The sequence below is a fragment of the Grus americana genome, chromosome 3, assembly GCF_028858705.1.
Source record: "Grus americana isolate bGruAme1 chromosome 3, bGruAme1.mat, whole genome shotgun sequence".
NCBI classification, from domain to species: domain Eukaryota; kingdom Metazoa; phylum Chordata; class Aves; order Gruiformes; family Gruidae; genus Grus; species Grus americana.
In genome coordinates this window covers 99041387-99148462 of record NC_072854.1, presented here as the reverse complement: position 1 = coordinate 99148462, position 107076 = coordinate 99041387, and the positions used below count along the sequence as shown (strand labels likewise).

General features: G+C 40.4%; 1 long non-coding RNA gene across 1 annotated transcript; it reads left to right on the top strand.

Annotated features, from left to right (window-relative positions):
• The first annotated feature begins 28728 nt into the window (after positions 1-28728).
• LOC129205207 (uncharacterized) lies at positions 28729-92703 on the top strand. Its single transcript, XR_008576651.1, has 3 exons — positions 28729-28866; positions 46701-46771; positions 92582-92703. It is a non-coding gene; the product is annotated as an uncharacterized LOC129205207 (long non-coding RNA).
• The last annotated feature ends 14373 nt before the right edge of the window (positions 92704-107076 follow it).

The window sequence follows — 107076 nt, the reverse complement described above, 5'->3', positions numbered from 1 at the left end:
CGAGACATCTTGATTAGCAGAACATTTTTGCATAAACAGGCTTATATTTTAAAACATTTGAAACCCATCTAATTACCACAGAACAGCAGAATGAGTTCAGGATGTTGAGAGGATCTGGAAGGCTGTTATTTTACAATAAATGGCTTTAATCATCCTGATAAGAGAACCGTGCTTTGTGTGTGAAAAATCTTGTTTCCCTTTTTCTTCCCCACTAAAATGTTCTGTATCAGCTGGCTTTCTGAGATCAAGCCGCAGAGGATGCGGACAGTCATATCCCTTTTGCTCTGTCTGCTGATTAAACAGGAAAGATTAGGCTCATGTTATGTTACCCTTTTAAAAATCATTGCTTTTACAAGTATGTGTTCTGTATTTTAAAGACATTTACCCTTTGAAAGAGAGAGGTTACAAGAGCATAAAGTCAATGTAAAGAGCGGTTAGAATTGTGCCTAGTCTACATTTTTGCCTTTAAATCAAAAATGCCTTCCTAATGTATTGTATCTTGCAGTTCTTCCACAGCCTTAACTGAATATTTTGGAACAGATCATCTCTCATCGTCTCAGATGTGGATCTGGCAAGGAGCTTCTGTGCTGAGGTTGCATTCTGGGAAGTCTGAGCTCTGCACAGTTTGCTTCTGTCAGAAGGTCACAGATAAACTTAATTGTGATGTTACCGCACAATTAGGGTTATGAGACAATGTCTGGAAATAATTTAATCTGCAATTAAAATCCAAAAGGCAGAAAGACATTAGTATATTTGTAAAAACAACAAAAGGCATACAACATCCTAACTATTGAAAGTCAGTTGGGCAGATGCTGAATGTTTTTGGCTTGCTTGACAGTAATGGTTCACGAAGGTGGCTCACAGAAATGAAGTAAACTTCATAAACCGGAGTTGAATATTGTCACTAGTCTGCATTTATGCAAAACCAGCAAATACTTTCTCTACAAAGTTATGCCTTGCTGTGGAAAAGTACATCTCCACTGGGCTTTCAAGCCTCTTCACATTGGCTGTCTGACACACCCCAGGGTCCTCTCCCTCCTGCCATCAGTGGGCAGCTGGGGATGCCGGGCTCTCCAGCAGGGAGCCGAGCTTCATCCAGAGGGCCTGGACAAGCTCGAGAAGTGGGCCCATGTGAACCTCATGAGGTTCAACAAGGCCAAGTGCAAGGTCCTGCACATGGGTCGGAGCAACCCCTGGTATCAATACAGGCTGGGGGATGAAGGTATTGAGAGCAGCCGCGAGGAGAAGGTCCTGGGGATACTGGATGATGAAAAGCTGGACATGAGCTGGCAATGTGCGCTTGCAGCCAGAAAGCCAACTGTGTCCTGGGCTGCATCAAAAGAGGTGTGACCAGCAGGTCGAGGGAGGTGATCCTGCCCCTCTACTCCGCTCTGGTGAGACCCCACCTGGAGTACTGTGTCCAGCTTTGGGGGCCCCAGTACAAGAAAGACATGGAGCTGTTGGAGGGAGTCCAGAGGAGGGCCACAAAAATGATCAGAGAGCTGGAGCACCTCTCCTGTGAGAGGACAGGCTGAGAGAGTTGGGCTTGTTCAGCCTGGAGAAGAGAAGACTCTGGGAAGACCTTATTGCAGCCTTTCGATACTTAAAGGAAGCTTATAAGAAAGATGAGGACAAACTTTTTAGTAGGGACTGTAGTGGTAGGACAAGAGGTAATGGTTTTAAACTGAGAGAGGGTAGATTTAGACTAGATATAAGGAAGAAATTTTTTATGATGAGGGTGGTGAAACACTGGAACAGGTTGCCCAGAGAGGTGGTAGATGTCCCATCCCTGATAACATTCAAGGTCAGGTTGGATGAAACTCTGAGCAACCTGATCTAGTTGAAGATGTCCCTGCTCATTGCGGGAGGGTTGGACTGGATGACCTGTAAAGGTCCTTTCCAACCCAAAGCATTCTATGAATCTACGATCACCTCTCCACTGATAATGCTGATATCTGCACGTAAGTAGGTAGTGATTATTAAAAAAGTGCACCCAAGAAGGGACTTTAAACTCCTATGGACGTCTGATTAAGGCAGAGGTTTCTAAGAGGACTGCCGCGTAGCAGCCTTGGTATGCATATTCCTCTAGAGATTTGTTCCTGTTCTCAGCTACTTGCCTGAAATCCGAACAAATTTGTCCTCGGTTTGGTATGATGGGTCCTGTATCTCTGCTGCTTGTGGTACCTGTATGTGCACGTGGATCTGGTTCATTATGCAGTTTATTTCTTGTAGTATTTCTAGTAGTAAAACCCATGAAAAAGACATACAACCCAAGGTAATGAAATGCATAAATTGGTAGGCTAGTGTATGGCCATGCTTAGCTACTCTACCTGACCTCAGAATCTGATGGTTCTGGTAGATTCGAGTGGAGGTTATGAATTAATTGTTTTATAAAGAGGTACAAAGCATTACACAGTTTTTTGTCATAGGGGTCTCCCAATGGGTGTATAGAACATCCTCCAATGTTTTGGTATTGATCACATGCAAAAATTAGGAAGTACAGAGATCTATTAGTAGACGAGTTTACTACTAGACCTTATACAGTCACATTCAGTTATTTTTATTTTTCCCAAATATTTTTGAGGATGCCCGGAGGCCAACAGCCAGGGGTCACAGGGACATGAGGAAAGTGCTGTTGCGGATTGCGCCACACAATACAGCCTGAGCGCAGGAGCTGGGGTGTGTTTCTGAGGCTGTCAGATGGGGACACGCTTGGTATTGATTTTGAGAACTGAAGGTGCTTTAACTAGAGCACCTTTCATATATCCTATATAGGTCTAGGGGAAAAATAAAGAAAGAACAAAGAGAAGGGGAGAATCTCCTCCTGTGATAAAAGTCCCTGTGGCTGAGCACAGAAGTGCTGGGATGAGGGAGGGTCAGGACTCGTGATGAAAGTCGCAGCGTTACTGCACAGCCTCCCACCCACATCGCAGCCACAGGCAGCTACATCCAACCCTGTCTATCCCAGTCCTAAAATGTGTGTCCAAACACAGCTGTGAATAATATTTTTAGACGTTCACAGGAAGACTGACTATTCTGCGTTGTGTGATTGGAAGACTATGAAAGGTTCTGGGATGCCTCAGTAAATCCAGAAGGGATGCTTTCAGCACAGTGGAACATTAAAGTTCCCAATATTTTTAAAGTTTTATAATGCAGTGACAAAAAATATCACTCAGACTAGGCAATCTTCATGGAAATATTTAGTCCTCTATTATGTGGGAAACAGACTGCAGCTCTTAAATTCTGTTCTGCAAGTTCAGAGTCAAAGGGTAATGATTCTCCATGTGGGATAAAATTGATATATTATATACACAGTTGCTGAGAGCAATGATTAGGAATTAGGAGAAGTCCTTTCAAGACTCCTGAACTCTAACTTTTCATTATGTCAATGATATTGCTTTAACAGAGATAATTTAATAAGTAAAACAATACTGTCCCTAAAATGGGCATTCTTCATTTTTTCCAATGCTTTGGACTTTCTCTTGCGTTAGACATATTAGCCTGAATTTGTCCTTGCCACAATTTCACTGGTGTGACTGGAGCAATGTGAAGGATGTACATATATGCCAGATTGCAGCCATAGCACGTTGTGAAACTCTTCGTAATAAGTGGGACAGTCTGGATTGCGCAATTTCTGGTGGTTTTCCAATGTAATTTCATCCTGTTTAAACTGACTGCAGACAGGGATGGGCAAGAAAGCTCCTCTTTGGATGATTGTGTGGTTTGGTGGTTCATTGCGACACCAGAATTTGTTAATTACTCTGTGATGCTCAGATTTTACCTGGTTATATGCTTTAATGGATTTACACAATGATATCATATTTCAAGAATGCTCATGATTTACTTTCATTACCACAGCTTAATTAAGCTATATTAACTTTCAAAAAACCCCACAACATACTCCTCAACAATATACTTATGGTATTTTTGCTTTGAATGAAACATATTAATATTTTGTACCAGTATCCTACACTTCAGCACTTTACTTTAAAACAATGATTACTAATATACATTAGCACATACGCCCACCTAGATGACACCGTGTATGTAACATCTGGCAATCATGATTAACCTTTCCAGACTGTCCAGCACAGAAGTCAAATGGCACCAATTATCCCTCTCCTGATCATAGGCCAGGTTATATATATATATATAGAGAGAGAGAGAGAGGGAGGGAGGGGTAATGATGTGATTTTCACCTTTGTTGAACTATGGTCTATGGTTTTTTGTCCCTCTCTCCATTTCCTGCCTTGAGTTCACAAAACCGAAAAAAACCCCACAACTATTAGGTTGAATTAGCTGCTCTTAAAATATGCCCCAAGTACGTTTCATTTCAGATTGCTAGTATTACAGCAGGTAATCTGATAATTTCCGCATTGAATATAAAGATGGAAACAGATCCTGTAAAACTTTCATAAGCTGGAAGAAGCGCTGCCGTGTACAAAGCTTACCTCTCTCCTCCTCCCCAGAACCTGACTTTGCGGCTCTGTAGCTCAGGGCTTGGAGAGGTGGGGGTCTTCCATGCTTGGGAGCAAAGCAGCCCAGTTTTAGTCATAAATCTGCTCTGTACGCAGCAGGAACTCTTCTTTTCAAGACGTATGAAACACAGACCTTGGGGAAGGAAGGAATGACTAGATGACACAGAAGATCAGCGCTTTACCTGAGGTGGCGGGGGAACGCGTGCTTGACGCCTGTTACAAGGAGCCGTGGGAGAGGGTTGTGTGCAAATGAGTTTGGGGGTGTCAAGTCTCCCGGTGGCGACTGTCAGAGGTGAGAGGTGTTAATGAGGCAGCCCTGCCTCGCAGCGAGCCCCAGCTCTTTCTCACTCTGCTGATTCGCACGGAATGATTCATTACCCAGCACTGCTTTTTGACTGTCACAAGCAAATCATGGGCTGGATTTTTTTGCATCCTTCTCTCCACCCAGGAGACTGTATTTTGAGTATAATGAAATTTTTGCATTACAAACATTATTTTTTGAGGGCAGCAGGTAAAGAAATATGGTTTTGTTTATTCATGTAACATCTAGTGCACCCAAATACCGTATCCACTTGGGGCAAAATCCGTATGTCATTAATGGAAGCATTTCTCTCCTGAGGTTTCATTTGGTCATGGAAATATTTTAAGCTAAGTTTTATTTTCTGTTGCTGCACTTACTTGTCTTTCCAGAATGTGTCAAGACAGTACAGGAGATGATGTTTTTCTCTCTTTAGAAATAAGATACTACAGAAATTTCATAAGAAACTCTCTACAATGATGCCTTTTATTAATGATTAGATATGTAGATGAGCATGTGGATATGATGATGATTATTTAAACAGAAAAAACCCGTCTACACCTCTGCTCACTTTCATTTCAGGACATACAGTGCATTTTGTTGCAATGATAGAAACAACTGGGTCATGTATTTTTAAATGACAGAATGTGGACCTAAGTCCCTTCTAATTAGAGGAGCAGTTTTTCACAGATAAAGCAGAGATACATAGGAAGATATAATTCTGTGATACACTGGGGCAGTGGGGAATAGTGTTGAGAATTGTCCTGTTGTGGTGCCACTGTGGTGCCAGTACAGGATATTTCTGAGTTGTAAACGACAAGCACCTGGGGAGATACTTTAACTGTGTGCTGATGTTTAGCACATCAGAGACTGTGATTTTTTTTTTTTTTTTTTGACCTTTTTTCCCCTGAAGTGCTGAGACATGAGTAGTGGAAAGTATGGAAAACTAAGACGAGGACATTTGGACTTAACTGTATGATGTATTTATTCCAGCATACCTCAATGATTACCATGAGATAGAGAGAACTCATCCTACCTGCAGTCAGTCCAGGCAAGACCTCAGAAGACGAGTGCTGCAGAAGCAGCTTAGACAGAACAGCCATTCGAGCGTCCTTTTCTCTTTACACACTTCCCAAGAAGTGGCTGACATTTCTAAGGTGGAGAAGAACAATATTCTTTGCGCTGTGGCAAGGGCAAGCTACGCTGCTTTCAAGGGGCTAAGGTACAGCCCTGACCGTTGTTTGCTAGAAAGGGGAAATTTTTCCCTACCCACTAATGGCAGAGTTCTCAGCCACAAACAGAAATTTCCTGAATCACACAGAAAATTAAAAGATATTTATTTCATCCTAAAACTTAATCTTAAAACATCCTGAAAGTTTTTGGGTTTTTTCAGGGTGAGAAGAGTTAAGCTGATATTCAAACGGAACTCAGTTTGACTATCAAAATTTTATTCTTCTATTTCACCTACACACAGTTACGGCTAGATATGCATACCCTTTTTTTCAGTGGTTGAAGGCTAAGCATGCATTTGTTGGCACAATCAGATAATTATCTATCCAAGTAATATAAAACAATTGTAAAGATATTTGCAGCCCACTCCACTTTATTCATAATTATCATAAAATGAAGGGAATGCGAGGAATGAAGTCTGGCTTCATCTCTGAACAAAGCAGAGACTTCTAGAAAATACACTTTAATTACATTCCTCCTCTTTTTGGAAAGGTTGTACATCAGGAAAAGTCTTCTGAGTCTTTTCTGTGGCAGAAATGCAGCCACCATATAAAACCTGTAATAAGAATTGTCAAATATAACAATTTTATGATGTCTGTTCATCATCTGGGCAGTAAAAGGAAGCTTTCCTTAATGAATGCATTGATCTAACAGAGGAGGGCCAAGGAAGAAGCAGCACAAACGCAATACCGCGGCTTCACGGGGGAACACAGAGGAGAATATTTGAAAGACAGAGGCACGAGGAGGTTTTTCTAAGGTGCAGTTGTTTTGCCACCGCTGGGGCGACAGGGTGAAGGTGGGAGAGAGGTGTGAATTCAGCCGGTGGGACGGGGCAGGGCTGAGAGCCCAGCACCCGCTGCCCAGAGCGGGGGGTCAGACACGTGGGTTATCAGATACCTCGGAGGGTATGTACATCGGGAGGTATGCTATCGGAGTCAGGTTCTTGGACTTATTTAAAACCAGAGTGAGATTATAACCGACTCCTGTAGATTATCTATTAATAGTAGGCTGAATGAAACAGCAAGGTTTTTGGAAAAGCACATTATTTTCTCGCTCTCCATGCTGAAATACAGCTTTCGCCTCTGTGGGGGTGCCTAAGAGAATATCACAGAGTCAATAAATGATAGGCACCTTTTTTTTTTTTTTCAAGCAACCTTTCCAGGGACTTAGAGACACTGTTACTAAGACAAGTCAGGACCTGAAAGCTGCATACTCCCACTGACATCAGTACAAACCTGCCAAAGTGGTTACGCTCCGGTAGGATCAGATCCTGCTGGCCATGTCTCTGGTTGTTGACACAAGTGTAAATTAAGTGTGTATCTGCTGTGGCCAGCGCACGTATTAATCATCATGTCAATGTAATAAACAGTTGCCTTCGACCCTCCATTGAAGTTGTTTAGGTTCCTACACCGTGATAAATGTTCCATAGACAAAGTGGCGTGGAAATGCTCATCATGCATCATGATGCTCCTTCCCGTGCCCGCGGGTGTTTGGGAGCTGGTACCTTCTTCACCAGAGGTGCTTTAGGAAACTGTTCTGTGGTTTGTGCTCGGTGACCGTGAGGTGCGGCATGCTGGTTGTCACTCGTTTGATTGGGCTCAAAAACAGTTTACCAAAGCCCTTTGCTACTACATGAGACCTTTTCTCCCTCTCCCACAGCCTGATCATGTCTGATTTGGAAATGCCAGCTCCTGATGAGCGGCGGTTCAGCTCAGACCATGGAGAAGCATCTGCAGAGAACAAATTAAGTCAGCAACACCTCTGAGGCAGTACCAGCCCTGGAAGACAACTATGCATCAGCTGCTTGGAAAGGAGCCTTCCTGCAGGGTGGAAGGCAAGGTTTACATGGCAAAATGGACTAATAGCTACTACGGTAGAGTAGCTGTAGGAAAATATTGTGGATCCACAGGAAGATAGTAGGGGTTGTAAGAAAAATTTATTATTGCGGTGGTCTAGGTTTTTTTTTTGCTCAGTGAATTGCAAAACTAAGTTTCATGTTCAGATAGATTCAGGTACCTGAGGTTGTTCTTAACAATTTGAAGTTAGTAATACAGATGATAAAATATGGCTGAAACTTTTTGTTCATCTTTAAAATACAACAGACAAAACTGTTGTTCTGAAGTCCATACTGAAAAGTTGGCTCTCGTTGTTTGTAATCACACACACACACAAAAAAAGGAATTTGGTTGCACTAAATGGGCCCTGAGAGTCAGCCGATCTAGGGAATAACTGCTTTCTGCATACATTTTCTTTTTTATGCTGAGTTCTGCAAGGCTGGTTGAAACAAAGTAAAAAAAGAGAATTTTTTTTTTTTTAAAAAGAAATTGCACTCTTCATAACTGATGACTTACTTATGGCTTTGGAATGTTCAAGATGACTGGGGTTTTTTATTATTATTATTATTGTTGTTGTTTTTAGGAAAGTAAGCAAGGCCAAGGACACCAGCCACAGGCTTCACTGAGAGTAGACCGCTACTTGTTCTGTGTGTGTTGGAGCAGGTTGCACTTGGGGAGGAGGAGTGTGCGTCTGTGCAACACAACCGGTATGCAGGAATCCTTTCGGGATGCTGTGAGTGAGCCAGAGACACGGACGCCGTGGTCATGCCCCGCTGCGGTCAGGTCTGAAACCTCCCAGCAGGTCACAGGAATGGGCCGCGTCTATCACCGTTTCTCTTTTTCCTATAAACTTTGAAGAAGTAACACCGAATAAACAAAGGTCTGTATTTTGTTCTGTGGTCTCTAGAAATATGGCATTGCCTAGTTTTAGTCATGGAATACACTGTTCTGGAGAGATTTTATTTTGTACTAACAGAACTTTTCTTAAATCAAAAGTTCTGGATAAAAGAAAGCATTTGGGAACTGAAGCTGAATCTTGCCAGTGGCCTTATGAATAGAATTTTCAGTACATTTGAATTTTAAGGGTCTTCATACATTTTCTTTGGAAAGCTCAAGTTTCTATTTTGGGGACTCAGGTTGTATTTTAATGAAACAGAAAGTGTGAAAGCAATATGAAAATAAGTTGTTAAGTCTTGGGAGACTTAACAACTTGGGAGTCATTCAGAACTGGCTATCAATAGAAAACTGCCTTCAATAGCCTACAGCTTTGCAAAAGTTTAAGGGAAAAAGACTGCCTATATAGGTAGCAATCTACATAAATATAGCTGTTTTAAGACCGTACAATGCCTGTTTTTGTCCTCAGAAAGAACACTATGAATGAAGGCTTAGTATTTTCTGTTAGATAAGTTTCTATCTATTTATTTCACAATCTACATGAAAATATAGATTGCCCATAAAGATATAGCTAATATAAAAATCTTAGTAAAATTTAGAAAACAATATTTGAGTCACCAAAATCCTGGTCAAATGAATTAGGATTAAAACCCGACCTTGATTTCTAACTGCCCAGGCAGTGGTCCTGTAGCTGCCCTGGAGATCCCTGGCGTGCATCCGTTCTGAAGACTGGGATGCTACAGATTGCATAGGCAATGCAAACAATTTTGATTTAGGAAATTGTTTGTTTGGTTTTCCCCCCCCCTTTTAACTTGAATTACTGAAGGAATTACTTCCTTGTTTTTCTTTTTCCATCATGGATATGCTGAAGGGAGGTTACCCAAACGGTTTTGCTGACCAATACTGTAACAAGGCTAAGAGAAGAAGGTGGGCATCAGTATCCTCAAGCATTCATTTGGCCCAGAAGTTAAAAAGGCTTAAATGCACGAAGAATAAAGTCAGTGTTTAAACAGGATAAGCAAGAATCTGTTGTATAGTTTGGCCAGGGAGCCACATAGAAGAAAGCACAAGTGCAACTCATAGATGCAACTTCCATGAGAGACAGCAGCATTGCAGCATTAATGTTTTCATTTTTAGGGCCAATCAAATTACAGATATTTTTTTCCACCTAATTTTTACAGTAATATTATTTCAGGCCCCAGAATACATTATTAAAGAAAAGACAAGACATAGGGTTACTCAATGCCATCCGAACAACACAGGGCTTACAAGCAATGTGTAGTTTTAAATTAGGTTTGCCAAATTTTACATAAAACAATCAGATATGCACAAATCAAAGCTGTTGAAAGCCATTTGCATGCTGAAATACAGGGAGATAAAGCTCAACGAACATTATTGCCAACAAATAATCTAACGTGTTTCTGCAGTGAATACGGAGTACTTGAGATAACTGGTGGCACATTTTAGGTAACGGTGTTGATTTGAAATGAAAAATAGCCCTCCCCTTCCTGTGACTCAAAATTGGGAACGACCACTAATATCACCTGTAATTTTTCAAAGGCAGACAAAGGCTGTTTCATGCCAACAATTTTATTTGTGTTCATAATTTTGAGATATAACAGCACCTCAGCTGTTACCAGACTCCAAAACAAACAGGAAAAATGTCTGTTTTAAAAATTCTTCCTTAACTCTTTAGTCAGCTCTACCAATTACTGTCCTCTTACGGTGGAAAAAAAAAATAATTAGGAATCTGTTTTGCTGGAAATCCTGGTGCACTTTTAAAAAGTTTGCTTTGATTTGCCAACATGCCTTTCTTTTGGATCCTTATGCTTGTCTAGGTGGCAAAATGCAAAATTGGTTCAATCAGCTCGTGTGCAAAGCAGTCCAACATTTTCCCTGGGCTTCCCAGCACAGCTAATATTTTGGATCAAGCAGCACTGTCGTGACTTTATAGCTGAAATAAATTTGCATAAATCAGAGGAGAATTGGGGCCTGTAATGATTTATGGTCAGACGTTATGCCTTGAGATGATAGCCCTTCTTTATTTTCCTGAGGACTGTGACAGTTTAGACCAACCTGTGCGTTGGTTTAGACCAACTCAAAACAGATGAATTGTACTTGACAACTCAGAGCGAGCTTGGCAATATGTTGCCGGTGAAATCCTGGCAATCACTGGATGGTAGCAGGAATTTTGCCATTAACTTCGTCTGGGGAAGATTTCTTCCTTTTGCTTCTCGTCCCTGGTGCAGTCTGCTTAATCCCCTCTCGGGCAAGTGAGACGGAGCAGCAATGAAGATGGCATGGTGATGTAAAGCATCCGGAATAAGGGATAAAAAGTTGAGTCCAGAGGACTACATAAACATTAATCTGTCCTACACCCAACCACAGAAGGGCAAGGGACTGATACATGTAGCTCTTCTTTCTAGAACAGACAGAAATCCTTCTTAGAGCCTTATAATCGCTGAGCAAAATTTCTTGAAAATCCCCTTTATGTTGTAGAAAGACTTTAGAGTAGAAAGTTTTGTTTCTTAGGGGAAAAAAAAGGAAAAAAAAAAGAAAGAAAAAGAAAAAAAAAAAGAAAAAAAAGGTACAACTGCTTAGTGTAAGAAATCACCTGTTCATCATATAAATCAATGAAGCATCCTCTATTTGTTAATTTAAATGAGTAAAATTTTATGTATGGCAGAATAAAGCCAGAACATATAAAATACTCTAGAATTGTATATATGTTACAAATTGCTATGTCTGATGAAATTATCCTTTCTGGAATTAAGTTGCAAAGGTGAGTTTCAGCAATACTACAAATTTGTCATAAATAATACTTAACAAAGGTGATATTTCAGTAAGGAGACTTGGCAAATGTATTTCATATGCCAATGTCATTTCCAGGTTCATGTGCAGTCAGCATTTCCTACAACTCCAATCTGTCACTCCCTATTTAGGACCTGATTTTCAATTTCCATGGCTTTCAACTGGATTTAGCTATATCTGCCAGACAAACAAACTTTCTTAAAACTAAAACCAGAATTATTGTTAATAGGATGTTTATAAAAGAGGCCAATTTCTGTCCCTTACAATTCTATAAACAATAGCTGTGATAGAGATCGGTCTTTTGCTACAATAAAAGAGCAAATCAGGAGGAGAAAATGCTATGTGTGATAGGACAATGCATTCTGTATTGAGTGCAAAGAACTGTCTTCATCCTTAGAAAAACCAACAGTTTTGCTAAATTGCCAAGGTGAATGTTATATTGCAACCAAATTCAAAAATTTTGTAAATAAGTTTTAAATGGGCATCTAAATACAGGTTGTATTTTCATTCCCTAGGTATGCTCAAATATTTGCAGACTACACTGGGTTTAGTCCAAATGTCCTTTCCTACAAACCAGTGTGTAAGTTTGTGGCCAGACATTATTTTTGATAACTGTATCTATTCATTCTTGTCCCTTGCAAGTGATATTGTCTTCCAGTCTGCTGGTTTAGGTGTGAATATTACTGCTAATTTTTTTCTAGTTACGGTAACATTCGGTATGGGGTCGGTGAGAATATATACCCCTAAATACACAATGACTGCAGGTACCCTGGCCCTGAATGCTTTATTTGTAGCTCTTGCTGTGCAATCTTTATACGGAGTCTTGGTCCTCAGGACCATGGGGAATGGCAGCCTACATCCCAAATGATGTGAGTAATTTTAGGAATAATTATGTAAAAAAACCCACAAATTATTACTCTGTGTGTGTGAGATACCGTTGTAGCAGCTCAGAACCTCAGCTGTGGACTGATGTTGTGTTGCATTTGGTATTGGGAAAAAACAAACTACATGATTACTTTCTAATGTTGAATCAACAAGTTCTTTTCTAGCACCTTTATTCTCTGAAATATGAATCGATGTATATAAAGCATTAATTATTGAAAGAAATTAAAAAAACCCAACAAACAAACCAGAGGGGAATCCATGTGATCAAAGATTCTTTTGTGATAAAACAGTTGGGTTTTGTGCATGATTTGGCAAAGTATAACATGAATCCCTTGGAACTGATATGAGATCCACTAGATCTCATTCTTGAACAATCCAGGCGTCGGGAGCATCAAATATTTGATATTTATGCAAATTAGTTGTTCTCTGTATGCTTTAGTACAATTAATTAATATTTACCAAGAAGAAAGAGTCAGAAGAACTTGAAACACCACAGACAGGAATTTCTCATTACTTTCAGATGCAGATATTTGAAACAAATTTGATCAGATTGCTTCAGAGTTTGGATCTTCCGCTACCTTTTTCAAGTGATCAGCTTCAAACCATGCATGCCCACAGTCCCCGTGGGGCAGAACTCAAAGCATGACAGCGATGTTTATATCCCATTAGAGACGAAGAATTACAAATCACCACAAAGCATCACTGGGACAAAAGAAAGTAGCCAAGTTTAACATCAGTCTTTTAGTGCTGCAGCAAGCAAGGGGGAAAGCATTGTAATCAGGTTTGCTCCTTTTAAAGTAAATCTAGTTTTTGCTACAAGTAATCTTGCAAGGGCAAAAGATGACATTTTACTGAAGAAATCTGAAATTCATGGTGGTTTAAAATTGCATTACTGAAATGTAAATTGACTCACCAGGACCAAAAATGTTGACTATGCTGTTTTTAGAGTAGCCAGCAAAATTAATGTATTTTTACTTGCAGTAACTACCCCAGTAAACATAATTTATATAAATAATAAAGCAAATATTTCTATAATATCCAGAGTCTTTATATGAGAGAAATTTTTCTGCATAAACCAGCGCCTTTGTCTCCCTCTCTCTGAGAACTCAGTCCAGTTTTATTGATTTCAAGGAGTCACAATGAAATTCAATGGAGACCGAATCTCCGTGCTACGGAAGTTGGTCGCCAGTGACTTCCTAACGCAACTTCTGCCTGAGTGAATTCCTATCCCCATGTCCTGTCACACTGACGTAACGACGAGGCTACTCGTATTTTTGCAATGGTGCTCATTAAGCTCCACTTACTGACGTGGTTCCCCTTGCATGGACTGACTTCCTAGCAGCTCGGGGGAATAAATACAGAGCCTGTCGAGGGGAGGGGATGGAGTTCAGTTTCTTTTTCTGTGTATGCCTAAATAGGTGACCGGGAGGCAGGTTCTCCACCGAAGGAAAATTTCCAGCAAGCTGGAAGTTTTGTTGCTCTGGCTTGTCATGTTGTAGGTAGCTTGTGCGTCCCCTCTCTCTCTCTCCAGGGTATTACTCTTCAAGTGCCACAGGACTCCCAAATCAGAGGAACATGGGGCTTGAGGAATGAAATTTTACTCTTTGATGCCTGGCTCAGCAGTTAGCCTAATTATTATTGTCAATTTGGCAGGCAAGTTGTCTCTCTAATGTGTCCCCACTCTTTTGAACATCCCATGTAGATTGTGAAGATTTTTTTCTATAATGCTTTAAGATGCCAAAGTTCAGTTTTAAAACAAAGGAGCCCAGAAGGCAGAAAGACATTGCTCTGCTGTCAAGCATAACCTCACCTCTCAAGCATTTGAAAGCCTGAAGGGCTTGGAGTTAAAATGAAGAAGGGTGTCTAACTTGCATGGAAACATGTTTTTCCTCCCTGATAATTTTATTTATTTTGATAAGAAGTATACATAAAGAAGACAAATATGTTGAAATTAGTCATGTGGAACTGATTTCTGCAGGAAAAAGCCCAGATCCTGCCGCTGTGCTGTGCTGATGGACGGGAACCTGCGTGAGAAGCGGTGAAACGCGCTGTGACACACACAGAATTGATCTGCTGTCAAGGCCATGGTCTGGTTACACAGGGCAAATCAAACACCACCTGGAAGACAAAATCAAGGCCTCGTGCAATGAATAACACAAGTAGAGAGAAGATGAGGTGGATCTATAAGGTGGTGTTCCAGTGCCAATGTCACCAAGGAAAGCATGGGTGACAAATTGTGACCTATGTTCTGTGGCTGGTAGACATCAACCTCACCCCCTTGCAGGAAAGAAGCAGGCAGCTTCTGGGTAAGGAGACTTCTCATAGTTAAACACTTCTACTGTATTTTTATGCTATGGCCATCACCAAAGAGAAAAATTCCAAGAGAATCAGTGTTTGGTCAATGCTCAAGGGGTATAGGGAAAGTATGGGTGCCAGACATTCAGCAAGCCAAGCACTGAAGCTTTGGGAAGATTTGCTCCCAGACACGGGATGCCCTTGTGGAAAGCATGTAGTAATGTAATCCATGATTTATAAGACTGAACTTTAAGAGTGAGACCTTCCAAAATAAATTGCTAGCATCAAGGTCTGTGCAATCCTGGAACATTTAGCTATTAAGTACTGTCTTTTTTTCTGACTAGTGGTATAATTTGCATTTTGATTAAACTAGCCAAATATTTTGTTGAACAAAAGAGCATCTTAGTAAACATAATTATGTTTTTGGTGTAGATGACCTTTTTCCTGAAAAAAATAAATATCTTGGTTCCCTCTTCTATTAATAAAAAGTTGATTAATGTAGTTGGATAAATTAATAAAGATGAGATAACTGAATTAATCATACTTAATGTAATAGCAGATTGCTAGGAGCTTATAGAGTAGTCTAAGAGATTCCCTTCATGTTACAGGCTAATACAAATAGACTTAATTCAAAAGGACTACATCCATTTTTTTCCTGGCCTTACCCACAAATTAACAGTGCACTGGTAAAAACTCCTGACATATAACAGACCCAGGGTACAACTTAGGATAAAAGGACTACAGAGGTCCATGTTTTTCGCTTGTTTTTAACAGGAATTGGAAATCTGTTCTGTTTGAAAATATGGATTCTAATTGTCACACAGAATAAAAGTCTGGTATTGATCCAAGATGGATTTGGAGATATTCAGACCCTGCGGCTGATGAATCAGTTTTGAGCTGCTCTTTAGGTCCCCAGTTGCTTTGATAATTACTGTCTTGTAGGTGTGTTTCCTGAGACCCGAGACAGTGCTGCAGTTGACTGATGCACTTTCTCATGCTCATATTTTAAGAGAAAGGAAAGTCAATTCTATTCTTCCTTTTCTTTTGTAGACCTCGCCATCACACAGCCTGTGATTATATCGACAGCTGGGACGCATGCAGAGGATGAACAAAGCGAGCGGGAGCCAGATGACAATGTTTGTCCACTCTCTGCGACTGTGTGATTCTTCTTGAGGAAGAGACTGTCTGAAACCATTGGATTCCAGCATAGCTCAGCCTATGATAGACCCAAATATATGATCACAACCCTTAAAATGTAATGAGTCCCTAATGTACAGTGAAACAATTCCAGACATACATATGTGACATGGGAAGAGGCAGGTGCCAAAAACTTCTCTTTTGTCTGGCCATAAAGTGCAAAAATATTCTCTCTAAGAGGTAAAAATCCACTGCGCTCTCTAACATAAGACTGTGTTTATATATGTTCTTCTCCACCATATTTTTCTTCAGATTTTTTTAAGCACCTTCAGAAAAAGTCCTTTTTTTAAAAAAATCTTCCTCTTCTGTTCAAGAGGCCATTGGCAAAAAAAAAAAATATAGTTTTTATGCATGTGAATGTATGAGCATGTATGTAAATGCAGAGTTGTACTGGACCATCCAGTTTGGCAGATGGTGACCAGCGGAAAAGACCTAGCCAGCTTGGCTGCACCATCATTGGCAGCTCCCATGTTCACCATGAGCTTGTGGAAGAGACGAGAGGGAGGATAAGGCACCACCTACCAAGTGGAGACCAAGAAGTGGTGGCTCTGGACAGGGACAGTAGCATGAAAAAGCAGGTGATGTCCAAAAGAAGTTGTGCAATCAGCAGTTCAGGAGGTGACCGCAATTTCAAGAGCTGGTGGTTCAGCTGAACGGGGCTATATGCTGTCCCACAGGCTATGTGCATAGGAGAGACAGACAGGGTCCTCTTTTGTATCTTCTTGTCTCCCGAGAGCACCGAAGGTAACGAAACATCTGCTGCCAAGGTAATAAAGTAGTCGGGCTCTTGGAGGCGAGGTGTGGGTTTGCAGGGCAGAAGCCTGCCAGAGGGCTGGCCGGAGTGGCTCAGGCCAGGGGTTTGCCTGGTTTAACATCTTGCATGTCATTGGAGACAGCTTTCAGCAGGTGAGGAAGGTGCAACACAGCACAAAATTGAAGCAGGGCAACCTAGCCAGCAATCCTTAGTGGGTGTAATGGACCCCATCACACCAGCCAGCCTCTGTGTGTACTGCCATGAACCCCCGGTATTTTTCGTATCAGTTTAATGTCCAGTTCTCTTTGAACTTGCTAATAAATTCTGAAGCAATGAAGTCTGTAATTTAGTCATGTGCAAAGGGTGCATGTGTGTGTGGGGAAGGAGAGGAGGTACCTCTTTTATTGGTGTTGATATTTGCAAATTCTCGTTTTCATGGAATGTCACTTCTCGGTTAGATCTGAAGTTGTGCCCTGTGCTCCCCCTGCTTTAATTTGCATCTAATGGTTATAAACACAAACAGCAAAACCAGAGCAAATACATGGAGCAACACACTGTATTTGCTCACAATATTCATGATATGACCAGTTAAAACATTCCTGAGGTAAATGTTTATTTATCAAAGACATTTTGCAAACTGTATTTGAAAGGTTAAAAAAATTCCCTGTTTTCTCCCAAAAGCTTCTTTATACTTAGCTCCAACATAGTCTGATACTTTCTGGTTGTAGAAAACAACAGAGTTCCTGTTAGCAAACCCAAATGGTTCTAAAAAGACTGTTACACTTTTTTTTTCTTTATTTTTTTTTTAAAGTAGTTAATCTCAAGCTTAAAATTGCCTACAATCTGCTAAACAGCTTTCAAGACTGATACATAAGTAGAAGAAAGGATGGTCTCTAGAGGGCTAATCTTGCAGCTAGTAATCCTTTGGGTTTTCAGCCAAATAGGATTGGAGACCAAGTTTGCTATGAAGAATGATTAAGATGTCTATATAAAGCTCAGATTAGGAATTAAAAAAAAAAAAAAAGAGGCCGAGAACAGATTTTAATGGAAAACTAAAATCTCACAAATCTCCTGTTTCATTTAAATCATCACTCCTCATTTAAATGGAAGAATTTTTGTTTTATTTTGTTTTCACTGCATGCAATTTCCATGGTCGTACTTCAAATTGCAGGAAACTGAGTTCATTCAGGAGAGATTATGCATCTGATGATGTATTCATTATACCCAAACCAGTATACCAGCACAGCCTCCTGGAGCGTGCGTTGGGCTGCATCTCCTTATTTCCATGTTCAATCCCAAACACTAATGTGAAGCCAAAATGTCCATATATTCTTTAGCAATACCATGGAAGTGTGAAAAATTACATGCGTGAGTCAAACTAATTTTAAAATCTCATGTGAGCCCAGATTAGGACACTAATGACCCAGTGGAAAATTATGAGAATATTCTGGTCCAAGGGGAAAAGAAATTTCCCAAGAGTAACTATACATTGATTTCTTGCATCGGATGGAGAAGTTAGAGTCGGAAGCAGGGCAAAGGCTTGAGAAAGGCAAAGCTGACACCAATATTAAACCACATGCTGAAATTGTTAATTTTTGTGCGAAACAGTAGCTCTTCTAGTAGATTATAAAATATAAGCATTTTTCACAAGAAACAAAGTGGACGTGAGCTTGCAAAGTGTTAACGAGGTCAGATCTTCCTAAAGACAGCCAGCCTTTGATAGTCTAAGAAGAGAGGAAAAAAATACAACTATTAGCTGCCAAGTCCTTAAACGACTATGATTTTGGCATAGTCTTTCTGATCATATGATGCACATTCTACTAGGGAAATCAGAGTTGTGTAAATTCTTGCAAAGTATTTTTAGAAAGCTATGAAGAATTGTCTGGAAGCAAATCAGAGGAGGAGAGAATTGCCCTAAATTATAGAAATGTTTTAGAAATCTTACAGGAAAAATAACAAACGCCTCTAAAAAGGCTATAATAAATCACTGTGTATAAATTTTCCATTCTGTGTATTGTTCTTTCCTAGGTTTGTCATTTAATTTCTACAAGTACTGTGAGAAATCACTTTGCCCAGAAGGTTTTCAGGGCTCCTATTACTTTTTGGAAACTTAAAAATCTCTACGTGACTCCACATCCCAAACTGCCATTCTGCTGTTAGAGCTGCGAGTTTGATGAACTTGCAATGTTACATTACCAACTCCAAAGGTGTAGTTGCCTCAATAGGTATTTATAGGTATTCTTCTAAAAGTGGCGGAATTTTTCTTACAGATCGTTTAAATGACCATACTGCAGCTTTTGCATCTTGCAGGCAAAGAACTTCTGATCTGACCAGTTTGATTCAAGGAAATGCACCTGAGACCATTTCTTTATATTTCCTCTATTTCTGATACAACGGGCTCCTTTGAAAATGAACATTTCCAAACAAAACCTTGGTTTTATCTGTAACAGTCATTTGCATCCCTCCCTCCCAAGCATTTAATTGTTAGAAACAGTACCAGGACATTCTTTTCGTGTGTTTTGGTAGTGTTTTGTTGCTGTCATAATGATTTAAAGACTAAAGGAGGGACCCTGTCAGGGCCAAATGCAAGACCTTGGCAGTAAAGGGGGTTACTGCTCTCTTGCTGGAGGCCATCCCATCTCTGTTCTCAAACGACTTTTGCATGTCTCACAAACTGCATATGACATCACTGCTGAATGAAGAAGGAAAAGGTGATCCAGGTGAAGATGACAGCTCTGATTAGCTTGCTTCTTGATTTTCAGTGATTTATTTTTTTTCTTTTTTTTTTTTTTTTCACAGGAGTCATTAGGGTGAATTTTGTGAGGTGATGCATTTTTCCTAAAAGTGATGATGTGATAGCTTCAGCTGAAGGCCTGTAGCCTCATCTGTGAGATATTCAGCACTTTTATATATTAAGCCCTAAACTGGTCCCGTAGATGGTGGTGAAATAACATTAAAACCCCCTTTTTTTCCAGACCTGAAAGGTGAATGTTTAACATTCACTTAAGTCATTAGGAGTCCAAGGTACTCAGCAGCTTGAAATCCGACCTCTATTCCGCTATAAAGAATGGAAAAACTATTAAGAGATCAGGACAGTAGGCAGAGTGAGTAACAATAACTACAAGGGCAGAAAGAATGGAGATTGAAAGTTGTTGAATGTCTGATTTGGGGAAAGGTCTGAATCAGAACTAAGAAAGTACGGAAAAGTCTAATTAAAAGAATGTTCATTCCCATAAACTCTATATAATCTGTGAACAACAAATAGTATGAAATTGCATTGCACAAAACATAGTCCTCCGACCAGGATTAAACCAGTACTTCCTTCCTCTCACTGCATCATTAAAATCTTTACTAAAAATGGGGATGTTCTAGTCTTTACAGTTTCACCCTATTGCTCATAGGAAGGATGGCCAGTATAAAGAAGTGGAGGATCTATCAGAAATGTGATCACGGTTCCAGGAACAGAGTAAAATCTCTTCAGTAAACTCAAAAGAAAAACAAAACCCAAAGGCAGTTTATTCTCCTTGTATCAAACAACAGCATTTGTCAATGTCTGTGGTGCAATGTATAATTACAACACCCTCAGTGAATGAGTTGCTATATATTTCTCTATTACTGTCAGTGCAAAAATCCATCAGCTACAAAAAGTTTCCTTTAAGAATCAACCAGAACAACTTTGTAGACTGCACTTATAAAATAATTGTAATCAAAAACAGTGAAAAAAAAATATGTGAAATAAATTAAGCAAAAATTACAGTGTGGCTCATCTAACTTCAAAGTAGTACCTATCTTCATTTTATACCCTTAATGAATGTATTTGTAAAGCCTAATAAAATATCAATCAGTATTTTTGCTCAGTGAGCTTATGTCTTTTGCCTTAAGCAAGGAAATTCATAACTGTGTAAATACAGTAGTGGAAGTGAGGATGCCAGTAATGACGTCAGGATGGTGAAGCTGACTTGGACGAATGGGAATCGGCGCGGGTCTCCCCGGTAAGCAAAAGTCGTAGGAGGAGAAGAGATGGGGACTCAGTTCAGGGCAGGGGATTTCTAATGGGGGCATGGGGAGAGGAAAGATGGGGAATAATCCAGGGTACTAGCTAGAAAGGTGAGCTCCGGGAAAGAAATACAGCTGAACTGGAACGTGTTATGTGTTCTAGGACGTTGGCTAACAATACTGGAGGACTCTACGTATATGAAGCCAAAACAGCTCTTCTTTTAAGTCAAATGTTTACACGCTACAGACTTGTCCTATTACTCCTAACCATTTCCAGTACACAGACTCCCTGGCTTTCCTCTAATCCCATCACACAGCAGTGCAAGATTGCTTCTCCAAGCTTCAAAAATGTGGCAAATAATGAAATGAGAAAGGCCTGGCTGAGCCGACTAGATAGCAAGCCCAAAATTTTCAGATGCAGCAGCCTTAGAAATGACATGTTAATATTTTCTCTAGTAACAGAGAGTTTTGACTGAAAGAGGCATCTTTACAAGAAACTGTTTTGGCTTATTTTATATTCAATATATTTTCTAATCAAAACCCTCCAGATGCTACTGTGTTCTCCTCATTCAAAACCATCAGCAGCCATATGCTACAGAACCAAAGGCTTAATTGCAAGGATGTATCTGGAATCCAGCAGAGTCAGGGGAGACAAGGTGGAATTTCGTTAGTAATCAGGCAAGCAGGCACGGGCAAGATGAATAAGTAGCGAAGAAATATGCTCAACATTCTCGTTATCGAGCAAGTTTTTAATTACTTCCAGGTCCTAGAAAAAATGGAAGGAAATTTGTGTTTCACATACATGCATATGTTCACCCCTTATTTCTTGAAGTACCAACCAGTAATTGTTACAGGAGAGGTGAAATTAGGGAACACACAGGGAAGAAAATAAAATGTGAAGAAAACACAGAAGGCTACGTTTTGGTGATGCCTCAACACTGATCTCTGAGGAACCCATGTCTGTCCAAGAACGGAGTCGCAACGGAGCCGGCGAGAAGGTGGCATCTGTGGAGGGGTGAAACTGATGCACAAAGATGAAAATGGATGAGGTTGCTGAGATTGCGGTTATTTATAACGACTAAGTGGTTTTGAGCAACGCAGAGTAAGTAGCTGGGTCTGAGCATCAGGATCCTGGGTCTGTGTTACCAGCCTATTTCACATGCTGCCATTTTAAATTTACCTAGTTTGGATAAAACTTACGAGCTGGCTTCTGAATGTGCAGCATAATAGTCACTGTGATTAATCACCGTTGTTCTGGGATCTGGTTTCATCCTGCCTTTCCAATAACGTATTTGGATAGACTTTGAGAAGAAAAGTCACGTGTACTCAGATTTGGTTTTTATTTTTACGCAGTCAAGCATATAATGCAAATTAAATAAATTTTTTAGCACCACAAAATCCCATAGTCCTCATAATATCCAACACCAATCAAAAAAATATTCTAAAATTTACTTTATTTCCACTAGAGGTCAGTCAATAGATGGTAAACTTTCATGTCGTAAAAATTTATGTTGTTAGCTTCTTTACCTGCATAACTTGTGCAAGCATGCTGAACATAAAATTATTGTATATGAAAAACTTATGCAAGAAAAATTCTTTTTACCATATGCTGATTTTTTAGACGCTTATCCATCATTATTGCAAGGTGAAGCGTCACTAAATGTCTAACTATCAAACAGAAAACGTGCGTGAAGAACTGCTGTTTCGTAGTTGCAGCACAATCCGGGTAGGAAGACTATTGTGGAGTGTTTTGTAAATTATAGAAACTGATTGGAAATCCACATAAGCCTTGTACTAAGCTGAAAACTCAGTAAAACTACTGGTTTTTTGCAAAGGCGATCTGTCTCAACATAAAACTTGAAAGTACCAGAGTGCTTTAGTACAGCTCTGTGGAGTTAAAGATATTTGTTAGGTGACTAGGAATTCAAAAAAGATTGTGCCGGCCGCATCTACCACTGCCCTTATTTGCAGCCTCCAAATCTGGGATATTTCCCAGGTGTCTTGATGTTGAAGAGATGTGGCTGTTAAGCTGCTTTATTTATCATGGCTTTTACTTACTACCTTTTCTGCAAGCAGCATATTCAGAATTTCACTCCTTATTGTTGTTTCTGGATATTGAGATTAATTTATTTTTAACATAATTGCATTTTTTTATTGATCTCTCTCATCTCAGATGAAGCCCTGCTCAATAACGAGGTTCTCAGCTGCTCTTTGCCTCCAGACATGCAATCCAGAAAGCATTTTTGTTGTCCAAGAGGGTCTCTTGGGAACCATTAAAACAGGTCAGTATCTGTGCCAGCTGCTATGTTTTGTTCTCAGTGAGTATTTATCTAATATTTCAGTTTAAATGCTTCCACTGTACTTGCAAAGATCTCCCATTTTCCACTAAGTGTCACCAATGACGATGACTTTAAGCACACTCCAATGCGCATTTTTGTTGCCAACCTTCTGCTGCAACGGCATCAAGGCTGAGACACAAGCCATTTCTCCTAAGGATTCACCACAACTTCGTTCATGTGTGGACCAAGAACGTCACAAATATGAGCACCAGTACCTAATCTATCAAGCTATTACATACGTACAAGGGCTATATGCTTTCATATCTCTGCTTGTTGCTCAGATATAGAAATGAGCATTACTTGGCATTACTCAGGTATAACACTCAGGTATTTAATCATCCAACTTCAGGAAAACTGAAGCGCAATGTTTCTAATTCAGGAATCATTAGCTGGCTCCTGCTGCAAATCACGTGATGCATGATTACAAAAAACTTTGAAATACTTTCAATATTTTAAAACTGTTTTATAAAAGATAATTTTTATGCAGATCCTGGTAGCCCCGAATTGCCAGTCATTAACATCTTAGCCAAGGTTCATGGAGTAGGAGTACCATTAGCACTGAAATTGTTTCACTGTAATTAAACTTGACAGTTAACTACAAGACAAAAAAGCTCATCTCTGTGAAGCCCCTGGAGGAGCAGAAGTAGCATTTTCAAAAATTCCTATTTTTCCTAAATCTGTCTGTTGGATTGGACCTCTCAGTATTAAGCTAAAGTGGCATACACAGTTTTGAGCATAGGTCAGAAGATTTTGGAATTCAGTGGCAGCATTTCCAAAAGGAGTTATGACTTTTGCCCTGTTAACTGTGCTTTTTCTGACACGTGTCATTTGAAAATCTATTTCTAGGTTTTTAGCAAGAGAAGGATGAGCTTGTAGAGCTGTTGAATCCAGTTTAAAATATATTCCTTTCAGTGTTTCACAGCCATGATGTTATAAAATAGAAATGTGCTTTGAGATAAGCTTGTTGAATTGGTATCTGACATCTCAAAATGTTTGGGGCTCTTTGCTCTTTGACTTTCAGTCCTTAAAATCCTCTGCTTCAATCCGAATCAGCTGAAGATTCAGCTTGTGATGTCTATGTGAAAATGATGAAGCAAATAGGTCCATAATCTCGTTCATTTACAGCAGCCAAGGGTTTGGCAGTTACATCCCTTTGTTCCTTTTGGTATGACCTGCAGCAGAAGACCACCTTCAAAAACCTGGGAAATTTTGGTTTTGTCACATCCCTTTTGTGCTTTTACTGTGATGGATTTTAGCTTTCCCCGAGAGAGAGCAGGAAGGGTGGTGGGAGGACAGCAGAACTGCACAAAGTGATGAACACACATGGAGAGTTGGTAGAAGAAACTCATTTTGCTTGCATGTCAGAAGAGATGTGGGATGTGCCCAAGGGAAGCAGGTTTCAGATGAAAGTTGCTGAACTTTCCATCTGATGCTCAGAAGCGAGCACTTTCCCTAATGGCTACTCTGGGAAATTCACCCTGGAGCTCTTCAAACAGATGCTGACTACAACAAAAAGACAGGGAGTATTTTTTTTCCTTACCATCTGAGGCAAGGCTAAATGAATTTGAGTTTTCACTAAATCAAGCTTTTCTGAAGATGCCCATCACCCTTTGTTCTCCTCTTGGGTGGATTTACTGAGGAGGCCCAGAGCTTTGTGAACCATGGTCTCCCTCACACCGCTGCTCGGTGCGGCTACAGTCTCCTTCAGCAGCGGGAAGCACCAGCCTGCCTTGGAGCTGCTGAATGGTGCCACAGCTGAGGTGTGTTGGCTCATTATCCCATCCACGTTAATACCTGGGACAGTCTCATCCCTCCTCCTCCTCCTCCTTCCTGCCCTAGGCCCTTCCTACCAGGCTGAACAGACAAAAGAAACTCCTGCAAAGACCTTGTATTAAGGGCTGGGTCACTGTAAAACATTCCTACTAGCTAGGTGGTCCGTGTTCATGCTGGTACGAGTAAACGTGTGTCAGTGAATCCAGACTTTGCCTGTTAAACCAAACTGCGAATGCATCATCTCTGACTGCGTGTCCTGAAAGCAGGTAAGCTGCAGAGGTGTTAAGTGTTTCTAGGGATAGTGCCTTGCTGTGAATATCCCAAATGAGCAAGCCCCCTTTGGCTGGGTTTATAATTCCTGGTAAGTTATGACCCCCTCCCTCAGCATGAAGAACTCTTGAGGGCTCTTTAGAAGCCCTTGAAAAAAATGCTATGCACCCTTCAGGTTTAAATTCACCTAGCTACTATGACTTAAGTGCAATTTTTTTTCCATTTTATACTGGTATTGCCTCAGTCTCTGCCATCTGAAGTTCTGGTCCAGTGAAAGTTATGAAAGAAAACACTATGAAAAGCCTTGTTCATTTATATCAACTGGTGTTCAGAACCAGACTGGCACTTTTATTTGAGGACATATTAAAAATCACCTTGGGTACATAGAGGACTAATATGTATATATCTATAGATGTATAGATATGTGTGTGTATATAACAAGACACTATAGCCTTATCTATTTGGTTACATAGGTTTAGGACTGGATTCAGTAGAAAGATGAGTATGGAAGGGTCAAAAAATAATTGAAATGAGAGTTGAGGATTCATAAGAAAAAAAATTGGAATGGATTTTAAGACTGGGCAGTGCATGCTTTTTGCATGTTAGTTTTACTCTAAGTTCAACGCTCTGTACTGTGCCATGATGAATGGCCATAGACAATGCTGAGTAAGTCCAGCTGTTAGAGTGCCAGGTAAAGCAAGATTCTGGGAAGCATTTCTCATTGTGTATCACAGAACAAATTGCTATCAAGAAAATACTTTGATGTTTTTGAACTCTCAGTGGCTGGTGCATCTTCTGAGGGGAAAAAAGTTCAGTTTGAATGCCATTCCTTTTGCCAGTATGTACAAGAGTGCAATGTGAAGAACAGAGTATTTTAAAAGCTGATACAATAAGGCAGCTGCAAAATCCCATAAGAAAAAATCCACAGAGAAGCAGAGAGATGAAAACAGACTGGACACATGATACCCTGTTCAGGACCGGGAATCCAAACCGCGGCTGCTCAGCCATAATCAACATCAGTCTGCTACCCGATCTTCTTGATTCCTCACATACCCGTGAGAGAGAAATTAAGAAGTGCTGAGAGTTTGGATAGCTGGAGCTGCTCAGATGTGATTGGGGGGAAAAAGAAGAGATAATATGGTTCTATGAAAGGTTAATTATTTTATGAAAAGTGTACCACATTTCCTCCTGTCAAATCCATGACATCAGGATGCTAAAAAAACCAAGACAAACAAAAAAACCCAAAACAAACCAACAAAAACCCAAAAGGTTTTGTGTCTCTTAGTCCTCCTGCATAATGAAGGAGCTGGAGGATATTGTATGATTAACAGCTCACTCTCACAATCAAGTTACCACAACTCAGCAAGTTAAGTTGTCAACGTGTGTCAGCTGAGCTGTGGCAATTGTTCACATGTGTGGTTGACACACAAAATGCCAAGCAATGTTATTTAACTCTCTTTCATTGCATCAGATGACTCCCAGTGTGCCATGAGTTAGGAGTGCACGTTGGGAGGGATTCACTGCTCTAAATTTAGATCTCTGTATTAGAGAGGTCTACGTCTGAGCTAGTTGTCTAAGTTCATGCTAAAGTCAATGGAAAGAAACAGGTGCTTCTGGAGTGTACTTCATCTTATCTTGGGATAGCTGATCAAAACAGAGCAGGTGAATCTTGCTCCACTGAGTCTAGAAGGCATCTGCATGATTAGCTCAGATATAATTGTCTAAGGCTAAGTGAGATTAATCTTTGGAGAGCCACCATATCTCAGCTGATGATCATGAATCTGAGCATGAAGATACAGTGGTTGCTCTGGTATAATCTTTCACTGATCAAAGAGAAATTAAGATTTTACTGAATATCAGTAAGAAAAAATCTTAATCTAGATATTTTTGGACTTTTGTTGGGATTCTTCTGGTTTCTTTAAATAAACAGGCAGGTCATATAGAGAAATCAGTCAAACTGCATCTGCCGGACTTCCTAGCATTCTTTGCTTTTAGATACATAGCAATTCCTCCTAGCCGTTTACTTTTTTCATCTTATTGCTTCTAATCCTGCAGATACTGGATGGCTTTCATTTTGCAGTACAAATGGACCTGCCACAGTAATCCAGTGAGACTGCGAACTCCAGCAGCACTGAAGGAAAAGTACAGCTCCTCATCCGGTATGATGACTCAATATTTTTCAAGAACATATTGTCAGAGAATCATTTACTGTGGTTTTACTTCATACAGTGTTTCTGAAAGCATACAAGCCTTGATCCTCCCAAGTGGTGTGGCAGTTTTGTTCTTGCAGTAAACTTGCAAAATATCTGGAGATCTGTCCTACCCTAATCACCTTTGCCCAAGAGAAATTCCTATGGGATATGAAGAACCCCTTCTCCAGCACCCCATCTTCTCTGTTTTGGGAGGGGAGTAGAGGGGGGGAAACTCTGGGGAAAAGAGCTTCTCAGAGCTCTTTTTCATGGGTATTTGAAAAGGTATCTGAGAGCATTAACAATAAAATATAGGGCAGCACTCAGGTTGCTGTAGATTATACGTGGTGAGCTGAATGCTATTAGATGGACCAGGTAAAGCTGCCTTTAATAATTGCGTTCCGCTTACCTAATCTAGCTCAGTCTCTACCTCATCCTCTTTTAACGAGTCATGTGAGTATTACAAATAACTTTTACTGCAATGTTGGTTAAGCAGTTGCCGCTTCATTCCTATCTCCCGTTAGGCTCTCCAGTCCAGTTGTATATCGTACCTTGTGCTGGCATGAGATTGATTATAAAAAAAATACACTTGGGGAATAATTTTTTCCACATGAATCTGTCTCGCAGTGTAGCTGCCCAAGCACTTGCCCAGCACTTGCTCCAGCACTTGCTCTCCACGGGAGAAGGGGGACAGCTGCTGAACACTTGAGTACAGCCTCACGACTAAGGAGAAAAAATTATCTTGTTTTCTCCTCTAGCAATCTACAAACACTGGGGGAGGGGTGGGGGGAAGAGGTGAAATTCATCCTTGTTCCTAATAAAAATGAAGTTTAAATTCAGGGTTATGATGCTGACAAGTTACAAAAGCTTTAACCAAAAGAAACTGCATGAGTGAGCAATATTTGGCTTTCTTCCTCAAACTCTGCTTTTTCTGTCAGTGCAGCGCTTTTCTGACTTTTACAACCTTTGCACCATTTCCTTAATTTATGATATCTAATAGCGAATTAGTCATAAGAAACCCAAGCATAAGCTCATTCTCAGCTGAGACTCCGATTCAATCAGGAAAGCCCTGACGACTGGCTTGCATTTCCCTCTGTGTTCACAGATATCCCTCGTGCCTCTGGAGAGGTTCGTTGCACTCTGGCTTTCAAGCAGAACTAAAAATAATCACACTTTAGTTGCCTCTTCTTGGGATGAGCTGCAGCTCTTCTAGCAGCTGCCTGTCGTATACAGCTGGATAAAATAATGCCTAGACTGAAGGGAACAGGATTTCAGTCTGACTTTCGGCAGCATCAGAACTTGGCTCCAGATTAGTGCCGGTTACTGGTAGTCTTGTGAGATAATATGACATATCCTGTCTATCTTAGCTATATTTTGTAAATGACACGGCAGTGTAGTTCAGGCCTTTGTGAAGAGTTCATGTTATGGAACATGAGTAACACTCAATGTACTTGTTAAGTTCACAGAGGATACATCGGAGCGCTCAAAAGCAGCAGCACTCCAGATTTCATCGACTGCTTCTATAGGCACAGGGGAAAACTACGCCGATTCTGTTAGATTTTAGAGTTGTTTAGGGCCTTGGTCTGTGTGCCTTCACTCTGTCCAGATGGCAGTGAGGTCAGGTAAGCATGCAGGGATTTGCCGTAACTTTTTTGCAACGTTTCCCGTCTCTGCGCTATGGCAGACAACGGGGTGATGGAGGATCTGACGCTCAGTGGGTACCAGTTGCTCTGCAAGTATTGATGTGTCTCGTCGTGATTAGCACCGGCTTGTTCCAAATGGTATTCTATCTCATTTTATACATATACATGCTGCTCTTAATTGCAAAACAGTACAATTTCTTTTGCGGAATATAGTGTAAAAGATGCAGGGTTTGATATCCTGCCTGACTTCTTTCTCTGAACGGATAGTTTGAAGAGCAAGGTACTTATAAATGGCTTATAAATGGCTTTTCAAAGCTTTCTTCTTCTGAGAGCTGGGGTTTTTTTCTGCTTTTCTGCTTTGAGTAAAAAGAAATCATAATTTCTTAACTAGCTTCATCATTTAACATGAGATGTTCACTGATTATAAATGTAAAAGAGGTCATTTGCATTTCTATGACACATACCAGAAATGTACTGCCATTGAGTATTCACCTGCCATGTTGTTTTTACAGTTTCATGATTGAAATACAGCCCTCGTTACAGAGGGCATTTTCACAGTTAAAAAAAAAAATAGAAAGCAAGAAGTTATTCAATATGAGAGTATTTCCTGTTCTTACAGTTGTTGTTTTTCTACACAAATAATTCTTCCAGTATTGGGATCTAACCTAATTGATTTTTAGAGAGATTTGTTAGCATTACACTCTGGCTCTGCAGATAAGACTTTTAGAAAGTATGGGTTGTTCGTGTAAGAAACGCCTAAAATGACTGCGATAAGCCTGTTTCCACACCGTCTGAGAGGGTGTTATGTGAGACGCTGGCCTTAAACGGTTATGCTTGCACAGATGATTGACTTAAAATCCCAGCACCTGTGATCTCTCTAATGTTCAATCTATTTGTGCAGCTGTTCCTCCGAGACCGTTACATGCAGTAATTGATTAGTTCAGCAGTCCTTCAACATCATTGCAGTGTTATGAAAGCCGGTGAATTAATAAGCTACACTTCAGCAGCACACAGCTTCTTCCTCTCAGCTCACGTGATGCTTCTCAGGTACAGATATTTTGCTGTAGGAACCCTACTTTTCCAAAATGGCTAGAACACTTAAAAATACTGATTTTTAAAGATAAGAGGGAAAAGAATCTGTCCTCGTCATTTCCCAAAGTCAAGTAATCTTTTTTATTTCAACTGATGAATAGTCTTAAAAAGGGAATCAGGAGGTGGAGAGCTTGAATGATGCTCAGTGGAGAACAAGCAACCAAGATATCTTGTCTTTATGCATTACCTGAAGGGAAAATGTCATGTTTGAAATAGAGTGATGATGGTAGAGTTTAACTGCACTCACGGAATTAATATGATGTTACTGTTTCTGAGGGACTGGTATGGTGCAATGAAAAAATGCTTTTAATTAATCTTCTCCCATGTTATCTAGTTGTCAGAGAACACTTCATTAATTCACCCACACATAGTATGAAAAATTCTCTCCTACAAAACAATGTTTAAAACTGTGCTATCACATAGCCTGTTGAAATTTAAAAGGGAAGTAATGTAGTCTATGGTCACTTCCTAGTCTAATGTGCACAATTAAGTCTGTTTTTCAGACTAACATTTTTCTAGGAGTGTCACAGCAAGTGATAATCAAGCCACCCAAAAGGCACTGAGCTATAGATTTTATATACACAAAGAATTACATTACTGTGCTTGCACGACCCTAAGTCTCTCTCTCAGATGGATGTCACGTTTGTTCCTGCCTGACAGCTCTTCATGTTCTCCAGAGTAAGAGTTGACCTAGGCCTAAACCAGGTTTACATCTGACAAAGCGTATGGGGCCTGCCAGGGGACGCTTTATGTGAAAAACTAAGCCTCATTCTTTCAAGGTGTTTCTGCCCATCTTCCTTCAGCTCACGAATCTACTGTGGGTTTGTTAAATGCATGCTAGATTTATCTATCTATCTATTTATGTATTCATTTGCTGGCAACAATTAATCGCAGATACAAATCTCACCCTTTGTATTCCTCATTGGGTCATAGTCCCTCAAAATGCTGGACGTTAGGCACGCAGTGGTAGTCTCATGCTGAAGATGATCGTGCACTCAAATGTTTTGTTCCATCAATTACTTATAAAGTCAGATTCCGCATCATTTGTATTCGTGTTCAGGATGCGTATCTAGATAAGGGATTAACCAAGTGATGTTTAGGAGAATATCTTGATTTAGATCAGATGAATAAGATTGCACATGTAAGTGCAGAAGCAAAACAAGGTCAGTGGAGTGAGAAGCTGTTTGGTTTTTTGTAAATCTGGGCTTAGGTATTGAAAGATTGAAACTTAAATACTTGCAATTTAAATGGCAAGTAAAAGATTGGGGGAAAAAAACATGAAAATGCATCACTGTGACACAGTAAGTAAAAAAGAAAAAAAAAACCACTGTAAAAGAAATACAGAAAGGGTGCAATCACTTCAGATTTTCATAGTTTTTGTATCACTTTAATGAACACAGAAAAATACGTATGTTGACCAGTAGCTAGAATGTAGTAATGGCACTATGGTAACAGCATGGTGACAGCATTATACTCCCGTCATATATGACGTATGTAATGATGCCTGTGAGGGTGGGATGAACATGTAAAACTTACCTGAACACAATGTCAAGAGCATCATCATCATGGATCACACTCTTTTTTCCAGTCAAACTATTGTAAATCAACAGAATATACAACTATTCTGGGTTTATATATGGATAATGGTAAAAAAAAAAAAGTGATTGCTTAGGTTTAGGCTAGATTTGTGTTATGCTACATGGTCTTGTCTACGTCTGTTCAAAGTGACAAAGGGCAGTCCAGGGAGACCTGGAAGAGGAGGCCTAATTAAAAGTTTTTGTATTATTTCTTTCAGTATTGCAAAAGTAGCTCATTAGAAGCCTAAGACTTGAGTTGCATGCTTAATAAATCCCTGTTACTCTGTTGCATGAAAACCATACTAAATTCCTTAAACAATGCAAGATAAGAACAGGATGCTTTAAAACCCAACAAAGATGAGTAAATTTAAATTTGACTTTCTTTTAATTGAAATTCTTTTTGATACTAGAAGAAAATATCTATCGTTTTGTCTCATGACCAGTCCTGAACATTTGAAAAATAATTCAAGAAGCTTTTGAAAATCAATGTTACAAAAAATGAATGTCATTCTCTTTGATTTCTGAGTCTTAGATTACACTTTGGTCACACTGTCAAGTTTTTCTCTAGAGCTGCAAGGGCTATAAAGTTTGAGGGGAGATGTAACACAGGCGCTTTTTTTAAAGTGAAAACTAGCATTCTCATAAAACCTTATAAATGGTGAGCTGAAGTCTTGAAGTTATTGAATACCTTGAAGGTCCCCATAAAGTTCTGAGCTGCCAAGAGTTATGATAGACATCTGTGACTGTCTTTGAAATCAATATGTGCAAATCTGTAAGAAAAATACAGAGGTATTGGAAACTGAGGAAAATACTCTCCTAAAAATAAATGAAACACAGAATCTGACAAATAAAGAGCTGGAAGATATCACATGTTTTGCTATTTCATCTTCTTGCTTTGAGGTAGGAGAGGTCATGCTGAAATGATCTTTAGCAGGTCTTTACCTGACATGCTACTGAAAACCTCCAGCCTAATTTTCATAACCTGTGTAGGCACTCTTGTAGAATTTTGCTGTCCTTATTATTAAGTAGAAAGTTGCTCTAAACTCCAGTCTAGCCTCTAACCTTTCTGTGCTGTGAAACAAGCCAATTATTCTTTGTTTCACCCTCAATAACCTTGGAGAATAATTAACCACTATGCTCTTTTTAACCATTTTAGATATACAGGAAAACTGCTATGTCTGCTGTATCGCCGTACTGTCCTTTACGTACGTACAAATTGATCATTTAACATTTGCTCTGGCGTCTTTCAGGGTATGAAATAAGCTGATACATGATTCCCTGGACCCTTTCGTTGTTAAGAAAAATACAGCGCTTGCCTTTCACCGGCTTTCCGTGACTTCTCAAGGATAATGATTCAGAAGAGATTCCTTTGGCTTTAGGGTACATTTCAGCATGCCCCGTTGACTTTCATACAGTCAATTTATCCATTCTCTAGCCTGCCCTTTAACTGTTCTGCCCTGCTTTCCACCCACCTGCTAATCTTAATTGCGCTAAGCGGCTGTCACAAATTTTGTGGACGCTAACGCAAAAGGGCAACTCGGCTTTCTTGCCATCCGTGATGAGCTTGCCACCTGCTCCTTCAGCAGAGACCGCCCAAGTGTCCCGCTCCCTCCGCAGCGGCCCGTGGCTTCTGCTCTCCTTTCCTCCACCTCCGCAGCAGTGCCACCGCCTCGCCTCCTCACCCCACCGCCGTCTCCGTCCCTGGCATCCAGTGATATTTCTCGCCTCGTATTTCATCCAAAGTGCGTTCTGCGTGCTTCCTCCCTATTTGTCAGGCTTGAATAAAACAATACCTGCCCACCTAGTTGTTCCTTCTAACTTAGGATACATAAATAAGTAAATCTGGGGCATCTGTGTCCTGTTATATTACCTTTCCTGCAGCTCTCAAATTAGTTAAAGCCTTTCTTTATTAAGGCTGTTAAGGGAACCTACCCTTGAAGTACTTTTCTTGTCTGTTAGAAGAGTGACAACGTAACAAATTTTGAAAATATAAAATTAGATTTATGTCCTCTCGGATCCAACATTTTGAATATACTATCTTGAAGCTAATATAAAGGCTGATACAGAATTTTTCTCCCAGAACACAAATGAACATGTTAAACAGGTTCTCTTCAAAAAGCAGATCTTCCAGAAAGATATTGCAAAACCTGGATGCCCTGCTCATTACAGAAACCAGCATCCTGCTAAGAAAATATAAGTAAATTCTCTGATTTCAGGCTAATAAAGCAAAAGCAATTACCTTGCTTGCACAGTGGTCATAATAAATCATGCATTGTAAGAAAATGTTTTTACTTCTGTGGAGAAGAGATAAAATGGGTCTCGAAATTCTGAAGTTGATATTCTGAAAGTAACATCTGTACGGAGGGGATATGTGATCAGGGCAAATCCTGCATTTAAGAAGGTCTTCTAGTGCTGCTCAGAATACATTTCAGCCATTGGTTTATGAAGCCCAAAGAAATTTTCTTGTGCCTTTGCTGGTTGGTTTCTTCTTTCCTGTCAGAAACAACCCAAGCCCAAGGTTTATGGCATTGGTTTAGTTTCAAGTCAAATGCATGAACTAAGACACAGTAGATTCTTGTTCACTCTCAGTTAGGTTTATGTCAGGTCTCTTTCTGGTAGAGAGATCAACTGAAGAGAAGAGGAGATGTGCTATGGCGAGACCAAATTGAAACATAAATCACATATTTAGAACAGTGGAGGGAGAGCAGAATTTTAAAAATAAAAATTCAAATCATAAGCCTGGGTGAAGGTGCATGGCAAATGAATGGACTTTTACCTTTTTTTTTTTTTTTTTTTTTTTTGCTACTGAAGTATGACTGTGGAGCAGAAGGGAATATAACACCAGAATGGAAGAGAAGATAGGAAAAAACCTGCCATTCATCTTCTCCTGTCCTTTGAGTGGGTGGTGAATCTCTGTGCTTCACAGATGTCCCTCTATGGTGGATTCCCTATCCTCTTGTACTTAATCTAAACCTGTACCTGAGCAGTTGTGATTGGTAGCTCTTTCCTCATCTTTGAGACACTTGCACGTGTTGGATCTCCTCCTGATTACCTCATTCAGCTGTCTTTGAAGCATTCCAGTAAATTAATTTAATTTTAAATTAATATTTTGCCAAAAGAAAATGCTTTATAAATGCTCTTTGCCTTTGTGGGACTTATCTGAAATACTAGTCTAAATGAGCGCATTTTATTATCTTTCCATAACATTTTACTGCTCGTGAAATAAAAATCATTTTAAATGTAGTTCACCGTTGTCTGCCCAGAGATAATGAATATCTCTGAAATAAATCCAAATACATTAGCAGCCTCTTTAATAGACTTCATACTCCCATCTAGAAGTTTTATTAATTTTTATGTGTCAGAATATTTTGCATTCTCCTTTGTTGATCAAGCTATTATTTTATACCTTAATGCAGAGAGAAGTGTCACCACTATAATATTTACCGAGGAAATTCCAGATATGCTGATTAAGCCAAAGCAAATTATACATCCTTTATGACCCTGTTAGATTGTCTCCATTTTTTTAAGTCAATCTAGCACTTTTCACTTGTGGGCATCCTGTCTGTGAACGAATAGCTAATTGCCTTATTATTACTATTAAACTGAAAAGCTGCAAATGAAGAGCAGCAGTTAAAACCTCCCCACTCGAAAGCTCGCTGCACATGCTCACTTCCTACTGCTCCTCTTTACCTCTTTCCTGGTAAATGAGCCCGTCCAGCTCTGAAAACTCTGCTGGGTTTGGCCTGGCAGACGAAGCGGTATCCGTGTCAGGTATGAGTATGTCTTCGTGATGCTTAGAGCATCTTTAGACACTAGGAGAGCTTTACTGGTGGGAATCTGTTACAGATTTTAGGCAACTTCAGGCTAGCAGCGAATAGGAGGCACGAGGTCTGTCTGACTCAGATTTGGAAGAAGAAAGCGTATTGCTGTATATACAAAATGTTTGGCCTGAAGTGCTTGGTGTGATCCATTCACTGGGGAGGTGGCCGGGTCTGCGCAGTGCGGGCAGGCAGCTTGTCCTCTTTCCAAGCGTAGCCCTGTGTGGTCAGTGCGTTTTGAGTCGTCTCCTCACTGCCGTGGATCTTTGTTTCATCCTCCTCCTTGCGTGCTTCCTGAGGCAGGGGTTCTTATTTTATACCTACAGCATCCAGCGGGGATCTCAGGGTCCAACCGCGATAAGAGATCATTATGAACAAAACTCTTTAATAGAATCTTGCTCTTCCTTCAAAGTAGTTTTAGTTGTAATGAGGTTATTAACTGCATGACTTGCACTCATTTTCATCAACAGGTTGTTTTCAAATGGATTCGCCTATTTACTATTCATTATTAACAATAATGGTATTGCATGGGCATAAAATGGGTTTCACGGAGTAGAGAGCAGGCTTTGAAATGTTCATAAGCCCTTTTACAATTACTCATATGCAAGAGCCCTGTATGCCACTTCTGCGTGACATAGAATGATGTCTGTCAGTCCTTAATAAGTTTTGCTGCCTCTAGATTTCTGCTTCTGTTTACTAGGGGTTTAATTTTTGACTGTGTAAACCCCAATGCTGTCATAGGCTACCACATGTTCACGTTAGCCGTGCTTATGCACGTTTAGAAACTGTGCTTTCTAGCTGTCAGACGAGCTGCGTGGTCTCTTTGTAGTGGTATGTATAGTTCTCCTTTAATTACTATATAGTACTTCAGCATACATTTTCCTGACTTGAAGGGTAATTTAAAGGCATAACTATCCACAGCCAGGCAGAAAGACTTTTTTTTTTACACAGTATTAAATTGTTTATAAACCAACCGCACGCAGGTACCTTGATATGAAAAGCTTACGTGTGGGTATTTTCCGTTTAAAAAATGCAACATAAACGTCTACACCAAAAATGGATACTGCAAACCACCTGGTCAAATTTAAGAAACGAAGTTTCCCGTGTCACTCTGGTCAGCTGGTGGTCAGCAGCTACTCGGGGCATCCGCGATCCCCTGGGTCCGTGCCTGGGCTGATGGGCTCGCTTTCATGTTCTCAGACCAAGTCTGGGAAAGCACTGTGATACTTCCATCCCTTGAGAAAAGCTGCCCACTGCCTCACGGACAGTGTCCAGTGGGCTCCCAACTTTGGAGCGGCATGGGGACGTGTTGGCACCCGGACGGTGGAGTAAGTGCCATCTTACCTCTCCAGGCTGCGTCCGACAGTATGGTAACTGTGAAAAAGGTATTTCTCAGGGCTGCCTTACACATTTTGGGTAGGTTCTGATGGCGGCAGAGGAAAAAGAAGTACTGATGTACCACTGATAACAACGTCCTTAGGACACATTTTCCTATTTCTTTAACAGAAACCAAATTTAACAGAATACTTCTGTAAAAACAACAGGATAACACCCTCTGCAGCCAACCTTATCTCCTGAATTCAGCAACCAACCTTTCACGTTTCAGGAAGACCTGAAAAAGCTGTCACGGTCTCTGAAAACACTCACCTTATGGGTTCAAGCCATGTAGTTGACACCAGCACTCAGAAACACTCGATTTAACTTATTTGCAGCTCAGAAGCAGGAACAGAGAGATGTTTTTAATGTAGTAGGCTGGAAAAGCGCCTTCATTAACTGCGCTTCTTCTCCAAAATAGCATCCGCTTTTTGAACGGCAGGGAGAACAAAGGGATGCCAAGTAGCCCCAAAATGCAGACTTGTTCCTGTAAATGTTTCGGTGCAGCTGTTGCTGTGAAAGCTGAGCTATTCCACAGATTCCGAGTGGCAGATGCGAGCACCTGAGCGCGTGCGAGCGAAGGCAGCTACCCCCTCTCTGTGCTGGCTGGGCACATCCCCCGCAGCCCAGGTGAGTACAGCAGGGAAGCTGTGCCCAGTTAACCAGATCCTTGAATTTTGTCCATCCGGCCGTGTCACCCTATTCGTGCATTGAATTGCATTTAGAGAGCGTTATGGCAACTTGGAGTCAGTAACAGGCTATGTGAAAAATGATGCTAAGCCGTTATCTCTGAATTTTGCTAAACAAGAAAAATATATTTCTCTCATGTATTTGTGTTATCCATACTATAGCAGCTAAAGACCCTATCAGCTTTCTCAAATCAGTAAAAAAGGGACCGTGCACCAATCTGTCTTTTTCCTTTAAGTGTATTCTGACGTCATTTCTTGGTCAGTAATTTTTGTGCCCTCTCAGCTCCTGCAGAGACAATCTCTTAAAGATTTAAGAGAGTCCTCAGAATTGTGCTGACGCCGTATGCGTTTCTCTTAGATGATCTAGTGGTGTTTTTAGTACACAGAGTATTCAGTCTTCAGGTGAAAGTGTCAACAGCACTTTATAAATGCGGTTCTAAGCCAGTGTGGATACGGCATGGCAGTTGGCTCTGATTGTATCACAGTCACTTCAGAGATTCATTTTTCTCTTTGCTGTTAGCTCAAATAAAATGAGGCTCCTAACAAAGAGAGAAAAATATTTCTCCTTTTCAAAACTCTCGCAGTGGTCCGTATGCAAGAAGTTTGCCGCTGCTGGTTTTACAAGCACACGTCTCTGATTGAGTTACACATCTTAAACAAAACTAAAGTCTTCCCAGAAGTAAATCAGCCTGACAAAGCTAATTTATTTTTACTCAGTCGGCCTATTGCTCTTTTTAGGAAGCCACACTTTCAAAAATAACTTTTAAATTTGTTGGTCTAAAATGATACTACTGCATTTTTATACACTTGTTTTTCAGCTTCAGAATATTTTTACTACATCTGAGGCTCCACATTCATGAAAGGATATGGTAAAATAATTTTGCAAATTATTCGATGGGTCCTTAAACATTGCCCGGCACTCACAATACTGTATCCCATCTTTGTGCTCTTTTCTTGGAAGACTATTCCCAGGTGATTTATGCTCTTTACTCCTCTCACTGCTGGTTTTGAACCCTAATTTTTTTACTTTCAAATAAATGGTTAGGTAACTTTTATGAATGTATTGATAAGCAGGGTGTTCTTTCTTTGTTGGTAGGTATCCCGTGGAAGCTGGAAATGGGTGTATTTTATCTGGTTAAATTTCTAGACAGCCTCATAGACAGCATTTCCTTGTCCGTGCGTTTTCACCTATGCCTACACCACTTGCATGTAATTTATAGGTACTGAAGGGCAGACACTAAAAATCACTCACAGCCATCTACAGCGCACTGAACAACAGAAAGAACCTTTAAATACAATCAACTTACAGGACACACTGAAGTGTAAGCAGAGTGTAAAGATATAATTCCAAGGTATGGAGGCAATCATAGGAGAGCACCTACAGACCACAGCCTTCGGTTCCCTGGCTCCTTCTCAAGGAAGGCATTCCTAGAAGACCTATGATCTGTTTGTTTCCATCATTGACTTATGACATTGTGGACAAAACAATTCATCTTCTCTTGCTTTGCAACTCTGAAATAGTACTCGTGTCTCTTTATGAAGTGCTTAGAGTTCCTAGGGAGAAGGGGTTGTGGATAAATCACCTCTTTATGTCCTCTCACCCCTGCTTGTCACATAACTTACATGCAAGTTTTATGAGGAGCTTCACTTTTTGTTCTTGAGGTATGCTAGAGAAGGTTATAGGGCAATATGAATGCTTGTCTAAACTACTATTTGTTCTCCAGGATGCATTTTCAGTTGAAAACAGCTTCCTGAGAATTTGGATTTGATGATAAGAATATCAAGTGTCAAAGAGGGCAGGACCGCAGCTACAGTCTTGAAGAATAGCAAGAAAGCCACGCAACTGGATCCCTATCAGCTCACATTTGTTAGTTATGTCCTGTAGTCTACTGTCCTTCCTTGGCACTAAAAGTCATGGAAATTTTGTACAAAACCGCTCTAACTATGTTTATTGTAAGAGTCATGCATTTAGAAATTATCTGCTGGCATTTCATAGCTTCAAAAGGAGAATATTTTTTGGCTTGTTTTTAGAGCCTGTAATTCCACTGGCTTGAGAAAGATTAACGTAAGCTTGAAGGTGACTCTATAAATATCTGAGTTTTGTGGTGTCTTCAAACTACTCGGTAAGGAGTTCAGAGGAAGCAATCACATACAGAAAAAAGAAAAGCCTGACTGAAGAAAAAGCCTGTGCTCTCAGGGAAGAGGCATGAGAAACAGGGAGGGGCTGTGATTAATCCCATGCGCAGCTCCAAGGAAGCTATAAAGGGCAGGAAGGCTATCTTGGAGAATCCTTTTTCCTATATACGTAAAATTTGTCTCGCTATGGTAAAGAAAAGCATAACTGGGAAAGCAATGAAGTGTATTCTCTAGCAAGAAATGTTCAGACCATGTTCAGCACTGACTGGGTGGTGTCTGGAGGAAGGGGCTGGTGGAAAATTGTCACCCAAAACGCTTGAGACAGATAGCCTGCTCAAACCTTGCTCCTGTCTTTATTTCTCCAAGTGAAAAACATGCTTTTTAAAGAACTTTCTTTTTTTCTCTCCAGTAAAAATCATGTTGCGTATAATAGGTATAGTTACAATTGTGCTAGACAGAAAGGAAAGGATTAAGACCTTTTTCCTGACAAGGATGATTTTACAGTGCCTGAAAAGAGGGTAACCTCAAGCCAGAGCACAGAAAGAAGGCGTGAAAGAAAACTCCAACCTGACACCAGAATTTAAGAGGGCGAGCCCCTGCAGCACAGCGCTGGGAAACCTGATGAGATTTGCTCCTGCTTCTAGCAGCACTCGCTCTCCTCACTCCCTGGTGGGCAGTACCGGCGGCGTACATCGAGCACACGCAGGGTATTGCTATAGACTCTAAGACTCTATTAGCAGAAGTCATACAAAAATAGTGCTGTGGTTTAACCCAGCAGGCAGCTAAACACCACGCAGCTCTTCAGTCACTCCCCTCCGCCGCAGTGGGATGGGGGGGGAAATCAGGGTGTGGGGGGGGAAGTAAAACTCTTGAGATAAAGAGTTTAATAGGACAGCAAAGGAAGACAAAATAGTAATTAGAATAGAATATACAAAACAGGTGGTGCACAATGCAATTGCTCATCACCCGCTAAGCAATGCCCAGCCCATCCCCAAGCAGTGATCCCCCACCCAGCCACCTCCCCCCAGTTATATACTGAGCAGGACATCACATGGTATGGGATATCCATTTGGCCAGCTGGGGTCAGCTGTCCTGGCCGTGTCCCCTCTCAAGATCTTGTGCACCCCCAGCCTACTCACTGGCGGCGCATGAGAAGCTGAGAAGTCCTTGAATTAGTGTAAACAACACCTAGCAACAACTGAAAACATCAGTGGGTTATCAACATTATTCTCATCCTGAATCCAAAACCCAGCGCTATACCCGCTGCTAGAAAGAAAATTAACTCTATCTCACCCGAAACCAGGACAAATTGTTATCAGGAACATTACAATAGCTCAGCCTCTATATTAGATCAAACAGAAAAAGCACCAAGCTCGTGTTCCTGAGCTCTTTCCTTTCCATGCTAGATATTTGGATAAAAATGATGGGCCAGAGGAAATCATTAAGCCTACAAAGTGGAAAATTATTTTCTTTGGTCTTCCCTCTTCCTGTAATGGATGGTGAAACTGTTTGGTTTACTACTTTGCTGTTTGTAATTGTGCGGTGATCTGTGCAGCAAAACAAGTTGCATTTCTGTGGCTGCTCCTGAGTGGGGCCCTTCATGGCCTTGTTATATTCCCATGCTGGGGACCAATGCGTGGAAGAAAACAAAGGATGTGCCAGTAATCAGTGGTCTAGCAGCAGAGCCAGTATTTGGCAATACTTAGCCTATGTTTTTACTGTATTCCCTAAAATATATCTCTCTTGATAAAAATGAAGTTAATCACAACTTAATCAACTTTAGCTATAAGAGGAATTGAAAGAAAAAAAAGGTTGCAACTCCAACCAAAGGAAAACAACCTTTCAATACAATTCTTTTCTAATTTAGTGTCTGATAAATGCTGCTAGGGAAGAAGGAGAAAATCGATTTTTCTCAGAATTTTTAGTGCAATATTCCTTTTCAGCTGAGATTAACTGTAAAAGGCTACTCAAGGTTAATATGTTTGAAGCTGTGAGGGCACATAATAATCCATCAATTAATCTCAGTATCCAACAGCTGTCATGAGAAAAACAGTGCATACAGCTAAACAAAACAACAGATTCATTTGCTCTTTAAACATTAATGCAAAGAGTTAGCTTAATGGCATCCTATCAGTCTCACGGGCACCCTGTCGTCCATAGTTTGCCCGCAGGGCCCACTTCATCAATTTTTTCGGAGATTAAGATGAAAAGAAGACAGTTGTTATTCAAACAGAATTGTTCCCTGCCTGAGCTACTCGCTACTTCTCGCAACATCACAGCAAAATATTTGTACGAGTTCAGTATATTAACTGAAAGTGATAGAATCCCAGTCAGTAATGCTCATTTGCTCTGATGGCCTGGGGCCGTTCGTCTGCTAATGTATGTTAAATCTCTCAAGTACTCTGGGGTCTACACAGAGAAAAACAGAGGTGCTCTGTAAATGGAGCCCATCTGCTTCCCTCCATCGCCAAATGTATTGGGAGAATCGGATTCACAGGAGTGGCTGTGGAAGAGCCGGGCAGCGCAAGGATGTTCCGTAAGATGCAGGTTCACTCTGCAGAGCCGCATAGCCTTGCTCTGAAATAGGATAGGAAAAATGACTGCACAAACTGGCCTGCAAAGGCAGAAGTGGTGGATGACCGATTCTGTTTGAGATGCTATTAATTTCTCACTGTACCGTTTCTGATTATTCCACAAAAACAGAATGGACAACACGGGTTAGTGGACAGCAATAGGTCAGTAATCACAGCGCTGCTCTTGAACTCGCTGTGGATGGGAAGGGTCTTGTTCAAAAACATTGTTCTTTGTTCTTTTAGTTTTCTTTTAGTTCTTTTAGTTTTCTTTTTAGACCCTGTGGTTTCTTCTGGGATGGTGCTTTCCTTATCTTTTGAGCTCTGGCCTATTAACAGTGCTCAAAATTTCTTAGTGATAGCTATGGCGCCTTATAAGAAGTTTCTAAGTGGAAACAATTTTGGTACTGTCTAGTTCACAGCTCATCTTGTTCTTAAAATTCAGTACCATCATGACAAGCAAGATATTTTAAAATAATACCTGACTGTTTGTTCCTTAAAGATGAATACATATGAATGTTAGGTTTCTGTAATGTGTTGTTAACGTGGCTGTATTTTAAAGAAATGGCTGCTATGCCAATGTTATTTTCTTGCTCTAGTAAGTAATGAAGCTTGGTTGGAAGAAAGGAAACACAATTCTAGTGAATAAAATCTGTTTACAGTGAAATTAGGCTTGATCTGCATTGCTTCATGACAGTTAAACAAAAAGTGTTTGCTTTCTCAGCACTGATTCAAAGTTTAAAACTCCTTGGTCTCTGGCGTAGGACGGAGAGGACCTTCTGCCACTTTAGTGTGGGGAAATAAATTCTTGCCGAGCTCAAACCACCAGTCCTGTCTACTTCCTAGCCTTTGTACATGTGGTGCAACAGAAGCAACACCTTACCTTTGCAGTTTTCTATTGCAGCAGTTTGACGCTTCCTTGAACCAAAAATATGTTTCTTCAGATAAACATGTTTATCTTCAGTTAAACATGGGATCCATTTCTTTAAAGGTATTGTAAACACATCCTTGTTTACTGTGGAATAATTTTGAGCACAGGCTTGTATTTGAGACTGGGGAAAATACAGCCGAGCTTGTAGCCAACAGCTACAAATCAATCAGGAAATATTTGGAAGTCTGTATTTCTAATCCGGTTGATTTCACTGTTTGCTTTAGATGAGCTGACTCGTTCTGAGGTGGTTTTTGTGTCCTTAGAAAACCTTGCTTCACCAATCTCCCTACGCCCATGGCCCTGCCCTTTACGATCAGAATGATTTCTGTTCCTAGGATTTGTGCCAAGAAAACTAAACAGACTATTGGAAATCTTGATGGCATCAGTACGTGGAATGTCTCCAGCTTTCATGATTTGTTTATTGCACACTATAATTTGGTTATGAGAATAATACCAATTCTTAAATGTTAATGAAACAAACAGTCAAACTTTGGGTCTTTTATTTTTTTTTTCCTATTTGCTTTTAGGCAGCTTTTCTTAGATCTGTGGGAAAGTTGCTTGGAGCCTTAACCTTTCAATTCAGCTTCTTCAATTATTCACAATACAATAACCCTGCAAGGGCTAAAACAATGGGAATCCCCCTGCTTGTGGAAGACAAATCTTTCAGCAATATTTAATATTTAAAGCACTCACAAGTTATTACTCAATGGAACTGGCAGTGGGAAATCACCATTCAGACACCTACACTGATCAATAAAATATCAGAAACAGAATATATAAGGACCGGTCATTATCAGCTGCTCTTTATGAAGCTATAAATTGACTCAGCCTTCAGAAGGTAGCTGTTGCCAGCAGAGCTGAGTCACATCATCCATGCATTAGACAAAATGGGGTGGCTACTTTATTTAGCTGCTTTAAAAATCCTTCTTTTTAGCAAGGCTTTAAGTAAAAAAGATCTCACTGAAATGTCATAGATGATTTGCTCTTTAAAGAACAGCTATGCCATAATTTTAAGAGAACAGCATGGGCCATATATCAAAAAATATTTATGGATAAGACAGCTGATTGCAATACCTGCTGCTAGAAGCACTCCTCCTGATGGACTCCGAAGCCATGATGCTCTGCTTGTATGTGCAGAGCTTCTATCCATGTTTTCAGCTTCTGTTCTACGTGTGAAAAGTATACTTGTACACATATTATAGTCCTTGTTGGCATAAAATCTCTGTCAAAGCTGTTAAACCTGTTCTCACTAATTTTGTCTTCTTTTGAGAAGTCAGATGCTGTAAGTAATATTTTTACAAAATTACTAATTGTGATTATGGTGTTAAAAGAAAAAGGAAATTCCTAACAGTGAACAAAGAGTTTAGGAGACACTGCATTATCCCTAAACATAGTTTTATCTTCACTTTTGGTTAACTTCTGCCTAATGCTTTGGTCAAGTCCAATAAAGAAAAAATGAGTATGTTAAGGACAAGAAAGGACTGAATGAAACAACCATTCATCAGGAGGAGTAAGGATTGCCAGAATCAGAGTTTCAGAAAACTATTTATTCTTGTGTCCTGGCCCTAAAGGAATAGCACAGGGGCAGCTTCTGCTGGCTCAGGAGAAGAGTCGTCCCTTGGTTGCCTGGCTTCTCGCAGGGATCCCGTGTGCTGTATTAACTGTCTCGCATTGCCGAGCTCTTGGGGACGGGTTGCCACCATAGCCTGTGTCGTGAGCCAGAGAGGATCCAGGCGCTAGTGAGCTCTGAAAGCATTAACTGGTTGCTTACATTAACAATGTATTTGTTCTCTGTAGTGGAATTGGTGTGGGGAGGTGTGAGGAAGGTGGGTTTTACTGTCCTGTAAGACTGAAAAGAAACAAACCAAGATCTATTGGTCCATAATAGTATAGAAAAAAATCTGAAAATGAGAATTAACTGATTTCTGCTGTCCAGCTAAGTTAAAATAGAGCTACAAACCTTTCTTTCCTTTGTTTGTCTCTAAGTTATGAATTGTGCGTTAAGATAATGATAGAAGCAATACCTGAAAGCATAGGTCTTGCAGGCTGATCCCTTAAAAGACTCCTAGAATAATTGGAGATCCCAAATTAATTTGACATCCATCAAATCCCTGTATCTGGCTCTGAATATTGTTTTCTATGCGGTGGCAGTAGTGGACTTGGGTTTGGTCTTGCTGTAAATGGTCACAGAAAAGAACCGCTCTGGTGCCACAGCTGGCAGGTGGCCTACCCAAGCATGTCTGATGGGGATAGCAGTTAATTGTCAGCACCAGACCTACCTGAGCATGCAATCCTACCATCACCGCCACCATGGAGGGGCAAGCACGCGAATGGCCAATGCAAAGGACAGGGAGGACATGGGATATGCTCTCTGACAATTTTTAATTTAGCAAGTGACTGGCAATGCCTCGTGATGGTGAAAGCAAGCTCTGTGTTTACGTCCTGCCGGGGGAGGGATTGTATGGCAAGAAGAGTAGAGCTTTATTGAAGTAAAGGTGAATGTTTGAAGTCAGCAGCAGGGAAGGCCAGCTTTAAATCTCTCTTTGTCGGGCTGTAAATCCTAGTTCTCCTCCTATTTGGGTTGAACAGTGTTACAGAAATAGCTTTTTCAGACAGGTGTGGGTTTTTCTTCAGGCATGAGTGTTGTAAAATTCCGGAGACCAAAGGAAAGTTATTTGAACTCCTCATCTAGCAAGTGTATTACTAAAGTCTATGATATTGGCAAAGCGCTGCTAACTCTCCTCATTTCCAAATCAGCAGGGTAAGCTGAAAAAACTCCTCCATAAAACAAAATCAATATAAGAAAAAAAAAAACCCCACCACACTTTCCTGAAATTTGGCAGTACTTTTTGACACAGTTTGCCAGCAGACAAGCAACTTTTTCTCATATACAGCAAATAATACAAATGATATAGACTTTTATCTCTCAAGATCCTCAGATAACAAATTAATCCAAAACTGGTTTGCATGGCAAACGCCTCATACTAGTCTCATCATCCAGTAGAGCAAATGCCTTGGAAAACACGATGATAATATACTGGAAGATAAGAACAAGTGCAACAATATCTAAAGATGCTCTTCCCATGCCATCTAATTCAGATGACACTAGTCATTTGACCATCTAGTATTAGCAACCTTAGACCCACCCTAACAGCACACTATAGGAGTTCTTTCATTGTGAGCCATTTGCTACCTGGTGGAATTCAGGTATCAGGGTCAAGAAAGAACATGAAATACCTTAGCCCCAACATTTTCCAAAAAAACCATAAAGACCAACTGGGGAAGCCTTATCTTTCAGCAGAAGCTGCTATGACTGATAGCCACTGTCAAAGATGACTTTGGCACTCTCACTCACAAATATCAAGACTTCAGCTGTCATTAACACTTGCTAGTATTGTTAAAACACATGAAAGGGAATGAGGCCAGCTGCATCAAAGATGATATAATGTTCAAGAATTTCTGAACTACTCAATTAACAAGAGGAAAGCAAGCTATATGATCCTAGATCAAAAGTAACAAATTAGCTAAGTTGCATTGGGATTTCTTTAACGACCCCATGGCATCTTTTTATATCATCAGAAAGTTGCCTCCTTTTGACTCCTTTTAATATGATTTCTCTTCTCTAGACTTGCTAATTAACAGCAAAAATGCAAAGGAAGTGGACAATGAAGACCGATTTGCATTCAGTAGCAGAAAAGTAAGTAAAATTGTCATGTATGCATTCAGTAACATAGATTTAGTTCTGGTTTAAATACTAGTTTAACTTCTGGACAAGGCTTTGCTGTTTCTCTCTTGGATGTGAAATTATATTGGCAAAACAGGTTTTACACATGGTTTTCTTTGCTCGCTGTCTAGGACTTACCAACTAGTCTACAGAGATTTCAAGGAGATCATGGGCATTGTATAACTCCTGCCCTTTCATGGTCTTTTTAGAAAATATGTATTTAATTCTAGCAGTTGTAGATGAAACCTTGGAGACACAGTTTAAGCATAAGCACATGAAGCCTTGCCACCTGCCGCTGCAGGCAGCTTTCAAGTGGGGAGCAGTACCCAAATCTGAGGTCACCTTGTGTGGACCTCGGAGAGGTTTTTTTTTCAGGTGAGTATAAAAGTCTCCTTTATATAGTAGAAGTCAGTGAATGGAGGAGACTTGCCAGATTTCTTGGCTGTGAATGACCCTGAGCACCACCCCAAGCCACCCTATCTTTTCATGCTACCAGACAGAAGAGAGATAGACTTTGCTTTAGACTTTTCCTAGTCAGAGGCCAAATGCCAGAGGTTTTGCCTCAGGTGAAGCTGAAAAGGGGGCTACCTGCTGCCTCATCTCCACCCATTCCTGGCAGTGGCGAGGCCCCCAGCAGTGTCTCTTTGAATGCAAATTCCCTTTTGCGATTCCTAAGCACAGCTGGAACTCAGCCTCTCTGCATGCTGTCCTACAACGGGATCTTCCATTCAGTACCTCTCTTTCCATTGCCGAGGCTAAGAAATTCGTGGTATGAAAGATTCTGAGTCCACTTACTTCCAGTGTCTGTGGACACAATGTGGTTTAGTTTGGCATGATAAAATTGGATCTGCCCTGCAGTTTGAGTGTTCACATGAGTATTTGTAGGAAGGTGTTACTGAGCATGCCAGTTGCTTACCAGCTGAACTAGAAGGCTAGGAAGTTATCTTGGATGCTTCCCTCATGCAAATTGTGCTTCTGAGGAAAATCCAGAGTAGCATTTCCTACAATGAGGATTATATTGATGACATTGATGAAATAAATTACATGGTTTTCAAGAGTGTCCAACTGTACTCAAAATGTCCCTGATCAGTGCAGCCTACAATCATCTTCTGAAATCACGAATGTATCATCCCATAATAAGTACCTTCCATCATTCTGCATGAACAATTTTAAATAGAAAATGTAATTCCACCTCAACTACCCCTTCCCAGCTTAAGCTCTATGGAGCCAAGAATTTAGGTTACTATACTCTGTTATAGTACTATGGCTTGTTTTATATACCTCATTCTCTGAATATATTTTTCTGCAACAAATGAGAAATACTGAAGCCTCAAGACTCTGAGCTAGAGCTGTTTTTTAAATTCAGAAAAAATAGAAAGACCCATTAATAAACCCCCTTCATTTTGTATCAACGGCACCATGAGCAGTTTCCATGGAAACATCATTTGCAGAAGCAGGAAGTGTTCATTTTACAATTAAATTATAGGAGGTAGTTAAATTTTTGATCAAACACACATTAAAGCATGGAGAACTCCCAGCCAAGTGCCTCACACTGTTAAAAATAGGAGAAGTGCCGCAGTATCCATGCAGTGCTGTCAGGAACAATGTGTGGAGAGAAGGGGAATCTGCAGAAAGTGAAAGAGCATCTGCAATTTCCACCAGTGAAAGACTCCAGTTTTTGGTTCCCATATGGCAAGGACTGAGCAGTGGCTGGGTTTGGCTCATGCCTGCAGTCCGACCTCAAATGCACTCTTTGGCTCATTAGCCATCAGAACAAACGTAGGATGTGATGACTGCAGCATTTTACAGTTTTCTCAGTATCAGGTAGATAATGCTACAAATAAGTCCTGACTCTGAGGGTCTGCCTACGCTGTGGTTACTGCTATGCCGACTTTACTTAACACACCTCATGTGGATTTGGCAGTATTGTTTACAGTTAGCTAGCTCCAGTACATGTTTGTAGTCCAGCCACATGGAACATCACATAGGATGATTAAATGCCTTGAAAGTTAGTTGATTTAGGCAGTTATCCCATGGAGAGCACTCTATATTGCTGCAAGTAGACTGCTAGTGATACCACAAAGTTGAAAACAGGCCTATATGTCCTAAAAGAGCATATACATGCCCCAGTAAATTTTTTGAGGAGAAAGTGTCAAGCAGCAAGAGAAGCTGTACGAAGCTCAGCAATGGGAGGAAGCAGTAAGTGGAAGGACACTGTGGATATGCTGCTAAAAAGGAGCACATGTAAAGGCCCTTGGCCCAAGGTAGAAAAGGTCCAGATAGCAGAAGGGGCCAAGTGTGAGGTTCCCTGAGTTGAGGAAGAAGCAAGTGGAGGATCATCGTCCAAGTGTAGAGGCTCTGGGTCAAGCTGTGGGAGGGACTAGTAGAAGTGGTGGCATCCTGCTCAACATACAAGAACTAAAGGCAAGATCCTGTTGGAGTAGAAGGTGCAAGATTTGATGAGAGATTTACAAAGATAAAGTCAGAAGCATGTGACCACAACTGGTGTCAAGGAAGCTTCTGACATCTACCTTTCAAGCAGGAGCCTGTGTTCTGATTAGTGTTTGGATCAATGTATCTTTGTGACTCTGTCTTTTCCTGAGCTAGTTATTCATCAGAAAACTTAAATCACTACCTAAGCCAATGCTACAAAGTTGGCATATTTCTGCTTTTTTAAAAGAAATGTAAGAAATGTAGAATTACTGTTACTAGATTTGGAATCCCAAATTCCAGATACAGTAGGAAGTCTTTACTTACCTGGAAGTTTTAATGGTCTTCATGATAACAGATTGCAAGGGATGAGTTGCTGATCTTCAGAAATCAGGACTCTGACTTGACATCTTCCAAATCATAGGATTAAAAAAAAAAAAAAAAAAGTTTTTCTTAAAAGGCTGTTTTCTCAGCCTTCATGATAATGTTTTTCTGAAGCTATAAGCACTAGAATCTCTATTCCTTTGAAATAAAGTTTGAGAATTTTGGGTGTATTGGACCTTTAAAGAATGCACTAACTATTATAAGACTCATGATAATCATGGAAGTTTAACGCACAAAAGTTAAAGTCCACAATTTAAAAGGATTAAGAACCTAAAAGATTTTTCTGGCAGAGCCTTAGTCAACCTGACTTAAAGTCAACTTGATTCTCCAGTGGTACAAATTCTTTGTATATATTTATGTCTCTACAACATGCTGGTCTGAAAGGAAATTGGATTGAGTACTTTTATGCGCGTTGCTATGTATTAGTGAGTCCGTGAGCTCCAAAGTGCCGAGGAGAAATCCACTTAGTTTTGGGGTTAAAGTGAGACTGTGATTATGCTGAGTCCAGCTACTCAGAATACCAGAAATAAGCCGTAATTGTGTCTCCAGAGACTCTACAGCAGCTTTAGTGTCTGTTCTCTTTTTCCACTGTAAACTATAGCACTACAATTTTTAGTATCAAATGCAACAGTTTGCCTCAGCAGTATGGCTAGGTATCACTAACTACTTTGTAAAATGACCTCCCAGCAGTCTTGTGTAAGTGAGATAAAAATCCTGTGAAATATGTGAATGGTCGTTAGGATTGCATCTCAGAAAGCTGTTTTTCTAATGCGAACTAATGAATGTAAGCCTCATGGTTTCCGACTGGTTCACTGGGCATCAAGTGCAGAGGTTGTAATTCCACACTTATTTGCAAGTGGAAAATCGAATTCACTTATGAAATCGCTCCTAACTTTTAGACAACGTACCCCCTGTCATTGAATCAACTCTAGAAAACAAACTGTCCTGAAGATAGAGATGCAAGGTTCAGGCACAGGCATTTGGAATTCACGAAGCCATCAACACAGTAAGTTTGCACCGGCACAGAAAGATTTCTATGCTCAGTGCAGCGCTGGCTGTAAGGATAGCACCGGGTCACGCTCCACGGCTCTGCAAAATGCTCTGTCAGGCTCATCAAGGAGCCGCGCTCCTCGGGGAGCGGGGAAGCCCATTCAGGCTAGTCATCCTTTTCCTGTTCCAGATGCTGCTTCAGAGGAACTTATTTTCTAGGTTCAGCTATGATTGCCCCAGGGAGGATTTTCAGAGACAGTGCTCTCCATGTGGATTTTCTTTTCTTTTTCTCCTTATGATTTTTAGAATTGCAGATGGAAGGCAAACTGAATGGATTGTGACCATTCCTTAGTCTTTTGCAGCTGCCTAGATAACATGCTGAGGGGAAATTACTTATAAATAACAGTATTTCAGAAAAAGAACATTTGCCTTAATAGCAAGACACTGCGATCCCCCAAGAATATGTGTTATTGCTGTTAGTAGCTGTTAGGGGACACCGAATGAACATTTACCACAGTCTGAAATGAATAAGGCAGGACTTATGGTAAACAAATGCCCAATTTCTCTCATTAAGGGAAAGAAATACTTCAGTAATCAAAAGAGTCTGGTTTAAGTAATGTGTCCTATTGCTACCACACTGGAAAGGCACCGCAGGGAGGACAGGAAAAGTGCTGGAAAAACAGGACGAAGGCAAAAGATCAGTTCTACCATTTTCCTTGCTTTTTCTGAAAATAGGATGGAGAAGAAAACAAAGGATTTTCTGGGTAGGTAAGAGAAAAGCAGCCTATGGATTTACTGACTGCAGAAGTGGCAAACATTGGTTTTGCTTTGTAAAGATTTAGACTTCCCAGCCTGGGGTAGGGGCTCCAGTCCTGTGGGGTTTCACACCGTGCTGCAGCCCCCGGAGCGGGGACCTGCAGAGGTCATGTAGAAGAACTTCAAATAAATGTATAGGCTGTCAGGAAGGAGTCTTTCTGCCTGCCTTAGAGATTTTTTGCGTGCGTCAATAAGTATGTGAGGTAACTAAATAAGACTGAACTTCCCCAGGTGCATTTCCACTTTCCAAAAGATGTCTGATTTTTTTTTTTTTTCACAGCTTGCACATTTGATTGACAAATTAGAAGCATCAGATCACTGTCAGATACTCATAAATCATTTGATTTAGTGTTGTGCAATGCATGACAGGTTCAGTGCTTCAGCAACATTTTGCTGCAAGGGAAAGTCAGTGATTGAAACCAGAACTGATGACTATCCAGTGTGTGCTTTTTTTTTTTTTTTTTGGGTGAAGAGCAAAATGTAAATAGTTCCAATGAGAATCTGAAGCTGAAACAGACCTATTTCTGCAGAGTATGGAATTGCATTACTTTTAATATTTAATTACCCATGAACACCTCTGGCAGGGTTTGAATTTTCAATTGAATTCTACAGCTCACTTCTTAAACCATATTGCTAATCATTTTTCATGTCATGTAAGCTATGACAATAAATGGATGAAATGGGTAGAGTTTTCTAATAATAATAATTATTCGCCTAGAATGAAAGCACAAATCTTTCCTAAAGCCTGTTTACATTGGAAAAGTACATTAACTGGTGAAAATTTATAGATTTTTAAGAATTTCTGCTATGTGCAGGAATTGTCACCTTCCATGATAGTAAATCTGAACAGTGGCAATTTTGTAAAATAGTCAGAGGTTTATTCTTTAATCCATAGTGATAAGGACTTTATTTAGCTAAAAGGAAGAAAAATGCTGAAGGGAGCACATTCTGTTTAAATCTATGTGGTGCAGTGAATAGAAACTTCTGCCTTTGATGACACACTTCTTGATCTAAGATTCCTCTGATATATTTCAAAACTTCTTTAATAAATGTCCATACTAGCTACTGCTGGGCAGGAATAAAAAGTGCTTCCAATCATGTAAAAGTTGAAGCATTAAACAAGGCAGAGGGAGAAATTAAATTTCGTATTATGACCAAATAAAACAGTTTTTTGTAAAACCTGTTTATCACAGTTGCTATGAATTCAGTGATGAGCACTAGGTCATCAGCCTAATTTTTGTTTCGGAGTTATCTGAGTCACAAGAATCACTCGAACAAAACAGCGAATTATTAATTTTAGCATCAACAGTTGCCTTTAATATTCTGATAGTGGCTGAAAATGGATTTTCTGTACATAATTCCTTGGAGTTTGACATCAGGAACAGTAACTGAGTAACAGAATAGGCAGAATAGGCAGCAGAAAGGCATGTAGAGGGTTACAGGGAGGGGTTAAAGATGTCTCTAATCACATCACCTGGACAATTTAGTCCGGAAATTGCATATTTCCTGAAACTCTTTTATGTGGGATTTCTCTTCTGCAGACTGAATTTCACCCATGGTGAAGAGTTTTTAAGATTGGTTGATTTTAATTAGTAACTTACAGTTAATCAAAATCATGGTTCTGGCTACCTGGGACTATGGGAACTTGTGTTTGTGAAGACCTGCTTCTTAGGCCTGTAAACAATTATAATTAATTTCTAGGGGTTTCTTATTGGTAGAAAGGAGAAAACTTCTCCAAAATATAACCTACAGAGACACTTTAAAAACCTTTCTTTCTATATATAAGCAGATATTTGTGTAATGGAGTCTACCTGGAAGGTCTTCTTAAGAGAAAGATCTGGTTCTTAAGAGTGCTGATTGATGCCAAGTGCTTCTCACAAAGCCTCCGTGGAAGGGCTGCTCCCCTTCGTGGTTATCCTGTTGACTACCTAAAAGTTCTCCTTAAGGAACAGACTAATCTTGGTTAAATAAGAGGAGACATTGGAGGCTGCAAGAACACAATTTTGAAGAAATTGATGGCCTCCTACAGATGGCAATTGTCTGTGATGGATATCTTTGAGTCCTCTCTTCACAGAAATTGAACAAGTTTCTTGTTGAGTGCCAGTTTACTCCTGAGTGGGAAGAGCAAGCTCCACAATGAACATTTTATTGAATACCAAAAAAAATCAGAGTAGCCTAATAATTCATAGTCATCGTAACATCTGTCTAGTAAAGTGTTATTTTTCTTCTGTTTGCATTAGTACAGTCTCTCTAAATCTATACCAGATGTCACTGTGCAATTGCTGAAAACCTCCACCTCCATAAAGGGACTGTAGAACCTGTTTAATTTTTCCTGGTTTGGGGGGAACATACATAATGCTCCTGTAGTTTAACTTATACCTTTCTCTTGGTTGTTGGAAATTCAGCAGTGAATAATTGGATTCGATCTTGCCGAGCTGCAAGACAGAGTTATCACATAGAGCGAGATTATAAAATCTTAATCTTGTTCAGAGAGGGAAAGGACATGTGACTGTGTGCGTGAGGTTACCCTCCAACCTGGCAGGTCCCTCTGCCAGGAAAAGGGAAAGGAGGAATGTTAGCGTGAGAACAGTCCTCTTTCCGTGGTCATTATTTCTTGAAAAAGGTGTTGGCTGCTCAACCGAACTGAGAGAAGTTGACAAAAAAGGAACTTAGAGGATGATTTGGGGTCTTTCAGTTGAGGTTTTATTAGAAATTGTATGCCCATCCTCCAAGCTGACCAGTTCTGCTGCTGCTGTTCTTATGAGTCTGTGGTCCTCTCACAAGTGTCCAAGTCTGCAGGGCAATCTTGCGGAACAGCCTTTCTGAAACAGAAACGTTTCCTCTGTCTGGCCCTTACTGCATGGGAGTTAAACGTGTCTCCTGGACCACAAACTAAATGGTAACACGCAAAAACTCTTTTCCATTGGGAAATGTTTGAAGATAACCAAGCCCAAAGGACAACAGAGGAAAGAGGGGAGAAAAGAAAAGAGAAAGGACAGAAGTGAAATTGCAAAGGGAAGAACAGTGTGAAGAAGAGGGCTGAAATCCAGGAGGCCCCAAGAAGCACTTCAAAAGATAGCTAGTTTCATTGAGTCTGGAGTAGTAAAATTCAGGTGGAAAAACAAGAAGAAATTCAGGGAAGGGAGGAGAGGATATGCACGGAAAATGGAAAGAAAGGGCTAGGTAGAAATTTAAACAAAATCTGTAGAGAATAGACTAGCAAGGAAAACAGCCTGGAAATAAGAAAGAGGATAGAGCATATGGGAGCTGGGTGGGCAGAGAGCTGGAAAGGGACAGGTGGCAGATGGGTAGCTTTGCCGAGACAACACGTGCACGTTTACGCTAGTCTGCCTGCTCGTAAGTGAATTGAAGGTCTTCATCAGACTTCTCTGAGATTCACAAATCTTGGGTTTCGCTGAAGCTGGCAGATGTCTCCCAGAGATATTATTGATATACTAGGCTTTTTGAAGTTCTACTTCCTTGGAGCTTGGCCCAAAAAAAGCATTTGACTTTTTTTTTGCTATCACCTTAGTGTCCTTATGTCTGGGCTTCACATAACAACTTTAAAGTATTAACTATCTGATGACAGCTCATTATACATTATTATACAAAGATTTCATTGTTGTGGGTTAGGAATATTCACATTATTCATAGGTAGCAAGGGCATAGCTGTGCTGGGCAAAGAATTTTAAGTAAGTGTTGATAAAGTGACATGTCCTCATGAATTTTGCTGTGCTGTATTTCAGAGACATTTGTACAACCTCAGGGAGTTTTAGTTCTACCAGTAATGTGACATAAAATTGCTATTCTCTATCTAAACAATGTATTCTTGCATTATTTAATCCTGGGATTTCTTTATTAAGGGAGTTTAAAATGTGTTTGGAAAATCTTTTATGTACTTGAGGTCAAATAGTTAACCATCATCTATCTGTGTACATCTCCTGTGAGGACAGGCTGAGAGAGTTGGGGTTGTTCAGCCTGGAGAAAAGGCGGCTCCAGGGAGATCTAATTGTGGCTTAGCAGTACCTGAAGGGGCCTACAGGGAAGCTGGGGAGGGACTGTTTATCAGGGAGTGTAGTGACAGGACAAGGGGGAATGGGTTTAAGCTGAAGGAGGGCAGATTTAGATTAGGTATTAGGAAGAAATTCTGTACTGTGGGAGTGGTGAGGCACTGGAACAGGTTGCCCAGAGAAGCTGTGGATGCCCCCTCCCTGGAAGTGTTCAAGGCCAGGTTGGATGGAACTTTGGGCAACCTGGTCTAGTGGAGGGTGTCCCTGCCCATGGCAGGGGGGTTGGAACTAGATGATCTTGAAGGTCCCTTCCAACCCAAACCATTCTATGATTCTATGATCTCTGGACCCTCATTCTAAAGACATTGGAAAGACATTTTTGACCCAGGAAAAAGCAGGATGACTTCATACTGAAGCTATAACTATGCTTTTATTAGCTTGTGGTCTTTAAAACAAACTTTTTTTAAAAAAAAACTGAACCTTGGCAAAAGGAATTAATCTGTAAAGGTGATAGTTTCTACTATTAAAAACCAACCAACCAAACCCTACCAAGATACAACTAATTGTTCTGCATGCATAATATTTTTTCCTACAGTAGCTTTGTAAAGCATGCTTAGCACATTAACATTGGCCTCGATTTTGATCTCAGCATGGAAACTGGCCAGTGCTCATTTCATTCTAGAAGGAGCATCTTTCTAAGCAATTATATTCTTTCTTTAGGACATTTTTCATACTTCACATGCATCCAGTCTGTTGCAGAAATTACTTCATTGACGCTTGGTTTTCAGCGGTGAATGATTAGAAAATCAGCTCTTATTTAAACCATGGGTGGCAGAAATAGGTGTCTCTAGCATGGGAAAGACTGTTTCTTTCAGTCAGCATAGCGTTAACTTCAGCATCACTATGTGACAGTTTAACTGGCCAGGATCCAGCCACAGGTGATAGCTCATGTTTTATCGGATTAGCATATTTATCTCGTGTTCAGTTACTAATGAAGGCAGGAAATGGGAGTTCTTAAATACGTGATGTTTTAAGCTGAAATGTTCTAAACGTACACAACTGAATATAGCTATTTTTTTGAGATTGGTTAACTATAGTGATTTCCACTACCAACCTTGTAACGTAACTATTTGCTGGTTACAAGTCTCAGCTAAACCATGGTATTCAATAGTCTGAAACATGAATAAAGTAGCTTAGACACAGTTTAGATTCATAACACAAAATATGACCTAGTTCTAAAATATGAAAATGTGGGACTAACAAAATATTCATGATTTAAAAAGCTGTAGGAATATTCTGTGATTTTCCCCTTAAGTGTATAAAGCTTTGTAGGTACTCCAAGCTCTAGGTTCAAATGCAGAAGAGCACAACAACAGAAACTGGGCATTAGACCAAATTTTTGTGTGCTTTTACAATTGCGCACTATTAGGCAAAAATTGGTTTAATGTGTTTGATGTTGTAGTGAAAATATTGTGAATGATTCATTATGTGAAGCTTTATAAAGGGTTAAAAACCATCTTGGCTTAAACCATGGATTGTGCTTCAGAGGCTTAGTCAGTCATCCTTTTTCTCCAAGATAAGACCTGTGATCAGCAAATAACTACTTCCACTATACTTATTATAGTACCCACACTTTTCAGACTGCATTATTCTTCTTATCGAAGTGGACGTGTCCCCGAAGAGGTAAGAATGAGATAACAGATGTCTGCATCCTGCAGTGTGGAAAATCACTTCAGGCTTCATCTTGTTTTCTGCAAAGGCAAACGATGCAATATCTTCATCTCTGGGAAAGAGAAAATACTACCGTTGTGTGCCGAGAAGCTTACAGAGCAAAGGTATCACTCAGGTGTCACTGTGTTTACTGGGATTCATGGTCTCATAAAATGAGATAATATGATAGAATATTTTACAAGTCATTAAATGTGTTCCCAAGGATGTGAAGCTGCTTCCTGCTTCCCGTTATTCTTGATGCTAATCATCCGCAGTAAATATTTTACCGATGACTATCTAAACGAAGCATGAGAACCAGTCTCTGACAGAGGAGAGTCACTACTGGCACGGCATCAGGCAGTGTTATTGGCTCTCCCTGTGCAGGTCGATGCGGTAAGGTGAGTTTTGGTGGGAACTGCTCTGCCACGAGGTGGGAGTGTTTGGCCAGGTGTAGGGGTCTGGATGGCGGTGATGAAGTGGCTGCCCTGGCATGCAGCTGCTCCTCGCCCCACACAGCTTGGCAGACAGATGTGAGGAGGGCTGCCTGGTTTTTGCCTGAGCTATGCACATTATTAGCTTCTTGCTTTCACAAAGACTCAATTACAGCAGAGATTGCTTTCAAATAATTAGCACCAAATTTCCTCCTTGTAACAACAGAAATTTAATCTAAGCAAGAGCCAGCAGCCTCACTTCCTTCTCCCTGAAAGTCACTGCTGGGCTCAGATAAGATGCTGCTCATCTCCTCAAATGCTTTCTGAAACCAGAGACTTTGCTGCTGTGCTCTATAAGCAATATTGAATATTGGCTCCTTCACTGATGCTTTTGTCTCACCAAACTCACCATGAAGATTGCAGGTTTTCACTCTTCCCCCCCCCCCCCCCCAGCATATATGTAAAGCTCATTGAGTTAATTGCTCAGTGTATGGTTGTTTCCTTCAATCGTTTGAAGGTTACTGGATTTCTAAGAATTGCAATAAGCGAGTACTGACCTCTGTTCACCCTTCAAATCTCATGGGGTTGCAGGTCAAATGCACAGGCTTTTAGGTCCAATACATAGCAAAGACAGACCTTGACTCACATTTGGAGGGTGTTCTGACTGGACCAATTTGCAACTCTTTGCCAGCATGTTTTCCTCTATTTGCTGTACACTGCACCCCAGGTTTTCAGTTTTTCATGTATGAAAAATTAGTCACCTGATTTTAGGGGAATAGAGACAAAAGAAGTGAAGAGTGAGAAAGAAGTCCCCTTACCAACAGGACAGGCAGCGATGCCTGCCAGTATCTGCAGAAGGCTCAGGGCACTGAGCCGCTCTGGCACGGGCTAGTGCTTGGGATGGGTTAGGAGTCAGACCGCCAAAATGCCTTTCGTCAGCAGAGAGGAGACTGGAACTGCCTCTCTTGGTTTCCTGGGAGGACCTGCAGAGATCAGCTCCTCAGCTTGTCCTTGGTGCCCACACTGCGGCGGCTATGGAGCCCCGTGGGAGGGCAGACAGGTTGGGCGTACCGTGGGGGTGGCTCTGAAGTCTCGCAGTGCTCACCTGAGTAACAGCCACCCGTACTTCCCATACGTTCTTTCTTTACTCCTTACCGAATACGTGTCTCTACTCTTTACTGAACACATTTGTAAAAAGATTGAAAATGGTCCTTAAGAACTAGGAGACCCTCTCTTTGTGCATTAGCAAAAGGAGGAATGAGAAGGTGGCTTTCCTCAGCCTGCACTTCCTTTTTTTTTCTCATCCTTTTTTTCTTGTTTTATCATTATGATGTGTGTTCAGACTATTTCACGATCAAAATTAGTCCACCTCAGCTTTTCCAGCTAGCTTTAATTATGGTTTTAATCAGTGTTTGCAACACATGCAGCCATCAAAGTCTTATTTATATGCATAGAAGTCATTCTGATTCATTACCAAGGCAGACTTGAGGTTATCATCTACTGTAGTCAGACTTAAACTTTTGACACAGACTATTATTTTACTAAACATTTAAATTATTAAATGAAAGAATAATATGACAACATGACAAATAAAGTCCCTAGAAAATTACTTTTTTCCACTTAATAGAATTTTAAATAAGCAAATAACTCTTTATCAAATCTTTCGTCCCAAAATCCTAAGTTCAGCACCTCATCATCAGAGATGTTCATACCACCTGCGGCTTTTATACCACCATTTATGCCACGTCTAATACATGCTGGTTTTTGTTCAGCTAGGTAAGGATTAAAAAAGCCTGTCAGGCTCTAACTGGGTAGAGCAACGGCTAATCAGATGTGAAGATAAATCATGCCTGAACATACTTGACTATCGCTGAGTACAGGGCTCAGAAAAAGGATCAGGAGTCAGATAAATAGGGATTCTTAGGTGTATGAATCAGTATGTATTCTGCCAAAACTACTTCTTTTTGACAATAAGCTCTTAGAAGATGTTTTTTACTGTAAAAATTAAAAGCTACTAGAGGTTGTTTTTAAACAGTTGCAGTAAAGAGAGCAGGCTCAAGGGAATTGTCTTGTGGGTTACTTTTAAAAAGAATCTGGTATTATCAAGCAATTTGTTTTGGTTTTCATTCTGTTTTGAGCAGAGATACCATTAGACAGATGGGTGTTCCCATGGTTTATGGCAGGCTACTAAATTACTTTTAATATCTTGAATATAAACAGCAATAACATACGTTTAAAAGTGCCTCAAGGTTAACAAATGCTTAAGAGCTTGTGCCAGTTCAGATGGTTTTGTGTTGGGTCTTCAGAGCAAGGAATGAATTCTAAGACCGTGTGTCAGCTACCAAGAAATGAAAAAAAAAAAAAACCCAAAAAGATAATTATTTGGTTTGCCAGTACTCTTTGACAGAAACCCTGCAGCTTAGCAATGCAAATAATTCCTGAAAAGAAAACTGCACAACAAAAGAAAATAAACCCATGCACAAGGAAGAGTATTTAGCATTCAGTTCAAACAAAGGCTTCTGCTACTTGTCTAAATCTGGAATGGAGCTGACACTGTTATCATAATATATGTAAAGCAGCAATGTAACATATTCAGTGATTTCTCAATTCTGCAGGCTCCACTAGAGTTTAAAATGGTGGGGTTTTAATATTGGTAATCTGATATAGATCTTCTGGGCTTACCTTCTCCTGTGATAAGTAGAATTACACTGTTGAAAAAATGTTGTTTTTTGTTTTTTTTTTTTTTTTAAAAAAAAGTGTCAAACTCCATATATCTTTCCATCAAGTCAGAGGAGATACAAACAGCTAATACACTGTTGGTACACTATAAATGCAATGTCATGGTACAAACTACTGGGCCAAAGAAGTCTATTTAAACCATCTCAATGAAGCTTTCTTATCAGAGTAATCCCTTCTTGCCACCACTCATTAAATTCAAGGTCAATTGAAGTCCTCTGAGGGAGACTTTCATCTATTTCATGTGCTTTGGGAGAAAACCATAACGCATAAACAGCATCATAGCTTCTAACAAAGCTAAAAGGTGACTGAGAGGCCTTAAAATATAGTCAGTTATGGATAGAAATACATAAACAAGGAAATAAGGTTTGTACAATGGTCGGGAAATATGTATCGTAGTTGATTACTGCCAGCACTGTATGCTACTGTGTTGTACAGAGCACTCTGTAAGGAATGCAACAATCTGTCACATGAACTATAAAATCAGTTTATAGTTTCAGTTAAATTAATTTATAGCTGCAATCAATCCTGTTAATTGGTCAGCATAGAATATGGAGAACAGCAACACCCCTGCACTTGAGAGTTACAGTAATATAGAGGATTTAATTTTAGTGTGACAGTAAGTATAAAATTATTCACTGACCATGAAGATAAACTTGTAACAATATGGGGTTCCTTATTCAAATAGATCTGCAAAGTGTGCTACCAATTTATCATTCTGATTGTACAGACAATGAAGCATGCAGCACACTCATGTAAATACAGCATAGATCTGGATTTGTCATCGTTCAATTCATACTTTTTTTTCAGGCTTAATATTACAATCATTTGGCCGAGCATGTAATTTTATGCCCTGGTGGTGCTTCCATTGATTTATGTAGAATCAATGTATTTAAACCAAAGGGATTGAATTACTGCAATTTAGTGTGACACAAATTCTGCTGAGACTTTAGTTGAAATTATCTTAAGTACACAAACTATTTAGGAACCTTAATTTATTGTAGGATATACTTTGTATATTGTGACATAAGCAGAATTAGATGCCCACGTCCAGAATGGATATCGTGACTCTTCCCACTAATCATTTGCCTGATAGTAGCAGAAAATGTGAAACCCAGCGATGGCTGCGGGAGTGGCTCGGCTTCACCCAGCCATGACAGGGCTCAGCAGGTGCCGAAATGGGGCTTTCCTCCAGGATGCGGGCGGAGGAGATCCTCTGGTCCTCCGAGACCAGAAAGCGCCCGGCACCCTCTCCGGGAAGCATACAACCGTCAGAGAAGTCTGGGAGGCTGCCATCCTGGCTGCGTTTTGTCGTGCGTGTGGCAGGTATGAGATACACAGAAGTCACGCGTTTAGTTTAGTTGCCACAGAGGGGCACATACAGAAAAAGTGGTCTGTAGAAGGCAATTCTGAGAAAGGAAGTTTCATATTATTTAAAGGTCAGGCACCCTTTGCTAATGGGAAACATATAGCTCATATAATTTTTCTTCTAAACTGATAAAGCAAGTTATAGTCATACTACAGTAAAAAAAAAAAAAAACAAACCAAAACCCCCCACAAAACCCCCCACAGACTCTGGAGGTTTGGCTTTGTATCTGAACGATGCTGACAGTTCCAGTTCTGCATCCTGAGCACTTGCGTCAGTTTTCAGTTGACAAGAAAAGGATTAGCTTAAGAAAGCAGAGAATTAAAACCACCAAGCTGCGTTAACAGTTGATTACTTTCACCATGTAAATCAGTTTGGCTTTTTTTTTTTTTTTTTTACTTTTTTTACTGTCTTTTACCATTGCCATTACATTAATTTTGGACATCATTACTTCCTAGAAAGTAATTATCCTGCCTACATATTTTCTTGATTCAATGAACAGATAAAAATCAAAACTGCTAAGAATAAATTTAGGCATCTGATGGAATAAAATGCTCAAATGCTGTTTTCATATAAGAGTTTCTAAATGTTGAAATATTCATTTATAAACAAATAATCTGTAATTGCTTGACAGGTCTTGCAAGAAAATGATTAAGCCATAATTTCAAGTAGAGTGTAATTATCCCAAAGGCTGCTGTCTGTGCCATGCTACCACAGCTATAGGTGTATACAGCTGTAGAGATATTCAGAATAAAAATCTTAATAAAGATCCATGAGCTTAAAGCGAGCCCCTTTTGGTAGAGGCGTGTGGACGGGTGAGATGACATGAACAGCGTGGGCGGCGGAGAGTGGCAGCTGACTGCGGTTCTGCCTCCGTTCCCTCATGCAGCAATTCACACGTCTTGGCTTCAGCTTGGGTTATCAAAAGAATATTTCAAGGCCTCTAAGTTATGTGCATATATCCCAGCATTATTGTACTTTGTGCTCTAAGACATATACACAGAAGAATAAATCTTGCCTGTCCTGTAAATACAGAGTGTTAGCACAGTATGAGACAAACACTGTACCTTCCCCACTGGAGTACAGAAAGTGAATGGAGGTGACTTCTTGTGGTGCTGTAGCACAGTAAAGCATCGAGTTAATCTCAGTGCGGGCAGAAAAATATCTTTTAACTGTTTCACGCACTTAATGCTAGGGTATGAGAAATGCACGCTCCTATGTGATGGGAGCCCCTCGTGGGTGAGTGTATAACCAGCACAGTAACTCACCTTCTGGAAGCATGGAAGGGTGCAGGGAGGCATTTTTACCAGTCAGTGTTGCAGAGTATGAGATAAATTATTACAGTAGGATGCGGAAGGGCAGCTACTGGAGAGAGAGGGGAAAGCAAAAAGCCCAGGGAATGAGGAGTTCGAACATTGATTGCATAGTCATAGAATTACAGAATGGCCTGGAAAGGACCTCAAAGACCATCTAGTTCCAAACCCCTGCCATGGACAGGGACACCCTCCACTAGACCAGGTTGCCCAAAGCCTCATCCAACCTGGCCTTGAACACTTCCAGGGAGGGGGCATCCACAGCTTCTCTGGGCGACCTGTTCCAGTGCCTCACCATCCTCACAGTGAAGAATTTCTTTCTAACGTCTAATCTAAATGGACCCTCCTTCAGCTTAAACCCATTCCCCCTTGTCCTGTCACTACACTCCCTGATAAACAGTCCCTCACCAGCTTTCCTGTAGGCCCCTTCAGGTACTGGTAAGCCGCAATTAGATCTCCCCGGAGCCTTCTCTTCTCCAGGCTGAACAACCCCAACTCTCTCAGCCTGTCCTCATAGGAGAGGTGCTCCAGCCCTCTGATCAGCTTCATGGCCCTCCTCTGGACTCCCTCCAACAGCTCCATGTCTTTCTTGTACTGGGGCCCCCAGAACTGGACGCAGTACTCCAGGTGGGGTCTCACCAGAGTGGAGTAGAGGGGCAGGATCACCTCCCTCGACCTGCTGGTCACACCTCTTTTGATGCAGCCCAGGACACAGTTGGCTTTCTGGCTGCAAGCGCACACTGCTGGGTCATGTAGTCCTTAATCACAAAGAGGACCAGCTTTTCTGTTGTAGCCTACGGATGTCTTTATGACAATAGGCTGGCATTTCTGTCAGTTCCCTCTATTCCTTATCTCTTACAAGGGCCTGAGGTTTGGCCACAGGGAGAAATATAACAGACTTTTTTCTCAGGTAGTTTATAAGAAAAAGTATGCCAAAATTTATAAGAGCATCCCTGCTGTGCTGCTTTGTCTCTCACAAACATTTTTAGGGTCATCATAAAATTTCTCTAAAATAAGCATGCAAGACCTTCAAGCCCTTGCTGGGAAACTGGCACTTTGTACTACACACGTATAGGAGTAAAATACCCCTTTTCCTTTCAGTTTCCTCTCTTTATCAGAGAAAGACTCAGAAAAAAACACAAATACAGCAGGTGGAGGACATCATCTTCATCACCAGCCTCTCACCTGCATTGCTCCTCCCTTGAATAAAGCCCCAAATTACAAATAGGAGTGACTTGGATAGCAAGGTGGGAATGCAGTTGTTCTAGGAGTGAGTGATGTGTCCTGTGCTTGAAAATGGTGTCCTTCCTCACCAGGCCTCGTTGGGACCAACCACTGGATGTTGGCAAAAAGTGAGTAACTCTGTGCAGCGATGCAACGCCAGTACAAAACCAGGCAGGGGAAGTAAGGGGCTCCAGGGGTTGAACAGTGGTTGCTTGCTGGATGAGGGCTAAAAAGAGTTTTTGTTACTCTTAGTCTATGTTTTGATATCTGGAAATGGCTGTCTTCACTGTGTATCTGAAGTAGATTGCAAGTAGAAAATTACATAAAAGGCAGTTATGCATTACTGTTTGCAATTCATAATGTGTTGTTATAAATTATGCAGTGTGGGGTATAGAAATGCAAACAGAGTTGCAAATAACTTTGTGGAAATTACTGAGGAAGAGATTTAAGCTAACTTTCAAAAAAACCTGATGGGCTGTGACTTGAGACTTCTAGGCTTTGGTGTGCCAAACTGAAAGAAGTTTTTTTTGGAGGTTTTTAATGTATTTTTTTCAGAGGGTTCATGAGCTGATAAGGCATCTTTGTTCTTTCTATACGCTCTGTGGGAGGAGATGTTTATTTTGTCTTACTCCCTGACACTGTTACCTTTTTACATAAATCGTTTAAAAACAAAAAAAGGTGATGTGGGCTTGTTTTGCCTGTGCTGGCACGTTAGCATGCTCTGCCTGATTGTGGAGTGGGTCTGTCTCACATGGGGGTGACTATATTCTCACCTCTGCTTAACCAAGAAGAAAATTCTGGTTACAAAAAAAAAAAATCTATCTTGAAGGAGAGCAGGAGAGAAAACTCCTCATAGAAACAGCAATGTATTCCCATCCCCATGAGTTTTAAGAAGCTTATTGCGAATTAGTATTGGTGATAGTATGACTTTACAAATGTTGCATTCCAAAACAAATATCTTGGCCCGATCTTGCATCCACAAACTAAATCTCTGAACGTACAACTGTTAGACATAATTCTAGAGCAAACAGAAATAAAATTGAAACAGAGGTTTTAAAAATTAGAATAGTAAATGTTTTATTGACACACCTGTTACTGTGAGGTAAGGATTCTCTGTCTCGCAACTAACATAGGCATTAATTCTACAAAAAAATGTTTTTTAAAGATTTCCTAGGATATTCTTTTGGCATTCTGGAAAGATACTTTAACCTTGAAGGTTAGTTGTTCTTGACACCTGGGGCTATGCCTCCAGTAGCACTCTGCATTTAATATCTCTGCAATGTCACTGTCCCCTTTTTAAATGTTACAGTTTAAAAATAGTCAAAGCATAAAATATGTCCTAAAATTATTATGAGATTACACTTAATGTTGGACACCTGCACTTTATGCAGCCATTTTGACTGAGAATAAGGTGTAGCAGTGAGTACTCTGCAATTTTACTTTCAAGACTGTGGTTCATTTCTCTGTTACAGTATGAAAATTAATGGTTGTTTTAGGCATAAAAACTGGAGGAAAAAAAGAGAGGATTTTGCTCCTAGGCTTGCGTGCTTTGGGTTGCAGGATGAGCACCGGTCAAAATTTGACTGTGAAATGTCTGTGCCCTTGTGTCTCTATGATGCTGACTATGATAAAAGGGAAATACTGCTTTCCTACCACTCGCAGACCGTGTGCGTACCCTGTTTGAAGCAGGGGTGGAGGGGAGGGCACAGAGTCTGGCTGGGAGCAAACACAGGGCAGCCACTCGCCAGCTCTTGGGGTCTGAATTTCCACACCACTTACTTTGAAAGTGTCTTTGGATGCATTGGAAGATTGATGTTTTATTTACTTTTAGATTAGATTAGATCATTATGATTAGAATAATACACTTCACTGATTCAATTTCTGGCCTCTGCTTTCAACTATAAAGATGATTTTCAGGGCAAAGATATTGTAGGAGCTTGTAATTTGGCTAAGAAGTACAAATTGTTTTTGTTTCCATCAGGTATAGGCAGAACACGACCCTCCACATCAATCTCACAGGCTTTCAAATTTAGTCTCTACTGAAAGGGGCAAAACCAATATTTCAAATCAGCTTTCAATTAGTTTGAAATTTAAAAATAAATAAATAAAAGGTGTCTTTAAAAAAACCCCGCCCTTTGGTCATGGCAAATTTTGGACCACTTCAGATGACAATCAGTAAAAATATATCCATATACACCAGAATTAATCTTGATCCTTTTTTTGAAAATCCCACTTCTATTTTCAAAGAGCTCTTTCAGCCATATGGATTCAAGTTCTTATCAAGTGAATAAATGCTAAGTGTGCAGCACCTCAACCATAGCAAGCTACTACATGTGTAACTTTGAAGAAAATCAAATATTTCAGAACTGTTCTGCTGAAGGTGTTAAAGAAATTTAAAAGTGTGTGCTCAACTGAAAAATTTCCATAGTTTTTTTTTAATAAAGAAATAGTTTATTACCAGGCCTACAGACAGTTCATCAGTATCTCCATAAGCAATTATTCTTCGACACCATTTAATTCTTACTTACAAATAACCAAAAATTATCTCTGTCACTACCTATTAAAGTCATAAGCAAATATGTAATAAATAGATACATGTTTTAATAGCTACTTCCTTGGAATAATTTATAATGAAAATAATCAGGCAATCCAGTGATTAATTATCACATAATTTACTATTTCTAGATTCTGTGATACAGCTATCATTTAGAAGAGATATCTCAGGATAATTGACTTTTGATTACACGGTACAGTAATTCTCATAGACTTTTTGTTGTTATGTCACATCAAACTGCTATGTGGGTATTTGGGATCTTGAAGGTGGGAGAGTCTGGTGACCACAACGCCCTTCCCAGCTCCTGAGCACTGTTCTATGGACCTGAATGCATCATTCCCTGAAAGTCTTCTGAATTTTTGCCAAATACTACTTTGACTTCTATAATCTTCACTAGTTCTTTTATCCGGAGTTGGAAATAATTTGTTATTCATGGCAGGTCTGTATAGTGTACTCCATTTTGAGGTTTTTCTCTATTTTTTTAATTAGCTATTTAAAAAACTAACTTTGATTGCTAGATCAAAGTCTGCTGAGAGGTAAAATCGCACATTTGTATTGGGTGGCCAGATACTTAATCAATTTAAACCACCTTACAACTGTTATTGGAATACCCTCATTTTACAGAAGGAATGTCAAGGTACGCTCATCTAAAACCTCTTCTCAAAAAGAAACAAGACCTGCAGATCCCAGATTTTCGACAGTATTTGTGTTCCTAGTAAAAACTCTACCCTTTACATGACTTTGGCATCGTCTAACATCTGCTGTTGAACTCTACGAATGCCCACGTTCCCTGAGCGCGGCATTTCTGCAAAGACTGACATTGCCTGAAGCAGGGGCTCAAAGTCACCCTCAAGTCCCTGCAGCACGGAAGTGGACTCAAAATAGAGATTCCCCCACTTTCCTTGCCGGTAGGGCCAGGTCATTTAGCTACGCTGTGAGCGCATCTGCCTCTACTCCTCCTGCGTATGTCTGTCTGTCTTTCGGAGCCCCTGTGAGGAAGTCCTGTTTTTATTAGTGCAGACAGAAGCTCTGTGGCCAGTGGATGTGACAGCTGCCTGCGACAGGAGAGCCAAGTAGTTTGGTGATGGGGCGTGTTATGGGCTGTAGCTGTCCCATCCTGTCCCGAAGCACTGAGTAGCACCCAACCAACCATGCGCGTTTAGGGTACTGAGTGCCCTGAATAACATGCGACCTCGTTCTTTTTCATAGGTGGGTTTTGATGTCTGACTCCAAAAGATGACTTCCAGGGTAGGATCCCAAACTGAGGGAGACATCTGCCTGAATAGAGAGAAGGGTTTACCATTGAATCATTACCTTGAAACACTGAATTTCCTTTTCAGCCCACTCTAGCCTTATTTGTGTCTGTGAAAATGACTGTTCGACCACCGAAATGTCACCTGATAAGGGTAATGAATGTTACTCAAATTAGATCTGTGTGCCATGTCAAACTTATTGGCATCTGATCATTCAGGTTGCTTTTTATAAATGTGGTAGCCAGGCTGTCAAAAGTTTTGGTGGATAGTATGTGGATTTATTCACAAAATGTGAATAAATTCATATTCAGTAAATGTGAGTTCATTCAAAAGGATAGAATTCAAAGTGACAGGTGAAAATGCTTTTATATATTCTTAGGGTCAGTGTTTGGGACTTGTTCTCTTTTACTATGACAGCCTTTCTTTCACTAAATAGGGAGCATTTTTTTTAAAACCAGTCAATGGCTCTGCTAGCCACTTTTATATAACAAACAAGTAATTAAGCTATTCTAGAAGTCAATCACTATCTCAAAGTCCTTGTTATAAAGTGAAACATTCTTCCGGAGGTCACCCAGTCCAGCATACTCCTCAAAGCAGGATCAATATCAAAGTTGGAACATAGATTTAAATTATATACCATTAATTCATTTTGTTAAATGTGTACTATATATGCTTGTGATACATGTATGGCATACACGTGTACACCTTAATTTTCTATAGCATTAATAACATGAAATTCTACGTGTATGACTATGAAAGTATCTCATTCAGTCTGTCCAAAATCCGTTTTGACTCCTCTGCTGCTGGCCTTTCTTCCTTCTTTCAGAGCCCAGCCTCTGCAGAGCAGCAGGAAGAGGAGGTGAAACCTTCCCGCTGATAGTGTCGCAGTCTGAGCAGTCAAATCCAGTTCCCTTCTCAGCCAGAGCCCACATGGCTTTGGCATCCCTCTAAATTGTTTACAGCACAGTGTCACAGCTTCAAGATTTGTTGCTCCTCAGAGCATGAGGGAACATAAACTTGTAGTGGTTGTATTTGCAAGTCCCCCTGACTGCTCAAAGGACTGGCACGTTTTAATTTTTTTAAGAGTTCTGGGATAAAAATAGTCAAGAACTGCCCTGAAAGATGCACTAAGGGAGCAGGATACAGACTGATGATTTCTGATGCATGCCTCTCTTTGTGTCATTGAGTCCAGGTGTCCCCTGGAGATCATCACCACTCTGTCACAAGACAGGCTGTGTGACACCCCCCCCAACCCCCACCTATTACCCCCCCCCCCCCCCCCCCCCCCCCCCCCCCCCGAGCTCATCCAACAGAGGCCTGGAGAGCAGGCTGTTAATGGCTGTGCAGCTTGCATACTGCCCTTTGATTGCTCCTGGTCTGTAGAAAATGGCCCAGAAACAGCCCCCTTGGTTTCGGAAAGCAAAATTCCTTCTGCTCAGGAAAAGTTTTCTAACTTCTAGCACTGTTTTATAAAGGTGGATATTGCTCTGTTTTGTGGCTGCTTTGTAGGTGGTTGCTGGTCTCTGTGAACACTGGCTGTGCTGACCGCTGTTTAACCCTTCATGGCTCAGCACGAGAGTGCCTGGTTGAGAGGAAGATCTTTTGAAGCCTCCTTTGATTTTTTTTTTTCCAATTAACTGCAAACTCTGGACTACTACTCTTTGGTGATCATGACAATATAAGCAGTCACAGCTTGTGGGTGATGACAGGGAGTACTGGAAACTAGCAGAATTGTTTTGGACAGCTTCACTGTGGAAAGAAGGGCAGCACTGCATGTTTTGGTACCTGCAATGCCATCACTGCTCCTCCAAATGTGTTATACAACTGACTAGCCTCCTGAATACTCAGTTCTGCAAAAAGATCAGGGCTCTGACCAAAAGAGGGTTTCAGGAAGGTTTGCCTCCCCTGCAGAATCATAGAATGGTTTGAGTGGGAAGGGACCTCAAAGACCATCTAGTTCCACCCTGCCATGGGCAGGGACACCCTCCGCTAGACCACGTTGCCCAAAGCCCCATCCAACCTGGTCTTGAACACTTCCAGGGAGGGGGCATCCACAGCTTCTCTGGGCAACCTGTTCCAGTGCCTCACCACCCTCACAGTGAAGAATTTCTTCTTAATGTCTAATAAACACATGAATTAAGCAGATAACTCTATCAATTCCATCCTTATTTACTAGCACCCAACCACCTCAAAGCTCATAAAGAACAACAGCAACAACAAATTGTTGCTTTGGTTTTATTCTGGATGCTGTACACACCAAATGGGATGTGGAATTAACGCTCAATTTTTTTGATGAAAACAAAGACTCATTTTGGTAAATACCCACCACAAACTGTAATGTATTTGCAGAGTGATAAGAGTACATTAGTTTCAGCTACATCAGCTTGACTGGTCACTTTGGCTGGTTACTCAGCTGGCACAAATTACTGCATTGGAGCCAGGCAAGTTATGTCAGCTGCGGTGATGGTGTAGCTCAGTATATGTAAATATATCCATAGATGCTTCATTTGAGAGGACTGGGGGAAAGGTGCACCAATTGCTCACGATACCAGCAAGATCTGAGCAATATTGTGCTCCTGTGTTTCTCATTCAGGGTATGAATCTGATTGTACTAGTGTAAACTGGGCATAAATTACTATTTAAACATAATGGTCCCATTTAGTCTTTACCTTGAGCGTATGAAGTGACTGCACAGATGCCAGGCCATAAAGAAACATCTGACACTTTTTCATGGTTGTCCGTGGAGTGCCTAATGTGCTATTAGAGTTAGGCAAATAATAGGAAAAAATAAAGACCAGAAGGTAAGCAAATCTGAAGCCAAACTGCACGCACTGCAGATACCTCACCTGAAAGGCAGAGAGATTTGATCATAGAGGGGTATATAGTTTGGGCTTTGAGATGCAATTCAAATAGTGGGTTTCCTGTGACTCTTAAAAAAAGTTTAACTTCTAGAGGATTTTATGGTCACTATAGATCAAAAAATTATGATCTCTCTATAGTGACAACAGGCCGGAAAAATAGCTTTTAGTACAGGTGTGTATATTTTGGGTTATTTGCTGGTAAGTAAAAGTGGTAGTGAGATTGCAAGTGTTATGCAACACAAAGGTGATGAATGCTTCAAAAAAAACCCTAACCAAACAAATAAAAAAACCAAACAAACCCAAAAACACCTGTGCTGCCCACTGTGAAACTACAGAACAGAGCTCATTTTAAACAAACTCAGTATTGCCTGTCCTTCCAGGGAACCGGTTGTTTAATGTAGTGGGTTTACTACATGCTTTCTGTTAGGAGAGAAAGAACGTACCCAAGTGTAAGTTTGAAGGAACATCTCAGCATAAGTATTCCTCATAAGCTGTCCTTCTTTAAGAATTGAGAGAACTGGAGAAATTGTGGTGTCTGAAGGGATAAATGGGAACATCAGGGTCAGGTCAGAGCAGAGTTTCCCCTAGACAAACACCCCCTCTTTGGACCTCTCCCTCTTCTCCTTTGCCCTGCCACAGCCCTGCAGCATCTCAAAGGTGCTCTGCTGTGTCCTGGGGAAGGTGCAACTTCTTCCAGCACAACCCACCTGGCCACGCTGCACTGCTTAAATTCCTTTTAGCATAATAAAGGCTAGAGAACATGCATAGTATGAGGATATATTGCAGAACAGAAAATAATAGAAGAGTGTCTGGAAAGTTGTAATTCTTGTGGGACCCTGCAGATGGCCTTTCTCCACCAATAAAGCTGACAGATAATTAGTACTTCAGGTTGCCTAACCTTTAATCAGTAATTTAGTCAAGTGATGACCACCTGCTTCTTCTAGCTTCATTTTTTGAGCCTTTGATGAGGGACCAATGTCTTTTGAAAAATAAAATGAGATCGCATCAACATCATTCTGTTTGTCTACATATCTACTGACATCTTCAGAAACCCTCAGAGATGTGTGCCATTACTTCAAAAAGCTGTGTTGACTGTTCTTCAATATACCGTTTTTCATATGTCCACAAACAGTTCTTGTAGTTCAAATCACTTAACACAGTACAAAGGACCAGGCTGTGGGGTGGTTTTTTGTTGTTGGTTGGCTTTTCCATACCATTTGACATCTCTTTTTGTATCTGGGCATTTTTAAGTAAGAAATCGTACACCACACTTGCTACGTAAGAGATTTCATGCTTCAGTTCCTTCTGAGCTCTTGGCTAAATATCCTCTGCTCCTCATGAACCTGTATTATAACCTTTTCTGAACTTCAATTGAATGCAGAACTGCTGAGGTATCATCCATTAAAACAAAAAAGAGTGTGTTTGTGCGGCGGGGGGAAGCACATTTCTGGTGGGAGAATTTTCTAAACTCTTCCACATTCACTACGTATAAAAATTCATTTGGTTTCTCTGCTTTGGCCATATCTTCTATAAATGCTTCTTTTGTGCCTTGACCATTTATTGTTGTACAGCGTTTCCAGCAGGCCTTTGGCTTTTGATGGCTTTGTAAAAGGATTTATTATTACTTTTTTATGCCTTTTGTAAGTTGTTCCTTAAACTCTTTGGTCTGCCTTGTGTTTTTGCATTTAACTTACCAGAGTTCATTCTCCTCTATTTTTCCTCATTTGAACATGATGTCAACCTTTTAAAGGTCACCCTCTCCCTTCTGAAACCTCATCTAAAACACATTTTACTGATCAAAGCAATGACACAGTAAGTTAAAGGTGAAGCCACTGCTGGTCAGTGAATGTTGTGGTATTAATGAGAGATACAGACAGGATGGGAGAGTTGTGGGGTGGTCAGTAATGGAGCCTTAAGAGGACTTTGAAAGCAGTCCAAAAAAACTCTTTTTTGCTTCTCTCAATGTCAGCTCCTGCCCGGAAATGTGAACAAGCTGCTATTGCTTGTTATTGTCCTGAACACAGTGGCATTAAAAAAATGAAAACTTGTAAATGAGTGGAATTGCATTAAAGTCCCCTTTTTCTTCAGTTTTATTTCTAATGGACCCAAGACCCTAAAAAACTGGGTTATCCATTTGGGAAAATATTAAAACTGTTGGGTGGCATCAGTACCATGTTTAGAGAGATGCCATACATTGCAACTGTAACACAATAGAGTGAAGGAATGCTGATTTTGCAATATGATAATACCATATCAAGGAGCAAACATAAAAAAAAGTGTTATTTTGTATTATTATTAATTACATTTAAAATCTTGTTGCTCAGCGTGCTAAAAAGTTTTAAAGCAGAGCATGCACATTAAAAAAAAAAAAAAAGTAGGTTTGGTTCTCATGATTGTAGACAACAATGCCAATTTTTTCTCTTCCAAAATCTAGTAAGAATAGTTAAAGTAGGGTTTCTTTCATGGAACAAAGTTTGGCTATCCTGCATACAAGAAATTGTTTTCTCTCTGGATGAAACATTTGATGTGAAATGGCACCTGTGCCTACAGCATCTACATACTTAGGATACACATCTACATACACTTAGGAACACACAGAACAACATCAAGACTTTAATTTCAAGTATTTTGAAAACCTGGAAATGCACACTCGGACATGCTTAGTGCAGACGGGTCATTGCTTCACTTAAAAAAAAACCCAGAGTAATTAGCAATACCTCTTTACAGGCAGGGTTTAAGAGCTTGGTCTGTTACAGACAAGTATTTCAGCAAATTACTTCTGTGCACACACCAATTGGCATCGAAATATTCCATAGCTGTGCTGCATACAGGGGTTTTATTTCCCACTTTTAATTCCCTTCTCTGTCGCAGCTTCAGGTTGGCCTATAAAATTCACTTCAGTGTATTGTTAGATGTGATGGGATTTACATAGATCTGAAAATTCCCTTACAATAGTGCTTGGGTGATAATTAAATTAGGTGACCTTTTCCAATTACCTTCATTTATTGTTTGAGAACTAACACAACCTTTTTATGGACCACAACTGAAAGTAGATAAAACTTTCTGGAATTGCAGCAGTGGCATGTGGTAGCAGCTTAACTGTTATATAAAAGCCTGTACAGTTATATTAATTGTGCTCTTTTCCACCATTGTGAAGCCATTCCTTTTACGGCACTGCTCCTCACAGCTTCTTGTAGTATTATAGGCAGGGTAGTCTCTCAGCATTTTGTTGGTTTTAATACTTTAAAAGAGAATTTACTATTCATCGGTTTGGTTGCAAGAGGAACAAAACAACAAAAAAATGCCATTGGGCAGCTGGTGATGCAAAATTATTCTTCTGTTCTCGTTATACATACCGTCTTGGACCTAGTTCTCCACTAAATATGCCCCCCAGGTGTGGGTGGTTTGTGTTTCTTTCATATCATTATTTTGCTTTAGCCCTTGTAACTCTCGGGGAAAAAATTGTTTCATGGTTCTTTTTTGCCTTACCTGTTTTTTGCCTAATTGTTAGGCTGGCTTATTCTTCCTATCTGGTCATTCAAATGAAATCACGTATATAGTGCTCTGCAGAAATTAATGAATATCACTGTATTTCACATTCAATTTTCCATTCATGCTTTGTTCATACCAGTCTTAATAGTTCTGTTACAAATCCCCACAAACTAATGCTAGTCATCAGCTATTTTTCAGAGAATAGGCAAAACTGAAGAAATGTGGGACCACTCAAGCCTTTCCGAAGTAGGGGTAAAGGGGAAGTAGGGGTTAAAAAAAAAAAAAAATCTAAGTCAAATAAGGATTTCTACATACTCAATCAGGAATTTACTTGAAGAGCTACCACTCTGAATTTATCTTCTCTCTATGTCAGTACCAATGGTTTAGCTTTTACATCAGAAATATGTTCATGCTTATACATGCCTTTTTTCTCTTTTTCTCTCTATAATCATTCAGATCAGGGCTGGGATCATTTCCCTGTCGCACAGATAACTTCACATCTTCTCCCCTATGATTTCACTTTTTCTCCAGTCTGTTGTAAAAATGCTGTCTCTTCCAAAATGCTGCTGTTAAATTTATATTCCTTTGAACTCCTGACTGCCTGACTCTTACAACATCTCTGACAAGATTTCTGTCTCTCCTGCCTTAGACCCTTGTCTCTCCTAATACAGTTTGTAAAGTAACATTTTGTAGAAGCACAAGGAAATAATATTTTTTAAAAAAACCACAATGAAATGGCAATTGTAAACATATTTTAAACTACATAGAGCCAAAACCTCTACTAGAACTCAACTTCAGAGCTTACTGGCTCCAGGTCTGTTTACTTTTATTTCATAGCTCTGTTGTGGTTTAACCTGGCAGGCAGTTAAATCAACCACACAGCCCTTTGTTCATTCCCCCCCCCCCCCCCCCCCCACAGTGGGATGGGGGAGAGAGAATTAGGGGAGTGGAAGGAAAGCTAGTGGGGTGAGATAAAGACAGTTTAATAGGACAGAAAAGGAAGAGATAATGATGATGATAAAAGAATATACAAAACAAGCAATGCACAGCACAATTGCTCACCACCCGCAGACCACTGATGCCCAGCTAGTTCCCAAATCACTGTCTAAACTCCCAGCCAGCTTTGCCCCAGTTATGTACTGAGCATGACATCATGTGGTATGGAATATCCCTTTGGCCAGTTAGGGTCAGCTGTCCTGGCTGTGTCCCCTCCCAAATTCTTGTGCACCCCCAGCCCCCTCGCTGGTGGGGCATGAGAAGCTGAAAAGTCCTTGACTTGGTGTAAACCTTGCCTAGCAACAACCAAAACATCAGTGTGTTATCAACATTATTCTCATCCTAAATCCAAACCACAGCACTATACCAGCTACTAGGTAGACAATTAACTCTATCCCAGCTGAAACCAGGACAAGCTTTTACCAGAGAATTTCAGAAGCTGTCAGCTTGAAGTCCCAGTTTGACCTTTCTGCTAAGCCTGCTGGCTGGGTTCCCTTAAGAGTGATTGTAAGCAAAGGGTAAAGAATTAATCAAAGATTTGCAGCACAAAAAAAAAAAAAAAAAAAAATCAAGCAATTCAGAATGAAAATGAATAAAACTCTACAGAAAGTTCCATGTGTAGTCCCTGAGGAATTTAGAAGCATTCTCAGATCACATAATGAGAGATTTAGTCACAAGTGAGGTTTAAATATTTAAGAATGAAATAATACTTCTATCATGCATTCTTCTTTTGCAAAACAAGAATTGTTTTGCAAAAGTAATTGCAAGACACTGAAGTCTGTTTATCATACCTTCCTAAGGCAGAGAACTAAAATCATAGGAGTTATACAGGGCAAGTTCTCCTAGGATCCAATTTAAGAAATTGATTCTTTTAAAGGATAAAGGCATGAGTCCAGCATGTGTGTGACCACGTGCAAGGTTTTGGCGCGTTCTGACCAGAAAACAACCCTGCAAATAACACCTTGGACCTGAGAATCTCAATCTGGAGCTTTCTGTCTCTTAATCTGAGGTTTTTAAAAGATTTTTTTTCCTCCCAACCTGTAACAAGAGAACACACTTGGAACAGAAGGTATCTGCTATTTCCTTTAATTTATTATACATCAGGCTTATTTGAAAGAATGATTTGTATGTCTATCACTCTTCTTTAAACTTGAAACATAGTTGAGTTCATCCTCACATTGCATGCAATTCTTTAATTAGTATTTTACACTCTATTGCCAAACAGTCATGGAAGGTATCAATTATCTTGATTAATGCAATTGAGATAATGGTATATAGATACTGTAATTTTTAGTTACATAGCTCAGCAGGGGCATTAACATCTGTAGCTTTGCATCGTCAAACAGCCACAACTCCCCCACAGTCTTGTGAGGTAGGAAAACTCATGACTGTACAGTTACTACAGCGTAATGAAGGTAGTCCTTTCAGGAGGAGAGTAATCTACTGTCTTTATAATAAACACACTGCCTCCTGCACTGGTTGTTGGCCATGTGCACAGCCATACTGTTTCTTAGCATGGTTACTGTACATTGATTTGACCACAGGAAATGTTTTGGCTCTTGGCTGTGTCATGCTTGGGCATGGCTGCATAAAAGACCTCATAAAAGCCATGTGGGGCCAGCGCTCTAGGCTTCACTAAGCAAAGCATCCTAAACATTTCTACTGCTAGGATGTCAACATTTTGTGAAAATCACCCATCAAGCCAGCAGGGGAGTGCAGACAGAAGTGCAGAATTCCTGCTGCTAGCTTATATTGTTCTGGGTTTACAGAATAGCTTCAGTCTGACAGCAGTTTATACAGAAGTTCATACAGCAGTCCATGGGGCGGCTCTGCTCTCTACAGATCACCAGAAGACATTTTCCCGCTGACTTCCTTATGTAGCAGAAATCCTGTTATGGACAGATGGTTCTTTTCCCAAACCCTGATAAAAACTAAGACAACAAAAACTATGAATTTTTCAGCTGATTCAGCCACCTGAGCCACCTTAATTGATAGTGCATGAAAGCCACCCTGGCAGGAAGAAGAGCAGGGACGAGCACCTGAGGGTTGACTAGGGTGTGGGGAGTCAACTCTTTCACTAGGAATACAAGCTTACTTTGGACAAAAGGATCACAGCCATAGAAACAGTGGTGTTAATGCTCCAGTGTGGCACTGCTGTTCTAGTAGTCTTTGCTCTTCTGTATATTCTTTCTGAATAATTTGAAAACCAAATATTCATGTGTATAATTGTTGATGAGCATTCAGATGGCATGACTGGCATGATAAGGTTCCAGTCAGTTTTACTGGCCACCTGTAAGTGAATGCTGAGGACTTCAGCTTAAAAGACAGAGGCCAGAGGTGTGCAATTTTTCAGCTGGTAGGATTTCACTTGGTGCCCTTCAGGTCTTTATGCCTTGGGTCCCTATGGGCAAAGCAAGAAGGTCAGTAGTGTCACCTTGTAGGCATGCTGTGGAGGGCATCAGCTGCAGGTCAGGAGGAAATTGTATATCATGACCCATGAAACAAAATGCAAACAACTAATCGGTGTCAACAATCAGTTCACTGATGCTCTGAGCAGTAAGGAGGGGGCTTGCCAAGTTACTACAGACGTAGCTGTAATACCTTCAGTCAGAAACTAGTAACTAGGAAACCAAATATGTGGTGGAGAGCCTCAGCAAACTCCACCTGAGAAAAGCATTTAAGCATGCTGAAATCTCAGGTAGGGAAGAGAGATGCTCGTGATCGGGACAATAGTAGTCTTGTTGCTATTATTCTATTCCTCCGTGCATGACATGTCTCTGTGTTTGGTCCTTAACTGTCTTCTCATGCAAGGCAGTAAACAAAATAATAAGGGGAAAACAAACTCAGACTTGCAACAACACAACCCATCAAGTAATAACACATCCTCTGCAATACAGCAATGATGGCAACACAAACCAGCAAGAACTGTAGAAAATGTGATAGCAGAATTGTATCTAAATTATGCTTAATATATTTAAATAGCCAACACAACAGCAAAGGAGATTATACAAGCATGCAAACTCATGCCTTAGTTCGTTAGTAGAAATGCTGAATCTTAACTCCTCTTGGTCATGAGGAGCCTGGGAACCTTGGGGTTAAATCTGATTTAAAGTCACTTTTCTGAAGGAGTTCAGCAAGAAGATTTTTCTGCTTACAAAATACCCAACGTTCTCAGCATAATTTGGAATCAGAAGATCATATTTTTCCCTCAACTATAAAGAAACATCCAAACTCTTCTTAGTAAATTGCTTTTCAAAACAAGAATCCAAATTCCTTTAAAATCTGGAAACCTAAGATGCTTAGGTTGTTCTTAGTGCTAACAGACCTTAGTGTCACTGAATACTTTTGGGTTATTCTATAAGATGAGAAACAGTAGTTGGAAAGTTCTGACGAGTGCCTTTGCTTCCCATTTGCGATCCAAACAGGAGAGGTTGAGCGTTGTTCTGTATCTTGGATGTGTCTTTCTCTTGCGATACATTCCCTCTGACAGATGTGACCATCAAAAAGGCTGATTTCACTGAGCTGTCTCATCTTCGTCCCAGAGTTATCGGTCCACAACTAAAGCTCTGATCTGGCCCATCCAAGGCTGTATATACTAAATGCTTTTATCTATTTTCCTAGCAATTTTATTAGTCTTTGTTAAAGAATATTCCTTCCCTTATCGTTGCTGGTGTTACTGCCTGTAACTTTGGAAAAAAATCTCTTCCACTAGCAAAACTACAAACAGTTAACTCCTAGTGCACATAAGGGATCCAAATAGTATATAGCAAATGCAGATATTTAAAAAAAAAAAAAAATACTGTGATGGAGCACACTTGTAAAATATTAGTCCGGATAGTCTATAACTCAGTGACTGAATGCTGCGACTATATTTCTCCTTGTGTCTCAAAAGTTCTCACAAATGCCTGTCTAATGTTCTCCCATCAAATTAACTTGGCTGCTGCAGAACAGGGACTGCGTGACCTCCCTCCCCTGGGAGGCTCTTGGAAACGCCCGTCAGATGCGATAGCGAGCCTTGGCTCTGACCTACTCTGGCAGTTTTCTAAAACAATAGCTTTTAAGATGCTGGATGGCCATAGTTCTTACTTCTAGTGCAAATTCAGGGGTTTGGGTTTTTTTCCTCTAAAACGCTGATGTTCAAAATAAAAGTCGAGACAGCATAGCTGACGGTAGGAGACTGCGGCGCTGGAATGCTATATTTATACCTGAAGATATCCACTGCTGGTGCCATGTGCATTAGTGAACTTTGAAATGCAGCACTGAGATGGGAGCTGTTTTCATGCCTGGAGAGCCAAGGGGCACAAAGGCCTCTGGTGGAAAATGTTGCCATGTTCAGTCTCATCTAAGAAGCGCTTTTGTAGATAGTATTTTGCACTTCTTGTCACTTTCTCTCCCCACTCCCTGGAAAAACAAAAAAAAAACAAAAAAAAAAAAAAAGAAAAGTAAAAGCTGTCTTGCTCTAGATGATTTCTCTGCTCTGTGGGGAGGGAAGAAATTTCCTTGATTTATTTAAAGAAAACCACCCGGCATGCCCATGTGTTCGGGTTTCCATCTCGCTGTGGAGGCGAATTACCAGTCATCAATTCAAGTGACTGACGGAAGAGAGTTTTCTGCTTACGCTTGCACGCACTGCGCTCTTTCCCGGTCCCAAAGCAGTTTAACTGTCCAGTAGAGATGTGGGTTGATTTAGGGGCACTCCTCCAAAAGCAGGAGAGAATTAGATTTTGACAGAACAGGGCTCTAAACTGTGATGTTATATTGCTGAAAATGTCCTCCTTAACAAATGCCAGTGAAATAGCTTGAGCTCCTCCGTGTAAGGGAGGAAAATAACTTATAGCCAATAACTAACAACTGTGATTCCTTTGCTTCTCGGCGCTTCCATTATCCAAATTTACTTGCCAAATAACTGCTATGAATAATGCTTGGTCTGTAGATTTTTCCAATAATTTCCAGTAATAAAAACACTCAAATTTTGAACATTTATTAAATACAGAGGTTGCATGGCATTCGCATTCTCCAGTTACAAATAAGTTTTAGAAATAGGCTGTCAGTTCAAGGGTTTCTGATTGCAAAATTTATCTTGCCCAGCTCTTCTGCTTTAAAGTAAATGTGTAACATTTGCTCCCTCTCTAGTTTGCAGTCAGGAACATTCCCAATTTGCCACTGCCTTCGTGCTGTCTCTAGGGCGTATCAATATTGCCGAGCAAAAAGCTTTAAATGTTCTGAAAGATTATTCTTAAAAAGTGTTTAACTACATCTGATCATCTCATTTCAAGTGAGAGATACTATCAGCAGCTGTAAGCTGGTAGATGATTAAGCAAGAGGAAAAGAATGCTGAAGTGATAATTAGGTATTTCACTCGGAGTGGAAAATCAAAGTTAACATACACTAAGCAAAATTAGAGACTTTCCGATTCATGCTGACCCAGCACATTGGTGCAGACATCCTTGCTTCAGCCCTTTGACTGCCCTCAAGTATTTCCAAGTTCTCCTGCAGAAGTGCAGCGGGAGACGAAGGCAGGACTGCCCTGCCCCGCAGCCGGACCTGAGCGGCAGCCGCTGTGCGGGCTGCAGTCTCCGTCGGTCCAGCCTGAGCAGCTCCGACGTGCCTCTTCTCCCAGCACCTGCCTTTCCTTCAGTCTTGAAGCAAAAAGTCTTTGCCTCATGTAAAGCTGCGTAATATGGAAGTAATTTAAATTGCATTAGGCCACTTAAGGCTCAAAACCCCCTAAATTAAATTCATTAATATGAATTATTTCAAGCGTGCAATTGTAAGTCAGCCTAAAACCTCAAACGCGCGTCAAACAGCAAACGCATTTTGTTTGAAGCCTGTAGTTTTAAAAGAAATCGGGTCTGTTTCTACATGGGATTTTTAGTGTGGCTGAACTTCTGTGTGATAAGATAGGCTTTTTTCAGTGTACAGCAAACTCCAGTCTGTGTACGCTGGCGATTAAAATATGTACAGTATGATAAAATGTGATCTCATATCCTATTTGAGTGGCCAAGTTAAATTAGAGGCAATTAGGACTAATTTGGCTTCTTCCTGAGATCATAAATGTGCAGATGAAAGCTCTGATTAGAGAGCAGGGAGTGTAGCTTTATTCAATTTTTGGCTTTGAATGGCTAATGTGTTCTTACCTTTGAAGATCTGAATTACTAAAATGACAGCAAAATAATAAAAACATCAAAGTTAAATTGATTTTGAAGATTAAATGGATGAATTAAAGTGAAGAGGTATGGATTTTTTTAAGCAACTGGCAGGAACTATTGGTATTTCAAAATATCTCAATATCAAACCTTTTGTAATTGTGCTCTGTGGTATAAAATCCATGAAACAGGAGAAGTTTTCTAAATTTTCACATCTTGCTCTTGTAATCTGAGGAAGCAAAATAACTTTCCATTTCCAATAGACATCACTGTAAACCAATGGGATATTCCTTCTAATCCTGTGTCCCTGAGATTAATTGTATTTTTATCTCAAAGAGCACTTTCAGTCTAATCTTTTCAGCTCTAGACTTCATGGCTTTAGATCTTCAAGCATTTGTTCGGCAAACAAAATAGAGACATAACCCTTTGGTCTCATTTTGAATACGATTTTACAGTTAGGGATGGCCTATTAAAATAATTGTTGCTATCCTTCGAAGGCAAATTATTCACGCATTCCTAAATATACAATATATGTGTGTGTGTACCTATATATGAGACTGCCCAAGTTCTGTAGCGAGAACACAGTGAGAACTTACTTGTACATGTCATCTAACAAGAGACCAGAAAAAGAATGTAATATTTATAAATGTCTGGCTCTTCACTATGGAAAAAGCCTGTCACAGAAAAAAACACTTTTAAAGAATGTCATAGTGCAGTATCTGAGATAAATGGCAACTTTCTGCCTATTGAGCAGGTTGATTGTGTAAGGTGAGGGCATTTCTCTATATTCTTTTTTTAAAAGCAGGTTTACAAAAATGGCCCAGCCCTTAGGTCTCCAGGCACTCAGATGAACTGCTGATCTTTCTCAAATAGGTTTGACTTGTGTTTTGCAAATTTTAAACCTGTCACCTCTGCCCAAGTGAAGCCATGAAGAGATGGAATAAAAAAAATGGAAAGACAGTCTGGCTTCAAATGTCAGTGGCATCTAGCTAAAGAATGTGTCTCTGGCTAGAGAAACTAGGAAGTAAATATAATTTATTTTCAAAAATAAAAATGGTTTAATAGTCCAAGCATTGATTTAGCAGGCAGGTCATTAGGAGACTGTACAGCGCACTACATGGAGCAGTGCCACATCTTTAGAGGGCACCACTTTGTTCTTTATGTTTCTTTATTATTAAAACAGGGCTGAAGGTGGTCAGACTGGTGCCAGCTCTTCTAGAGAGGTTCTTATTTGTTGCCCAGAGATCTCTCTCAGCCTAATTAGGCTCAAACCACTTATTAAACTTTCTATTTATGTATTATCATCTTGTCTGGGTTGAGAACAGTCTCCACCCATCCTATCGAAATAAAGATAGGTACCTCAATCAGTTATTTTACTTCTAGGCAAATCCTAAAACCCAATGTTGTTAAACACAATTGGCCTAGGTGCCCCCTTTAGAAGACAATCTAGTGTCCTTAATACTGGTTCTCCTAGCTCTGGGAAAAGTCTTATCTTCTGAAAACATAGGTAATGTCTTCATATGTTTTTATCATCTCAGTTTGGTCAAGCTTTCATGATGCTGGTTTGGACAGTTTCTACATGTGGAGCACATAGATCGGTTGCTTCAAGATTTTTTTTGTTTTGTTTGAGTAAAATTTGTGTTAGATTTGTCAGACACACATAACTGGTGGGTTGTGCTTCTAGATTGTTATTGATTGCTACTAGATTGTACCTTGATCAGGGGTTTCCCAAAATATTCAGCCTTGAGTCGTAAAATTTTCGGCAATGTTATTACTGACCGTCTGGCCAGCTAGAAACACCAAAACCTGTATTACTGACTGGTATTTGGGCAAGCTGTCTTTCTCAGTCGCAACACATTTATGTTCTGTGAGAAATAATTCATGTGCAGAAAAAGACAGATGTAGTAACCAAACAAAAAATACTTGCTTTCCACCCTAATCTTCCTCAAGATCCAGCATCCCCCCACCTACCGGGCCAGCAGCATCTGCCCTGCAGCATTTGTTCATGCTAGCTTAAAAGGAGTAATAAGGAAAGGAAGAAAAAACCCCACTGAACAGATATGGAGGAAGAGAAGGTGAGTGTGATGTGTGTGTTACAGAGCAGAAAAGAAATGCCCTTGAGAAGCCTGAGGATTTTTTCCTTTGAGGTGCAATTTAATCGGTATCATGATACAGGCATAGTAATGAATGCCTCCTAAGGGTTAAACACAGGGTCAAGAAAACACATAAGACAGACTCGAGTTCTCTTGACGTCAGTGGGACTTTAAGTACAAGATTTAGATTAATTTATCCCTGAATTGGATAGTAAGAAGAAATAAGGGAATGTTAGAGCTCAGTTGATTCCCTTTTTTGACCTCAAACTTATCCATTTGACACCAAAAGCATATAAGGCATGAGTAATTTTTTTTCTTAAAAATGGACCCCAGATGGTCTGACGGTCTGATCTTTGCAGTGCCTCTGAGAAGCTCATACAGAACCTAGGGGTTGCTTAAGATGCTTGTTGGCTTCATTTAGCTCTGGAGAGAGTCATAATGCAAAAATAATGTGAACGCTCCCACCGGTTTGTCGCCTGTTGTCTTCTGGGAATGTAAGAAGCTCTGTGTGTGTGTGTGTACATACAGCAGACGTGTAGCCTACTAGTTTTGAACTGTGTGTGTGAATTGCAAATATGTCTTCTGAGAGTGAGGAAACTTGGAAAGAATGAGGTCATTGTGCATAATAAATCCCCCATATGCTTCTCTTCTGCCCTACAGCCCACAAGAGAAACATTTCAGAGAGGGTTACTTTATAATTTACATTCCTATTGTCAAAACTGGGAAATGAAGCACAGATATGGCTTGTTCATTTTAAGTGGAAGAAAAAAAATTGAGATATAACTGCCTGGAAAACATATTTGAGGTTCATTAAATCAACCATGTTTAAGGGGGGTGCAACCAGAGGTAAGGACAAAAAAAATCCAAAAAACTTACATACGATAGTTTTTTTTCTTGCCATATGTAGCATCTGTGCAATATCACAGGTGTTAAATTAGCCACAGGAGGGCTCTCCTGTTCTTCACTTGAAGAAATATATTAGTAGGAACTGTGAAAACTGCAGGGGAAAAACAAATTTATATTCCCGTAACAAGAATATTGGGCCTACTGCCCCAGTTCACAGGGCATACTCTGCTTGCAAGTAAATGTCATTTAAAATGTGGTGTTAGCACACTAACTGCACGCTTCATTTCTTCACACAAAAATACTCATTAAAATACTGTCACAAGAGCAACTAGTTCATGATGAATCAGGAAGGGGGAGTGCCCAAAGCCGTAAAGAATTTATGGTATAGCTGGGCACCGAGCACAGGCTGGTGTTTAGTCATGAGAGAACGGTAATTACACGCGGCCATTTGTAGCTCTGGCCCCTTGCCCACCCAAGGATTAGCCGCGTGTTGACATCTGGAGCCGTACAGCCTCCCGGGGCTGCGTTGCGGCTGAGCAACAGCCTGTTATAGGAAGCCTCAGGAAGAGCTCTGCGCCTTGGCAGCTCCTGCAGGATTTTTACTTACGAGAGGCGGAAGGTCCCCAGGGGTGCCGATAGCGACTTTCCGAAGTATCTGGTTGCCTCGCAGTCCTGCAGTTAGTCTCGCAACAGCCTTGGGAAGCGGGCAAGAAATAATAACTTCGTTTAAGCAGCAGAGAACTGAGCAGCCAGATTCAAAGAGGGATTAACGCGCTCAAGTCCAGAGTCGTGATCCAAATCTTTTGCCCATTCCCTCCCAGCAGCAGCTGGGTCCTGACACCACCTAAATTCACTAGAGGACTCCACTTTCTGTCTGCAATTCCAGAAATGCTGTAGGCTGTGCAAATATCCCTAGTGGCCTCCGCCTGAAAAGCTAGACTCTGTAAGCTAAACAGAGTGGCATCCCTGACTTCCCAAAGGGATTTTCAGGTCCAGGATCATCCATCCTGCTTAATGGTTAGCACTTTCCCTGTCTCAGTTTTGGCCTCTGACAGTCTGCTGCTTCTCAAAGATGACACAGAAAGGGTTTGGGGGGATAACATGTGTCAAACTTTTCTGATAAGCAGCTTGGAGGCTCCTAGTTTTACACTGGAGAGAATTTAGTGGATACGAACCAAGTTGTGCACTTGACCTTCGGGCAAGAAAAAGGTTTCGGAGCTGGATCCTCACAAAGAACAGTTGCACGTTTTCTGCTCAAGGGTTGAGCTGGAGCAGTTGTGGACTAGAATTTTAATCTTTTGTGGTAGCCCAGTGGCTACTAAGAGCATTTGTCTGTGCATATGGGAGAATTTTGTTCACTTCCATCAGTGTGTCAGCTTTCTCTTCCTACAGAAATACCCTAATGCCAGGGTGAGTTTTGCTCTTGCTGATTTTGGTTCTTGACGTAACATTTATTCTTAGAACTGTCACATGGGGGCAAGAACATAAAATTCAAGACTTAAAGATAAGCAAGATGGAATTTGTTTCCATAGGCAGAAGTTAAAGTAGCCTGTTGAGGTTTGGCTTAAAGTCCCATTTGGCTCTGCTGTGCTAAAGGCTGTGAAAAAATGAATGATGCTTCTGCCCCAGCTGAGTTTGAACAAGAATGATGATCACTTTTCCTAAAGAGCTCCCCTAGGCTTTTCCCTCATAAGAAGCCTTGCTGGAAGTTCTTGCTCCCGATGAGGGAAAGGTGTGCTTGGTTGGATATGAAACCTCTGGAGAGGGGAGAAGCTCATAGGCAGTCTTGGGTTTCATCGTGGTGGCTGTTGGCTAACTTCAGGGAGTTTCCTGCTCGGTGGCTTTCTTGTATACCTACCTTTTGGAGAGTTCTGGTTTCTCTTGTCTTATACAGGAATGCTAGGTGCCCAGCTAGGGATTTAGGTTTTGCTTTGAGGCACTACTCAATGCAGTTTAGCTTTGAAGCTTTTAGGTCTGTTACTGGTTCAAGTCATTAACATATGGGCGTAGCATTAACATAGTAAGGCATTGCATCTGGTTTCTAGCCATTTACCGAAGCCCTGGCTTGTCCTTCCCACCCTTGGTATTCTCCTCCTTCCGTGTCTTTGCTCTGCTAACCAGAATGAGAATTACCTTTCCTGTAAGTCCCTTATGTTACAGTACACTTCAACGATTTAATTCCCTAAAGATCAGAATCTGTAACATTATCATCTTTTTTTAAATGTCTTTTCCCAGAAAAGGAGCTCATTTATTCTTAAGAGGCTAGTGTGTTAAACGCAGACTGCCCCAATGGTTTCCAAATATTGCTGAAGGACTTTTCTTCTGGTAATCTTGCCAGCAGAAAATGTCTGGATCAAAGAGATGCAGACTCGAGATCTTTTCATTCACTCTCCTTGTCAGGTAGCGTAATTTTCACTTGTCAGTCAAAGTTGGATTAGTGATTTTCTCCCTCTTTCCTTGTCAGCGCTTGTATGTTTGAAGTGTCAGCACTTCAAAGTCCTGGCTTTCCATAACTGTTTTCCTTGCGTTAGCCAAAGCTTTAAACCACTTTTCTTCTCTACCTTTTCAGTTTCTGATTTGCCTTAATGAGACTTCCTATTGTATTTATTGTTGCACTAAACATTCACCTCTGATTCTGCACCTTTTCCAACACATTCATTGTTAGCTTGTCTTTCATGATGCTGTTTCCCTACCTCCTTGTTCTTCAGTTGAGGTTCACCTGCTTTAGCAGTAGTACTAGTCTTCCACAGTAATCAGGCTTGGACAATGTGAGATTACCAATGGAGACTGTGAAAAAAGGAAGGGGAAGGTGGAAATAGAAAAGCTCCCTGTCTTATTTGAAAGCATATATTATGTTTCCTTTGCTGCTGCTGTTCTAACTTAATGACCTAAGCAATATCCTTTGCTCCTAAGTATTCCTCTGGTGCAGTTTTAGGCTGCTGAATCAAAATAGTCATTGTCACTGCCATACTCTTCTCTGTCAACTAACACATTTAGAGTTTCTGGCCACAACCTTCTCTAAAATGACCTGACTATAAGTTTTAATAATGTGAGGAGGTTTGTGGATCTTAGTGACGAGGAATGGCTATTTTCTAACATTCCATTCGCTGGAGCATAATTTTGACATGTAAACTGTTTAGGTTTTGGTTTTTTTGTTTGTTTGTTTTGAGAATACTGCAATAAAAGCACCTGAAATTCTTGCTTAGTTTAATATAGTCTGCTGCTTTTGTTTTTAGTGCTGTGTGATGTTCTAGCTGTCTGGATAAACCTGAGGTCCATGAAACTGCAAGCCATTTGGTGCTTAGATCACCTGCTGTTTGTGGTATGCCACACAAGCATTTATTTCCTTCTGCATCAGCCGCTTACGCACAAAACTGTAGGAAAATAAAGCTGAAAAAAGCTTGGCAAGTTATAGTCTGTTGCTCTCCCACGACATTCCTGACTGACTTCCCGTGATGGAGATCCTGTCAAAGGCATTTATTCCAATGCTTTAGTATTCTTAGTATTAAAAAGTCTTTCTGAAGCTGTTAGCTCTTGTGTCACCTCAGGTCAATAATTTCCTGTCCTCCCTGCTACAAATATGGAGAATAGGCTGTTTCATTCCCTTTTTAAGACTGTTAGCATAGTTCTCCTTAACGTTCTTTTCTTTAGAAGAAATTATTCCACTGCCTTTTTTTTTTTTAGGTGATGTTTTCTCTTCATCCTTGAGATATTTACTACACACACAGTCTCCACCCTTGAGTGAAATGGGCATGACTGTCCCTGGAACAGGACACAGCGGTGGGAAGGATCTCTTGGGATAATATTCCCAGGCCTGAACGTGGATTCATGCCCAGCTCGTGTTCCAGTGTCGTCCGTAGGAGACCTATGCCTAGCTAATTGTTTTGCAGCTGATTAGATCCATTTAAGCGCGAAAACTTATATTCATCCCAGCTTTTTGTGGTTGTTTTGAATTATGATTTTGTCTTTCAGCATCCTTCTAGTCCTTCCTGTCTTTGTCATCTGCGGATTCGTTATCCATTTTGTATCTGTTCCTTCCTGCTGACTATAACGGGGACCCTAACTCAGCCATAGCTGTCCAAATTGGAGATGCCTAAAGTCAGGTCAGGCAATCCTCACCTGAAAGATGGACAGTCAGATGTAACCCACCTAGAAGTAACTGAGACCATAGGTATTGCTGAGCAAGTCAATGTAATAAACACATGCCTAACCATCCCCTCCAAAAAACAATCAAGCAAAAAGCAGCACGTCAAAGCCAATTGTTTTTCTATATTCTGTCAAGTGGAGGCAAACACTTGGCTCGGTCTGAGAAGATGCAGTTTGTTTCTTTAGGAAAGAGCCAGCAGTCTTGCAAAAGGCTGGGACGAGGGAGATGTACCGAGAGGGTACTACAAACCATTATGCAGACTGCACAGGTTGCCAAAAGGAGGCTGTCGGGTCCCTCAGCAATGGCAGTGCAACAGCTGCTGCTCCCGCGCTCTTGTGGGCGCACCGGTAGTACCATATCGGATACTTCAGCCTGCACTGGCTCAGCGGAAAAGTGACCTCTCCTCCCTGTGTTTCATTTTTCCCAAACATGACACGAAGTTTCAGATTTCCTGCATAAATATTACATGGGCCTCAGAAATTATTTATAACCAGCGCATTTGAATTCAGAACCAGCTGTGGAAATAAATGTCCAGTACTTCAGAGGCAGTTTTACTTGTAGCAAATACAGATTAAATATACATTTTGCCAGATTACCACCTCTCAAAAAACATAAGAAAAAAGTGATAAATGAAATTATTAAGATCCAAGCATGATATCAAAGTGCCTGAGGCTTGATTACTTGTAACTGTGTATACGAAATGAAAAGGATGGGTACCAAAATGAAGAGTCTCACTATGCCTCTATTATAAACAGTGATTTTTTTTTTTTTTTTAATCTTGTGGGCATTTGTAAAGATGATACATTGAGTAATTTGGAAGGAAAGAAGTAACCTGTGAATTTCCTGTCCTCAAGCTGAGCCTGACATTCTTTTGACTGTACCAGCCCCTTGAAAGGGGTAAGGAATAAGCTCAAGAAAAATAGGAAAAAAAAACCCCAACCCTATTTGTCTGTGTATTTAAATTCACTACAGTTCTGCCAAGATCAGCATGTAATTGCCAGACTGGGAACAAGAGAGCCGTGGTGCTGCAAAAACTTTACATTGTCCTAAAATCACCAAGGATGTCAAAACAGACCCTGGGGAAAACTCCTTGCATAAGAGAACATCCATACTTTTCTTTTTTTTTTCTTTCAGACTGTGGCAAAGTGGATATGTTAGTGGGGAGAGCACAGGGGAGAAGGGAACAATAGAAACTGCGACGTATTGTTTTGGGCTTTGAGACTGTATAGGGTGATGAGAAGCAAAGCTTTATGCAGACTGCTGAAATAGTTTAGATGGTGCCTGGAAAATACTGTATATGTTCTGGTTGTTATTATTCAAATGTAGCTTTATGGTTTTTCTGAGTCTTCAGAGGAAAAGATTCAGGAACAAAATTGACAGTTTTGGCTCTTTGTTTCACATAAACAACTGAAAGGCACTGTTTGCTCCATATTTTCTTGAAGAGAACTTATTGCAGGACGTTTTTTCATTCTATTGGGATAGGGTTGTTTACAAAAATTAAAAATAAAAAATACTGCTGTCAAAGCATTACCCATTATTTAAAGCTGCAAACCTTTTCAAAAGTCAGATTCCAAGTACATTCATCTTTGGGCACAACATTAACGGTTGGTGCCAACCTGAAGGTTTCTGGGGGAAAATGATGTATTTGAACTACCCTGGAAAAGAGCACAAATACTCCAAGTGAGAAAAATGATCTCACTGTTCAGAAGAGGAGAAGCATGAAAAGCTGAATTTCAGGCTAGCCCTAATCTTTGCACTTTAAAGCCTTGCGTGGCTGAGGAAGTATGCAGTGCACTTTGAGTAGCTTCAAATTGTGCGCTTACAGAATGTATATGTTTCAAAATGCCGTGCTATATATGCTGTCCTGTGCTGTGTCGTTTAAGCAGCCATCTCAGACACAGGTTCAGCACTTACGTAGCACCCGAGAATCTCTGTTCTGCCACCTGATGATATCTCTGCTCTCAGCCTGGAAAAGCCTTCTCATCGCGTCAAACCAGAGGCTCAGTGCCCTTCAGGAGACATGGGAGAAACCCAGAGATGGTCCAGAGCGGAGAAATAACAATAGTCATGTTTGTGGAAAACACAGCTACTAAAGGGAGGCTGAATGTTTTGCTATTTTTTAATCTAGATAAGAGAAAAGTAAAAACAGATTAATTGCAAGAATCTTCTGTAAAGAGAGAGAGAATTCGAGTCACAGAACAGTTCGGGTTGGGAGGGCCCTGGGGAGGTCTCTAGTAAAACCTCTCCCTCAGAGCAGGATCAATGCTGAATTCAGACCAGGTTGCTCAGCATTTTGAACAGTCAGGTCTTTAAAACCTCCAACGAGGGAGAGTCCACAACCTCTTCCAGTCCAGAATGATCCTCATAGTGAAAATATTGTTCTGGTGCCCAGTCAGAACCTCCTTTTTCCTAATTTATGACCACCATCTCTTTTTAATTTAAGACCTCTGTCCCCTGCCATGCACCTCAGTGTAGACCTTGGCTCCATCTTCTCAGTAACTTTCCCACAGATCTTCAAAGGCTACTATTAAGTCCCTTTTAAGCCTTAACTAGCTATTCTCCCCACCCAAGATACTCGAGACAAAAAAAAAACAAACCCCACACAAACAACAACAAAAAAAAGGCGGAAGGGTTAGGTTCAACAGAAGAAGCCCCAGCAGGAAGCAGAGAGGCCTGAGAATGGGGATGTTGGCACCCTCCTCTGTTATTGGAGGTTGTTAAAAATAAATTAGAAAAATTTATGGTTATCCACCCATGGGGTAGAAATGCCAGGGGGTTAACTCGGCAATGTCCGAAGGTGCCTTCCAGCCCTATTTTCCGTTGCTTTGATTCTGTGCTAGAAGAGCACGTGAATACAATCTCTAGTGCCAGCTTAAGGCCACAGAGCTACATGTGTCGCACGACTGAGCCCTAGGTGCATAATAAATTTCAGCACTTATTAATATTTCAGGAAGTTGTGAATGACTGAGAATCACCAGGGAAAGATAGTTATAATGGAAATAATGTTGTAGCCTGAATTATTGCAGTGTTAGCAGATGTCCATTCTGCTTATGTCTAGTCACCTGAGATAAACTCAGTATGGTGTGGTGTTGGGGTTTTTTTTAAAGGTCAAGGAATACATCTACCAATAAAGGACCTTTAAAAAAATCTGTCACTTCTACTACCAGTTGACTTTAATTCTTTGTATTTAATAATTTCAATTCAATATTATTTGTCCATATGTCTAAATATTTATGTGTGAGAGATTGCTAATGATATTACTAGAGATACAGTATTACAATAGATACTATAGGTGTGGAAACCAGGACTTAGAAAGGTTGTTAAGCATGATATTATTACAACAAGAGAGGTTAGATTTGTTTGATGTTGTGCTCTTCCAAAGCATGCAGGAATGCAGTTTCCCCTGGGAATCAGTGAATCAAATTGCGCAGACCTTTTGTCACCAAATATGGGATAATAAACTCTCCAATACTCCGTTTTAGTATTAGAAAGCAGTCATTGCTTTATTTGGCCCCGGATGCACGGGGGATAGCTCCGCCTATTGTGCATACCCTGAAACAAACGTTCATCCTTGATATACCTTAAGACATGAATATTCATACATTTTCCAAGAAATCTTCACCTCTCCGCCTAACTGCTATATTTACATAACGCTGGCATTGCAAAACTACACTACGCGTGCGCGGGGGTCTCGGGTGGTCATCGGTGTTTTTTTGGGGAGTTAGCCCCCCACTCCTTTCTCCCTTTTGCGGTTACAAGTCTTTGAGGACAGTTTCTTCTCCTTGGATGTTTCCCGACTCTGTTGTCCAGCCAAGCTGTTCTTCCTTATCACCCCTGTTTGGGCAATCCTGCCAGGATGTTTCTGTTCTCAAGGTTAGGATATCTTCTCCGTACACATTAATTACTCATAGGCCTTGTTAAATTCAAAGCTAATTGTTGTTTGGTAAAAGAATTTCTCAACACTTTTTCTCTCTCTCTTTACCAGTTAGGTTTTCTAGGTGTATGCACAAAAGCTCGAAGGACTCCAAATTAGCAGCCACTCCTGGAAATTTTACCTTTCGGTTACTCTGTAGGAGGACACTTGACAAAGACAAACAAGGATTAAGGGGTAAGCCAGCCCTGAGTGGCGTAACACCTATCTCACTCCGCACTGGGTAGCCTGTGAGTATGCCTGAAGCAGTATGAAAGCAGCATACAGCAAAAAATAAGCCCGGCGTAGCTTTGTGCGTCTTCAGACAGCAGGGACCCCTTTTTGACCTATTCAGTGTGAAACAGTGTTCTTACGCTCTATTTTTGAAATCCTTCATTTCACCATTTCCATTGTATTCTTACAAAGAGACGTGTTTCCTTCAGCAAGGTTCTGAGACCCAGCGAAAGAACACCCACCTATTCTCTGTGTCCATTTCTGCTCCGCTGCCACAACCTGCTGATTGCAGAGGGAGCGTTTCGCTTCCATTATCGTTTAAATTAAATGATAGGCTGGCTACATAGGGAGTCCATTAGCCTGAAGCAGTCTAGTCACAGTTAATTACAGGTTTTAGACTTTGGAAAGCTGCATCAAAATTCTCCATTTTTCAATGGAAAGCTATGTCTTTTAAACGCTACCTTCTGTGCACCATTCATTGACAGTTCTGCTGCTCAAAACTCAGCAGCGACTCTTCTGTGACAAGTGAACATCTTTTTCAGTCTGTGCCCAGAACAGAACTTAAAGCAAAAACCTCATTAAGCAGAGTTCACTCTGCAGGCGAGTCATTTGTTTAACAGTTTGCTGGTGTGAAGTGGAAAACACCTTGTAAAGTTGAAGCTTGTAATGTTATCTAAAAGACGGAGCTGTGAAGGAGAAAGCGAGGTGGCGGAGGCAGTTTGGAAATGATGTTTATTTCAGTGTTTGAGGGTTTCTCCAGAGCAAAGCCTGACTTTGGGAGGGGAACCTGGAAGGGATGTTTATTGAAAATGTAAGCCTTTCAAATGGAAATGGAAATTTTATGTAAAACTGTTTAGTCGACTGTCATTTCGTGTTAAGCTTAAACAGGAAAAAAATCACAAACACAATGTTTTGCTTTTTAAAAATAATTTCTACCATGCAGTTGAAGGAAACTGTCTGTAAAAACCTTGATGCTGCAGGCTTACCTTTCCGTGGTCTGGTTGGGCTATGCACCAGCTAAGGCCCCGCTACGGCCGTTTGCACGCCGGGGGTCCCGGGCGGGAGTCACTGAGTGCGTGGCCTCTGCCACCCACCCTTCTCCCAGAACCGCTTTGAAAGGGGGGGGGGGGCTGTGTTTGCACAGAGGCTGCGCGTCCTCTTGGCTGGGTGCGTTTGGGTAGGGAAAGCCCTCCCGACTGCCGGCGTGGTGAGAGCGGGTCCCGGAGCGGGCTGGGGGCGGGCGGGGGGCTCTGCTCCTCCCGGGCAGTAACGCCGAGCCGCCGGGGACGCGGGGTGCTGCCTGCCGCTCGTCCCCTTCCTCCCCAGGTACGACGAGGAGAGGGTGATGAAGCTCAGGGCAAATGCGACTCTGCTTTCTCCTTAGGAAATCTAAAGAGAAAATTGCTAGGACAGTCTGGAAGCTTCCCCCCCCCCCCCCCCCCCCCCCATTTTGATGGTAATTCCCATGTAGTAGTATCCTAAACCACAAAGGATTCAGTGTGGTGAGATATAAGAGAAGTTGCCTTTTCCTAGCAGCATATTCGTGTATTAACTGATAGGAGCAAATAGCAGGGAGGTTTGCTGATGGGCACAAAGGGTTCAAATGAAATCCAGAGTACTGAAGCCGTGAGAATTTCAGTGGGCTGATTCAGCGTGAAACGTGGACTGCAGAGCTCTGGCAGAGAACACAGAGTCACTGCGCTGGCATCTTGTCACCAGTTTCTCATTTATTTTTTTCCTTTATAATAAAACAGTAATTTTGTTATAAAATGAGAATTCCTTCGCCCAGGAAACAGTCGACAACGTTAAGGCATTTGGGTCAGGTATCCGCAACATTTTGTAAACTCAAGTTGGTTCAAAATAGCGAGTTTAGCTCCACATTATAATTCCTCCTAGACTATTATTTGATCGTGGAAATTCAAAATGGTTGCAGAGGAGACTCTTAGTGAAGTAGGAGCTCAAACCTCATTTGACTTGCATAGAAAGCAATTGCATGGGGGTTTAATATCCAAAATCTTATAAGCTGTTAAGTCTGTTGGAGGATTTTAATGATCAGTCTTTGAAGACATTGCAGTACTACTTTTCTTGATGCATTTCTGAAATGTGCTACAAATGGTAGGGTATCTATCAGAGTTTAGTAAGAAAAAAATAAAACGAGAATGTAATGTGGTCATGCTGTGTCTTGTCTATGACCTAGTCCTCTCATATATAAGTTCCTAAACTTTGTGGGAATAAAGTATTCGTGTAAAGTGGGCGTCTAGCTGTGAGCATACTCTGTTCGAATTTGAAATAACAGATATGCTTAAATGTTTCAATAGATCGGTATCTCTACCAGTTTTTCTTTGATAGTACCATATAAATAGCAGAAGAATGCAAAAGGGTGGGTTTACATGTGTCAGTGTAGAGTTAAATATAACATCATTCAGGTGACTTCTCTTTATGACTCATCTTTAGTTATAGTGACAATTATTTGAAAGTAATTTAACATCATTTCATGAAAGGTTAATGGTATTTCTACTTTAAAGGAGTTGAATACAACACAGATTTTGCTAGAAATACGAATCTAACCTTCATTTTCCTTAATTGTTCTTCTAGAGCAATTTCCTGTGAATCTATTAAGCCATAAGCAAGCTTTTATTGAACACAGAAGTCTGCATTAAGGTAAGCCTAACACAATTCAATTTAAAAGGTTATTTATTACCTAATGTGTCAATGTCTTTACAAAAAGGAGTTGTTCATTTGTTCATTTAATTATTAGTATTGAAGTTCAAAATGAGTGTTACCTTGCAATTTAGAAACACAAAATATTATTTTCCTTCATCTGTACGGTCATGCATCAAATCCTAATTACGGAGGCACTTCCCTCTAGTGGACAAGAAGATATTTCAATGGCAGTATTTTTCAGTCCCCTTCCAAATCTGATCAGGATTTAGGGAAGATCATGCCTTTAAAAAGGCAGGGAGCAGGAGCGGGGCTGAGCAGTCGCTTCTCACGGGGGAGAGCAGGATGAGGAGGGAGATGTCCGAGACACGGCTCAGGACCGTCGCTGCTGGGCGTAGCCAGCCCGTGGGCCACGAGAGCGGGCGATCACAGGATGCCACCGCTTGCAATTGCTACAGGAATAGTCAAGATAGTCAAAACAACTGCAAGAGGCTCAATATTGATTTGAATATATAAATAGGTTTCAATATTGATAAATGCAAAGTGGCGTACCTGAGTTAAAATAAGCAGACGCAGGGATAGGCTCTATATTACCTCTTGCCTATCAGGGAAAGATCCTGGAATCACTGTGAGCTTGGTGTTTGTTCTCCAGAAATATCAGCAGTGGTAGAAAAGGTAAACTAAAGGTTAGAAACAATTAGAAGAAGAAAGGAAATGAAATATTGTGCCCATGTATGCAATGCTTTTGAGGTTATAGCCCCTCTGTCTTAAAGATTGAGGAGCATGATAGATATATGGAACAGCTTTCACGTGAGAAGAGATGAAATCAAAGAGTCAAAACCAGAAATGGAAATACAAGAGGACACTGCAGCCTGAAAAACAGGCAGCTAGAAGAAGGTATTCAGGAAGTATAGCATATCATGAAAGGTCAGAAGAAGGTGAATAGGCATTATTATTCCCATTTCTCATATCAGAAGGAGTAAGAGATGTTCTAATACCCTCATTATCACAAAAGGTTGAAAGCATAAATAGCCTCCAAAACAAATTAAATGGAATTGACGGAATATAGCTTTGTTGAAAGCCACTAAATGCAACAGTCTCTTTGAAGCCTCTGTCTCAGAAAGCCGCTGAGCTGCTGACTCTCATATGCTAGTTGGGTTGGCTGCAGGGAAAAATTCTATATGCCTGCTCTGGTTCCATATACTCTTTTTATAAATATCCAACACTGTCTGGGATGGGAGTCAGGCAATTTTAAATCTGTACGTGAAACACAGACAACTTCAGCCATCCTTATTTTACTGCATATACCTATTGGTTTACTTTTATATGCTGTTCAAACATTTTTATATATTGATTGCATTTTGAATGGATATATTTGGCATGTTACCAGTTCTTGAGATTTTATCACAAGTCTTTCTTGTGTTAGTTTTTTGTTTGGCTTTTTTTTTTTTTTGTTTCCCCCCCCGACACCTCTAACCACAGGTAATCTTCCAGTTGAAAGTACCTTTAAAGGAAAAAAAAAAACAAAAAAACCCCAAAGATTTAAAAAAAAAAAATCCTAACTGCAGTTTGTGTAGACAAATTTCATGATGCATATCTATACCTTTGAAAAAGAGGGAGTAAACATTAAGGAAAAATCAACATCAGTTGATTCCACTTTTTAAAAAATCCATAATTTTATGAGCTTTTCCTATTAATGCATGGACTTACCAGCATACCTTCTTTTTTAAAATAAATGATAGTGAAATGTTTTAACTATATGCAATGTAAATCAGCATTAAAACCTCAGGTCCTTGTATATCTCGTAGGAATATAGTCTGAATCAGGTCTAGAAAGGTAGTGTAACTGGTTTCTAGGCAGTTTCTCTTAAGCATAATGTGCATATTTAAAACTCAGTGGCGTAATATAGTCCACTGTATACTATGAGGAGTTATAATGGTGGTAATAAATTAAACACCGGCGTTTACCTTTCTCCCTTGCTGGCTTAATCACCAAAGCCCAGGAGCTGCTTAACATCCCCTTGATGAATACCTTGAAGAAATGAGGAGTCAGTAAGCATAAGAGCAGTGTACCTAAGTTTGTGTTGCACCTTATAAGTCAGTAGCATTTTCTTGTATATTAAAGTAAAAAAAAAAAAAAGGAAGCGTGGCTGGAAAGCGGGGATGTTTATGCCAGCCAAAGCAGAGTAGCAAAAGGACTGAGGGTAGCTGGAAGTAAGAAAGGGTCAATGCAAAAATAAAATTGGAAATAGAAGTAAAAAAAAAAAAAAACAAAAACCAACAACAAAAAAACCCCTGCAGAATCATTCACAGCTCATTTATTTCCATCTTACTGGAGTTTTAACAAATTTTATGTTTTGAATACTTTAGACTGAAATTTTCAGGTTCCATTGTAAATAATAATGATTAGTCAAACATACTGTTTTCCAATATTTTCTCTGCTCAAAATGCCAAGCAGGACATTTAGCTAACCAGCTATTTCAAGGTTCAAACAGTGTTTTCTAGAGCTGTACTTATTTTGTCAGCTCACCCTCTCTGTAATGAAGCAGAAGGAAATTCATTATAAGCTCTTTTCCTCTCTGTCTGTTATTTCCTCTGCCACACAATTTCCATCCTGCAGGAAAATGTGGATATAGTTGTGCTATTCAATCTTCAGATACAGTGATAAATAAAAAATGGCTAACCTTCCATATGTAAGTAGTAGGTACACCTAAATTGCTCAGATTAGGACTGCATAAGCTGCAATATCCATGCTTTTATCCTTGGCTAACCAGAGATTTTAACTTCTTGACTAAGGCCCCTTATACTTGTTGGCAAAAGTAGCTAAGGACACTGACCATCACATGCTCGCATTATGGATGTTCTTGAAGCCTTCCTAAAATCAAGACGTTTTATGGGATTTTCAGAGAAATACTGACATTTTTGACGAGCTGCCATGGCAGCAAACAGAGTAACTTGTTTCAAAAGTGGGAAAAGTTATAGTGTTTGACAACTAACTCTGAATTATCCCCGAACCTGAACTTTCCACTGTGTTCTACCTTCCGTCCTCTAGCCTGAACACACTCCCAAATAAGGCTGTGAAAATACATTATCTTTTCCATGGAAAAAGCCTAAAACATGTAATACTTTATTAAAATAATCCTCTGCTATCATCAGGTGATGGCCCATGAAAGAGCCAGCTCCCCAGTAAAAATGGTGTTGCAGGACCCTTAGGGTTTATATATATATTCCCTGCTTCTTTGCTGCCTGCCAGAGAGCTTTCCTGGCTAACGCTGTGCACTGGAAGACAGTTTGCCTCTTAGACTGTTGGTTCTCAGGTCAGCTGCAAGCGTGTTATATCATGGTGCAATGTACGGGATGACCTAGAGCCCTGGTTAGAGTTCTCTGTGCCCAGGCACATTGAACACTGCTGTTACCCCGCTCCTCCAGAATCGTTCTTCATTCCAGCCAAGTTAAGATATAAGCCAATAAAAATATTTATTTCTAAAATGGCCAAAACGGATACAAAAGCTTATCCAGACACAGGAGGTGGAAATTAAAGATCTGTGTTCAACGTACTTGTGCGGAGACCAAACGTGAGCTGCCTCACCGTGCCCTGGCAGCCTGTCCCTCGCCCGGGCTGCCGGGGACTCCGCTCTCTTGCACAGTCTGCACGCTCAGGCTTTTGTCTTAAACCCTTTACTTGGAGTTCCATTCAGCTTCCAGCTCTTCTTTTTCTCAAAGATCATTGATCTTTAACTTCTCTGGAAGCGATTTTGCCCCTCTGCCTTTCACCTACTGAAAATGCTCATATGCCTTCAGAACAGTTGTGATCTCTTGTACATGACTAAATCATTAGGAAATTGTTGCCTTATGAGAAAATGTGAAAATGTCATTGAGATTTTTGTCCATATGAAGCTTATATTTTGTATGCGTATTGTAACCACCAACTGCTCTGATATAAAAATGTAAATACAGTTGATGCATGTAGCTCATTACTGGCTCTGGCTCTCATTCAAAAGCAGAAACCTGCATGACTCGCTGTTTTGAGGTGAGAAGGAGCTTGGGGCAACTGATTTCAAACAATGAATTATTTGCTTTATTCCTTCGTAAAAAATTGTTACCTCTGTGCCTGATGGGAAGAGCCCACACCATCTTGGAATGGGCAAACACATCAGAAATTAAAGGAGTGTTGCATAACATACCATCAGCATAAGGAACAGTATGCTTGTCAGATGTAAAAATCACAATTAAAAAGACTTCAAGAAATAACACAATTACGCTTGGGAAATGTCAGCACAACCATTAGAGCTAGGAGCAATAAAAGCATGGTAGGATGATTTCTGCTCTCTCCGGATTAGTTGACTAATGAAGGAAGAACTAAGACTTTGCTCTTTAGCATCAGTAAAGGGGAGGAGGACTTTAATATGTCAGCACTATAGCCCTCATGAGGGAGACAGGCCAGGGTGCTTTTTCCATTGTTGTATTCAAATCCAAGCAATGAAATCTGCTAAGGCACAAAATGTCCTTTGCTTGGAACATCATCATGTTCTATGACAAGTCTAAGACAAGTTGGAAGAGAGAAGTTGAAGATGAGGCGTCAGTATGTTACTAATACTGTTCAGATCTATGAATCATTACCAACAGATGTAGAGTAAGTGAAAAGTTTTCTGTAAATTACAACAGTGACATTCAAGAGCCACTCTAGTGGTTTTACTTTGAATTTCTATCCATGTAGCTGATAGAGAAGTATGGTGCAAAGATGCTAAGCTTAAGAAACAATGCTGTCCAAAAGAAAAATAAATGAAAACCAATAGTGAAGTAAACTTCACTAAAGCTAAGTCAATCATGTGCTTAGGAAAAACCTAAGTATAGCTTTGATTGTGATTTACTGGTGAATACTTGTTCAAGACACTTGTAGGGCTCAAAACGCATATCAGTACTTGTGACCTAAACCAGTTCAAAGCAACAAAAATCAGCACTGTTGTGCCAAACAGAGTTTGCCTTAACAGAAACGAGCGATGCACAGGAAGCAAAGAAAACTTCATTTTGAGTAAGGCACAGAGGGAAAGCATGTGAATTGCCTGCTTATCTTAGTCTATTATATTGAAAATGCTTGAAATGCATTTGCAACAAGAATTATTAAAAACGCACAGTTTTCTTGAACGTTGTAGTTTTCCTCCACGTAATTTATTACATATGTATTACTTTTTTACTACTGGATAATGGTGTGTGCTTCCCAGACTATATCTGAAATGAAACTGTATGAATAGGCCCTATACTGGAGAGAACTTCTCTTGACAAACTGCATGGCTGGTGGCATTGTTGTCTGGCTCGCACAAAACATGCCCTCCATCTTCTCTGACAAACACACATTGAAAACAAGGTATTTGAAGAAGTCCGTCTAAAACAAAAAGGGGGGGGGGGAGAAAGAAAAAAAAGAAAAAAAATGCACCTTTTTAAGACCCTGCACTGTATTTCATCTGTTTAAAGTGGAGACTCTCTACAGTACAGAAGAGGTCATTTCCCCATGGGTGTTGGAACCGATTCTTTTTTTTAATTGTTATCTGCCACTTATTTCTGGATCATCTGAACTTCCTAGTTTCTGTGAAGCTACAGGGCAAATTCTCCCCCTTCCATTAAATGGAAACCTTTGATAATTCAATCTTTAACCGCTTTCTTTGAGGGCTCTATTCTTCCTCCAAGTTCTGCTGTGTAATACCACCTTTGCCATAAAGTCTTTCCCATTGAAATTTCTGGTTGAGATGAAGGAAAAAAACAAAGTCAAGGAAGAGCAGAAAGTAAGTTCCCGGACAAATCCTCTCAAGCGACCTGGCAGTTTAAGGAAACATTGCCATTCTAAGAACGGAGCTGTGAAAAGTATAGCACGCGTATATATTTAAGCTAGACAGAGACTTCCTAGCCGGGGTGTAGGTGGCAGTCTAGTACCAGCAGTTCAGCCGGATCTCTTGCCATGACTTCAGGTAGCTTCGCAGTTCTGTAAGCTATATCCTGAGCTTTTTAAATATTATATCCTCTGTGTGCATGCTTACACATGTGTTTTTTCTGCAATTGCTGTGTATCTTGGCACAAAAGAGTGGTCGAATTCAGCAAAATACAAGGACCGAGTCCTGGATGGTCACTCAAGCCAGCAGCATCCCCAGCTCTGGAGCTAACGGGTTGAATTGCCGCTGTAGCTGCAGAGCCTAGGCCGCGTTGCATTCGGTACTGCGTATAGCGATGGGCAAAGCGTCGGGGTGTTGGGATAGGTGGTAGTGCCCTCTGCCAGGCTTCAGGGAGATGCTTTTCCTCAGCTGGAGCGAACAACCATGGGGTCTGGCCTGACCGGTGGCTCTTTTGCTTTCAGCTGTCAGAAAGTGCCAAAGAAGGCCTGAGAATACAGAGAATTTTCAACCTGGGAAATGCAAAGCAGAAAAGGCAAAGTATAGTCGTTGCTCCAAGACCTCAACGGAACAAACGGTTCCGAGTTAGCCCCTCATATGGATTTTTAATAGAGCTTGCAATGTCGGTGCACTTGCAGGCCCCCCAAATCCTTTCTTTTGATCTTTCTTCTCTTCTAGAGGTATCTTCTTACCTGTTTTGAGTTCTTAGCTGTTTTATAGACTTCCTTAGAAGAGCGTTTAATCTACATGCTGTGCACATTTTTGGATATGTATGGTTTTGGAGGTTTGATTTTCTTGTCTTGAATCTTTAAATTTGATGTGTTTTTATGTAACTGCTTTTTAAATTTTTATAGTTGATTAAACTTAGGTGTTAAGCTCTAAAATTGTATTTGAAAATGGCAATTCTGCTTACCATTTTTTTAAAATATTAGTTTGGATAAATTTAGGAAAAGGGAAGGAAATTCTTTAATGTACTTCTTAAAAACATCCAAAAGTAGCAAAGGGACTTAAAAGTACAAGTCCTTTGACTCAGAGTAGATTTTATGCAGCTTTCTCCCTTTGGTGTGTGGCTTGGTGGTTTGTTGGGGTTTTGTTTTGTTTTTTAAAATTTTCTGCTATGTGATTGTTTAATAATATTGAAAAAAATGCTTGGAAAACAGCATTAGCCACTTTAATGAGGACTTTAAAGATGTAGATGTTTGTGATGCTGAAAAGATACAAGATACCTACCTGGATGCCTTTGTCAATTCATTCTGTATTAAAATGCTGAAACTAATTTTGAGTCTTACTTGGCTGTTTGGTGGTTTTCTTCTTTTACAAGTTCTACTCATTTCAAGTTTTAATAGGTTTTTCAATTTAGATTAAATAAGAGCAAAGCCAAGGACTAAAGAGAGACAGCATTCTGGGTAGAATTTTCAAAGCCTTTAACCATAGGACTACATACAGTCACTCAACTACAGTGTATGATGCAGGTATCTAGGATACCTATATAATCATTCACACACAATGGTGCTTTGGCAGTGCAGGGAAAAAAAATTAAATAAAATGAGTTACAGTGGATAGGGACCTATTCTGTATATGATATAACCTGTTAAAACTTGTCACAGTTTGTCCTGAGCTGGTAGTACATTAAGAATAAACTTACCCTAGCTGTCAAATGTTTTAATTCCACAAAAAAGGGGGTTTCAGACACTCAATATAGCCAAAAGTTAATCTATTTGGGTAAATAGCACTGATTTCCCTGGGCTTTGAATTGGATTCGTATTATAATTGTTTCTCCAGGAAGGCAGGCATTAAGATTAAATGTTAATGCTTGGAGTAAAACAGCAGATCTGCTTGAGTTTTTCTCCTTATGTGCAGGATTCATAATTCCCTTGCACATATGCATATGCATTCTTCGTATACTCCATATGAATAAGTTTCAGAACCACTGCCAGCCCCAAACTGTCCTATTAGCTATGGAATGTGCTCAGATACCATGGTGATAGCCACAGAGTAGGAAACCCTGTTAGGTTTTCTCTCCTATTTCCCACATACTCTCCTCAAACTACTAGAGCACTGTTTTGCACAAAACTAATTTATTTATCTTTGTGTAAGTGTTTTAGCATCTTACAGCAAGGGAAAGTCTGTCCTACATATTGCTTTTATGCAATAGATTTATTGAATATTCTACACTTCCTTTGTGCCTTTGAAAGCAAGAACCAAACATAAAGATCTAGTTCATGAGAAAGAAATGTGCAGAAGGTCAGAGAAATGAATTTTGTTTGTGTGATATTGCCCTCAGCCCCATGTGCAACTGGCAATTACTATCAGTGTATATTGCACACAGAAATCTGAATTACTTGCTGTATTTTACATTCTGTTTGATTTCCCCCCTCCCTCCTGCACTGGAAACTGCTACCTTTCCTTTTGAATTCTATATTCCCCAGCATTTTTTAGCTAGAATAAACCCTTCTGTGATGACTGCTACCTCATTAATGTCAGGAGGCACCAGAGACAAAGAAGGTTGTTTCTCTGGCTACCTCAGAGCTGGGTCCTAGGAAATTATTGTGCCTTCCATGATCCACAGTAAGAAAGGACAGTGCAGCATACAAAGGAGCATCAACATGCAGAGATGTCCTCCTTAGCCTCAACCTCATCATGGTACGACCTCATGACAAAGTGCATCAGTATGCTCCGAACCTGAGGTCGTGCTAGTTAAGCATGGTGTTACGTCCTCCCCATAGAGAAACCTTTATCCCCATTATTCCCGGTGTCCTCAGTGATGAAACAACTCTGAGTTGTGTTTCTGCCCCATTTCCCATTACGCACTGTAGATATGCCACTAAAATCATGTTTTCATGATTCAAGAGTATGGTACCAATTCTTCTAAAGATGACTATGTCTATATTAGCAGGTAGCACAGTGCAATAGGAGCAGATCTACAGAACAAAACAGTTGGCGCTGCGGATGCAGCACTCACACGACACGTATTGGTGGAGGCGGGGGGGTGGGAACGGTAGCTCAGACCAGCTCTTGCCTGGTCCTGTGGGCTGGGTGCCTCTAAGTGGTTGAATCAGAGTAGAGGTGCTCCCTGGGCACGTCGTTCAGCCGAGCGTGGATCTGGAAGGAGCCGGGTTTGCGTGCTCTGAGGCAGCTTCACAAGGTGAGCCACAGCACAAGAAATGGGTGTGCCTTGGAGATGTACTGCAAAAGCACTCTCCTGGTATGATCCAAATATTAATATACACGCACCTGCTGTCAGCTCCCACTTCAGCACCAATATAGAAGGTACATTTTCAAAAAACCTCAACATATGGGATGTTAAAATCATCCAAAGGTATGATCAGTTAGTACCAGCAGATGAATGCTGTTTGAAATCTGGGTCTCACCTAATAGCTTAGATGGTCAGGTAAGTTTAACCCTAATTGCAGCAATGGCTATCTGAATATGCAGCCCTGAAATGTTAAGAATCTGCTCTGCAGAAGTTCTGGTTCAGCTGCTTATTTGTGAAACGGGGTGATGTGTTTTACTGATGCCAGCTCTTAGACTTTAATTGCAAATCCTGTGGTTTCAGCATCCTCCGCAAACTCCAGGTCCAAGAGTCATGAGACAAACAGAACATCTCCTTCCTCATTTAAGAAACAAGTTTCAAAGCATACAGTTTTAAGGAAGCTTGTAAGTGAATCCCATTAATTGAAAGATATGAATTACAATTTTGAACATTTTATCAATAGTATTGCATATTCTTCTACCTACCATTTGTCTTTTTTGCTCTTTTGTGCAATGACCGGCTCTCAATCTGATAGAGCTTACTAAAGAGGGCTAAAATAAGAATACAGTTAGTAAAGGGTTGAATAATGTTTCACTTCACCATTAAACACAAAGGATGAAGCAAACATTGCTTTTGTTCTTTTTAGGAAGCAAACCTGATGAAAGCAGACGTTTCTTCGATAAAATTGTATTTCTTTGAGAAGAGTGTACAAGGTTTTGTTTCCCTGCATGCAGTCAAAGAAACCAGCAGCAGATGTGTTTCTTTGACCCCAGTTCGCAGCCTATCTGATTGGGCACTCGGTCCGCAAGCTCTCTGTAAGCTCGTCTTGAACCTTTTGGAGTGCTCGTCTGGTTTGCTTCTCTGGTTTTCTGTCTTCAGTCTGAAATTTGCAGAAGTCAATAGAAAATGCCGACATCTATCCACACATGTACGTACCTACACAAGCTGTACGCAATGCCATGCAAATTCCTGAGTGGCCTGGCTTGTGCATTCATATTTAATTGTTACATGTGATTGACTTTTGATGTAAAAGGTTGAACAGTTACATAAAGGAGCTTATCTCTTTCTGTTCTTTTAAATAGAAAACCCAGTTGTGCTCACTTGCTTTGATATATTTTTCCCAGTTCACAGTGAACAAAGTGAAACTCAAAATGTGAAGGTGTTGCTTCAGGTGTCTGAAAGGTAACCACCTTGTTGTGAAGGAGGTTTGTAATATGAAACAAATTTAAACAACAACTACCGAGGCTGTGAAAATATCAAAATGAAGTAGTTTTGGCAGAAAGTGAAAGTTGAACAGCTTTCATTTAGCACAAGAAGTCCCTAACCAATACTTTTAAATGGTTTGCTAGATAGCACGTCTGCTTCACTCAGCAGAGAAGACAGATTTGGCTTGAATAACACAAACTCTTGAATCTTTTTTTTTAATTCTTAAGCTCTCTCCATGCTATATTTCAATAATATCAGGGTGTCCAAGGACTTTTATTTTTTCAGCTGTAACTTGTAAAAATAACATAGCATCTCAGACTACAAGGGTATCACACCTATCAAAAGTCCAACATATTATATCGTGGTACACACACCTTGCAAGTGGATATCTAGTTTTCTGTGCCAGAGGAACACTTTAATTATTTCAGTTACTAAAATGCTGTTACCTTGCTTAACAAATTAACATCCAAACCATAGGCTTGACCTACAAAATGATTAATCTGTTTACATACATGTTAACATATTTCATAATATATCACTTCAGCTGCCTTCTCTGCTCAGCCACCTTCCCCCTTGTCAAGTTTGTGCCAAAACAGAAAACTAATTTTAAAACCAGAAACTTTCATTTAAAAATGCAATGTTAGAAATCTCATGAGAATTCATTTGTCGGGGAAGAAGAGAACTTAAAACAAAGAGCTAAAGTGTGGCAGGCTGAGGACATGCCCTTTAACACAATGATTGCAATTTGTAATTAAAAATGGTTCCATATAGAACAAGCGGCGCTCGTACTATGGCACAGGTTAGACAGTAGAAGCACGTTAATTCAAAAGAGTTGATGTCTGAGCAGGATTTGAGGGCAGAGAGGGAATGAGGAATGTAATAATTTACAGGACGATGTCTGTCTTACAGAAAGGTTTGGTAAATTTTTATTTTTCAAAGCTTTCTGAGGATTATCTGAAATGGATGTTAAATCAAATCTATTGTTGTATGGCAAGTGATCCAGAAAAGGAGAGTCAGATTCCACAGCAGGGTAAGATTAATCCAAATGGAGAGATGAGTAGATGAGCTCTTCTGCTCCTGTTGCAACCTGCCAGTTGTAAGCACCTGGTTGTAACACACCTGTGCTGTTTTCAGACTGGAGATACCAACTCAAATTATGCCACTTCAAAACAAGAGCTTGAGATTTGGGGATTGTCTGCATCTGTCCATGAAGACACATCCTTAATTTTGGTAGAAATCATTAATGAGCCTGATAGCAGCTCTCAGGCAACTTATATCCTCTTTAAATATTCTGTCTTCTGCATTATTTATTGCTAAGACAGATAATGACCTTCC